At 39.7% G+C, this 107,705-nt stretch overlaps 3 protein-coding genes across 5 annotated transcripts; 2 read left to right on the forward strand and 1 right to left on the reverse strand.

The window, feature by feature from the left end:
* The first annotated feature begins 484 nt into the window (after positions 1-484).
* On the forward strand, positions 485-10,002 carry FAM8A1 (family with sequence similarity 8 member A1). Its single transcript, XM_026511545.4, has 5 exons — positions 485-1,282; positions 2,495-2,615; positions 4,220-4,343; positions 4,858-4,997; positions 6,550-10,002. Exons 1-5 carry the CDS (start codon positions 565-567, stop codon positions 6,692-6,694), a joined length of 1,248 nt encoding a protein of 415 aa, XP_026367330.2. The 5' UTR covers positions 485-564; the 3' UTR covers positions 6,695-10,002.
* Positions 10,003-12,200: 2,198 nt separating this feature from the next.
* On the reverse strand, positions 12,201-86,033 carry NUP153 (nucleoporin 153). 3 transcript variants are annotated; one of them, XM_026511543.4, is made up of 22 exons: positions 85,376-86,033; positions 72,150-72,375; positions 58,331-58,579; positions 58,075-58,214; positions 57,864-57,992; positions 52,661-52,777; positions 52,523-52,567; positions 52,355-52,411; positions 50,276-50,422; positions 46,640-46,692; positions 46,265-46,391; positions 39,019-39,156; positions 38,107-38,205; positions 37,003-37,093; positions 32,191-32,316; positions 29,225-29,842; positions 26,276-26,470; positions 22,359-23,243; positions 19,617-19,967; positions 18,707-18,979; positions 13,916-14,087; positions 12,201-13,587 (listed from the first exon to the last, which is right to left on the reverse strand). In XM_026511543.4, exons 1-22 carry the CDS (start codon positions 85,484-85,486, stop codon positions 13,503-13,505), a joined length of 4,434 nt encoding a protein of 1,477 aa, XP_026367328.1. In that variant the 5' UTR covers positions 85,487-86,033; the 3' UTR covers positions 12,201-13,502. The 3 variants fall into 3 exon arrangements, with proteins under 3 accessions (XP_026367328.1, XP_026367329.1, XP_048081657.1); XM_026511544.4 differs by lacking the exon at positions 85,376-86,033 and adding an exon at positions 84,997-85,329; XM_048225700.2 differs by lacking the exon at positions 85,376-86,033 and adding an exon at positions 84,344-84,897.
* Positions 72,765-73,151, forward strand: LOC123001737 (60S ribosomal protein L31-like). Its single transcript, XM_044388765.1, has one exon. It carries the CDS (start codon positions 72,786-72,788, stop codon positions 73,149-73,151), a length of 366 nt encoding a protein of 121 aa, XP_044244700.1. The 5' UTR covers positions 72,765-72,785.
* Positions 86,034-107,705: the final 21,672 nt, after the last annotated feature.

Genomic DNA, 107,705 nt, shown 5'->3' on the forward strand with positions numbered 1-107,705 from the left:
AGTTTGGTTATTAATTTCTTACCCCCTTAAGGGGATAGGTCTTGTGTCACTCTCTTGCGTATATATGGCCAAGGACTAATTAACTGGAATGAATGCAGGCGAAAATAAACCACAAGCCCTGTGCCTGGAGACCCAAACAGTCGCGGCTCGGTAACAGAAACCTGGGACCCGGGACCTCTCCCGGAAATCCTTCCTCCATCCGCAATTTCTCCCAGGGGATGGTGTGGGGAAGCCACGGGCCTCAGACTTCATTAAGGCCGTGAGAAGCGGCGGGGAAGGGGGCAGCGTGGGCCCAACACACGATAAGCCAGAGACTCCCAGCATCCGAGAACTCGGACGCCGGCCGCCCGCGCCGCAGCACGCAACCCCTTTTCCACGCCCTCCCTCCCCCGCTCCGTCCCGCCCCGCGGCCGGCGACGCCGGGGAGAGGCGGGGTTTCCGCTTCCGGTGGCGGATTGTTGACGCCTGCGGCTGCTGCGGTGGCCACCGGGCCGTTGGGGAGGGGCTAGTGGGGGAGGGAGACGGCGCAGTGACAGGACCGCCGAGGGTGCTGCTGAGGCGACGATGGCAGAGGGGCCGGAGGAAGCCCGAGGCCGCCCTCCTGGGCAGGACGACGGCGGAGGGGACCCCGAGCCCGTCCCTTCCCTGAGAGGCCCTCCTGCCGCTGCCGCCCCACGCCCCCGGGACGGGCCGCAGGCCGAACCCCAGGCCCCGGGCCGGCCCCCAGCCCCGGGCCTCGCGCCCGCCGCGGCCACGGCCGAGGAGTCGGAGCCGCCGCGCGAGCCCGGGAAGCGCGGGCAGGCGGTCCCCGGCTCCAGTGCGGGGCTGCAGGAGCCGGCAGGCCGCGAGGCCCCCGAGGCTGCCGCGCCGCGAGAGAGGCCGGTGCGGCTGAGCGCCCGCGAGTATTCCCGGCAGGTGCACGAGTGGCTGTGGCAGTCCTACTGCGGCTACCTCACCTGGCACAGCGGCCTGGCCGCCTTCCCCGCCTACTGCAGCCCCCAGCCGCCCCCGCCGAGCTACCCGTCGGGCGGGGGTGCCACCGCCCCCCAGGCCGCGGCGCCGCCGCCCCTCCAGCTGGGCTATTACAACCCCTTCTACTTCCTGAGCGCCGCGGCCGCCGGGCCTGACCCTGGAGCGGCTACCGGCGTCACCCCCGCTGCTCCGGTCGCGGGCCTGGGAGCCCGGACTCCGCACGGGCAAGGATCCGTCCGGGCAACCCCAGTGACCAGGGTGGGATCCGGCGCCCCTTCGCGAACCCCGAGCGAGACCGGGCGGCAGGCAGGTGAGAAGGGCCACGGAGGTGAGGTGGGGCGGAGCGAAAGGGTCTTGGGGAGCTCGCGGGCGGGTAGAGCAGACACGCTTTCTACTTCTGTAACCGCTGCTGCTGCTCAGATTGGTATTTCTCTGCGTTCTTCAGCTATCGTTTGCCTAGGCCTTAAATTCCCAAAGTGTGCAGCGAGGCTGTACGCTTTCTTTTTCTTTTAGACCTGGCCCTCCGAACTGATTCCCTTACTCCTGGGACTAGTCGTCTCCGCGTGTAAGGAAATCTTTGCTCATCAGACTGTCCTCTTGATCTCCATGCTGTGGAGAGATCCAGAGCATCATTCTCAGATGGCAAACCCACTTAGACGGCTGGGGGGGGGGGGGGGGCGTGCCGGTAGTGCTGGGAATAACCCAGACGTGGATTTATTGTGTATGATAGGATATATGATGATATATAATAGTATCTATAATATGTCATTGATACGATAATTATACATTACCTATATATTAGGAACAATGAAACCGACGGATATAAAAGGTTTACATGAATGCAGAAGGAGTTATGAACCTTTGGGCCCTATCTGAATGTTCTTTGTATATTGTCTGTTTACTTCTGTATGGTAATTAGAATATTTTGTACTAGTTAAACTTTTTAGTTTATTAGTTGGACTTTTTGTTTACTTTGTTCAGCCACATATGAGACAAGAACTAGTTTTCCTGAATTTGATCCCATTCAGAACTTAAGATGTCAGATTGATAATCATTGGATTTATTACATAGAAAAGCAAGACAAACTAAGTGAAGAGGGGGTAAAATGAGGAACACAGGTATTTACTTTGTGCTAGTAATTGTCTCTACCTAACTTTGGTTTTTACTGAAAAATGTTTAATTTTGTGTCATAGGCTTGTGATTGCCAGGATACGCTTTTGAGTCCCTAGGGAAATGTATTGGGTGCCTTAAATAATTTAATATCTGTGAAATCATTTTTTAAACCATAAGGGGCTGAAAGCAAACTTTAAAGTGTTCAGTAGAGTGGAGTAGTGTTGTGTTTAAATAGCATGTACTATCGATGGAGTCAATACCAGTAATTGTTGCAAGGTTTTAACTTCTCTTTTTATTAGCAAGTTATACCTTGACTTTGTGTTCTCCATTTATTACCTAGCTTGGGTTCCAACGCCTATGGGAAATGAGTAGTTTTCCTAACTTTTTCTTTTTTTTTTTTAATTTACAGGCAGAGAGTATGTTATTCCATCCTTGGCCCACAGATTTATGGCAGAGATGGTGGATTTCTTTATTCTCTTCTTTATAAAAGCAACCATTGTCTTAAGCATTATGCACCTCAGTGGAATAAAGTAAGTTAGCACTATTTGCAGAAAGGTTTTAATGTCTACTGTATAGAGATCTTGTTTTCTGAAGTTCTGTTCCTGCCTGCAAATGACTGTATGGACAGTCAGTGTGCCAGTGTTATGATTTCTCCTATAGGGAGTTCCTATAAGAAGCTTTGTCGTATTTTTTTTCTTGGTTTTAAGAAATAACTACAAAAAAGAGAAAAACAATAAGTTCTGAAAGGTCTGTGGGAATCTCGCCTATCAAAAGAGATAAATGTTTGACTTTTTTTGATTCATCCATTTTATTAGGCTAGGCATTCATTTCCCTCTTACTGTCCTGTTCAGAGTAAAAACAAAAACAAAGAGCTTTGGGTGGGTGAACTGTTGGTAATCAGTTAGACATCATTTCCAAATGGGATTGCTTATTACTATGAGGCAAGTCCCAAGTGAACTGCAAAGTGAGCCATTTACTTGAATAATCCTCCTTTCATATTAATAATTATATAGCAGTTGTCACTTGCTAAGCCCTTTCTATATGCTAAGCACTGAGCTCACTTCATATGGATTCTTTAATCTTACCACCAGTCTGAGATATAGAGGTTAATACCTCCTTTTTATAGATTGAAGTTTGGGTTTGCAAGAGGTTAAGCCCAGAATTTATAATTACAAAGGTAGTAAAGTGTCAGTGTCAAGATACAAACACTGGTGAAATTTCCATTTCACCAGGAACGCAAATGTTCCTGTGATTCCTCCCTGTCTCTCTTTCTCTCCCACCCCCTGCACAGCCAACCGGGTACTAGCTCCTTTCTTTTCAGGCTCCTGAATAGCCTTCAACTCAGACCAGTGCACCTTTTACTGTTTCATCATCACTGCTTCTCCCTAGTCCAGTGATTGTTATCTCTCGTCTGGATCATAGCCAAAGTCTTCTAACTGGTGTCTCAGTCTCCCATCTCCTGTTCTATCTCAATCCAGTCTCTTATGTAAAACCAAAAAAATCATAAATTCTGATTCTGCCCCTTTCCCACCTTTAAACTCTTCACTGATTTCTTACTGCCATCAGGATAAAATCTTGTCTTCATATCATTTAACAGATGCTCTTATTTCTTAATTGCTGTGACCCTCCATACTTAGTATTTGAGCCATTCCATACTGCTTACAGCCTCCATCACAGCCTCATTCCAAGGCTTTCTCTCTTGCCAGTCTCTCCCTCCTGAAACCCCCTTCTTAGTCTGGCTAACTTCTCTTCATCCACCAGATCTCAGCTCAAATGTCATTTCTGGGAAGCTTTCACTCCCTAAATTAAATGTACCTGGTATGCGTTTCCCTGTGGTTCTCTGTCATCACCCTCATCCCACGCTATTATTACTTATTTGTTGTTATGCTTTGTCTAGTAGTTAAGAGTCTCCAGCAGAGATCAGGTTGAATCCCTGGGGCTAGTACAGTGCCTGCTCACAATATTCTTATTTGTTGAACAAGCTAATGAATGTTTTGTGAAACTAAATGGGCGGAAACCTAAAGATTAGTTTAGAATTTCAGTTAATGTTTGTGACTTACATTAATGGAAAAAATATCAATGCAATTGCTCTGGTAACTAATACTTTATAACCCGAAACTATTGTTTTGTGTAGGGATATCTCTAAGTTTGCTATGCATTATATAATAGAAGAAATAGATGAAGATACATCAATGGAAGACTTGCAGAAAATGATGATTGTGGCTCTTATATACAGATTGTTGGTTTGTTTCTATGAGGTAAGCTACTGACTCAGCAAATATTCACATATAACAATCTGATTTTAGATGATCAGCCCAACACAAAAAGTAATGGTAATTTATAATAATTCATGTTTTTCTCAAATGTCTGTTTTTAAATTTTTTCCAAATATTCTTTAACATAGTATTCTTCAAGTTAAGAAATAGAACTTTCTGAGTGGAGGCATTTTACAATTCCTTTGTAACATATTTCAGTCTTGTGGTCCAAAAATATACTTGTAAGTTGGTTGTGGAACTTGGAATGTATTTTTCCGTAGAAACAACTTGCTAAAAGAAAAAAGTGGGTCACAGAGAAGTATCACAACAGATGACTTGTGGTATTCAGGGTCTAAGAGAACTGCAGAGAAGCCTTACGGCATTAATCTCCGAGTATTCTGTGAGATTCTTTCAACTTGAAAATTTTAAAATATGAATAACATGGCAAAAAAACTTACCTTTAAAATTGGTAGAGTTGAGCTAGTACATTAATTTTAAACTCTCCTCCTTTTCTTAGATAATTTGCATTTGGGGAGCAGGTGGAGCGACCCCGGGGAAGTTCCTGCTCGGCCTTCGAGTGGTGACGTGCGACACATCAGTGCTCATTGCTCCAAGTCGGGTTTTAGTGATTCCTTCCTCAAATGTTAGCATTACCACGTAAGTTCTTTTCTTGGCTTAATTTACTGCGTACTTTTGAAAATAATAAATTTTACGTGTAGAATTCAATATTATTCATAAGTTATACCATTTGATATAGTATTTTTAGGATGTTGGTATTTTTTTCTTCATGGCATGTAATAGACTTACCTTTGTTAAGTTTAAAACTGAAGAGTCTGAGTATTTCAATTGTATAATTGTAGACCTCTCTTCAGTATACAGTTTCATGGAATAAAAGTCACGGTGAGAGGGTTTGGGTGGTGGTGCTGTCTGTGTCCGTGCTCTATACCCAGTTCGATTATTCTCTAAATCGGTGGTTATCGGGCCAGTTACTAATCTGCCTTGAGCCTCAAGCTTCCGTTTGGTAATAATACGTGTCGTCATCCCACGCCGAATGGGCTGTGAGAGTTCGGACAGCCACGCATGCACCCAGCTCCGGCTCTTAAACGATCTGCTAGAGCTTGTAATGCTGGTGGGACTCAGGGCTAGCTGTTGGTGTCTGGCTCTGTGGGGAGGTACAAATAGTGATAATGGGAGTTGTAGAGACTTCAGTAGGTGGCAGTCAGTTGAGCAAAACAAGATACTGGCTGGAATTGCTGCCAGAAATGATACAGAGCGGGATTGTATATAAAGAAATATGAGAGATTCTGGAAACCTGGAATTTGCGGATATCCTCAGATTTCCTTACGGTTTTGTAATTATAATCCTGGTTGCTATTTTTAATGAGAGTCAATAATGGCTGTTTATTGAGGACCTCTTCTATAACAGGCCTTGTTTAAAAGAATACTTATTAACTAATAAGATAGGTACCATCGGTACCATTATCGCCTTTTTACAGATTTGGAGCATGAGTGAGTGGTGAAACTGGATCAGAAACCAACTAGTCTGCATTCAGGGCTACGCTCAGGCACAGTGCTTTTTCTAGAGCCCTTCCGTGTACGGAGAGGCAGAAATCTAACACTGGTAGGATAATTTTCCGGTCTGAGCTGTGGTTGGAAGCTTTTTAAAGCTTTCTTTAATCACAGCATCCCACAAAGAAAGAATACACACTAATTTAAACTGTTAGAGCCTCACAGAAAGTAGAAAAGGGGACTGCAGTAAGCATATTAGTGTAGAAGGTACAAAACACACCAGCGACTACACATTTGTACAGTATACTATTTGTACACTTACGTTATACTTATGCTATAGTATACTTACATTTGAAAGTATACTTTACTTACAAAAGGTAAGAAAAAGGAACAGTTATTCTTCTAGCAAAATATCCGAGAAAATACTGTAAACCTTTAGTTCACATTCTAAGAAATACTCATTAGTGCTTTTCATGTGGAAGTTCTGAGGTCTTACTCTTATGTTGATGATGTCTTTAGAGCAAGCCCCGGTAGTTTGATCAGAATATAATGCTACTTGAAAGTAACTCAGATACCGAAGGTAAAAACTTTCAATACTTTGTATGTTTTAAATATATATTTTGAACTTGGTGGTAGGATAGTATTAATCTCTAAGTGGTTGGTATATAATTTATCTGGTATTTTTTGCCTTAATTTTTTAGGTCTACTATACGAGCTTTGATCAAGAATTTTTCTATTGCTTCTTTTTTCCCTGCTTTCATCACACTGCTGTTTTTTCAGCATAATCGAACAGCCTATGACATTGTAGCAGGAACCATTGTGGTAAAGAGAAATGGGGTCAGATGATGCCCCCAAAAGCCCTGAATTCCATACTCTCTGGAATAACGACAAGACTAAATTATGTATCAAGGCCATCAGTGTCCCTGGGTTACACTAATTGATGATTTAGAAATTAAAGCAGTCGCTCCAGTGTGATGCAGGTGACTATTCTGAAAGTATTGATTTTACTTGAATGCCAAAGAACTTTTCCAGAAGAAAAACCTGTTAAATTCAAGTGTTAAAAATTTTTAGATTGAAAAGAAGGAAAGTGGTTTTATAATCAACAACGGACAAGATATACTTTCGTAAGATCTAAGGCTTTAGAATTTGCTGAAAGCATTTTCAGCTGTGAAATCTCCAGATGAAACTTTAAAAATTTTTATTTTGGTTTATCCCAAAATGATGGAAAAAGTCCAGTTGTGTTTTGTAAACACATTAACTCATCTTTTAGTTAACACTTCTTGGGGAAATTGTTTTTGGGGAGAGGGAGTGGGGACACAAATTTGGGAATCCACTTGTCTCCCATGCTAGGAGGAAGTGAGTTAGCTGCAAGAGAAAGGGGCAGACGGGGCAGGCCTAGCAGTTCCCTCACCTGAAGTTTCCAAATCCAGTACTGCAGTGTATCGTGGGAATGATGTCACTTTACAAGTATTGTTACCGTTTGAACATGTATTTGGGGGCAAGTTTTGCATGATGATGAAAAAGTATTAAGTCCTATTGTTATATTATCACTGATCATTTTTAAAGAAAAGGTAAGTTAGCGATTGCTGTTTAACGGGGGGCGGGGGGAGGGACCTAAATTTTCACCGTAAATTTAAGTTGAAATTCATGTGCAAGTGTTTTTAGTGCCCTAAATCAAACTCTATGTGGGGGAAAGGACTTCATTGAATTGTTGCATATTTACTGTAAAACAAGATTCCCAGTATGTGTGCGGCATGAAGACAGTGTCTGGAGTGCACCTTGTTTTTGACCGGGTAGTCACATACTAGCTAGTGTCCTTTTACATTTTATATACGTCCATGACTTTTGAAACATCAGGGGGTTAAACAATCTTAGTATTTCATGATAAAATACTAGTAGCCTGTGAAATATTAGCAGTTTTCCCATTATGAACTGTTCTCTCTAAAACAAGGACAAGTACCATTTCCAGACATTTTTCTAAGTTTTTTAGGCCTGCCAGGGATGATGTTTTGCGGGAATTGTTAAGTAAAATAACACATTATGTATCGCCATTTTAATTTATTCTTCTACTGAAGCACAGCTTAATTTTTGCTTTTGTTCAGTGGCCCAGCTAGCAGCGCTGAGATCTACCTGAAGAGCTTTATTTCTTAGGCAGTTTTTCCCACATTGTTTTCCCCAAAACACTAAACTGTCTTGGACACTTCATAATTAGATTGCTTAAAAGATCAATCTGGACTTGATTTTTGGTCGTAAATAGCAAATGCAAGACATGTCTATTATCACTATCAGTTTTTAAAGTGGGTTTTTCTTTGACTTTAAAACTGAAAATATTCACATTTGATGTCTATAGAAACCTTAACAGTGTCTTTATTAATACCTTTTTATTGTAAAATTTCATAAACCATGTTCTTCAAAATAATTTTATATTAAATCCAACATCACAGAAAGCCTATTAAGTGTGTCACAGTACTCACCAGATCATTCACCTGAAGCCCGGGGAAGATACTCGGCCCTTCACGGTAGACAGACCCATCGGGAAATGTTGCACGAACTTACCACTCAGTGCTGGCACGTGAGCGTCAGTGGACACGCTGTTTTTGCCACCGATGGGGAATTCAAGTTGCCGTGTCCAGCCGCGTAGCTCTGGAGTGTATCTTTAATGTAGAATTTCCTCTCAGATAATTGGAAGGTTCACCATCGAGGCTATTTTTATTTAGATAGCCAAACAAAAGCAAATAAGTAGCCCAGTTTAATTTCTTAAACTCTCAGACATTTGCTGTATGGGAGTTACTCAGAATCGTATCTGTATGTAGGTTCATTTCAATCCATCTTAGGGTCCAAGTTATAGAGCCCTATAAAATAAATAGAAGTATTATTACTACTTTGCCTTTACAACAAAATGCAAGTGTGTTTGTATTTTGAATTCGGCACTTAGGAAAAGAGATTTTGATTCCCAAATCACTGAGGGGAAAATGACAAAACAATGGGGAAGAAGGAAGAGTCATGTTTTTTTCTCTTAGGGTTGTAAGGGGTGGAGCCTCCGTCTTTTCAAGAACACTTTTCTATTTAGTATATTTCATTTATAGAAATGCTGATTTTCTGTGTCAAAGTATAATTTGCATGCTGAAGCTCTAGCCTAAAAAGGCAAAAAGAAAGTTGTTTTCATAGTACAAACATTATTCATCACTTTTACAAGATAAGTAATAAGGAAACAAAAATTAGAAGTCAAGCCGAGTAAGAACACTGTTGCCGTGAATGTACCACAGAACAGGCAGTTAGCGTGGGCATCGAGAAAATCTCAGTACCCAGGACTGCAAGCGGCTGGCTCGAGCGGCCGCTGCACCTGGAGAAAAGCCTGATGTTCTACCGTCCGTGCCGGGCTTAGGGAAGTAGACGGGAGGAAGGCAAGCCTTGATTTTTAGACTAAGCTGTGACTATAAAACTAAAGCCGACACGTTTCTGGATAGTAACCCTTTTACAGTATTGCCCAACGGCTGCTTGTGTCGCACTGGTTCAGAAGTCACTCGTTCCCACCTAAATACTTACCTTCCAGTTTTACCCAGATATTTAGGATTGGAAAAAGATACATTATATTTGAGGGCCCTTTATCTAAATTATAACAGTCTTTAGTGTTTATTGCTTCAAATGACAAATGTTTTAACTCGGCTTTAAAAGGACTTGTTCCCTTAAGTGACTTATGTGGGTGTCTTACTTATGCATCAGTATTTCCAGCTAAAGGAAAGGAGAAAGGAGTTGAAACCACGTGCTACTTGGGAGTGGTGGGCTTTTTCAGAGAGATATGGGGTCCTATAAATATTTTCATTCCACACTTAGCCCTACTAAAACAGGCTATTGTTTCTTTTGGAGAATATGCCCAAATAACAGCAGTATTCCTAAAAATCTGACAAGTACCATTTCAGTTACTTGCCATTCCCTATCCCCTATACCAAAGGCCAAAATCTTGACAGTATGTGCTTGCCTGGGTGAAGTTCCTCATTCCAAACTATGTATGTATATATCCTCGCAGTTCAGTAGGGCTTGACCCACAAACAGTATCTGATGGCCTGCCTATAAATAAAATTCAGCATTCTATTTTTAATAATTTGTATGCCACCAATTTGTATTCTTTGTCTCAATAAATACTTGATCACCAATGCTTTTGTTTTTTGACTGTTAATTTGAAATTTGCTCTAGAATCTCCTGCTTAAGGGAACCCTTGCTTCCAAATACAGTTTTCTAGCCTTCCCTGCCTTGAGGAGAATGGCAGTCAACCAAAGTGCTTTCGGAAATAGAGGTCTACCCCCCCCAAAAAAAAGTCTACCTTTTGGGGTATATTCTTTAAGCAAGTCACTCAGAAGTTACCCGTAGATGACTATGCTTAATGTTAAACTAAGCCTGTCCTTAAAGTGGTTAACCATCCCAACTATTATGCAAGATACTAAGGACCCATGTTACACATGGGAAACCAGAAGTTCAAAGTCTCATAACTGGTAAGTGACTGAGCTGGCAATTTAAACCTAGTTCTGATCTTACAAGCATTTCCTGTTCTAACACATCTAGAGGAGGAGGACAGGATACAAAACAGGTTCCTCAAGAAGAATACAGATAGTAAACTTAAAAGAAGCTAAACAGTGGCCTAGTCTGAGTTCTACAATGTGCCGTTCTGAGCCCAGGCGCAAACTACACGTTTCTTGAACTATGAACTACAGTGGACTTTTAAGGTAAGCTTGTAAGAGTTGCCCCATGGTATTAGTAAATTCAGTTGGCGTGTGTTGCTAGACCCAATACACTCATTTTCTCAATTTTACTAACCTGACATACCAATGTCAGTTTCCATTAAACACACAGGCTAACCTTTATAAAATGTTCATTGAGTTTCAAACTTTAAATTAGGCCCAGGAAACCAATGAAGTCATGGAGAGGAAAAGGACAGCATAGGAAGTAGTAATTCTGTGACCACACTTAGGGTGGTGAGCACTGAGTAATGTACAGAATTGTTGAATCACACTGTACACCTGAAACTATTATAACATGGTAGGTCATCAATACTTGAATAAAGAGACTTCTAAAATTAGGATTTTATTATTTGAAATTAAAGTGTTAAACTAATTTACAGCCTGGTTACAAACTGTTAAAATTAGTCCAGCACTTTAATTTCAAATAATAAAATTCTAATTACATGAACAATTTCAGGAGAGAATTTCTAGCAAGTATTAATAAGCAGCTAGCTTGAGGACATTTTTCAGTTGTCTGTACTTTTTAATACCCAAGTCATAAATTACTCAAAACAGCCTAGCACCTAAAGTGGCATCCTCATGCCTGGGCCTCAGGCATTCAGTCTTACAGCGTGAGAAGTGGGCTTTTTTTCTGTGATACTTCCCCTTCTTCCACAAACTGCCCTCAATTTTCACTTGTATAGGGAATGCATAAGCTAGGCGTGCCCGAGACCGCTATTACAGCCACAGAGAGTGGCTGAGAAGTATGTCTGCGGCCAGAGCCAGTCCGGGAAGGAGATCCCTCTGCCGGGCCCGAGCAGGGAGGGGCAGGGTTGTGCTTGGAGCTGTGCTCATCAGTGTCGCTCATCAATGTCGTCTGGAGCCACCATGCGCAGCCTGGGAATGACAGCAGTGGAGATGGAAAATGCAAGTCCCAAGTCCTGAATACAGCTCTGTAACTACAGCTTTGGTGCCAGATTTCATTTTTAAGCCACCTTAAGTATGATTTTCAGGCACTTGTTTTAAAGAATACTAAATAAATATTTCTAGCACATTTCTTATGAAAATCTTTCCCAGAGTAGAAAGCCTAATATTCCGATTCATGTGGGCCCAGGGAATGGCTAATAATGAAGGAACCTGCCATTTAGTTAGGCATTAACATCTCAGCATCAAAACCAGGTTTCCAGTATTCTTAATCATTTGCCCCCAAACAGGCCTGTGTCAGATGTGTATTATTAATAAAATGAGAATTATAAAACGTGTCTCCCCAAACCACCATCTGATAATGGCCTAAGATGTTTTCAATGCACAAAATATCTGTTCAAAATTGAAACACATAGAAAAGAGCTCATAAACATTTAAAGTTCTGAATTTGGACATCAACCAGAAGTTCAGCAAAATAAAGTCCGCACAAAATAACTGTGTGCTCAAATTAAGTATAAAATTAGCAAATGCTGTCCCAACAGGTCTTTTATGGATCACAGAAGAGATCTAATTAGAAGAAAAAAAAATTGGTAAAATAATCCAAAAGAATCGCATACAAAAGGAACTGCAGGCTGCTTCGGGAATGTGCCTCCGAGACTCCACCAATAAACACTGTCTAGTCGCCTCTCAAGGAAGATACAGATACAAGCAGACACGGTTACGTGTGTTTATTTTCAACTTTTAAAAAGGTATGTCAATTTATACGCAAAGTAGGCGTGATTCCTAGCACCAGACAAAAAGCAGGGTACCTTCTATATGTTTTACGTTCAGACACTTCCCCCTTCACTTAGGAGTTTGTCCAAATCACTTAAATGTATTCTTTGGAATTTCTCTGACCATGGCGAACCTTTACAAAAAAGGTTCCCTTCCATTAACACTGGTACCTTCATTATAAGTTAACACTAGAACAAAAAATATTTCATAATTTTTTATTGATGGCATTTATCCCATGGTTTAACATGTTAATTATACTGTAATAAACATGGCTTTAATATTAAACTTTTCCTTATTATCCAAAGTCACCACAGTCCATTTCAGTAAATATAAAAATATATGCTTAATACTTTGTACAATACTGGTTTTTGGTCCAAACAAAACTGGATCAGAAAAGCCAATAAATTCACTTTAAGAATCCCCAATTTTTTTTTAAAGATTTCCAAATGGATTTAGGCAACTTTGAATAATGGGATTTACATAATAAAATCTGAGACAAGACTAAACAAAGAACAAATTTTCTAACACAAAATTAAAATTTCAAGTTCACAGATTTATGTTATGCCAAAAAAGTACAGAAACAAAATTGTATTTACACAAGTTTCATAATAAAATAATGAAAAAGGCAAGACAGGTGATAGGAGAATGAAAATATAGAAATAGCATATAATTATTAAATGGAGAACGCACTAGACCTAATAAGTCCTTAGCATGGACCATTCTTTAATCAGGCTTCCTCTATCAGAAAATTTTAGTGCACAATACACCCAACTCACTCACTTCACACATACACCAGCACAAACTCAGCATAGAAATCATTCACTTCCACATTCTCTAATCTATACAGAATTCCTCCGATATAATTACAATTTCAACGCGTTCCATAAACGCATTTCAGCGCACAGAGCGGTGCAGACACAGAGGTTCTTCTATACAAAGCCGTCCGCTGAGCGGGCTCTGTCCCTGGGTTCAGCCAGCCTACGCCAAATCAGGGAATAATGTGCTGGATCCTATTTTTGCTGAAGAATCAGTCACCAATCTAGCTATTTTTTTTTTTTCTTTTTTAAAGGGAGTGGGAGAGGTGAGGGCAGGGCTTCTGTAAAGAAAAAGGAGGAAAGTCCCCAACTTAAGGAAGTCCTTGGGCAGATCTGACTTCAGGAACCCCACGCACAGTACGGTCCAGAATGTGAGAAGCAGGGCGCCCGCCGTCGCGCACGTGTGGGGTGTGACGCACCGCACCTTTATTTCCTGCGCCGAACAGCAGTCTTGATCTTGCGACCAGACACTGAAGTTCCAGAAGAGGAGAACATATTTTTCCCGTTTGACCTGTGAAAGATAAAGACTGCATCATGTGACAAGAGGCTCAGGGGCAGTTTCAGAATCATCACCATCCTACACGCGACCAGACCCGAGGCGGAGGCACTCTTGAACACACTTTCCGTCCTCCCGCGCACACACTTGCACACACACTCATGCACACGCACACCTGCGGCGGCACCAGGGCTGCGATCCCGCAGAACTGCCACGCGGTCGGCCGATGCTGGAACACACGCGCGACCTTCCCCGGCTCCACCGCACACCTGGGCGCTCTTACACACTCGGGCACGCGCACACCCCCACCCCGTGCGAGGCTCGTCTCAACAAGCTGCCTTACCCCACTGTAAACGCCGCTGAAGGCTGGTTGAACGGGAAGCCCCCGGAGCCGGAAGGCTGGGCTGAGGCCGCAGGGGTGCTAGGATTCGCACCGAACGTGAACACGCCTGACGGATTGTTGTTCGTGAAGTTGAAATTGGTGGTGCTGCTGCTGCCGAACTGGAAAACTGAACCTGTGACAGAGCAGAACTTCGGTTAAGGTCAAAATGATCGTTTTTCTAGTAATGACTCTGGCCTTTATGTACAAAAACACGGGGAGGATTAAGCTCTCTTACAATCACTTAATATAAAGGAAGTTAAAATGAAGTATTTTCTCCACTGACACACACAACATACTTACAACACCCTTGGACAAGTGACCCAACTTACCCATGACCAAGGAGAAAAGGGTAGAAGAGACTTCTGGTTAAAGATAGTGGAATCAACACACACATTTAGCACTAACTTCTTAAAAAATTATGTTAAAATAATAGTAAAGGGATTTTTACAAAGATGGGGGGAGAGGAGACAACAGCAACAAAATGGAGACGCTGGAGGCTGACTGGAACCAGGTACTAAGCTAGCAGCAGGGAAAGCACAGACGCAGTTCCATTTACACTAAACATACCCAAAGGCTTGGGTGCCAGGGGCCTGTGGAAGGGAGAATGAAGGTGTGACTATAAAAAAAAAAAAAAAAGAAGAAGGATGGGAGAATATCTGTGTAAGAAGCAGGCAGCCAGATCACTCCCTCCCCAATACCAAACAAGATGATAATTCTACTCTACCCCAACAGAACAGAACTTCAGTCTCTGGAGGGGTCCCTGGACACAAAGGCAAGGACATCCTATCAAAACTAGAAGGATTAAAAGTAAGTTGATGTAATGAGTACGGAGAGCTGCAGCCTTCCTCCCAGATTCAGCTCCCAGAGCACGGGCAGTCTGGAGCATGTGATCCCTCCAGGCAGGAGACTGGGAATAACCTCTGGGTAATCGGACTGTCTAGAAGGAAAGACCTACTGACACTAACATCCAGGTCTTCCCACGTAAGCAGGCCCGTCAGATAAACCTACAGTGAGGTTCAAGATCTATGAGCCTGTCGACGCACAAAGAGTTGCCAAGTGGTACTTAGGGGTCCCACACTCATGAAATTATGAGTTGAACAGGAAAAGATATTTGCAAACCATATATCTGATAAAGAGTGGATATCCAAAATATATAAATAACTTCTACAACTTGATAGTCAAAAAAAAAATAATAACCTGATTTAAAAATGGATGAAGGACTTGAACAGACATTCCCCAAAGATGACACAAACAGCCAACAGACACATGAAAAGATGCTCAACATCACTCATCATCAGGGACATGCAAATCAGAACCACAGTGAGGTTCCGCCCACACCTGTTAGAAGGTCTAAAATCAAAAAGACGAGGTGGCAGGTGTTGGCGAGCATGTGACGAAAAGGAACCCTGTTGGTGGGAATGCAAACTGGTGTAACCACTGTGGAGAACAGGATGGAGGTGCCTCAAAAATATTAAAAACAGAAACCACCCTCTGATCCAGCAATCCCATTCTGCGTATTTCTCCAAAAGATTTGAAATCAGGATCTCGAAGAGATATCTGAACTCTCGAGTTCACTGCAGCATTATTTACAACAGCCAAGATGTGGACACGACCTAAATGCCCACTGATGGACGAACAGATGAAATAATGTATATTACACACACTGGAATACTACTCTACCTTTAAAAAAATATGCAAAAACACGAATGAATCTGGGGGACATTGTGCTAAATGCAATAAGCCAGTCACAGAAGGACAAGTACTACATGATTTCTCTTAAATGAGGAATCTACAATAGCCAAACCACAGCAGACAGAGGAGGTGTGAAGTGTAGTTACACAAGATGAGGGAGTGCTAGCAGTCAGCAGCACGACAGCGCACTTGTTAACTTGTAGTTAACGAGACTGTATTATACACTTACAATCTGCTAAAAGGATGGATCTCATGTTAATTATTCTTACTACAATTCAAAAAAACAATTGTGAGTAGATAGCTAAGAAGCACCAGACATTGAGGAAAGTATTTCGTAAGAAACACCAAGACCCAAACAATAATAGAGAAAAGCAATTTGTAGAAAACGGACTGAACAATAGCTTAAAGGGAAAACAAAACAACCCACACCTCACCATTAATATCCTCAAGAGATCAACAGGTAACAATTCTGAAACAAGAACAGAAGGATATGAAAAGGACACATCCACAGAACAAAAAAGAACACTTGAAATTAGCAAAAGTAAAATCTTGACCAAAGGGGAAGTAAAAGATAAATGGAAGAAATCTTCCCAGAAATGGACAGAAAGGACAAAAAGGAAAAAAGAACAGAAGTTAAAGAGAGAGGCACAAAAATCTTCAAAGAAGTTAATTCCAGAAAGTTCCCAAGAATGGTCGTTCACGAAAGGACACACTAAATTCCTCACACTGCCAATGAGTAAGAATGGATCCAGATCAAGGAACACCCTCCTGGTAAGTCAGAACACTGGAGGCAAAAGAAAAGATCCAGTGAGATTCCAGAAAGAAGAAACAGGTCCAAAAGAAAAGATCAAGAGCTCCCTTCAGCAGCACATATATAAAAGAAAGATCAAGAAAGACTTCCAGAGCAACTCTGAGAGAGCCAGAGACTAGAGCATGGAGAAATGCTTTTCAAAAATACGAAAATTATTTCCAATCTAAATCTATATTCAACTGAAATCTTACCAAACACAGGCACAGAATGAAGATAACTTTCAGAAATGTAAGGTCTCAAAATTTTTTTCCCTGAGGACTTAAGAAATCACTGGAAGATCTGCTCCATCAAAACAAAGGAATAAGAAAGAACGAGACACTGACATCATCCAGGAAAGAGAAGCAGCGAAGGGCAATCTCCAAGAGAATGATAAAAAGAGATACCAAGACCACAGTTAAACAGCAGGCCTAGAAAGCCTGGTGGAAGAAACAAGTTAGAAGATTCTGTGAAAAATTTCCTTCAGATCCTAAATAACAGCAGCCAGTGTATTTGAAAATATTGAGAAGCAATCTATATGAATGGGAGAGGAGCTGAAATTATAACTAATGACAAGTACAGAGAAATTATTAACACAGAGAGGGATCATTGGTGTTGGAGAAAACAAAATTCTGTACAGAAAAGAAAAGCACAGGACACCACAGAGCACCTGCGTACTCGAAACACTGAACTAAATAAGCACCCAGCAGCCACTCGCGGGGGAGGACCGGCGGAAACGGTCCTGTGTGGAAGAGAGCTACGCCGCAATTCCACCTGCTGAGAAGAATCAATAAATCCTGATTAAAATGGTTAACATATGTCCCAGCAGAAATTCTCCTACCTGTACTAATTGACAAAGTACTAATATCCAGAATACGTAAAAAAATTCCTGCAAATCAGTAAGCAAAAGTGAAATCACCAAACCAACAAAATGGCCCAAAAAAAATCCTTTCAGAAACAATTCACAGAAAATGAAATCCAGGAGAATGCAAATACGAGAATCCTCACACAATGTAGCAGGATGCGAATGGGCACAATCCGTCAAGACAAGCTTGCATTATTTTCTGAAGTATAAGACACGCACGCACACCTTTTCAGGTGGTACACCCCCTCCCAGGTACACACCCTAGAAGAACCCCCACGTGTGCCCCAAGGCACATATACAAGAATGAGCAGAGGTGCGTCTCCTGATTGGTAAAAATAACTCAAACACATTCCTCAACAGTATACGGACGAAGTGTAGTATGTTCACAAACTGATTTACACTACAGCAGCGAAAACGAACAAACCACATGCGAACACAGCATGGATGAACTTCACAAGGAAGAGTGAAAGACGCAAGAATCAAGAGACTGAATACAGTCAGATTCTATTTATATAGAGTTAAAAAATAAAGCAAAATGGTATTTTGTAGAGATTCACATATCGTCAGTTAACTTTAAATAAAACCCCAGGAAAGGCGTCACCATAAGAGCCAGGACACGTTAGAACAAGGAAAGAGAGGTTTGTGAACAAACAGGGAGACAGGAGGGGCTGCTGGTGGTGGGCGAGCCCAGCATCTGCTTCAACACCACACACACACACACACACACACACACACACACACACGGGAACGTTCGTTTAAATATCCAAGTCAAGTATCATCAAACAAAGTGTCGCGGCGCCTGGGCGGGTCTGTCCCACCAGAGACCTGGAGCCGGGGCAGAGTAACCTCCGGAAGTAAACCCAGTCACAAGGAGGATTAGAAAATGCGGCTGGAACCTAGGCCAGAGTGCTCCAAAATTCAGATGGGGAGAAACGGGACTAACTGATGGCGCAGCTCAATCCAAGAGTGAGTAAAAGCCACCTTCTAACCGCACACTTTCCATGCCTTACAGAGCTGCACCGGATGAAAGTTGGCAATGTTGTTTCTAGGGAAGTCCGAACATACACTTTTCTATGGTGCCAAGTACAAGAGACATTTAAAGAAATAAGACAGGGACTCCTGGGTGGCTCAGTTAAGCATCTGCCTTCGGCTCAGGTCATGATCTCGGGGTCCTGGGCTCGAGCCCCGCATAGGGCTCCCTGCTCAGTGGGGAGCCTGCTTCTCCCTCTCCCTCTGCTGCTCCCCTGGTTGTGCGCGCTCTCTCTCTCTCAAATAAATAAAATATTTCTTTAAAATAACGAAATAAAATACAAAATAAAGAAATAAGACAGAGGCATGGTTTCAAAACTCAGACACCATTCTATTTGAAGACATGCAGACCCTAAGTATAGACACAAGCCGCACTCACCGGAACTAGGAGCTGCTGCAGAGCCGAACGCAGACTGACTGGGCTGCTGTCCAAACACAGGAGGCTGGCTGCTGCTCGACACGGTCCCAAAAGTAGGTGGTGCGGGCTGAGTACCAGCAGAAAACAACGCTGCTGACGAGGACAGAGCTCCAAAGCCTGGGGGATTCGGCTGGCTGGCACCCTGACTCTGTCCAAATGTCGGGGTTTGGTTAACACCAAATGCTGGACTGGCAGAGGGTGCGGAAGGCCCTGTGCCAAATACGAAGGAGGATCCTGGAGGCCCAGAGAAACACGGATGTCACCTAACCGCCACCGTAAGATAACCCTCAAGAAACATTCATAAACCCAGGAGCAAACTCCAAGCTTGCTGAACTAATCTTGCTGAACAAATCCCATCACGACAAGTTCTGAATAATAATTAAGAATACAATTCCCTCCATTATTTAGTGAAACCACACAGAATCCACATCAACAAAACGGTCTATTAGCAAGAGTCCCCACCTTCGCAGCCACATTTTTTCAGGTAGAGGGACCGATCTAAGACGACAAGCGATCTCTCGGCAGATTATCTGACACACAGCAGAGACCAGCTAATGTTGTCATCCCGCATATGCTTTGTCCTGGGGACGCCTGTCTAATGAAATAGGCCCCAGTTTCTGGTTACTTCACAACCGAACATTTCAAAAAGGACACTTGGAAAAACTGAAGATGACACTGAGACTAGAAAAATTCCTCCCAAGAGTTAATTATATTAAAGTGAACACAAAATAGACGTGGTTCCAGGCCGTGAACGGTTACGACAGCCTGGGTGAAGCCGGCCTAGCGGATAACCCGCTCCGCTCACAGCCGAGAGAGGACAGCCCCTCAGCCCATCCGCTGCAGCATGGCCAGTGCTCTCCCGTCACTGTACCTGCAGAGCTGGCCGTGGTCGTGGCTCCAAAGCTGAAAGCGGAAGTCGCGGTGCTGCTGCTGCTGGCTCCCGGCCCAAAGACGAACGGGGTGACAGCCGCGCCCGCACTCGACGTGGTCGCTGGCTTGCTCTCTTGCGAGAACAGCAACGGCTGGGAGGCGCCCGATTCGGTGGAGGTCCCGAAGGCAGAGCTGCTCACAGGGATGGTGGCCTGTCCAAACACAAAGGCGGTCACGGGCGCGCTGGCGGCGGGAGCGGAGCTGCCGAAAACGGCCCCCGCGGCGGCCGGGGCGCTGGCCGTGGGAGCGCTGCTCTTCAGGAAGCTGAACACCGGCTTGGCCGCCGCGGCATCTGCAGACGGGAGGGCGGGACACACACAAGCTGAGAACAGGGCGCCACAGAGCACGGTCTCCTCCCCCGCAGGCCAGCCGTTCCCTACAACCAGCCTCATCAAGGTTCTTGATAGAAATTCACCAAATGGATGCGTTCTATTAAATTCTGATGTAAGCAAATAGGTCCGTCTTTCCTTTTAGGGCTTTTGGACTGCGCCTCAATCCGACAAACTTCCAGCATTCAGATTAGTAAGAATAAAAAATATCCCTCAATCTCCCACGTTGACCTGGAGGCTGTGTCTGCATAACTGTTCAGACAGTGGGGGACAGCCGCACTCTCGATTCTGCAGATGTTAGCAAGACCCTAATTTACCCGACTGCATCCTCCGCTGGCCAGCGCGTCCTTCACGCACTCGTTTATAGTAAATCTCCAAACACGTGTGCATCTGTTCCCTACGGTTGCTGCTCCCGCACTGTTCTTACTGTGGCCTCACAGTGCGGTCTGATTATTAGTACGGCGAACCTGTGTACCCACCCTTCTCTCCAAAATTTCTTGTCCACTTCCCCTTCCAGGTGAATTTTAAAATGAGCTTAGCTTATCACACTCCACAAAAACTCCTCTCAAAACGGAAACGAAGGCTTCCAGCTCTGAGGGTCAGTCACAGGAGAGAAGGTCCGGGACTGGAATACAGTCTACGGTACCGTCCTGGCACCGTGTGGGGACAGAAGGAGCGACCCGGGCCGCACACAGCTGTGCGACTGCTGTGATGCACCCCCGAAACTCCTGTGACGGGTGTGTCAGCCACACAAAAAACTGAGACAACGCTGCAGGCTCTGGGAGGGAGAATGCTCTCACCCAAGAACAGGTATGAAACCGGTCATTTGTCCAGCTACTTACTGCTGATTTAGAGAAAACCACTGGTGTTTATACAGTGAGCCGGAAACCGCCCACCTTCCTGAAGACATCTTTGTTTTTTAAGTGTCCCAATGATGTCTCCGTTCCAATGCTGTCTCTAGACAAGGCTGCTCACAACATGGTACGGGCGTTAGTGTGATTTACAGAAAGTGGAGCACATCGGCTCACTTTCAAGTTGGTTAATGGGAGGTTAAGAGTGTCTGTTTCCACAGAAAAGAGTGTAATGATTACATCTGATTAGACCCAATCTTATTTTTATTCCTTTCCAAATCGTATATAATTTAGTATTTACTTTCTTCTTGGAGGGTGTTTTGAATGTCCCAGACAGACAACGGACCAAAAAACGTCCATTGAATTCCATTCTTTTTTTTTTTTTTTCAGGTTAATTTTTCACTTCGTATTTCCAATGTATTATTCAGAAGTGTTCATGGGTGTTCTGTTTTTTGCCTAAAAACATCTCTATTTTGCCCTTCCGTTTGACCAAATCCGGCTGGATATAAAATTGTAGGATTGAGACCATTTCCACTTCGAGGACACCGCTCTACTGTTTCCAGCACATGATGTTACAAATTCAAAGTCAGATGGCAAACAGTTTTCCTCTCTCCGAAAGCATTCAGGATTTTGGCTTTGGTGTCCTAAAATCTCACTGATCTTTGCCATTGAGTGGGCCACATTTTCATTTTTAAGGCCAGGGTCTTTCTCTGCACGCAGGAAATGTTCTTCTGTCACGCTTTGAGATTTCACCCGTCCTGTTCTCATCTGCTAAGTGCTCCTGCAATGGCACTTCTGAGCCAGCTGGACTCAGTCTCTCTGCATTTCTGCACTGGGCTCTGGGAAATCCCAGTTCACGAATCTATCATCTATGTTTTTTCTGCTGCTCAGCCCACAGAATGATTTTATTTCACCAACCACATTTTTAAGTTTTAAAAATGCTCTTTCATTTTTCCTTCAGGGTATTAGTTGTCATAATCGCCTCTCTGTTTCAGGGACTAATTATATTTGTTCTCTATGCTCCTTAAATGCCTCATGACTGATTAGTTCTATTTGTGAATGAAGGCCTGTACATAAAGACTGAGTTAGAAAGTATTTCACGAGCTTACGAAGGCAGGCCTGTTTTCCTGAATAGTACGCCAACTCCGAATGTAAAAGCTGAAAGAGAAAGGGAGAAGCACGGGCAGATGTGCAACCCTGTGGGCTGGCCATCAGAGCGGCAGTTCCCAAAATCACATCTGTAGATAACTCATCACCTCATGGGCGTTTGGAGCAGTGAAAACTGAAAACTGAAAAACCTATGGTCCCTTTCCAGAGAGTTGTTACTGATCTCTCTCAACTATGTTCAGTGTGAACCATTCCCTGACTTGCTGCATTTGTCCAGAGATCAGAGACGCCTTGAATAAATAAATAAATAAATAAATAAATAAATAAATAAATAAATAAATAAACAAACAACAACAACAACAACAACAACAACAGCAGCAGAAGTTTCCTACTTACCTGCCGTAGTACTGGTTGGAGTTCCAAACGTGAACGTGGCCTTTGTCGGCTGTTCCGCTTCCTTCTCGGCCGGTTTTGCCATACTGAAACTGAAGGTGGACTTCGGAGAACTCTCATCTTTGGTTTGCTCTGAATTTCCAAAGGAAAACACTGATTGACACTTTGGCTCTTCACTGTCAGCTTTCTTCCCAAACACCAGAGAAGTAGAAGTCACCGGCTCCTGCTGCTTCTCTTCTGTCCTTCCCAACACAAACAATGAGGCAGATGGCAGGGGGGCGGGTTCTATCCCGCCAAAAGTGAACCCTCCTTTGGCGGCAGGCATTTCTTCCTTTTTTGCTTCTGTCGTCTTACATGTAAAAGGAGCCACTGAAACACTCTTGGTTTCTACGGCTCCAAAGCTGAAGCTGCTCTTGTTCCCGGAGGTCACTGCGGTGTTAGCAGCAGCTGGCGTGGGGTTGAGGACGCCTGTACCAAAGCTGAAGCCCGCAGATGAAGATTTAGGCAGTTCCTCTTTCTTTTCTGGCTGCCCAAGATTAGACACCCCAAACTGAAATGGAGCTAAGGAAGCTGTATTACTTAAACCCGAAGGAAGTCCAAACTTAAAATCGTTATCATTCTTACTGTCTTTTTTAGCTTCTTCAGGTCTAGACTCAGACGAAACCCCAAATTTAAAATCTCCTATTGGTTTAGGAAACTTAAAGCCTTCACTCATGGAGTTTGGAGACTCAGACTCTGAAGACACTCCTATTTTGAAGCCTCCCTGATCTCCAAACTTAAAATTTCCAGTGCTTGTTAAAGTCTGAGAAGGCCCAGAAGAGGATGATGGGATACCAAATTTGAAGGATGAGGCTGCTGGGTTCGAAGACGAGGAAGATGTGCTAAAGCCTTCAAAATAGAAAAGACACCACACAAAGACACTGAATTAATGTTATCTTCTCAAACAAAATGCACCCCTGAAAAACAAAGAGACGAAGGAATAACTCATGAGGGGCGGTGTCTGGGTGGCTCAGTTGGTTAGGCATCGCCTTCGGCTCAGGGCATGTTCTCAAGAGTTCTGGGATTGAGTCCCGCATCAGGCTCTCTGCTCAGGGGGGAGCCTGCTGCTCCCTCTCCCTCTGCTCCTCCCCCTGCTTGTGCTCTCTCACTCTCTATCAAATAAATAAATAAAATCCTTAAAAAAAAAAAAAAAGGAATAACTCTGGAAAGGCCTACTGTGAAGAGTATTAGCAACGGCAGTGACACGAGGCAGCACCCAATGTTCGCCATGAGAACTCCATCTCATCCTCCCAACTACACTTGACATGCCGTTTCTCGTCTGTGACACTGGCAGAGATCAAACCAACCTGATAAAGCAGTGTTGGTGAGGAGTCTAGAAGTAACGGACACTTTATACATGACAGGTAGACATGTAAATTAGCACACAATTTGTGGAAGGCAACTGTCAGTATTTACTAAAAGTTATAAATGCAGTGTCCTTTGACCCAGCAATTCTACAGCTAAGTCTTTATTTTTTTAATTTTTCTTTAAAGAAAGGCAGACAGCCACCTGCAGCGCCTCATCTGGATGGGTCCCCTACGTTCTCCCACAAACAGCCTTGAGAGCTTATTTGGAGGTTCTAGCCCGGAAGCACAGCTACTACTCCACCCTTGACTGGAGAAGGGTCCTCCTCTATCTGGGAAGGTTGTTCTCTTTGACCAGAGTACACAGCTTTGGGAGGGACATACGTGGAGCTGTGAGGGAGGAAGGGGACACCCGCCTGGCCAGCCAGATCAGGGGAATCCACCCTGGTGATCAATGGGGTGAGAGATGTCGCAGCCAGATCGCCCTCACATCCTAAGTCTTTATTTTAGTTTTTTTCCCTAAGTCTTTATCTTAAAGATAAACTCACAGACATGCAAAATGCCATATGCAACCCCAGGCAGCTGTGAATGAAGAACAGAGATGTGTCCAAGCTAATCCACGGTAAAATCAAGCAGGCAGAAAGGCAGTATGATACACAACACTTCCTAACAAAATAGAGGGAAACAAGAATACAGAGAATAAGAGTATAATTGCATATCATGTGCATAAAGAACTCTGGAAGAGTTCTAAGAAAGACTAACCACAGTTATTACCTTTGCTGGGGGAGGAAGGATGAAAAATGAACCAATGGGGACAAGAAAAAGACTTTTCACTATGAATCCTGTCATAATTAGAGTCTGAAATCTTGTGAATAAACTCGTTATCAATCCAACATTAAAAAAACAACAACTTTAGCATCAAAGAACCAGAAGAACTGCATGAGCAGAAGCAGTACTTAGAAAGACAAACAGTACTATGTTGACAAGATCAAAGTCTTGGTTTCCTAATGCTCTTCCGTGGCTGAGTACACTAGAAAGAACAGGAATCACCGGTGCGCTGCGACACCTACCCGTTGTGTCGCCTACCCCCATACAGAGGCAAATGACAGCCACGCTTTAAAAGCCCTCTTCTCTTCAAATTTCCCCGCTTTAATGATGACCCATTCCTTTCTCTCCCTAAGAAACTTAACTGAAAAACTATCCGAATCTCAGGAGCAAGCTGTATCCCACATGGCCCGTAAATACCTTAAGTGGTACTGGACCGAAAGCTAAGACTGGGGGGCTAAACACGATACCTGTCATCACCTCTGCCTCAAAGGCACAGATGTGAAGGTACGGTGACCACAGCACAACGGGGAGAGAGCACGGGGAGAGGACCACAAGGTGAACAGCTACACAACAACCCCAAGTGCGCCGGAAAGTAGTGATCTTCCCAAACACCCAAATGCAGTGTCTGGGGTTTTATTTATTTGTTTATCTATTTGACACACAGAGAGAGAGAGCACGAGCGAGTGGGGGGGAGGGGAAGAAAGAGAGAGAATCTCATGCAGACTGCACGCTGAGCGTGGGGCCCAACACAGCGCTTGATCTCACAACCCTGAGCGAAGCCAAGAGTCAGCCGCTCAACAGACTGAGCCTCCCAGGCGCCCCCCAAATGCAGTGTTTTTCAATCCAGCTGTGTCCCTTTAGCCATGTAATTCAGTGGGTCGCAACAGCATTTTTCTTCTAAAATGAAAAAGAACGGAAATAGGGTAACTTAAACATACTGGAGAGTGAGTACTGGCTCGTGACACCTCTCACTCACTCACACAGACACATACCCTGTGCGTGCGATGGGTCACCGTGTAAAGTTCACTGATGGGTTTCCAGCCAAAAAAGTCTGAAAGCCACTAGTCCCAGACATGGTTACAAGCTGATAAAGCTTGGCATTCTTTCTTTAAATACCCTCACGGTCTCACCTTTGAGGCCTCCTCCCTTACCGATTAAAATCTTTCTCACCTCTCCATTTCTTCAGATCTAAAATTTCTGCTCTTTCCCAGCTTTAGCGACCTTCTGACTGAACTGCACCTCATATGAAATACCAAGTCAAGTCATAAAGGGCTACGAAGACTTGAAAAATTTGGCCTCTAGCGACAGTTTAGCATAAACTGCTTTTAAAGGTTCTTCCTTTGGATTTACGAAACAAAATTATTAAGAGGGTTCTTTTTCTGGGACATTCTCTGGGAAACCAAAGCCCGCGTCTAGATTACGTACAATAAGAGTCTCAGGGCATAAACTCCCAGTCACATAAGAGTCAGGAAATTCATCTAAATGCCAAAGGTTTGTTAAGAGAAACAAGTATCTGCAACTCTCTCAGACTCCACACAACAACTTTACCAGCTGCAGAAAAAACACCTCACTGCTGATGCGGAAATCACCCATCTTTACATCAACTCAGATGGGAGCTAAAAGTGTCCAGAACGGTATCTCATTTTATATGCATTTTCAATAGAGAATGAACAATTTTAAAACTGAAGCTGTTTGCAAATATTTCACCTTAAAAAGGCAGTACAAGGAGGCGCAGCACCAATGCCTTACCTTTAAACTCAGATTTTGTGCCTGGCTTTGCACTTTCGCACGCCACACATTTGGTAGCATCTGCTTTATTCTGTACCAGGCACACCTCACAGTCCCAGCTGCCCTCGGGTTTCTTGAACTTGTCTAACCCCAGGCAGCTTCCAGAAGACAGAGAGGTGGGGACACTGCTGCTACTTGAAGCAGGTACCGAACTTCCTAAAAAACAGTGAGGAAACACAAATTCTAATTCACATGTCAGTATCTTAAGGCACCACTAAGTCTAAACGTTCAATTAGTATTTCCTATTAAGACAGATAAAGTGCCAGAAATATAAGTTTTACACTGTTAAAAACAGTATAGACATCTCAGATTTCTTTTAATCTTACAAACAAGCAGCTCACACTCACCTTGCCTAGTGATGAGCTCCCTCTTAACCCGAAGTTTGAATAATCATGGTTTAAAAAAAAAAAAAACACATGCTCAGAAGTCAGAGACTAAAAGACTAAAATGTCCTTAAGAATCTTTATCAAATCTCTTCAAACAGCACAGCATTTTAAAGTCTAAGGTATAAACTGTAGGCAATATCCTAACACATCAAATACACAGCCACAGACTACATTCCCTGCAAGGTTTCAAAGCCTAGGTCTCTACCTTTGAAACGATCATTTTTGCACAGACGTTCATGGCGTGGGTTAGAACCTAGCTATTTAACAGACATTTGTTAAGTACCATAATATATACCACGGTTCTAAGGACGTAAAGAGGAATGAAATACTGCTTAACTTCTCAAAGTGCTAACGGTCTAAAAAGGGGCACAGTAGCACCATCATCAAGATGGAAAGTGATAAATGAAAAAAGAAGGAAGAGCTGACGAAGGGGCAGGAGCAGAACGGATTCACAGAGGTGCCATTTCAACGTTCAGGCAGAACTGGCAAGTCTGGGGGGAGCGGAGGGGGCACGGGAAGGATGGCTCCGCAAAGCCATCAAGAAGCAAGTGTGTGACCAGTGGAGCCATTCGTTCCAGCCTCTCCACCTGCTGTCCACCCAGTGTCTGTTCTACTGTTAGGTTCTCCTCCATCTTGCCAAGAAAACCGCTCCCCGAGGTTCCATCTTCAGTCCAGCGTCCTTCTCACAAGTCTCATCACCAACAGAACAGCTTCCTGAGCTGTACCTGCAGCCCGCAGCTCCGTCGTCTCCTTCTCAGCTCTAGTGCCTCAGCTCTGGTGCCCCAGCTGTTCAGCGTGGCTACATGGGTCCTCCTCTCCGTTTCTCCTATAGGTTTCGTTCCCTTTTTCTGAACCGACTACTGCGACCCTATTTCAGGTGGCCCTCAGCTCTTGCTTCAGTAACAGTCTTCTTACTGAGACCTCCACTCTTGTTCCCCGAAGTCCAATCTTCTAAGAAGCAACCAGTGCCACGTAGTTTGGGCTGTCCTCTCTGGTTTCTCCTTTAAAAGATTAACTGTTCCAAAGTTTCATTCCTGCCACTCCCTGAAGTTAACAGAGCTCAGTTTTAGGCCATCATCTCTATTCCCACCAACTCCCTCACTTTACATCACCTCTACTCCCATGCCTTATTTGAAAACTATTGCCTAATGACTACCAAATCGGTATTTCCAGCCCAGAGTGCCCATTAGAGGATACCCAAAGGCCTCGCATAAATATGTCAACTTCCCAGCTTCAAACCCACAGGGCTTCAACTGTACATTATTCTACGTCCTGATTTGACTCCGTTAGTATCCATCGCCATTACCTTTGCCCAGACGTACTACTGATACGACTTCCTCATCTGTCCTCTGGTCTCCCTCCAACTTTCGTTGTCTTCAAATCTACCCTCCAAAAAGCCACCAAGAAAATTGTCAAACATACAAATTGAACTGTGCAACTAACTCCTCTGCTTAAAATGATGGTTCATCATTTACAGGATGAAGTCAGGTTTCTTTAATAAACCTACGAGCTTCCTTTATTTGTGGCTAACAATTTACTTCCTACCTCAGAATTAATTTTGGTTTCTTATATGATCAAAGACTTGTTTTTTCTTTTTTTTTTAAGGGGAGGAGGATGCTAGATGGAAAAAGAAAGTTATTTCAGAATGAAGATTCTAAAATCTTATCCTTGTGGAGATGTCCAGTAAGAATTAGAAATATGGCTCAAGCCTTGTGTTCAGACACAGGGTACAGGCTAACAAATCAAGAACCTTCCGCTGCAGACCTAAAACCTACATGTCCACGAATAATGCAATAAAAATGGAAGTATAATTCCCAGGGTATTCCCGAAAGGTTTTATTTAGTACCCATGTTATCATATATCTATACCAAATAATTCTACAATATTATTACAAGAACAGCAGAGTCATTTCAGTTGCGAATCTCAGTTAACTTTTTCAAATTTGAACAGAGAAAGGCAAAACTCAAACCAATGACTCCATTTTTCCGCCAGGTTAGAATTTTGTCATTAATGACCCCGTAACTTATTATCATTGCGGCATCTCTGGCAGAGAGCGTACAGGGGCAGGCATCGCCATTCATACTCAGCCACAGCCTTTTCAGGAAGCAACCTGTCTACCCCTCACTGAAACCGTCTCTGCAAATGACCACTTGCCATCCTCCCTTGTAAGAGGAAGAGATGAAGTGGTATTTAACAGTTTGGGACAGACTGTCCCTTCTAAGAGCCTTCAGCATCTGTAGTAGTCAGCTTGGAAAATGATCGTGAAGAGCAAGAAGTTTCTGATAAAGATCTGCGTAAAGAAAGAAGTACAAGTATATACTGGGCTGGCTAACGCGCTGCCTCAGGTAACAGGCAGGTCCAGCCCCAGTCAAGTCACTTCACCTCAAGACAGCTTAGAAAAACTAAGATGTACGAGGAAACGCTCATCCTGCCACATTACATTGAGGTGGTTCTTAGCAGACAATAAATTTAAACATCCTACTAAAATAATGAACAAAATTTTCCCAAAGAGCCATACACATACCTGGTTTCTCAGACACACAGGACACACATTTACTGTCTTCTCCATTATTAAAAACACAGCATACGGGACACTCCCAAGATCCCACGGGCCTTTTAAATTGATCTGCAAACCCTAAGGCGGCGGTGGTCACAGTGCAGGTGGCAGAGGAAGCAGCCGTGGTCACAGCACTCTCTGAAGCCGTGGGCAACGTAAGGACTCGCTTAACCCCAGTCCCAGGCTTCGGTGTTTCACAGGCCACGCATTTTATCGCCTCGGGTTTATTCTGCACTAAGCAGGTATCACAATCCCAAGTGCCCACTGCTGGCTTAAATTTGTCTCCGAAACCTGTCCCTGATGCAGGAAGAGTTGATTTGTCACTTTTACTTGGTGTTCCAATTCCAGTTTGTTTAGCAGTCTCTTTTGGCGGCAATTTTGTTGCTTGACAGGCTATGCACTTGCTGTCTGTAATTTTGTTCTGGAGTAGACAAGTATCACACTGCCACGATGGTCCGGCTTTTAAACTTTCACCAAACCCGATGCCACTAGAAGAAAAGCTACTTATTGCTGGTCTTGTATAAACGACTGGGCTTGTGGTAGTAGGCTGAGCAGCAAGAGAATCCGCCTTTGGTGATGTGAAACCTATATTGAGGGAAAGAGGAGAGGGGAGTGTGAGGAGAAAAAAAAGGTAAGGGAAGCTTTCTAATCAGAACATGAACTGAAATGCTATTACTGGGAGAACACATATTTATATACATTTATGCAGTTACTAAAATCCAATGTGGACTACTTAAAAATAGAACTGTTTTTTACCTAAGCAATATTTACTAATCACAAATTAAGTGACACTTTGGTCCTCATTAAAATTCTACAAAAGATGTTTTGTTTATAGTATTATCACCTTCCTCTAAGAATTTCTATTTACTATAATTCAACCAACATCTAATGTGAGGCCTTAATTTGTAGTGTTTACCGACATACACCGTCATCCATGTTTTGCTACACTCCGCCTCATCGCAACACCAATGTACAGTATATTCATAGCCTTCTTCCCTCAACTGTTTTTACTTCCAGGTGTTCCCTTGGCTAATGTCTTCAACATCTATAATCTTTGAATTTTGTCCAGTTATAATCCACTACTGTGGTATCCTCTACTTTCAGTAAAAACCAGCAGAGCCGTGTAGGTATGCATATTGGACAGATGTCCCTCCAAAGTACAGTGGAGTTGTAAGGACTGGTTTTAATTATACTAAGCTCATACAGAACTTTAAAATGGTAATGGCTCAAAGAGAAATAGGATGACAAATTCCAACAGAGATGAACCAAACCATCTGGTAAGGCCTAGAAATACAAAAAGGAAGACCCAGTCTACCCTAGCAGAACCTGAGCTCATGCTACTCAAAGACATGCCCATAGAACATTACCAAACCCTAATTCAAACAAATTGCTTCAAATAGTTCTCCAATATGATCACAGAACCTTCCACATTGTAAGTACATCTTTTCTGTAACCACTAAAGACGTACTTAGACAATCAAGGTATTCACACAGAACCATGGAGTAACAGGAGTTGAAAAAAGTCTTCGTACTACCAAAACTGCTGTTACTGAATTCAATCGATTCACTCCAACTTTATTCATGGGAATGGCCTTCCAATCCTTTACTCTGGACCAATTAACCTTTGTTTGACATATACTAACAAACTCAGTGACCTGTTTTTCCAGCTTTTAAAACACCAAAGGAAAAGAAAATTGGAGGGTGAGAAGATACAGAAGACTGTTATTTAGAGATTTTCTAGTGCTACAATTAATACAACCTCGAACTAGTTTTAGCAAAAAGGCAAAAGCCACATACTTCAGTTACTTCCAGTGGTCTAAAATGTACTGTCTTGTTAATGATTAATTTGTGTCACTAGGTTTGGTGCAATTTTAACAGTAACCATCTTAAGGTGTTATAGAGTTCTTTTCCTTCCGCTTTCTCAGGTTTTCCTAATTTCCCTCAAAAGAACATAGGACTCCTCCAAATTCTTGCTACTTAAAGCAAACTGAAAGGAAGGAGGGCTGGGCATCATGAATGCAGAGTATTACTTATATGAAGATCGACTGTAGGAATGCGATGCCCCTCTACTACTCAGTTACTTCTAGCCCAGGCCCGCTGGAGCTCTGCCCCAACTGTGCCAAATCATCTAAGTTACTGGGACTCCTGGAGACAGTATACTCATCTCTAAAATGAGAAAGCCAGACCAAAGAAACCTAATCCTCCTAAATCTTGTTGTAGAAGCCAACGTTATCTGGAAATTCTTATTCAATTAGACATGAACATGTCTACCTGCTCGATAAATCTAAATTTTCTCTGAGTAACCACATCACCTTATAAACACTTTTACATTCCTACAGCAGGCATCACAATCGGAGCTGTAGCTGTCCTCGGATTTTCAAACTGAAAACTTAAACTCCTATCTGAGGACTTCTAGTCACTGCCTTCAAGTTATTTCTATGAACTCTCAAATCTTGTTTCAAGTGAGCACTGTCCCTTATATATACCTATGTTAGAATCAGCAAATGCTTTCTTTCTTTCTTTGCCCAGAAAGAACTGGGCAATGATCTGAGAACAAGGCAGTTCAACATTTTCACCAGAGAAAGTATGTCCAAGTATATCATCAGATTTACTTTTTTCCCCCCCATATTGGCCTACCTCTTCTAAAAGGCAATTCATTTCCTCCTTCTACACTTCCCTTTTTCTCCCGCTATACTTGCCTCTTAAGAGATTTCATATTAGGACAGTCCTTGAATTCTAAAGAAGGAAGAGTTTCTAAGATATTTACTCCAAAAGAATTACATCTGACTACGTTACTTTCAAATCAATCTCCTATCAAACTAGCCATAATTTTTTAAAAAACGAAAGTATACCAGTATACAGGTGACATAAAAACAGGACCACAAATTCGTAATTAAGATTTTAGAGTATTTTCAAAGGCAGCTATTATCTTACCGGGGCTTTTGAGAACATCTAGGACACTTCCTTCTTTCAGGGTTTTTGCAGGTCTAAAAGGGCCCTCACAATCTTCATCTGGCTTCTTCTTACAGCTTGTACTATTCACTGCAGTGATATCTTGAGCTGAAATTTTTTTAATTATGAAAGATATTATGCCAAGAAAAAGCACTGGATCGAGTTAAATGTATTAAAAAGATCTTTCAACGCCAATTTGGACCAACTTCTAAAATATCATGAAAACGTCACTGTAATTCAAAGATAATGAACAAATTTACTTAAAAGTACAGGGTTGACCATTATAAGACAGTAGAAATACTATGTACTATACACTACACATTTTTCTTCTCCAAAAGGACAAAAAATATAAACTATAATTGTTACCCAGTGAATTAACTGGTAATCAAATCCAATCGAACATTGGAGAGGAGATGGCAACGGGAGCAAGCTCATAAACTGCGTGAAATAGGTTTCTGATTACATAACAATTTACAATACTGATCAAAAAAAACCTTAACAATAAATTCCCAACTGAGCCAGTTATTTCATTTCTAGAAATTCATCCTATGATTGAAAGTATCCTTCAGTTTTCAGGGCACCTGGGCGGCTCAGTTGGTTAAGCATCTGCCTTTGGCCCAGGTCATGATCCTGGGGTCTTGGGATCAAGCCCTGCATCGGGCTCCCTGCTCAGCGAGGAGCCTGCTTCTCCCTCTGCCTCTTCCCTCTGCTCATGCTTGCTCGCTTGCTCTCTCAAATAAATAAATAAAATCTTAAAAAAAAAAAGCAAGCAAGCATCGCTCAGATTTCACACTGGAAAGCTGGGTGACAGGTGCCCACTAAGGGACCAACAACATCAGTCACCGAATGCCGGCAGGGTGCCACGCTGTGCGGACACAAAAATCACCTTAAATGCACACTTACAGGGGAAGACTGTAAAGTCCAGAAGATTCTGAGTGATACATCAAAAGAATAGTGGTGGCTGCTAGTGAGGAGTGACTTTTATTTATTGCTTCTTTTTGTTTCCTAAACTTTCCAAAATAAACATACCCTTATACTTAAAATAAGAAATCTTTATTTTCAGTGATAATGGTTTTGTGGTTCTATTTCTAAGGGAGAAAGTTTTACAGATGAAGTATGTGTGGGATTGTTTCAATACAACCTAATAGGTGTGTTTCTGTGCATGAGAGGGGAAGGAGGGATGAAAAAAAGAGAAACGAGATTGGTCATCAAATGCTAAGCGCTAAAGCTGGGTAAAAGAGTACGTGGGAATTCAGTCTACTACTTCTGAAAATGTTTGAAATTTTCCATAATAAAATATAAATAACCAGGTTTTTCTTAAGTGTTTGCCAATTTAAAAGGAGTGGGTCAAATGGTTTCAAAAAGTCCTACCTACGCCCAGCTCATGTCATAAACAAGAATTAACCCAAAATGGATCAATGATCTAAACGTGAGAACTAAAACCATAAAACTCTTAAAAGAAACCGAGGAGGTATATTTTCATGACCATGGATTTGGAAATGAATTCTTAGATATGACATCAAAAGCATAAGCAAAAAAAAAAAAAAAAAACCTGAACACTACCACATTAAAAACCTTTGTGAATCTAAGGACATTATCAAAAAAGCAAAAAGACAATCTACTGAATGGGAGAAATTATTTGCAAATCATATATCTGATAAGGATCTAGTATCCAGACTATACAAAAATGCTTTTATCTCAGCAACAGAAAGATAAACCAACTTAAAAATGGGCCAAGGACTTGAATAGGCATTTCTCCCAAGAAGATAAAGGACCAAGAAGCACATGAAAATATGCTTGACACCATTAGTCATTAGAGAAATGCAAATCAAAAACCACAATGGTAACATCACTTCATACCCACTAGGATGGCTATAAACAAAAAATGAGAAATAAGCACGGTGAGAATGTGGAGAAATTAGAATCTTCATACACTGCTAGTGGGAGTGTAAAAGGAGTCAGGCTGAGAACAACAGTTTTGTGGTTCCTCAAAAAATTACACATAGAACTACTATTTAGTTCTAGGTATTCATTTCTAGGTATATATCCCAGAGCACTGAAACTAGTATTCAAACAAATACATGTATATGAATATTCATACCAGCACTATGCACAAAGCCAAAAGCTGCAAACAGCCCAAATGTCCGTCAATGGATGAACAGAAAAACTATGGTATATCCATACAACGGAATCTCACTCAGCCATCAAAGGAGTGGAGTACTGGGACACCTAGCTGGCTCACTCAGTAGAGTATAGTGACTCTTAAACTCAAGGTCAAGAGTTGAAGCCCCACGTTGGGCATGGAGCCTCCTTAAAATAAAAAGCAGGGGCGCCTGGGTGGCGCAGTCGTTAAGCGTCTGCCTTCGGCTCAGGGCGTGATCCCGGCGTTCTGGGATCGAGCCCCACATCAGGCTCCTCTGCTAGGAGCCTGCTTCTTCCTCTCCCACGCCCCCTGCTTGTGTTCCCTCTCTCGCTGGCTGTCTCTGTCAAATAAATAAATAAATAAATAAATAAATAAATAAAAGCAAATAAATAAATAGTAAATTTTTAAAAATAAATAAAAAAGAAAAAAAGGGAGTAAAGTACTGATACATACTGTAACATGCATGAACCTTGAAAACAGTAAGTAAAAGAAGCTAGACACAAAAAGTCATACTGTAGGATTCCAGAATAGGTATATGCACAGAAACAAAACACCGACTGGTGGTTGCCAGGACGGGGGGGGGGGGGGGGGGGGTGCGGAAGGACTGTTTAGCAGGTACACGTCTCCTCTGCAGGAGGGGGGATAAAACTGTCTCGGAACTAGACAGACTGCAGTGGCTACACTGCACATGAGAGTACTAAACACCATTGAATTTGTTCCCTTTAAAAGGATTCATTTTGCCTTACAACAATTTCATCTCAGTAACAAAAATATACAAGAAACAAAACACTGTGCCTATCTTATAATAACTGTGTCAAAACAAAACAAAACATACGCAGGCGCCTAGGGGGCTCAGTCAGTTAAGCATCTGCCTTCAGCTCAGGTCATGATCTCAGGGTCCTGGGATCAAGGCTCCCATCAGGCTCCCTGCTCAGTGGGGAACCTGCTTCTCCCTCTCCTCCCTGCTTGTGCTCTCTATCTCTGTCTCTCTCTCTCCCCCTCAAATAAATAAACAAAACCTTAAAAAAAAAAAAAAGGCAAAATAAAACATATGCTTGTAGCACTTCGTCATAGCCTATTCTCCTTTAGAATTGAAACTGACAAGCTTTTAGTAACTTGAGGTAAATTTTAAAGATACCCTGCAGTGTACTCAAGTTGACAGAATAAGAAGATAATGGAAAAAATAGCTCCTGCCACAAAGTAATTAATCATAACTTACACATTTTCCATCAGCTTCTTAATGACAGAAGTCGTGAGGATGATTCTCAAAATTCTATGTATGCCACTCCTTAAAAATGCCTTAAAAATCTGGATAAGTTCCCCAGATGTGATGAAACACAAAAGTTGTTTTAACAAATTAGTGCTCATCCAGTTACCCTTAGTAATGCATTAGTAAAAACTGGGAAGGATTTTCATGCCTTTCCTCATAACCAGGCATGAAAATGGTAATTTGCAGTAGTTTATTCCTCTATGAATTCATAGTAACATTAAAGAAAAAAATCTTGTGGTAAAAAGTACACCTGAAATGTGCTTGTTACTTCTTTCTCTTACACAAGCCTGTTTTAATCAATAAAAAACAGAACTGCAAACATACGAAATTCCTATTTTGTGCCATTCTCATAATCTACACTCTTATCTTTGGGATCAACCATAGCGTTCAGCTTCTATGTCCTAGCTCTTTGGTTTTTGTTGTTGTTTTTTACTCTATCCTTTGAGGGAGGATCTACATTGTTTGTTTGTTTTTAATTCCAAAACTGTGAGATTAAAAAAAAAAAAACTGAGAAAATCAAATAAACACTTCTGGATAGGGCAAAAGAACTGATATCTCAGTCTATAAAACCCCACTCCCACCCACACCCTCCCCCACTTAATGGACACTGCTGTCAATCCATGACACCCAGCTCACCCCATTTAAAATCAGTGTCTTCCTACTACATTCAGATTAAAATCCAATTCTTTAGTGTAACATTCTGGAATTTTTAGAATTTTAAGCTACTTTTTAACTTCATGATAAATTACCTACAGATTTCAAAGAATATCATGCTTTTTTTCTCTAGTTCCTGCACCCTTGCATTTGTTGTTTATCGCTTGGATAAACAAGAGCCCTTGCTCCTGTTCAAAAATTTTTGACCTGAGTAACTTAGCCCAGATGATTCTCCACTTCCTAAACAGCAAACACATGAAAGAAAACCACCACTATCACAACAAAATGCTAGGATTTAATTATCTGATGACTCATTTCCTTTGCTCAATTACACCCATTCCTTGAGTTCAGAAATTATGTATCACTATAGGCAGCAGCCAGCATAACTTCACCTCAATAACAATGTAGACAACCCTTCAACTTATGAGATTTCATTTATATTAAAATGTCACTTTTAATTAAACGAAGACAACGGATCTATGTGCTGCCATGACTATCACTGTCACAATCAAACTGTAACATATCCATTTAGTGAGCTAAGTACTTCTGAGAACAGAGACTAAAAATATTGTCAAGGGTTGCTATTAGCTCCTGTTTGCTTTTTAGAGCTAATTTCCTTCTAATAAAAGCATTTATAAGATTTCCTACAGATTAAAAGAATCTGAAATACTAATCTAATGTAATGCAACTATTTTTATATAAAAACTTGTAAGAAATTTTTACTTACCTGAACTACTACTTGTAATTGGTTCTGAAATACTACTAGAGCCAGAAAGTTCTGCTGTTTTTGCAACAGGCACACTGAATGTAAATCCAATCTGTAAAGAAAAAAACGTATCCTTTAAGAGTCTATTTAAATGAGTATCAAATAGCTTTTTCTTATTCCAAGTCAAAAAAAAAAAAAAAAAAAAACACTGAATTTCATGTATTCCAGGTTTTCGTATTTTACAATCTCTAAAACTGAGATGCTTCTTAGAATGAATGGTATGTTCTATCGAACAGCATTTTACATTTCTTAGGCATTTTTTTTTTCATTCAAAGCACTATATAAAATAATTACTTGCTCCTAAAGCTCATTTCTGGATTTCTAAATACCATTTTCTAATAAATAAAAAGTATGAGACTTTATGGACAATGGACAGGTTTCAGGCATGCAGCAGACAAATTATAAAATTATCTGGAACATCCAGCTGTGACAGAAAACAAGAGCACAGTGAAGAAGAGAAGCAACATGTAAAAACGATGTGCATGCCAAAGATGCATGGGGCAACTTGAACATTAAACTTATTATTCTCCCCAAAATATTTATGAAAAAGAAACAAATATATATTCTGAGGCACAAAAACCCAAAACTTCTCCAGATTAAAGGCAATTCAAGAAACATGTTAACCAAATGCAATGCAATTTAGTTGGTCAGGTCTTGATCTTAATTGGATATAGGTCCAAGAGAAACAAAATTGTTATTAAAGGACAGCCTAGGGGAATGGGGAAATCTGAATATGGCCTATGTTATTATTATATCATGTTAAATTTCATGGATATGATAACATACTGCAGGTATGCAGAGGAATGTCCTTTTCTTAGGGGACATATGGAAAAGCTGTAAGGGTATCAAGAGATTTGTATCTTAACTTTCAAATGGTCATGAGAAAATATATATGCTTATATGTATATATAGGTAGTGGAAAATAAACAGGTGCTCACGCATTCAAGTTTTCTGTACACTGAAATTCTTTTAAGTTGAAAGAAAAACAATGGTACTTCTTACCACCAACGGCATCTTGGTTTTGATAAAAAAATAAATACGAACTATCCCTTGCTAGCTACTTACAGATGATGGAGGTAGTACATCTGCCTCAGTAGATTTTACAATTGGAGATGAAAATCGAAACATGGGGCTGCCAGTGCTGTTCGGAGAGGTCATTTGTACCTGGTTTTCCAAATTATTAAAATACAAAAGCATTTTAGAGAAAGCAACTGATAATAAAATAGACTTAACTTAAGCAAATTAATTATTTCAAAGAAGTCAAACACAATTTCCTTTTAGATTTAAAAATCAATTATTTAACCAATTTAAAAATTGTTAAGGGGTGCCTGGCTGGCTCAGTCAGTAGAGCATGCGTCTCTTGATCTTGAGGTTGTGAGTTCCAGCCCCATGTTGGGCGTAGAGACTACTTAAAAATAAGATCTTTAAAAAATAAAATAAAATAAAATAAAAATAAAAATAAATTGTTAAAATTTCTGAAAAATAAATTAACTGCTATAAAATCTGGCTTCTCCTTGGGAGGGGAGTATACTCTATCTCAGAGGTGAGTATCTGTCTAAAGGAGAAAAATACCATCTACAAGAATATGCTATAAAAACAAACAAACAAAAAAGAATATGTTCAGAAAAAGTAAAAGCCAAGGCGAAAAGCGTAAATCATTTCGGGAGCAGTTAATCCTACCTGAGAAATAAAAATAATAACCCCATTCTTACCCAAAAAAAGCATCGTAATTGGAAACAGTGTTCGGAAACAAGCTTACAATCATCAGTCTCTAAGGCACGGCATCAGAATTAAAGAGCGCTCCATTATAATGTATCCCTTTATAATGGACATTTAAAAAGCAAAACACCGTCTCCATTTTTCTCTTCTTATTCTGAGTTATTAATTTCCATAATGGGAACTTATCATTGCAACAGAATATTAGATTTTTTAAAATAAAGAACAAAAATCACCTCTATTTGTACAATGGTTCTGTACCTTGTTTGTTAATGATTGCGAAGGACTAATGGGTGATGGAGAGGATGTTGTGATCACAGAGGAACTAAAATTGAAGGTAGGTAGTGAAGAACTGGTGATGGGTAGAGAGATTTTCGGCAATACTGGTACTTCCATTTCCTAAAACACAACATGTTTCATAATGAGAGATTACATCTTTCATATCCTTATTCTATCCCTACTTATTTTCAGGAAGAACTGCTACAGCTACAGGCAAACTAAGAATAGGGCAAAGGTAGCACCATACTATGATAACAGTGTGGGCTCCTGAATCAAAAGAATTGAAAAGATCTGAATCCCAGCTGTGCCACAAACACATGGTGGCTTTGTGAACCTAACTGCCCTCAGTACCAATTTCCTGATGGCTGAAAATGAGAAACAAACAAACAAAAAACCAAAAAAAACAAACCATAGATGTAGTATTATTAATAGAACACAAAGTTATATATGGGCTGGGCATATAAAACAAGCACTTAATAAACATCAGTCCTGGTGAGTTTGGTGAAATGCCTTTGTTTTTTTACTCCGATATAGCAAAGACCAGCGCAAGTCTCAAACAACCCAGGTCAAGGGCAAACAAAGAGTTCTGCTTCTGCTTATGGTGGAATAGCTCATTATCTGACCAATGACCTGACTGATAACAATTGTAAACTCCGAACAGAATAGAAAGAAACAACCATCTGAAAACACTGGAGGGCAAGCAGAAGCAAGCAGAAACTGCAGAGATAAAAAAAGCCTGGAAGAAGAGAGGGGCACTGAGTTTCCTGTACTCTGAGAATTGGTGCCACTGCACAGATGAAATTCTGAGAGAAAACAGCAATTCTGTTCATAGAGGAATCACAGGACGGACTAAGTGACCATAGCAGCTAGAAAACGAGGGGAAATGCAGAAATGAGGGGCATATAAATCTGCATGTAAGCTGTCCAAATCTCTAGCAGATGTGTAGGCTGCTTGCGTACAAGGCAGACACCAAGCAGCCAATTTAGACTGCAGAGTTCCAGCTGCCACCCACCACAGGTGGGAGAGAGTGTGGCTTGAGGTGAGCTCCCTGCCGGCTAAAACGGAGTATTTCAAATGGATGTCGTTTATAGTACATCAATCACACCTCTGTAAAGTCAAGCCTTCTCCCCAAAGGAAAAATAAAGATGCTTTCAGATAAAAGAAAACTAAGACAATCTGTTGCCGTAAAACCTGCTCTACAAGTTCTTCAGGGTGAAGAGACCTGATACCAAATGGAACTCAAGTTTCTGGAAGAAATGAACAATATGTGAGCGAACACAAAAAACTTTAATACTCTTTAATTTCTTAAAAATACACACAACTGTATAAAGCGAAAATAATACGCTGTGAGTTTATAGCCTAATTGTAATACAAATGACAAGTATAATCTAAAATACCAAGGAAGAGGGGAGGTGAATCAAACTATAAAGCTGAAGATTCTTAAATTTTATAGGAAGAGGTACAAGATGAACACAAAGTAGAATGTGAAAGTTAAGGACACGTATCATAATCCCAAGAGGAACAGCTAAGTAACATGAAGAGTAAAGAGCAAAGTAATTAAAATGTAATTCTAACAAATAACCAAAAGAAGACAGCTTTCAAAAGGAACAAAAGAAATAAAAAACAAATGGGAAAACGAGAAAAATGGGAGACCTAATCCAAACATATAAATAATTACATTAATTATAAATATTCCAATTAAAAAGCAAAAAATAGATAAAATGCAAGACTCACCCATATATCGTCTATAAGAAACTCATTTAAAAAATACAGGTTAAAAGCGAATGGATGGGAAAGGATACAACCTGCAATTCGTAAGCCTAAGAAGGCATATTCTACTGACAGAGTGGCTGACTACAGTAATACTAGATACAGCAGATTCTCAAGACAAAGAGTATTTCCAAAGATTTTTTTTTTAAAGAACATTTAGTAAACTAAGGAGCCATAATGTGTAAGGCATATCCTTTAATGAGGGCTTCAAAATATGTAAAGCAAAAACTGACGTAAGGGGAAAAGACAAGTTTACAAAATGAAAGTGGACAATTTTAACTCCTATCTCTCAATAATTTAATAGACTAAACAGACACACTCCACACTCTAAAAAAACATTCAGCAAGGACAAAGAAGATCTAAGAAATACTACTGTCATCTGACACCATATATGTAAAAAACACTCTACCCGAAAACCGTAAAATACAGGCTTCAAGATCAGGCAGACCATATGCTGGGCTATAAAACAAGTCTCAATACATTTCAAAACATTAATATCACAACTAAACACAGTTATAAATAATCCACGGATCATATAAGAAATCAAAAAGGAAATCAGAAAGATACATAAAAACACTACTATAAATCTTCTAGAAGAAAACATAGAATTACTTTGCAGCCTGTGGATGGACAAAGGTTTCTTAGGGAAGAAAGAACAGTAAAAATAATTGAAAACAAATGGGGCACCTGGCTGGCTCAGTGGGAAGAGCATGGGACTCTTGATCTCAGGGTTGTGAGTCTGAACCCCACATTGGAGGCAGTGATTACTTAAAAATAAAATCTTTAAAAAATAAAATAATTTTTTAAAAAAGATAAATTCAGACTTCATAAAATTTAGAACATCTGATCAAAAGATACAGTTAAAAATGAATATGCAAGCCAGACTGAGAGAAAATACTTATTAGACCTTTATCTGACAAAGTACTTGGATCCAAAATTTATAAAGAACTCCTACAACTCAGTAAGAAAACCCAATTTTTAAAAGGGCAAAAGACCTGAAGATACCTCAAAAAAGGAGGAAATAAGCACACAGCCCAGAAGCACATAAATAAGAACACAACATTATCGTGTCAGGGAAATGCAAATTAAAATTACAATGAAACAGCACCACAGACAAAGCAGAATGGATAAAATTAAAAAGATGACAACTATTAATAAGGATGAAGAGTGAAAAAAGTGCTCACACACTTGATGAGAGTGTGAAATATTATATTCATTTTGGAAAATAGTTTGGCAGTTTCCTTTAAAGTTAAACACATATGGGGGGGCGCTGGCTGTCTCAGTCAAAAAAGCATGCAACTCCTAATCTTGGGGTTGTGAGTTCGAGCTCCACGATGGGCACAGAGATTAAATAAATAAATAAATAAATAAATAAATAAATAAATAAATAAATCTTTAAAAAAGAAAAAGTTAAACACATATCATACAACCTAGCTCCTCCACTTTTACGCTATTTACCCCAAGAGAAATAAACACATGTCTACAAAGTGCTACAAAAGAATGTTCATAGCAGCTTTATTCATAGTAGCCAGGCACAAAAGAACACAACATACTGGACAACTGGATTGATACAAAGTTCCAGAACAAGCAACAACAATATAGGACAAAAAAAATGAGAATAGTGATTGCCTCTGGAGTAGTAGCTGATGAGTACTGACTGGGAAGGAGCACGAGTCAACTTTCTGGAGCAAGAGAAAAATATCTGACACTTTGAAAAGGGTCTGGGTTACACAGGTGTAACCATTTTTAAAATTCATTAAATGGTACACCTAAGAATTTTACATTTTACTACATGGAAATTTTCACTGAATTAAAAAACAACAAATATTTGACTGTAGTTTGTGCTATGTATGCTGAAGTATTTGGGGGTGAAGTATATTGATGTCTTCAACTTACTTTGAAATGCACCCAAAAGGGAAGGTGTACACTTGATAAAGCAAATATAACAAAGTATTAGAATCTAAGTGCTAGATACATGTGTGTTCACTGCACAATTCTTTCAGTATTTCAATACAGGTTTGAAACTTACCCTAATCAAAACTGGGGGAGGGGAGAGAAAGCAAACAAAGATGCATTTGGCTCTTTCCATAGGGAAGTTTCATTTGATCTCAATCCTTAGTCTCACCTTCTTCCCTTTAGACCCTTACAACACCTCGGCACATCAACTGAATAACCTGTATCTTACTTATGCCAACTCATTAAGCCACAGACTTGGCCATACCGGTTCTTTATATCACTGACCTTGAAGCAATTCTAAATTTGATTCCTATTCACCAAAATTTTGACTTAGTTGATTAGAAGTGGGTCCCAAAAATCTACGAGACAGTTAAAAATTATAAATGGATGCTTCCAGGTACTTCAAGTTGAACACAACAATCACTAAATATGTGACTTACTATATATTACCTTTGTAATAACTTTACATGGGTTACCTCACATGAGGAAGATACTACTGTTACAGGTAAGGAAGCTAAGGCAGGAAGATATATGGTCTAAGATCATACAGCCATTAAATGGCAAACATCCCACAGACACAAGCTCCGTCTATTTATTCTTCTTATCCCCACTTTACAGATAAGCTGATGTACAAGGAATTAATTTGACCAACATCACTCACAGCTAGTAAGTAGCAGGCCTGTACCTGACATGACAATATCAAGCAATTAAATCTCCTCAACTCAGTCGTATTTTATACACACAGACACACAAACACTCATCTGTTCTGGTATCAATAAGCTTTTTCATTATAAACTGGTATCACAGTAGAGGCAAAATGCCAAATGTTTAGTGACTAACACACAATCCTTAAATATTTTGAGATCTAAGAAATGAGAGCTAAACTTTCATAATGCAAAATGGGTTATTTACAATATGAAGTTGTTAACCTGAATGTTTTAAGTGAATCAAAATATACCAATCCCTGCTACATACCAACAGTACCTGAAATTAGCATAATTTGTTTACACTCCAGTAAAAATAAAATTTCTTCCATTTGGCCTATCCCAAAAGTCCATTAAAATACCCACAAAAATGAATATTCCATCCTTTATCAAAAGTTCCTATTAACTATAACTGAATTAAGAACTAGTGGTCTAAACATATTTGTTATGTGAAACAAAAACAGCAATGAATACAAAATAAGTAAGAAAAAGCATCTACCCAAAACCTCTTTTACCTAGATTAAGAAAACACAGGGTAGGCAGAAATTTGGGGCAGCCACCCATTGCTACCTCTTTCCTCAGAAACCTGGAGACTCTTAACTCCAGTGTGGATTAGAACTAGGGACAGGAGTTGGGTGAGGCATCCTGGGATGCAAAATTGGCAGTTGGCAGTTGGCCGGAATGAAGAGGGGGTCCAGAGAAGGGAGGAGGTGATAAAGAGGGTTAGACCTTCATAAAGCTCCTCACAGTATACCAAGTAACAAGAACAAAAGTAAGACAATAAATTTTCACCTCCCTCCCAATGTCTTGATACAGCAAAGTCCCATAAACACGTATCTGTAAGACAGCCAAAACCGAGCTACAGACAGCAAGCTGAACTTCAGCTAAAGAGCTCAGGAATATATTCTTTAAAGTTGAAACTGAAGGGAAATAAGCAAAATTCACAAATCTGTTATCTGGCAAACACCAAAACCAAGATGTTCTCCTCATGCAGGGATAAACTTTAAAAAGCCAGAGACACAAATTTTACTGAGAAATATAACAGCTCATCTAGAGAACAGGCTATATAATGAGCTATATTACTCAGATACTAATTTCCTTATGTATACAAAGACAACCCATTTCTTAAAAGTCATTTAATCAAGTCTACATGAAGAGATTCAATAAAAGAAAATCGGTTTGCTAAGAAAACAAATTTTTTTATCCCGTGTCATTAGTGACATTCAAGACTTGTTCTTTGAAGATAGTAGAATACATGAATACATTCCTTCCCTTCACAACACTCCAGCAGGAGAGCAACACGTAGAACCTCAAGACCAGTCCCGGAGCCGAGACCCCAGCACAATGCCACGTACCACAAGACAGGGGAGGGGACAGAAAGTCCAAGCTGCCAAGCAAGTCACGGTTCTGGTGCCTTCAGAGAGGCACAACTACAAAACTGCTCAACAGGAAAACGGGAGATGAAGGAAATGAAAACGAAAGACTGCCTACTCTAAATAAACCTGGAAAGCGTACCAATAGACAGAAAGGAAGCAATACTAACTCGTACAATAATTTCAACCAAAACATGGCTTTAGAGTCAACAGAAACTTATAGAAGATCTCCTATTTAAAAATCTAAAAATTCCTAAAAAAAACTCACGAGTCAATGAAGAAGTTACAAATGAAATATTAATTAGAAAAAAACAAAAATGAACGCATTATGTATCAGAACTTAAATGACCCAGTTAGGCTGAAATTCACTTGTAAAAAGATTGAAAGAAGGCCTGCATTCAACTCAAAGTAGTTAGAAAATAAATAAAAAGTTAATTTAACCAATCTTCAATTAGTCCTTATCTTATTCAAACTTTCATTTTCAGAATATATACAAAAATCTTTCAAAAAAAAAAATCTTCCCAATGAAAGAAATAATCCAATAAGAAATGGGTAAAGGAAGAGAAACCCCAAATGACCAAGAAATTCACAAGAACAGGGCTCCCTCCCTTGTAAATAGGAAATGCAAAATAAAACTCTAATGGCATAACACTTCACACACATCACCTTGGCAAAAACTTAAAAAAAAAAATCCAAAAAATCAAATACCCATAAGGAAAAAGAAAAAGCACACCCACCAACTGTGACGTGGAAGGAAGTATTTAAACTACCTCAGGAGCAACAGGGCAACATCTAATACGTTTGGAGATGTGTATGATCCCCTAGAACCCAGCAAGGCCATCATCCTAGAGAGAAAGCCTAGAGAACACACTGTCTGTGTGCCGAAGCAGAAGTGCATGAACAGTCACTGCAGCACGTACTAGAAATCAACCCACGTGCACCCTGCAGAACAGGGCGATAAAGTTTCAGACTGGACAAATCTGTAACAGGGAAATTATACAACTTGAATTATCTTTCACAACATTGATAAATTTCACAAATAATAGGACAAAAATGGCAAGTGAAAAGAGCGCAGTGTTAATCCATTTATGAAACAGGCAAAGCCTAATGATACAATAATATTCCAAAGGTCAAATAATTTCAATTTTAATTCTCTTATTTGGAAAAAAAAAAAAGGCTTTTTAGTGGCACCCATGGAATTTAGGGTCCTAGGTTAGGTTTTCTGTGTCATCACAGTGAAGGGGGTATTGAACACACGTACGTGCACGCGCACTCACACTGGGAAGGGACTGCTCTAATGGCAGACTAGTCATTCTTGTGCTGGGTCTCCCCCAAGCCCCACCCCTCGGCCCTCAGGGTCTCCCCTCACCACCACCACACCACAGTTTTCCATGAACTTCAAGAATATAAAGGATAGAACCCTACCTCCTCCTCTGGAGGTTTAGATGCAACAAAGCGCGTTCTCTCTCGTCTCATCTTGCCGCCTCCACTACCTACTCCAGAAGATAAACCATTGGCTGCAGACATACTGAAATTTGGGTAAGAAAAGCCACTAGGCAAAGAAAAAGAAAATTAAAACAAATGATATATTACTCTGGTCCATAACTTGTTAACTAACTGAACACCTAAAAATTAGAACTGCTAACAAGAAAAGAAATATACAGCTGAATGTGATTTTAAAAGCTGACAGATTTGTGTGCATTTTGTTTAACCTTCTTAATCTTCAAAAAAAATACATAAATAAAACACAGACCTTACAAATGAAATATAAAGAAGCTTTAGCTATAAAGACGACATTACCTTTCTCGTTGTTCTCTAGTTTGTCCTGGTGTCACAGGTTTTTCATATCCAGTCTAGAACAAAACGAGCACACCAAATTTACATGCCTGCTTCTTCGTTTTAACTTTCTTAATACCTCCCTTCTGTCCGTCCATTTTAATATTTGAAATCAGGAATTTGATGGGTTTTTAGTTAGTGAATCCTAAAATTTAAGACCCGTACCCTGCTTTCTGAATGGCAACTGAATTACAGCATGATTATACATGTAAAAGATCACTGAGCACACTGCCCGACAAAAAGGTAGTAAGTACACAAATATACTTACAAACCACAAAAATACTTTTACTCATCTCTCATGATGGCCTATTAAATGTGTAAGCAAATTAATAAGGATATTCTCTCTGAAATGATTCTCTGCAATTTAAGTTCCTCCATTAAAAGGATATCATGGCCCTTTGGAGAAATAGCAAAATACAGGACAGGGACGAGAAACTTACAGGATGAGCCTGTATTTTTTTTTTAATATTTTTTATTTGTCTGACAGAGAGAGTAAGAGAGCAGAGGGAGGGGCAGAGGGCAAGAATCTCAAGCAGACTCCCCCTCCCCGATTGCAGAGCCCTACTAACGGCTCACTCCCACGACCCTGAGATCATGACTTGAGCTGAAACCAAGAGTTGGATGCTTAACCAACTGAACCACTCAGACACCTGAGCCTTGATTCTTTTATATCAAAAAGCAACTAAGTGTTCAAACACTGAAGGGAAATACAAAGAGGACACAGGAGCCAGTTCAAAGGCCAAATGGGACAATATGAACATCAAAATAAATAATGCCAATAAAGAATTATAATCTATAGAATATGAGAAATAAAGCTGACTTAAAAAACACAGACATAGGGGCGCCTGGGTGGCACAGCGGTTAAGCATCTGCCTTCGGCTCAAGGCATGATCCCGGCGTTATGGGATCGAGCCCCACATCAGGCTCCTCCGCTAGGAGCCTGCTTCTTCCTCTCCCATTTCCCCTGCTTGTGTTCCCTCTCTCGCTGGCTTTCTCTATCTCTGTCAAATAAATAAATAAAATCTTTAAAAAAAAAAAAAACACAGACATAGATAGGTACATAAATGAGAAGAAAACTCTTCCTCCAGGAGGATGTCAATTAATAAATGTAGAAAGAATGGTGGAGTTAGAAAACCACCTTTTGGTAATCTACAAACAATAGATTTAGGTAAAAATTACAATAATGCTAACAACTAAAAGGATATTTATCCTCTCAAAGTTATCTACCCACAAGATACTTATTAATTACAACAGATAAAAAAAAATTACTAGTAACTTTAAACTGGAGAAATCTTACTAACATCACCTTAATAATCACACTGCTACTAATGAGATGAATTGATAGCATGTGCTTCTCGACATGACAATCTGAGAAGAGCTCAGCATCTATTCTTTGATATTATTACCAAAAGTACGCAAGTTGGGGGCCCCTGGGTAGCCCAGCTGGTTAAGCACCCAACTCTTGATTTCAGCTCAGGTCAGGATCTCAGGGTCATTGAGATCAAGCCCCAGGTCAGACTCTGCACTCAGTGCATTGTCTGCTTAAGATTCTCTCCCTCTCTCCTGCCCCGCCCCCGTGCTTGCACACACTCTAAAATAAAAAATAAAAAAATAAAAAGGATAACTGGAATCTAATTATAAGTAAACATTAGACATTCTCAAATTGCAGGACATTCTACATAGTAACTTGTACTTTAGAAATATCGGTTATGTAATACAAAAACAAACAAAAAACCCTAAGGAACTGTTCTAGATTAAAGGAGATGAATAGATATGAAAACTAAATGCAGGGGTGCCTGGGTGGCTCAGTGGGTTAGGCGTCTGCCTTTGTCTCAGGTCATAATCCCAGAGTCCTGGGATCAAGCCCCATGTCGGGCTCTCTGCTGATCTGGGAGTCTGCTTGTCCCTCTCCCTCTGCCCTGCTTGTGTACTCTCTCTCTCTCTCTCTCTCAGTCTCTCTGTCTCTCAAATAAATAAAATCTTTAAAAAAAAGAAAGGAAGAAAACTAAATGGATACATAATCTTGAATTTTTTTCTTCCAGGACAACTGACAACATCTAAATAAAATTTGTACATTAGATAACAGTATTGTACAATATTAAGTTTCTGGTTTTGATAATTATTCTGCATTTATTACATTAAGGGAATTCCCCATCTGTAAGAAATACACAGTAAAGTTAGTAAACTGTGAAGTCCTATAATTGTTCTTACAAAGTCTTTTAAGTCCAAAATTATATTCAAAATATTTTTTAAATTTTAATAAAGCAAATATGACAGTGTTCATGACTGGTGAATCAAGGAGTAATGGGTAAAGACTGTACTATTCTCTCAACTTTAGTTTGAAATTTTTAAATAACTTAGGTTATGAAGATCAAATGAGATTAAATATAAGTAAAGGCATAAAGAGTAAGATACTATGTAAATACATTAAATACAAAAAATATACTTTAGCTAAATAGCACAAGAAAACAAACAAACCCAAACATGGGACATTTTAAGACAACTGGCCTGGTCTCCCCACAAACCAATTTTTGCCTAGCAATTCCGCTCTTAGGTACAAACCCCAGAAAAATGACAACATATGATGACAAAATACCTGTACACAAACATTCACAGTATTATTAGTTACAGTCAAAATATAAAAATAACCCAAATGTCCCTCAGCTGATGAAAGGATAAAATCTAGTATATCCAAACAATGAAATAATATTCAGCCACATAAAAAGGAATAAAGTTCTGATATATACATGGATGAACCTTGGAAACATTATGCTGAGTGAAATAAGTGAGTCACAAAGGACCACATATTTTAAAACTCCATTTATATGAAATGTCCAGACTAAGCAAATCCAGAGAGACAGATCAGTGGTTGCTTAGGGCTGGAGAGGAAGGAGTGGGGAGTGACTACTAACAGGTATAAGATTTTGGGAGGGTGGGGACAATGGTGAGGACAATGTTCTAAAACTGACTGCGGTGATGACTGAACAACTCTGAATATACTAAAAACCACTGCACCACTGTACTTTTCAAACAGGTGAATGTATCTCAATAAAACAGTTATTTTACAGCAAAAACAATGTATTGAGGGTCAAGGCTTGAGATCTAGAAAGACAAAAAAACCAAAGCAATGCATGAGATCTGCTTGGATTTTGATTCAAAAAAGCAACTATAAACAACACTGGAGTGTGGTCTAGATATTATAGAATATTAAGTAGGAATGAACATTAATCTCTTCAGATGTGATAATAAAGAAGAAAGTACTTAGAAAATGCACCTCAAAGTACTTAGGGATGAACAGATATGTTATGTGACATTTTGTTTTCAAATAGTTCAACAACAATACAAACAAAACAGAGATAAAGCAATACTGGCAAAATTATTTAATCTAAACCATGGTATATACTAATGTTACTAGTAAATACTAATTTAGGATTTGATCAAGGTGCTAGCCATTTGAAAGGCATACCAATTTGTAATCACTAACACAAACTTTATGCATTATCTAGTTGCTAGACTGCAATGGTAGAGTACTTGTATCTTACTTATTCTTACTCATTTTAATCAGTATTCAAAGACGAGTGAAAATAAACACATACTCACACTGTGCTTTTTATCTATTCTTTGATTTGTCTTCCTTAATTCACCAGACGGGGTCAGAGATGGTTTAAAATAAACAGTTCGATTTGCTGCTATGGAAACTGGCTTTGGGGTCATCAGTCTCTGAACAGGGGGATACTGAGAGTCCACCTTATAGGTAATCAGAAATTAAAGACAAACCTTTATTTTCATATATGTATAAGTGACACAATCTAAAAATTATTTGGCAATAGCTAATGTCACCTAGAGACTATGAATACGTCTTAGAGAAACACCCAGAGAATGCAAACAAATACTGAAAGGAAAAACTGATAGTAAGAGAACTAAAGGTATATATATTTACAAACGTATACATAAAATTCCAAATGGTTTCATACTTTTCACATATATGTGCACATGCACAAAACAGAAACTATATTCAAAACTGTTCTACAAATCTAAGCTTTTACAGGTTGAATTTTGAATACAGAAACTAAAACTGATTTTGCCACATTTTCCCCAAATTACTTTTTAGATATCCTTCAACTGGAAATAAGATTATTTTTAAACTAGCTATGAAAATAATTGCCAAAAAAAAAAAAAGAGCAAACCTCTCTCCAAGTTAATTTTCCTCTATTGTTATTTAAAAACTAAAGCAAAAGACTTAACGGAGTAAAACTCTGTTAAGAATTTCAAATCCTGAAATAAACTGGCATTATTATCTAAGCACACAAGTGTCGTGTCAACAGTCTTTTGCAACAAGGAAACACAGTAAAAGTCCTGTTGGTGTAAGATGACTATAAAGCCAAGAACTTCTACTCTGTCCAAAGACTGTAATACTGTGAATACAGTCCTTTCACTCTGCAGCAGCTGTGGACAACATTGGTTTCCAAGGCAAAGCCTCAGTATATTAGCTCTTCCCTAAATCCTCATCACAACTGTGATCTTATAACTCAATGAGAGTCTATTTTGTAGACTGTTCTGATAACATCTGTGAAACATGAACTACAATATTGTATTCTGGCCTTTATATATCCTAGCACCCATTAATAAAATTCTATTGATACTATACTCAACCCTTTAATAAAACTTTAATCAATGAGAACTTGTATTATGGTACAATTTTTTACATTTACTTCTTTCTAAACAATCTGATATAAAACAGGAGTTTGAGAAAAGCAACTAATGCCATAAATTAATCCCATCACAGTGGTTAATAAATGATTCCTTCTTGCCTGATTACAAATATCTAGGTAATTCTAAAAATTGTAAAGCAACACTATCTGCCCCAAACCTCTCAATTTTAGCCTTTTCTGCAGAATTTCAGTGAAAATAATTATAATTTACCAGTATCGCACATACAGTTCCCATAATTAAGTCAGAAAATTAGGATCATTTCAGTCAGTTACTTCTGGGGGGAAACTGGTGTTGCAATGAAGGCTTTCACAAGTAAGGATCTGGGAATGCTTCCCGGAAGGATACTTAACTAGCTACAAGCATAACTAACAAAAAATACCTCTTTAACTCTATCAAGCACTTTATTTTTCCCACAGCAACCTCCAAAGCTAATTTCAGCCAAACAGAACACACTAAGAAGGGTTATCAAGATACTATAATAGTTATATTTTGTATTAGTTCCCATACCTTGGAACAGTATTTTGGCTGACTAATGAAAGATCCAGCAATCTGAAATTCTATTACACACAACAGATTTGACATGTTTGTTAATGAGGAAACTTTACAAAGATAACTATGTTCAGTGCGGGTTTTAGTCACTGAACTTCTATGATTACTAAACACTGCAAGCACTGTTCACTCCTACTTTTATTTATTGGAAGGTAAGAGTTACTCATAGACTACCGAGATGCTGAAGGTAGAAACACCAAATAACCAAAAAATGTTGACTAAGCATTTACTGCACATACTGCACTGTGCTAAGGCAGGCCATCACAAGAAGCTACAATGTCCAAGTCAAACAATCTTATCTTTCAAACATGTTCCCTAATGACTATCAAATTCAATTTGTATATTTTACTAACTTAAAAATAAATATAACAAAACTATTGAAACTTTAAGTAAATAAATGCAAAAAAAAAGTTTTACCCTTTCCCTTTTGGCCTGAAAGTCTGCAGTGGTATCTATTCCACTTCTATCCAGAGGCTGAAAAAGTAAAAATACTATTTAGAATAGACTGGAAATTTTGAAGAATAGGACTTTCATCACCAATATATACAAATATATCTCTAAAAAATGGTTTAAAAGTCAACTTACAGAATTCAGGGGAGAAGAAACAATAGATGGAATTCTTTTTGCATCCTGTTAATATTGAAACAGTAACAAAATTAAGATTTTTCACAAAACTCAAATTTTGCCACACACCTGCATTTAATTGTGATTCGAAAAATTTACCGCTAGAGGGCTTGACATCTTCTCTAAAGACTGCAATATTCGCCGAGCTGTTGAACTCGTCACACCATAGGACTGTGCATTGAGCTGCTTAGCTTTCATCTGTCTTCTGACTGGTGCCTATAAAAAACAAACACTGTATTATTTTTTTGGACCGTGAACTCTAAAGCACATATTTGAGGAAATAAAAATATTTACAAAACAGAATGGATATCCAAAGAGAAATAGGATTAATGTGGTAAGAGCAATTTACTTCTTAATGACTTAATGTCATTAAGCATTAAGTTCAGCTTTTTTTCTTTATACCTTTACTAAAAAGCCAATTACTTTTACAATCAGAAACAAGTAAGACAGCATGCACCTTGCTACAGATCTGCAGCTATGTTAAATGGGAAAAGTGAGATCACTGGTATAAAATTTTAGCATTACCTTGAGCCATTTATCCCTGATATTTAAATCAAAGAACATTTCTTGTTGAATCACTATGCCATCACTATGTTGTATACCTAAAACTAATATAACACTGTGTGTTCAACTGTAATTCAATAAAAAATACATAAATAAATCAAAGAACTAAGTTAACAAGAACTACATTAAAACATTATTCTCGGTATTAGTTAATTAAATTCCAAGATAACTAAATGAGCCTATAGTCTCTATTGTAAAGGAAATTTAAATTTTTACACTAACTCACTTCTCAAATTTTGATATAAGAAAAATTTAAACACTCAGGCTATTTCTTCATGACCTTTAACTTTCTTAAAATTGGCGTTAAGAAAAACCTCTTATAAAGAACAGATAAGTACCCTTTAATATGTAAGCAATGTTTACAAATTCCAATTAAAACACTTTCTTTTCTCAAGAATGCATTACAACAATCCAATAACCAAGTGACTACCACAAAACAATTCAGCAATGCTTGATATAAAGATATTATCACAATCTAAACACAACTCAGTTTCTACAAATAGCTCATAATATCTGAGAAACTGAACCATAATAACTACTTGATAAATAATGTTTCTCTGATACCAAACATTGATGATATTTGCAGAGTAGCTGCAATATTCTCCATTAGTTTTATTAAGAACTTGATGCCCATTAAGGATTGCTGATCAGGGCAGAAAATTCGGCAAACATGAGGCAACATTAAAATCCTCTAGGAAAATATGACAGTCTGTCCTGTCACCGGATTCTACTGGCCACTGGCTGCTCAGGGCCTCGATTCACTAATCAATAAAATGGAACTGAATTAGAGAATCTTTAATATATCTCCCATCTCTAACACTCTAGGAAAGGAGTAATGGATTCATCCCAAATGCCAATGATAAACATTTGGAAGCCTGTGCTGAGAAGGATTTTAAGGGTATGTCACGACTTAGCATTAAAAAGTATAAGATTCAATGTAAGAGGGGCGCCTGGGTGGCACAGCGGTTAAGCGTCTGCCTTTGGCTCAGGGCGTGATCCCGGCGTTACGGGATCGAGCCCCCCATCAGGCTCCTCCGCTATGAGCCTGCTTCTTCCTCTCCCACTCCGCCTGCTTGTGTTTCCTCTCTCACTGGCTGTCTCTATCTCTGTCAAATAAATAAATAAAATCTTTAAAAAAAAAAAGATTCAATGTAAAAAAAAAAAAAGAAGAAATAGCAAGAATATACACTGACTTGGACTATTCTATGACTCATAGGCTTGCATCATCTTACATCCTACTAACACACTTAACTATTATTTTAACTTTTAAAAAAATTTTAAGGGAATAACATGATCCAGTTTAAGCTCTGGAAAAAGCTCCCTGTGTAACTCCAATATCCAGTTAACACTTTCTGAAATAACAAAATATTGCCCTTCATGAACACTTTCAGAAATAAAACTCCTAATTACTGTTGACTATATACATGAAATCATCCTCTAATCAGGAAAGCAAGAAACTAAAGACAAGATAAAATCTTAAAATATACTTGTTTCTATGCCATTGCTATGTTTGTTACGGACTGTCATCTTCACACAGACTCCCCTCACCAAAAGCCTACATACTCTGAATATAATTACTACTCCAACTTTAAAATGTCAAAATCTGTAAAAGTAAGCACAATAATATAAACAAAACAATTTTTATGAGCTTCAAAAAACTCTTAAGGTAAAACACAGAATGGTGGAATTTACCTTGAATTTATTTTTTTAAAAAGTTATCAATTTCCACTTGTTCTTTGCTAATACATATGTAAATACAACTGATTTTCTATATTGACCTTGTATCCTGTGATCATGCTAAACTCACTTGTAAATTCTGATTACTTTTTTTTCCCTTAGGCTTTTCTACGTAGATAAGTACATTGTCCAAGCCTTGCATTTCTTTCTTCTTGCATTGGCTAGGACCTGCAGTACAGCATTAAACAGTAGCAGCGCTAGCAGACATCCTTGTTCTCTTCTGGACCTGAGAAGAGTATTCAGTCTTTCACCATTATTAGTATGATGCCAGCTAAAGATTTTCAATAGATACCATTTATCAGGTTGAGGAGATCCCCATTTATTCCCTGGGCTACAGAAAATTATCATGAATGGACACTGAATTTTGTCAAATGTGTTTTATGCATCTATGGAGATGTTCGTATGGTTTTTATTCTTTAGTTTGTTTACGTGGTAGATCACATTAACTTTCAAATGTTGAGCCAACCTTGCATTCCTGGGATAAACCCTACTTGTTCATTAAATAATATCCTTTTTATATATGGTAGATTCAATTTGCAAACATTTGTAGAGAAGGTTTGGGTCTGTAATTCATTAGAAATACTGGTCTGTGGCTTTTGTATAATGCCTTTGTCTGGTTTCAGTATCAGGGTAATGTTTGCCTCATAAATATGATGGGAAGGTACCTTCCTATTATATGGAGAAGTTTGTGTAGAACTGGTATTCTTTCTTTCTTAAATGTCTAGTAGAATTCACCAAGGAAGTTATCTGAGCCTGAAGTTTTCTTTGCTGGAAGGTATTTTAACTACATATTCAATTTATTGAACAGACTATTTGGGCTACTCTATCTTAACTTAATATCAAATAACATGAAATACTTAGGTATAAATCCAACAAAATATGTGCAAGTTCTGTGTGATGAATACTACAAAACACTGATAAAAGAAATTTCAAAAAAAACAAACAAATGGAAGCCATGCTGTGTTCAATGATTGGGAGATTCAAGTTTATTAAGATGTATATTCTCCCTAAATTCATCTTTAGACTCAATGCCAGGAGATTGTAGAAACTGGTAATGTGATTCTAAAGTTATGAAAAAGTGAAAGATCTAGGAAAGCCAAAATAAGCTTGTAAAAGAACAAAGTTGGAGGACTCACATTAGTGATTTCAAGATTACTGTAAAGCTACAGTAATCAAGAGAGTTTAAAGTTGGCCAGAGGATACAAAGAAAATAACAAAATCAAGAAACAGAGCCACATATATGGTCAAGTGATTTTCAAACAAAGATGCAAAGGCAAAGCAATGTAGAATGTATAACTTTTTCAGCAAATGGCACCGGACTGAAAAATTGGACATCCTTTATGTTAAAAAAAAAAAAAAAGAATCTTGATCTCTACCTCATGACATGACACATACCATAGACAAAAATTAACAAAACAGATCAGAAGCCTAACATTAAAACCTAAAACTATAACGCCTCTAGAAAACACAGAAGAAAATCTGTGATGCTAGCTTAGGCGAACATGTCTTACATACTACACCAAAAGCATGAGCCACATAAGAAAAAAAAAAAATTATATATATATATATATACATATATATATATATATGTATATATATATACTGAATGCCATCAAAAGTAAAAAACTTCTCTTCAAAAGACTTAAGCCAGGGCATGGGAGAAGAGGTTTGCATAACATATATCTAATAAAAGACTTAATTAAGGAATAACATACTCTCAAAACTCATTAATAAGAAAACAACCCTATTAAAATTGGGCAAGGGGAGCCTGGGTAACTCAGCTGGTTGAGGGTCTGACTCTTGATGTTGGCTCAGGGTCATAAGATCGAGCCCCACACTGGGCTCCCGGCTCAGCTGGGAGTCTGCTTGAAAGTCTCTCCCTCTGCCCCTCGCCCCTTTCACGTGCGTGTGCACTCTCTCTAAAGATAAACTAACAAATCTTTAAAACAAAAAATGGGCAAAAGATTTGAACAGATGTTTCACCAAAGATGATACATTTATGGCAAATAAGCACACAAAATGACACTCGGTTTCATACATAAAAACCATAGTAATGTGGAGTTACCACTACATGCCTATCAGAATGGTTAAAATTTAAAAAAAAACAAAAAACAAAGAACTGATGACAAGTGCTGCCCAGAACATTCACTGCTGAGGATGCAAAGTGGTACCAGCCATTCTGGAAAACAGTTTGGCAATTTATTATAAAGTTTAATGTATACTTAACCATTAAGACCCAGCAGCCAACTTCTAGGTATTTACCCAAGAGAAATGAAAATTAACGTTCACACAAAATGTTCACAACCACTTTAATCATAACTGCCCCAAATCAGCAACAACCCAACTGTCCTGTCACTACTGAATGGATAAGTTACACCTCAGCAATAAAAGTAACTACTGACATAGGCAAAAATATATATTAAATCTCAGATACATCATGCCTTATAAGTAGAACGAGCCATATTCAAAAGGCTAGAAACTATTATTGATTAAAATTAAATGATGTTCTGGAAACATCGAAACTACAGGGAAAGAAAACAGATCAGTGGTTGCCCCAGGGTGGAAAGCAGAAAGAGGAGTCAACTACAGAGGGGCATAAGGTAACATTTGGGATGCTGGAAATGTTTATTCAATATTTTGCAGAGTGGGTACACAATTGTATGTATTGTTAAAATTCAATTACTCTAATAAGTTTTACTATACATAATTTACACCTCAATTTTTTTAAAAGGAATATTAACTCCTACATTAATTCCTAAAGCACAGACGCATAAAACACACTCACAAACATAATGAATAAATATTCATTTAGGTCTAAAATAATGTTCAAGTAGTCCCTAAATGAAAAGAATGTTTTAATGCATAGTTCCATCACTTTACCAAAAAATAACCAAACCACAACTCCACTTGAGGTCCATTAGTTCCTTGTCAATTATTATTATTATTATTATTACTACTACTACTACTATAGAAAATTCTCAGTCCTTCTATTCAAACCAACCTGATACGGTGTGTTTCGTAGTTTAGGCTGTCTTACAGCAGCTGCTGCCCCACCATACATTGTTTTTCCAGGATAAAAAGGAGAATCTCCAAGTTGACTTGTTTTAAGGATTGAAGAATTCCCAAGTGACTGCACAGAAACACAACAATAAATTATGACCAATAAACACTCAAAATCGAATGTGATTATATCAAATCCTAGTAGTACTCACAGGGGAAAGTGTTCCAAAGGCAGACAAGTTGAATGCTGGTTTTTTTGAGCTGGTGGCAGTGTGCTGTGAGAGAGAAGGAGTACGTTCAGCCTCTGGGGACCACAGAGGTGGCACTGAAGTGTTCTTTGTAACAGCTATATCTGAAACAAAAGTATGCAATGCATAGTAAGAGCACTAATTACAAGAAAAGGGAAATTACAAGTCAGAAAAAACTCATCCCATGAAATTTAACTTCACTACCAAATGCCAAGAATACCTTTATCAGAAGCTCTTGAAGAAAAACCACTGGTAGTTGAGATGTTATCATCATCATGCTGAGAGGTAGAATCTTTAATTTCCTTTACAAGGGAAAATCCAGAACTGCCAATTGGGAATGCCGAGGATGTAGAGGGCTGACAGTGTAATGCAGGAGATTCCAACATGGAGAAGTTCATATGGCTCCGATGAAGAGAAGGCCTTGTTAATACATCTGGGTAATTTGAAGAAGTACTAGTTGTTGAGGGTTCTTTAAAAAAACAAACAAACATTATGAATATACAGCTTAGAAAAAGCAATATCACAACAAAATGGTGTTTAAAAAACATACTATATAATAAATATAGCTTCGATTCAAGTCACTGAAGCCTCCCACAATAAGCCCAATTTAGTTATTCTTTAGCCAAACAAGGTTTCATCTAACTGCAATGAATTTACTTAACCTAGTATCAAACCATGTTTCAGGGTTCTCATACGACTTCTGAAAGTGCATGGTCCTTTATTTTCCTTGAATTGATATTATAAAACTTGCTCGTAAAAAATAAAATCAAAGCTATATAAGAAAGTCATAAAACAAAAAGGATGTCTGGTTCCTCCAGAAATAACCACTATTAAATTTGTATATCCTCCCAGATATTTTATATGCATACATAAATGTTTTCCGTAATTATATCATCACATCATGCAACCAGGTCTAGGACTGGTTTTTCCATTTACCAATATAATTAATTGTCTCTATATACAAAGCATTCCCTTTAAAGACCACATTGTATTTTATCGTCATTGACTATATTATGTGATTATTTTCCCAATGCTCAAACATGTATGCTCTGATATCTGCATACTTTTCAGAGTATTCTTTTGGATTAATCCATGGTTCTCTAAGAATATAACAGAAACATGAAGAGAAATTATTAAACAAATACTTTTAAGCTACCCACAAGAATATCTGATTCTGTAAGCCTAAGTTGAGCCCCTAAAGCTGCTTAAGTATCCAAGGTATGAGATTCAGTGTGATAAACAATTATATGTGGAACTGCTCTGTCAGACTGGATCAGAGTGTGTGCTCATTTTTGCTTATGAGACATACTGTGATCTTGTCAAGTTATACTCCCACAAACAGCAAATGACAATGTACACGTCCACTATCCTAACACTGGATATTAACCTTTTCTGATTTCTGTCAATCTCCTATGTCAAATGGCATCATTATTTTACTTGCATTTACTTAAATGAGAGGGATACTGAGCATCCTTCCCTATATTCATTGGTCATTTATATTTCTTCTATTAATTGCTTACTGATATAGTCCCTCTTACTATGAAGATCAGTGAAATCTAATTTTTGGTAAGATACTGTGATATGATCTGAAATACTACAACTAATTTTTCACCATTGGTTGAACCTATTCATTTTAATGAGGTCTTTCGTAGCACAGAAAATAACTTGTACCTTGTTTACAAAGACTTCTACCGTTCCAAAACTGTAAGAAATTAAAAATTTTACTCATTTTTTTGGTACTGTACTGTTACTTTTATTTCAATATAATGTTGAATCTTGAGTCCATCTGGAATCAGTTATGATGTAGTAGTGAAAGAATGATTCAGCTTTTGTTTTCCAAATGGTTAGCCTGTTCAAATTCTAAAATAGCCTTCTTAAACAAGCTATCTCTTAATCACTGATTGAGAAACCAGAACTACCACAATACTAAATTCCAAAAGGCTTTTCACTCCTTCGCCCGGTGATATATCTGTACCAGCATGATAATGTTTCACCTACTCTAACTTTAGAACACATTTAGTAACTGTAAAAGTTACTCCAACATACCCCCACATTCCCCTTATTCTTTTTCAGAATCTCTCTATTCATCTTCAGGTATATTTTCAATAACTTTAAAATGATTTATCAAGTTTACAAAAGACTGACAGGCTGGAATAACTGGGCCTCCAGACTAGCCCTTCTATAATGTAAATAATTATTATACTGGACAAAATATGAGACAGCTTTCAGACAATATAAAATAGCACTCAAAAACAGGAAAACTCAAAGTAAATAGAAAACTCAAAAAGTGAGCCCTATCACTATCCTGCTCTCTACCTGGGTACATTTTTGGACCTGGAAGAGAAAACTGGAGGCCAAGCAGAACATGGCAGGCAGAAATCAAATTAAGGGCAGTGGACAGTAGAAAACTGGTTAGGGTGGGGCCTTCAGAAGTCCAAATGGGAGTGTCCAGACTATCCATGCACAGAGTAAGACCATCTAAGGCTTACCAAATACCAGCTGCTATAGAGTTGAGAAAACAGACACAGTACTAGGGGACAAGCAGTGCTAAGGACATAGAAGCTACAGTGTTACCAGAACTTATCCCATGAAAGCACCTCCTTAAATTCATGGCAATCAGCTGAGATGTTGGAAACACTTCCCCATGAAACTAGGGATGATGTCCTAGAACAAGACCTACAGTAGACTCATCCTAAAAAGCCAAAGGGGAAACAGTTTGGAGGCTAAGTTCTACCACGTTAAACACCTTGGACCTTCCACAGATACACATTAACAAAACATAAAACTGAGTTTACAAAGTTCAAAATGATCACTTAATAATCAATACTCACACAATAATCAATACTCCTCAGGGGAAGATAACAGTATCCAGAATCTTTACATATATTATTCAAAATGACAATATTTAGGCAGAAACTATTTGATATATATAAGAAAAATGCCATCAATAGTGGGGGAAAAAGCAGTCAATAGGAACTGGACATAAGATAGCCAATTTAACCTTCACAAAGGCTTTAAAACAAGTATTTTAAGGGCACCTGGGTGGCACAGTCAGCTGAGCACCTGACTCTTAGTTTCAGCTCAGGTTGTGATCTCAGGGTTGTGAGATCCAGCCCCATGTTGGGCTCTGTGCTCAGCAGGGAGTCCGCTTGAAATTCTCTCTCCCTCTCCCTCTGCCCCTCCCACTTGTGCTCTCTAAATAAATAATCTTTAAAAAATAACAATGAGTATTTTAAGTATGTTCAAAGTTCCTAAAAGATTCATTAAAATTATTTGATCTGGATTACACTAAAGTTAAAAGATTTTATTTTTTTTAACTATTTGAGAGAGGAAGGGAGGGAAGGACGGAGAAGGGAAGGGGGAAAAGGGGCAGAGGGAAAAGCAGACTCCCTGCTGAGCAGGGAATCCAATGTGGGGCTCGATCCCAGGATCCTGGGATCATGACCTGAGCTGAAGGCAGACACTTAACCGACTGAGCCACCCAGATGCCCCCAGTTAAAAGATTTTAAAAAGGTAGTACTATCATGCCCAGCATTGTTTTACTACTGACTTTTCCTTTTGTTCAGGTCTCCTTAATGTCCCTCAGCAGAATTTATAAGAATTTCTTCTTCTAGAGTACCATATACTTCTTAAGTTTATTATTATACAGTTTTGTTGTTTGTTATTATAAGTGGGATCCTTTCTTCCTTCATACTTTTTACTGGTTACTGCTTAGGTAAGAGTTATTGGGTATTTTTCCTATTATTAACTTTGTGATTAATTTCTACAATTCTCTTATTCCAACAAGTTTTGCTTTGTTTTTTTAATCAAGTTGCTTAGGTTTCTCTGGGTATTACTGGCAAGCAAGGATCATTTTGCCTCCTTCTTCCCAATACTTACACATATACACACATCCTCTATAGTTACATCTTTAATATCTAGAAATAGTGATGATGGGCTTCCATCTTACATCTGATTTTAACAGGAATGTTTCTTAATGTTTCACCATTACATGTGATTCTGGCCTTTGGATGACAAACATGTTATAGAAGTGGTAGTCTCCAATTTCTAAATGAAATAAAGAAGAATGGGCTTTAAGTTTTAGCAAATGCCTATTAAGTATCTACCAGAAAGAAAAAAATTAAAAGATCTTCTCACCTATAAATATGCTAAATTATATTAGTAATTCCCTCATGATGAATGATTCCTTACTCTTCCCAGTGAGTAAGAAGATTCTACTTCTCGGGCGCCTGGGTGGCTCAGTCGTTAAGCATCTGCCTTCGGCCCAGGGCGTGATCCCAGAGTCCTAGGATCAAGTCCCACATCAGGCTCCTCCGCTGGGAGCCTGCTTCTTCCTCTCCCACTCCCCCTGCTTGTGTTCCCTCTCTCGCTGGCTGGCTGTCTCTGCCTCTGTCAAATAAATAAATAAAATCTTAAAAAAAAAAAAAAAGATTCTACTTTTCTTTAAGGTGCTGCTGGACTGTATCTGCTACTCTGTAATTTTCTTCCCAAAAGTATGTCTTCAAAAATACTTAACAGCATAAGCAATACAAAACAATTCCGTGTTAGTTTCAAAGTACTATTATGCAAAAAATAAGATGCAGATAAAAACACTTAACTAGGACTAGAAGGAAATATCAACTTAATAAAAGCCATATATGAAAACTCATAGCTAACATCAAACCCAGTGGTGAAAGAGATTTTCCTCTAAAATCAGGATCTGCTCTACCCACTTCTATTTAACTCAGTTTAACTCTGTACTGGAAGTTCTAGCCAGAGTAGTAAAGGCAAGCAGAAGAAAGATATCCAAATTAGAAAGGAAGTAGTAAAATATCCCTAATTCACAAAGATATAGATTATACGTAGAAACTTCTAAATATTACACACACATACACACACACACAAACACTGCTGGAATAAACAAATTCAGCAAAGTAGCAGATGTACAAAACCAATACATAAAAATGAGTTGTGTTTCTATACACTAACAATGCACATTCTGAAAAGTAAAATAAGAAAACAATTCCAGGGGTGCCTGGGTGGCTCAGTTGGTTAAGCTTTGCCTTCGGCTGAGGTCATGATCCTGGAGTCCTGGGATCAAGCCCCGCATCAGACTCCCTGATCAGTAAGGAATGTGCGTCTCCCTCTGCCCCTCACCCCACTCTCGGTCTCTCTCGCTCTCTCAAATAAATAAATAAAACATTAAAAAAAAGAAAAGAAAAGAAAAGAAAAGAAAAGAAAAGAAAAGAAAAGAAAACAATTCCATTAACAACAGCATCGGAGAGAATAAAACACTTAAAAATTAACCAAGGGGGGGCGCCTGGGTGGCTCAGTCAGTTAACTGTCTGCCTTCAGCTCAAGTCATGATCCCAGGGTCCTGGGATCGAGCCCCACATTGGGCTCCTTAGTCAGCAGGGAGCCTGCTTCTCCCTCTCCCTCTGCTGCTCCCCCTGCTTGTGCTCTCTAGTTCTGTCAAATAAAGAAAATCTTAAAAAAAGAAATTAACCAGAGGTGAAAGACTTGAACAATGAAAACTATGAAACATTGCTGAAAGAAATTTAAGACATAAATGGAGACATCCACGTTCTTACATCGAAGGAACTAATACTGCTAACATGTCAATACTACCCAAAGCAATCTGCAGATTCAATATAATGCCTTTCAAAAACCCAATGACATTTTTCTCAAAAATGGAAAAATACACCCTAAAATTCTTATGGAACCTTAAGAGACCCTTAAAAGCCAAAATAATCTTGAAAAGGAACAGTAAAGTTGGCAGTCTCACGCACTTTCTGATTTCAAAACTTATCACAAAACAGTAATCAAAATAGTGTGGTACTGGCATATAGACAGACATATAGACCAACAGAACAGAATAGACAGCCCAGAAATAACCCCTTACATATATGGTCAAATGATCTTCCACAAAGGTGCCAAGACTACTCTAATGGAGAAAGGACAGTCTCTTCAACAAATGGTTTTGGGAAAACTAGATAGCCATGCAAAGGAATGGAAATGGACCTTTCTCTTACATCATATACAAAAATTAACTAAAAATGGACTGAAGAACTAAAAGCAAGATCCAGAACTATAAAACTAGAAGAAATCAGAAGGGAAAAGCTTCATGACATTGATCTTGACAATGATTTCCTAGATATAACAGGCAACAAAAGAAAAAGAGATATATGGGACTATATTAAAAATAGTGCACTAGGGGCACCAGAGTGGTTCAGTTGGTTAAGTGTCTGCCTTCGGCTCAGGTCATGATTCCAGTGTCCTGGGATCAACCCCTGCATCAGGCTCTCTGCTCAGCAGGGAGCCTGCTTCTCCCTCTATCTCTGCCTGCGCTCTGCCTACTTGTGCTCTCTGTCAAATGAATAAAATCTTAAAAAAAAAAAACAACTGCACTAAAACACATAATCAACAGAGTAAAAAGGCAACTTACAGAATAGTAGAAGATATCTGCAAATCATACATATGATAAGAGGTTATCCAGAATATATAAGCATGAACTCCTGCAACAACAACAAAAAATCAAATAACCTGATTAAAACTTGGGCAAGAGGGGCGCATGGGTGGCCCAGCTGGTTGGGCATCTGACTCTTGGTTTCGGCTCAGGTCATGATCTCAGGGTCATGAGAGTGAGCCCAGCATCAGGCACTGTGCTGAGTCTGCTTGACATTCTCTCTCCTTTTCCCTTTCCTCCCTCCCTCCCCAAATAAGTAAATAAAATCTTAAAAAAACTTCAAAGAACCTGAACAGATGTTTCTCCAAAGATGATATACAAATGGCCAAGAAGCATAAGAAAAGATGCCCAGCATTACCAATCATCAGAGAAATGCAAATCAAACCACAATGAGATCCACTCACATCCATTAAGACAGCTACTATCAGAAATACAGAAAATAAACGTTGGCAAGAACGCGGAGAAAATAGAACCCTTTTGCACTAGTGGTAGGAAGCGTAAAATGACGCAGCCGCTATGGAAAACAGTAGCGCCGTTCTTCAGAAAAAATTAAAAACATCATTACCATATGACCCAGCAATTCCACTTCTGGGTATATACCTAAAAAACCTAAAAGCGGGGTCTCAAAGAGATTAATACAATCATGTTCTGAACAGTATGATTCACAGTAAAGGCTGAAGCAACCTAAGTATCCACTGACAAATGAATAAATGTGGTATAAACAGAATATTAGTCAGCCTTAAAAAGGAAATATATTCTGATACATGGCATAACGTGGATGAACCTTGAAGACATTAGGATAAGTGAAATAAGCCAGTCAACAAAAGGACAAAAAACTGTAGGATTCTACTCAGATCAGGTACTTAGAGTAGTCAAAGTCACAGAGAGTAGAATGGTGTTTGCCAGGGCCTGGAAGGAAGAGGGAATGAGGAGTTAATATTTAATGGGTACAGAGTTTCAGTTTTACAGGATGAAGAAAGCTGAAGTGGATGGTGGTGATGGTGACACAACAATATGAATGTAGTTAATGCCACTGAACTGTATGTACACTTAAAAATGGCTAAAATGGTAAATATTGTTATATTCTACAATTAACAAATAATTTTTAAAAATAGTAATTATTTTTAAAGTAAGGTGTACCAAGAACAGCCATAAAGAATTTTTTTTTTTTTTTAAAGATTGTATTTATTTATTTGACAGAGAGAGACAGCCAGCGAGAGAGAGACAGCCAGCAAGCAGGGGGAGTGGGAGAGGAAGAAGCAGGCTCACAGTGGAGGAGCCCGATGTGGGGCTCGATCCCATAACGCCGGGATCACGCCCTGAGCCGAAGGCAGACGCTCAACCGCTGTGCCACCCAGGCGCCCCTAAAGAATTCTTTTTTTTTTTTTAAAATCGCTATTCAGGGCACCTTGGTGGCTCAGTTGGTTAAGCAACTGCCTTCAGCTCTGGTTCGAACCCTGCATCAGGCTCCCTGCTCATAGGAGAGCCTGCTTCTCCCTCTCCCTCTCCCTCTGCTGGTTCCCCTGCTTGTGCTCTTTCACACACTCTCTCTCTTTCTCTGTCAAATAAATACATAAAATCTTAAAAAAAAAAAAAACTATTCATGAAAAACCATATTTTAAAAATCTAATAGAACATTTAAATTGTTTTATATGCAGTAATTTTTTTTTTAAGATTTTATGTATTTATTTGACAGAGAGAGAGACAGCCAGAGAGAGAGGAACACAAGCAGGGGGGGGTGGGAGAGGAAGAAGCAGGCTCACAGCGGAGCGGGGAGCCCAATGAGGGGCTCGATCCCAGGACTCTGGGATCATGCCCTGAGCCCAAGGCAGACGCTTAACAACTCAGCCACCCAGGCGCCCCTATATGTAGTAATTTCTTATCAAGCTCACTCAAGTTAAGACAGAGACAGGCCAAAGTTTGAAAATCTACTGGTATTGACAGTTAAACCTATAGGCATTTAAACATTATATTATTTCAATTTTTATGCAGTCAGGACACACATACATAAAGGCTGAAATGTTTCTTAGGTTATTTAGTATTCTAATTTTGTAGTATATTATATCATAAAACTGTTTTTTACTTATTTCATTCTCTCATCCCCACATCAGTCTATCCTACAGGATAAAAGCAAGGGGACAATTTTCTAGCTATTGGCAGACATCTACTAAATCTAGTTTACACAGAAACTATAAAGGAAAAAGGAATTTACTATGACCTACTTCTACTTGAAGGTATGATGCTAACAGCAATGCTACTTTTTAATACTTACAGAGCTTCTTCACCCCCAAAACCAAGCCCAATAAATAACACAGTTTGGGATAATAAGACTAAACAAGGCCAAGTCATCTACAGATGTGTATCAGCCACAAATGCTCAGTTTCTCAGAGTATACCTGGAATCACATGGTATCAATTAGACAAAGCAGTCTACAACTTTCATCTACTGTTGACTAGTGTACTAGATATGCCATTGTGCGATCTTTCAGAGGCCTGAAAGACTGACTCAATGAAACATGTACATTATTTCAGATTCCACTAACCTAGCAAAAGAAATCCAGACACCCAAAGGCTCACCATCATTAAGACAGTCAACACAATGAAGTACACAGGCAGAAAGCTGCAGAGAACAGATTTTCAACAGGCCACAGATCCTGTAACTGCTCTTACTGCCCTGTACTATTTGAAGAATGCACAATACCCTCCAGCTCCAGTTACTATTAATATAAAAGTTACACTGGTAAAATTAATTTTGAGTAAACAACATTCAGGACTGCTTTAAACTTTCAATTATTTTAAGCTTTCAATAATTTGACACCACTTAAGAGCAGAGAGGTCTAAGCTGTTTTTTGAGAATGCACGGTCAAATTTAAATGTAATGTTTCAGAGTCAACAAACAGTTCTTTACCTAGTAAGATCTATATTCATCACACTGGGGGAGTTATCAGTGGTACTTTAAATCACACATTATGTGATTACAACTACTGAATAATGCAATACTGTGAGAAAAGAATTTTCTGGAGCTAACAAAGGACTGGGGCAGGTGGGTGGCTCAGTTGGTTAAGCATCTGCCTTTGGCTCAGGTCATGATCCACAGCCCCTCATCAGGCTCCCTGCTCAGCAGGGGACCTGCTTTTCCCTCTCCCTCTGCCCCTTCCCACCGCTTGTGCTCTCTCTCAAATAAACACATAAAATCTTTAAAAAAAAAAAAAAAAAACATAGGAGCTGGATTCAGATCTAAGATAAGAACGAGGCGGGAAATGCTATCAAGTTCCTGAAATTAGTATCAAGAAGCGCCTCACAATTTGCTTCTACATAATTAGAGGAGTTAGGGTGGGAAAGTAGGTGAGTAAGTGTGGGAACAGAGAAAACATCAGCCATAATACCTTGTCTTTGAAGCCAGGTAATGGGTACATGGGGGTTTCACTGCACTATCCTCCTTACTTGTGCAGTCTGAAATCTTCCATAGTAATTATAGAAGCTAACTCACAAACCTATGTATACTATACATGTAACAGAAAAGCTATCATATAAACTTAGTAACATAATGAATAAAATCCAAGTTAGAACTGACCTTGGCAAACCACTAAATTAATTCCATTATTTTAATGAAAATACAAACACACACAAAAAAGAACTTTATAGATACAGATATAAATAGATAAAGATATAAAATGAGAAACACTCCCTTTATCTCGCACCTGACCTAAATTAATTCTTCAAGTTAGTTAATCCTCAAAAGCATGTTCATTAAGATGGAAACGAGTGTCAGTCACTGTGGATATAGGCTGGGGAATACCGGAAGTCTCTAATGAAAAGAGAAGCCAGGGTCCTCTTCAACGCCCAGGGAAAAAAATGACATGGAGGCAGCACAGACCTACTAGATAAAGCCTCAAGGCGGTTGTTGGTAATGTATTTGAAAGAAATCTGTCCCAAGTATAGATATTAAAACTTCCTAAGTTATTCTAATAAAAAATAAGCAAACATTTAAAGACTAAGCCAAATTGAGTATTACTAAGAAAACTTAGGTAGGCCATTTGTATACACGGAGAATCATTCTTCCAGGCCCATCTCACTCTCACTAGGTTTCACGATAAGCAAATCAGGCAGGAAAAGACGTTACTATGTCCACCAAAATTAACAGGCCATACACCCACATCAATTATTCAGGCAAGACAAGAATTCAACACCTCGTTAGAAAACTTTTATAATTATACATAAGCTAAAACATGTAATGAAATGTATATATATATGCATATATATATACATACACACACACACACACACACAGAAAAAAGAATATGGAGAGATAAACTGGACTTCATCAAAATTAAAAACTTCTGTGCTTCAAAGGACACAATCAAGAGTAAAAAAGACAATCCACAGAAGGGGGAAAATATCTGCAAACCCTACAACGGTAAGGAACTTATATCTAGAATATATAAAGACCTCTTCCAATTCAACAATAGAAAGACAAATAACCCAATTAAAAATGCAAAAAGGAGATGTGAATAGCCATTTCTCCAAAGATATACAAACAACCAATGGGCATATGGTAAGATGCTCACTATTATCAGTCATCATGGAAATGCAAATCAAAACCATAAGATACCACTTCAACCCACTAGAAGAGCTATAATAAAAAAATTAAAGGGATGCCTGGCTGGGTCAGTCAGAGGAACATGCAGCTCTTGGTCTCAGGGTCATGAGTTCAAGCCCCATACTGGCTGCAGAGATTACAAAAAAAAAAAAAAAAACCTTTAAAAAAAACATTTAAAAATGGAAAATAAGTATTGGTGAGGGTGTAAAGAAATTGTAATCTTCATACACCGTGGGTGGAAAGGCAAGATGGTACAGCCACTTTGGAAAACAATTATTCCTCAAAATGTTAAAATTGCCATGTGACCTAGCAATTCTACTCCTAGGTATACACACAAGAAAAAACACAGCCACACAAAACCTTGCACATGAATATTCACGGCGGCAGTATTCATAATGTTCAAGGAGTGGAAAAACTCAAAGCTCCATTAACTAATGAATGGATAAATAAAATGTAGTTTTATCCATACCGTGGAATATTGCCTGGCAATAAAAAGAAATGAAGTTCTGATGCATGCCACGACACAGATGAACCTTGAAAACATTACGCTAAGTGACATAAGGCAGTCACACAGGATCACATATTCTTTGACTCCATTTATATGACATGTCCAGTTGAGGCAAATCCACAGAGAGACAAAGACAAATCAGTGGTTGCCTGGGATGGGGAGTGACTACTGATGGGTCTAGGATTTGGGGGGGTGATAGGGATGATGATGAAAACGTCCTAAAACTGACTGTGGGGATGGTTGAAAAACTCTGTGAATATATTTAAAACCACTAAAGTGAAAACTTTCTCTTTTTAAATTTTGGAGTATAAGTTCTCACACAATATTACATTAGTTTCAGGTGTACAGCATAGTGATGCAAGAAGTTTATACATATGCGATGCTCACAAGTGTAGCTCCCATCTGTCATCGTACAACACTATTACAGTATCATCGACTATAGTCCCTATGCTGTGCCTTCCATCCCCGTGACTTATTTACTCCATAACTAGAAGCCTGTATCTCCCACCCACCTTTACTTATTTGCCCACCTCCTTACCCCCTCCCCTCTGACAACCATCAGTTTGTTTGTTCTCTGTATTTGTAATTCTGATTCTGCTTCCTGTTTGTTCATTTTTTTTTTTAGATTCCACATGACTGAAATCATATGCTTTTGTCTTTCTCATTTCTCTGATTTATTTAGCTTAGCTTAATACCCTCTAGGTCCATCCATGTTGTTGCAAATGACATGATCTCATTTTTTTTTATGGTCAAGTACTATTCCAGTGTGTGTGTGTGTGTGTGTGTGTGTGTGTGTATTCCACATCTTGCTCACCCATTCGTCTATCGATGGACACTGCGATTGCTTCCATATCTTGGCTGTTATAAACAATGCTGTAATAAACATAGCAGTGCATTTATCTTTTTAGATTACTGTTTTCTTTTCCTTTAAATACCAGTAGTGGAATTATTGGATATGGTAATGCTGTTTTTAATTTTCTGAGGAAACTCCACCTCCACAATGTTTTCCACGGTGGCTGTACCAATTTACATTCCCACCAACAGTGTACGAGGGTTCCTTTTTCTCCAAATTCTTGCCAACACATGTTATTCGTCTTTTTTATTTTAGCCATTCTGACAGGTTTAAGGCGATATCTCATAGTGGTTTTGATCTGCATTTCTCTGATGATGAGTGATGTTGAGCATCTTTTCGTATGTCTGTTGGCTATCTTTATGTCTTCTTTGGAAAAATGTCTACCCAGGTCCTATGTCCATTTTTTTTTTTTTTAAAGATTTTATTTATTTATTTGACAGAGATAGAGACAGCTAGCGAGATAGGGAACACAAGCGGGGGGAGTGGGAGAGGAAGAAGCAGGCTCACAGCAGAGGAGCCTGACGTGGGGCTCGACCCCAGAGCACTGGGATCACGCCCTGAGCCGAAGGCAGACGCTTAACCGCTGCGCCACCCAGGCGCCCCCCTATGTCCATTTTTTAACTGGAATGTTTGGAGCTTTTTGGTGTTGAGTTGTAGAAGTTCTTTATATATTTTGGACATTAACCGCTTATTAGATATACCATTTGCAAATATCTTCTCCCATTCAAGTAGGTTACCTTTTAATTTTGTTAATGATTTTACTCGCTGTGCAAAGGCCTTTTATTCTGATGTAGTCCCAACAGTTTATTTTTGCTTTTGTTTCCCCTGCCTTAGGAGACATGCCTAGAAAAATGCTGCTATGGCCAATGTGAGAGAAATCACTGCCTATGCTCTCTTCTAGGATTTTTATGGTTGTATATCTCACATTTAGATCTTTAATCCATTTTGAGTTTATTTTTGTGTATGGTGTTAGAAAGTGGTCCGATTTCATTCTTTTACATTGAACTGTACACTTTAAATGGGTATGTGAAATAGATCTCAAAAAATCTGTAAAAACTATATACAGTGAAATGACAGAGTAATATTTCCAAATATGCTATATTCACGGGTTATACTTAAGCTACTGAATACTTGTAAACCCCATCGAAATGCTCTAGGAGGATCCAAAAAATGCTCAAGCCACTAAACTGCAGGATCACTTAATTCTAAAACTAATGAAATGACAGGAACCAACTGTGGTTATACTACACCTAAATTCTAGTTTTGGGGGAGGCATTATCACAGTTTCATTGTAACAGTTAACACTTACACGGTGCTCCCTTAGTGCCAGGACTATTAGAAGGGCTTCACACCTACTCATCTCAAAACAATTTATGAGGATACTGAGAAGATAAGATGCTCTTGTCCAAAAAGCCACATGACCGCTGATGGTCTTTAAGTTCAAACCCAAGTCTAACCCCAGAGCTTGCATTCTTAGCTGATACATCCTCTCTTACTAAACAAAAAGCTGATAAATAACTCACCCTCCTTCTACATGGTTCACGTACTACCCCATTAGATGTACTGTAACCAGGTAATATAAAGAGATTTATGAAAACCTATCACACATGACAAAATATTCACATTCTCTGTACCTTCTGTATTACTGACTGTTGGCTCAGGAGTGATTCTCCCATCATGAATATTAGAGCTCTCCTCATCGGCATATACCAGATGATCGTCTTCTCTATTTTCTGGCCACTGCGGTACCTCTCTTGTGTCTGTTGAGCAGCTGCATACATCTTCATTCTTGTTGAAGTATCTTTGTAGCCATCCTGGCACAATATTCTTAACAGATTCTGTAACCCTGCTAAGAATGCCCTGTTGGAGGAAGAAATACATAAGGCAGTTTTAGAAATTTATCTTTTCAAATATGTACCTAATTAAAGAAAGCCATATCAAGCAAAACATGACTACTTCCAACAAAGTTTCCTAAAGTTCAGTTATTTGAGTTAATGTTGACATGATGGTATTTTACAAATTCTATAGACATTACGAAATTCCTACTTTTTTTCTTTCTCACATATGCATACATCCATGAGTCAATAACTGCCCTATCTGGCCTTATATTCTAACTCTTAAACAACAGACCATCAAATAAACCAGATTACTTTTTAGATTGAGTAATAAAATAATGCACTAAAATATTATAATCCTAGAGAAAAGGCATCTATTTTGAGTCAAGCATTTTAAAAGAAGTAACACTTCCTTTCCAATCAGGGCCCGGCAGAATGGCTCCTGCAAAGAAGGGTGGCAAGAAGGACCGTTCTGCCATCAACAAGGTAGTGACCAGAGAAAACACTACCCACATTCACAAGCGCGTCAATGGAGTCGGTTTGAGGAAGCGTGCCCCTCAGGCACTCAAAGAGATCCGGAAATTTGCCATAAAGGAGATAGGAACTGCAGATGTGCACATCGACACCAGGCTCAACAAAGCTGTCTGGGCCAAAGGAATAAGGATTGTTCCATACCATATTCATGTGCCGTTGTCCAGAAAATGTAATGAGGATGAAGTTTCACCAAACAAGCTCTATTTGTTGGTTACCTACGTACCTGTTACCACTTTCAAAAATCTAGTTAATGTGGATGAGAACTAATCACTGATTGTCAAATAAAGGTACAAAGCTGCAAAAAAAAAAAGCAACGTAAATGATACCTTCAATGGCTTCCTCAATTATTTTATTGTACATTAAGAAAGAAAAAGAAATTGGACAAATAAAAATGATTTTAAGACATATAACAATTAATCCAACATAATAAGCTCAATAAATAACCTAAGATTTTTTTAATGGGAAAATTTCGTTACATCAAATGTTGTCTGAAGATCTGAGGAATTAATTTTATTACAACTATTAAAGGGGAAAAATGTGGTACAACAACTATCAGTACTGTTAACATTTACTGTAGTTTTGCTATGTGCCAGGCACTGTTCTAAGTACTTTATACATATTAAATTGAATCCTCCCAATAATTTTATGAAGCTGATATTAATAATGTCACTTTACGGATGAAGAGAGACAATGAAGTTTTAAATAACTTGCCTAAGGTACAAACACAACTACTATGGCTTATCTAGGGATAAAGTAAGGGATGGGCTTCGGGACTGGTAGGACCTAGGATAAAGTTTGAGTACATCCCTGAACTTTGATTTACTCTACGTAAAACAACAATAACACCCACTCTGACCTGAGAGAGAATTATAATGAAGATCAAATGAAATAAGGTGAAAGCATTTCACAATTTCCAAAATATAACAGAAACATACTGATAATTAAATTACTGGTAATTTTAATGAGAAAAAAAAAACTAACAAACTGGGGTGAGATAACCAAGTTTTTAGGCAATGATTTCCTTCATAAAGTAGCAGTAGTTGGATTTCAGAGAAAGAATCACAGGAGGGATAAACATGAATTGGCAGGTACAAAAAAACAATAGTTAAAAATCAAGGCAGAATATATAAACCTACTCCAAAAGCTAACCTAAGACAAAAAAGCCTCAAAATATCCTGTCAACAGAAAAGATGGAACACACTTCTGATCCTGGCACTTGAACAGTATTTACTCTACTATTTGAAAGGTGTAGGTAACAACTGGGAAATATGTAATTATTCTTCCCCCTATTCTCCAAACAGAAATTTTGAACCAAACTACAACGATATAAGCTCTCCAGCAACATAGGAAGCCAGCAGCCGTATAAAAAAGACTCCCTACTGAAAAGCACACATTCACTGTTCCCCTTCTCAATGCTAATGTTACACAGTATTAGTTCCTTTGGAAAAAAAGATAATATATGACTACACCCACGATATAGTATTTATAAAAACATACATATGATAATATTTAAGTATTTATTTATTTAAATAAATATTTATTTACCCCCTCCCTATATATTTCAAAAGATTGCAAAGTGCTTACAAAATATAGTATTATTTAAGCAAAACTTGAAAAAGAGACACATACTTGATATGAAGCAGTAAGTTAGCTAAACCATGATAGCAAGAATTTAATGTAAAATAAGGTTTTTTGTGAATTTCTAAGGTGTTAGGCTACTGAAAGCATCAGAGATTCCCTGTGGTCCCTACTCACTTAAGGGTGCAAGTCCCGGGCACCTGGGTGGCTCAGGTCATGATCCCAGGGTCCTGGGATTGAGCCCCATATTGGGGGAGGGGGATTGCTCAGCAGGGAATCTGCTTCTCCCTCTCCCTTTGCCCCCCCCCACTTGTCACTCTCTCTCAAATGAATAAATAATCCTTAGGGACACCTGGGTGGCTCAGTTGGTTAAGCATCTGCCTTTGGCTCAGGTCATGATCCCAGGGTCCTGAGATCAAAACCCTCACTGGGCTTCCTGCTCGGAGGAGAGCCCGCTTCTCCCTCTGCCCCTCCCCGCCCCCGCTTGTGCTTGCGCACGCGCGCGCTCTCTCTCTCTCTCTCTCTCTCGCTCTCTCTCTCTGATAAATAAACCTTAAAAGGGGGGGGGGAGTACAGAACAACTTAAAATTAACACAATACTTTACCAAAGGCCACTTATGGGGCAGCATTAGGTATTGTGCAGAATAATCAGTAAACAAAATTGAACAGTCAAAATGGATAAAATAAAGCTCACTCACTAAAGTTCACGAACTTTGCTTGGATCCTTCTCTTTTCTAAACTAAAATTTAACCAATGTATCTGATCATAGCCCACAGCTGCTCTAGTACAAGAAAAGTACAGTGAGAGAAGAGTTACTGGTAGCACAAGAAAGGGCAGCATGAAGATCCTGACAGTAAAAAGAAACACAGGTGATAAAACTGACCTGGAACCATTATAAAAACCAACATCCCTAACTTCATGATACCTCTGTAGGGTAAATGACCCTAAGGCAACCACAAAAACTAAGCTCAGTGGACTCTCATGTAATGGTTTCCAAAGTGTGGTCCCTTTACTGGTAATGTCAGCAACCCCTCAAGCCCTCTCCCCGCCCTACTAAATTCAGAAAAAGCAGGGCTCACCTGTTTTAACAGACCTTCCCAAGTGATTCCTCTGTATGCTAAAGTTTGAGAATGAACATTCTAGTTAAAGAGATTAGGAAATTAGATGCATTTCAGGAAATTACAATACATTTTAGGGAAAAGGTCCCGCTGTAGGAGAGAAATAAAAATTATGTATACTTAAGTCTTAATAGTTATCTGGAAAACACATACATGTGGAACACTAGTCAGACAGTAATTAAAATATATCGTAAAATACTCTAAAATTAATCAGAAAAACAAATCTTAGAGTGGACTGTGCTGAATATAATTCAGCTTATAGAAACATTTTCCCACTGATCCCCAAACTTTAGCCACGGTTTTTACCTGTACTATTATTAATGGTTTTCTTTCTATCCATTAATTTCTCTCAATAAATTTAGTTCTTCCTAAAAATCACAGATTTGATGCTGTGTTGGTCTTCACTTGCTCTTCCCTCACTCCATCCTTGACGGGTCATCCCACCAAATTGGGTTCTGGTAGGACTGGCCCATAAAATACTAGGAGATACTAGAGATTATGGAGAGGAGGAAAGAGCAGTCATTCTCGTGCTTCCCCTCTGATCAAGGACCCCACCTCTAAAACTACTGCTCCAGCCAGGTGGCCCTTCCTCCACTCCAGCTACACCACTTCTTCTTTATCCTTCCAGTCCTAGGAAGAGTAGCAGCTTCCCACTACTGCTAATTTCTGGGCATCTTGCTATCCAGTATTTACTCCTTTAACCACCAGCATATCTCTATGTAGACTCTTTCTTAAAGATAATTTCAGTTGAGCCATCTGGAGTGAACTGTTTCTTGTAGGGTCCCTAACTGATAAAGCAGTGCTACTTGTTAATTTTTTTTCTCCTAATGAACATGAAAATTAAAGAGTCAGTCCATGTAGCTTTATCAACAAAGGAACACACGTACAACACTTGGGGAAGCATTCATATTACCCAAAAGTTACATCCAATCTTTATCTCTGTAAAATATTTTAGAATCTTGTCTAACTTACAAAGGTAGACACAGACATTGTTTTGTTCATTCAATTCATTCAATCGATACTTACTGATCACACACTACGTGTCAGGCAAGGAACAGTGGGGAGACAGCAGAAACAAGTTCCTGCTCTCTGGGAGCAAACACACCAGTAAATAGAATATGAACACGTAATATGGTGATTCAATGCTATGAACAAAAATAAAGCAGCGGAGCAAAATGGGTATTTTATATAAGCAAAGACCTAGCCATGCAAATTTCTAGTGAACTATTATAGACTGAGGGAACAAAAAGTGTAAAGTCTTAAATATAGGACTGTCCTTGGCACATGCTGTCTAAGGTTCTGGTAACCTTAATAAATACAAAATCTAATAAGCCTTAAATAACTATTTGAATCTTTTACAATTCCTCTTTAATCATATATGTGTGCATGTGTATGTGTGTGAACCTATGTGTGATCCTCTGTTCTGTAGCTTATATACCTATCTAGTCACTATAAAAGGACTAAAACAGGGGATCTCAAATTAAAGTCTTCAAATCAGCAGCACTGGTGTCACCTTTGAGCAAGTGAGAAATGCAAATGTGTTTTAACAAGCTCTTGAGGTGATTGATTCTCGTGCAAATTAAAGTTTGAGAACCAGTGTACTAAAATCATCTAAAATTCAGGGACCTGTTTCCCAATTAAGGCCATGGTAAACATAATTGTCGTACAAGTTTCACTATGATATAAAGTTTTTACCTAAAAGATCACCCTATTTCTATGACTATCTTATTATCGAATATGTCATACCATTATATTAATTTTGTAAATACCTACTTTATAATATCAACTCTGAAAATCAAACCAGCAATAAACATAAAAGCCTATTTTTGAAACTATTTCCAGTGTAAAAGACTTATTTAACACACTTCATTATATTAAATAACCAACTACCAGATTTTAGAATTTTTAAAAACTGTTAGGGAAACTAGAAATCTGATTATGCACAGAACTGGGTAAACTATAAAAAGATAAGGGACTTTGTCTACCAAAGAGACTTGGAGAGGTACTTCCCTGCCTAGCAATTTTTTTTTAAGAGTTTTAAAGTACCAACAGATACTTCAGCCACTAAACGGGAAAATGAGAGTGAAGAAAGTAGAAAAGGGGAAAAGTAGTTTTCTTATGGAAGAAAAAGCTCCTCTGATGGCTATTACTAAAGGTCTACATTTTCTGGAGTTCTTAAGAGAAATGTTTCAGGTCTTTATGGGAATGAGGCAAATCAGCTTCCTACATGGACCTGAAGAAAAACCACTTTATGATATTAAGTGGAAAAAAACCAAACAAACCAACCTTGACAAGGAAAGAGAGGTACACGGAGTAAAGGTCTACTAAGGGTGTGAATATTTAAGTCCTACTTTACCAGATTAACTTCTCTACTTTCAGAGGCTTCAGTGGTAAGCAAAACTGCCACCATTATAACTTGATGTCAGTTTTCCACAGAAAACCTTCTCTGATCCTCCAAGTCTGGGACAGTCACCCCCTTATATGCACCACTAGTGCCCTGTACTCTCTCCACGATGGCCATCTGTCAAGCAGGACAGTAAGTAGTCTGTCCGCTGGCTCCACTGGGGCAGCATCTCTGAGGGCAGGCACGCTCTGTACGGCGCACAGGTGAGCTGATGCACTGTTTTAATCTACTACAACTGCAATAAAAGAAAAAGAACCCTTTCCACAACTGCACTGCTCAACCAATCTCTTATGCCCACATAAGAACATTCTGTGCAAACTGCTACAAACGACTTCAGCAAATCTAGAATTCAAAATTAATACATTTTCTTGGTGTAATAGTTTCACCTTAAGAAAATATAATTTTTGGGGGCGCCTGGGTGGCACAGCGGTTAAGGGTCTGCCTTCGGCTCAGGGCATGATCCCGGTGTTATGGGATCGAGCCCCACATCAGGCTCCTCTGCTATGAGCCTGGTTCTTCCTCTCCCACTCCCCCTGCTTGTGTTCCCTCTCTCGCTGGCTGTCTCTATCTCTGTCGAATAAATAAATAAAATCTTAAAAAAAAAAAAAAAGAAAAGAAAATATAATTTTTGTTCCCATACTAATAGCCCTTCCTCCAAAAAAACAACTTGTGAAAGCTATCCAAGAGTATGGGAAAACTGAACCATTCTCTGGAATGACAAATAACACAAAGCCAACTAAAAGGTAACCAAAGAAAGTAAAATGATGAGCTTAGAAAAATCAACAAAACAAATGGGGCATTAAAATTTTTTAAATACTCCTTATAACCCTAAAGAAAAGTCTACACTAGGTAATCATAAATAATGAACTTAATTTCAAAGATTAAGAGTGAATCTTTAAATGTGGACTGAGTTTTTTCTTTCCAAGAACTAAGGGTTCTTCATTTGGCAAAACATGGCAAAAAAAAAAAAAAATGTCAAAAATACCACTGATATTTACAATAAATAATCTGGGGGCCGGAAGTAAACCCAATTCAACACTAAATACACATGAAGCACATTCGATGTGTAAGACACCGTGACTATATGAGCTTTTCAAATTTCTTTTAACCAGCGTTAAAGGATTAATGAAAGAGGGTGGAGATGGGGCAAGGCTCTTCCACAATCCTAACTCAGAACTTGTTTGTCATGAAAAAGACATTCTTTTCTTGTGTATCTTTTCACCAATTTGTAATCTCAGAATTACCAGAGACATCTTTCCTACATGGCCAACTCCTTACCGTGACTATATAGTCTTTCCTCTCCTTACATAAGGCTCTCTATTCCTATTAGTTTTTAGTTTTCTTGACTTCTGCTCAACTCTCTTTTTCTCCACATTATCCTCCGTTAAACAGTAGTATTCAGACTGTAAAATCTCCTTTCTCAAATAACTTCACTGGATCTCTAACTATAAATATCAAACATAATCTATCCTCAGTTCTTTTTTTTTTAAGATTTTACTTATCTGAGAGAGAGAAAGAGAGCACGCGCATGCACGCGTCTACAGGAACCAGAGAACACAAGCGAGAGAGGGCCAGAGGGATAGGGAGAAGAAGGCTCCCCACTGAGCAGGGAGTCCAATATGGGGCTTGATCCCAGGACCCTGAGATCATGAACTGAACCAAGGCAGATGCTTAACCGACTGAGCCACCAGACACCCCAATTCATCTTCTGTTTTGGTTTCTAACTGCTCTTTTGGCTGCCTTTATTTTGTTGAGACCTGTCACTTCCTTTTCTTCCAGGGTTCTGTGCACACTGTCCTTACCCACTGAACTCCCATGTCACTAGGCTCTCCTTTCCAAACTTTGAAAGTCTTACTTCACAGTTTCCCTAATCAGTTTTCCCCCTTGCTCCCTCCAAGCCCAAATGAGGAAGGGCTAAGAACCCAAGACTTCACATGAGACTTAAAGAATATCTAATGATAAAAACATCTTAAATGCTAAGTAGTAAAAATCTAGATGCCATCATAATCTTTCAGTTATTTCCAGTTTTATAATATATCTATTCTAACATTAATTTTAACAATGCATTTCTATTATAACTTTAACACAGCTATTTCCACGAGCGAAAAAAGTAATGAAGTATTCAAATTCTAACGCAGTTATATTGAATCTGGTTTCAATAATCCGAATTTAACTTCCAAATCTAAGCTACTTTCTGTCGTATTTTACAACCTACAGATAGTCATTCAGCAGCCAAGGTTCTCCTATCCACAGTCCAAATCCTGCTAGCCACTTAAAATCCATACTTTTCATGTCTCTGCTCAACCTCAAGAGATGAAGCCACAAAAAACATGAGCACAAAAATTATGCTGGCTAAAAAAATTCTAAGTTACAATTGGCCACAAATTTCAACCTCCTTCAAAACTCTGCCCTAATGCAGTAAGAGAAACACGACTGGCTTAGTCTCTTATTTTTAGTTATCCATATTATAGAGCTGGTATTAATAGATAATTAAAAGTAATCAAACAAGGACAAGAAAAGGAATCCCTAAATCCTTTCAAACTAGCCATTGAAGACCAAATAAAGCCCAAAGCAGTTTAACCCCCTAAAAGTTACCTACAAGATATTGTCACTTTTCTTAAATAATCTATTTGAAAACTGGATTTAAGAGTTTATTTTTTAAATCACACTATGAAGATCAGCAAAACCAAGCAAACTGAAACATTTATGGACAGGAAAGGCACTCTACCATCCTGTTTCTGACAGTAAACACAGTAAATTGTGTCTTGTGGCAAGACTTTAAATCAGGCTACCTAACACAGAAGAACCTTAAAAATATATTACAACCAGGACAAGTTAAGTAGCTACAAAGAAAACATCTCTAAAAACACGAGTTCATTACATCTTAATAATACTCTGTGCCTAACGAAAATGGTTTTAATTAATGACCTCAGACCAAAGTCTTCATTTTACTTCAAACTAATATACACCGGCCTCATCACGGAACTTTCTGGGATATGGAGACAATCCCTGGGCTCTGTTGTCATTTATTTTATTAGAAACATTGGTACATGAATTGATAAAATACGACATGCAAGGGCCTCTCATCACAAACAAAAAAAACGACTATGCATTAAACAACTTAATACTTGGATTTATTCTCCTCTGTACACTCAATGACTGACATTTCTATGAAGACAATGTGTTCGAAAATAAGTACTTAAGAGGGTAACAGTTTAACGTCTGGCCTCGTCACCGGGTAAACAAGGCCCTAAATCCAATATAGGCCTATAAAAGATTGAACTTGGGTACGTAAAGGGAAAAATCTCTAAGAGGCAGCAAAATTCAGAGACAAACATGTATATCAAAAGGCTGTACTTAGAGCACCTGGGTGGCTCAGTTGGTTAAGCAACTGCCTTCGGCTCAGGTTGTGATCCCAGAGTCCTGGAATCCAGTCCCACATCAAGTCCCATATCGGGCTCCCTCTGCTCTATGGGGAGCCTGCTTCTTGAGCTCTCTGCCTGCCACTCCCCCTGCTTGTGCTCTGTCAAATACATAAAATCTTTAAAAAAACAAACAAAAGGTTGTATTTAATAGCAACAATTTCATATGAGTCCTTATTACACATATGCCAGGTCCTGTTATAAGAGATTTACTTGTCTCATTTAACCCTCACGACAATTTCCATTATACAGACACATAAATTAAGCAGAGAGAATTTAAATAACTTCTTTAAGTCCTGGCAGAACAGAACTCAAACCCAGATGCTCTAATTCCATTATATGTACATTTTTTCCCTACCAGCTATTTCCAATTCTATTTCCACTGATAGTATTTAACATCTAAAATAAAGCAAATAGGGGTGCCTGGGTGGATCAGTCGGCTGAGTACCTGACTCTTGGTTTCGGCTCAGGTCCTGATCTTAGCACCGTGAGATTGAGCCACGAGTAGGCTCCATGAACAGCGCGGAGTCTGCTTGAGATTCTCTCTCCCTCTCCCTCTGCCCCTCCCGCTCGTGCTCACTTGCTCTGTCTCTCTCTAAAGCAAATAAAGATATCAAAGTAAAGGCAAAACTACTTGGTGACTTCTGGAATGACTTAAGTGTTCTATGTCTAAATACCATTCCTTTTCAAAACTGAGAATACTTCTTCCCCATCAGATCCCAAGTGGGACATATTGGGAGAAAGTATCATATAAAAACGACCAAAGGAAAAAAATCCTAAACTACCACATAAACCAGGGTTAGGCAAACCATGATCTGTGGGCCAAATTCAGCCCTCACCTGTTTTTACACATGCCTCAGGCTAAGAAAGATTCTTAAACTTTTAAAGGGTTGTAAAAACAAAACAAAGAACTTGGGGGCAACAAAGCCTAAAATATTTACTATCTGGCCCTTTATAAAAAAAAGTTTGCGGACTCCTGATCTAAGCTACTCAATATAGGGGTTCCCTCCTTTTTCTAAAATAGCTAAATGCAAAAACCAACTTGGTGTAAAACAAACTACATCCAGGCAGATAAAACGAGTGGATACCCTCAGCTCCAAACCAGAAGACAAAAACCTCTTAAACACACCCCCCAAAAAAGGGGGCAAAAATAAGTAATTCCCTCTCACCAGGAGGTGGCAGTAGACTCTTTCCAAGGCAAGGTTTCGGTTTGCCCATGGGCTCAAGTTTTTTGTGGTGGCTATTAAGAAAAGCTTCATAGCCACAGCTGACCTCCTGGGCCTGACAATCTGCACAAGAAGTGGGAAAGGAAGCTGAAGGGGTGGCAAAAACAAAACTAACCACATCATCTTTAGCGAGCTGTTCACTCCCAACTAGAAAAATGATACCATTTCCTAAAGGCATCTGGGCTGAGTTAGAGTAGTACAGAAGGCAAGTGAAAATGATCGACTTACAATATTCGGGGCTGTTCTTCATTTTTGCTTCTACAATTCTCTAAGTTACTACCTTTCAGTTAGTTGAGTAAGACAATGGATTTCTGTCTCCAAACTTCAAACAAGATGGCATTTTAAGGATCAGAAGTTAAAAGGAAAAAATGTAATCTTTAGAGGTACCTCAGCAGAGCTAAACCAGAAGTCAAAACAGGAAATTACAAATCAGTAGAACGCATGCAAAAGTTGCAGGTACTGCATGACTGCACAAGCTAATTGGCCTGACAGGCAATGGCAAACATCCATGAAATAACAGTGCCAGACCTCTCATTCTTATTCCAACCCTCTACTACGCAACCAAAAACTTCATTTTTGCCCAGAAACCCTTAGACACTTAATCAAATAACATTAGTATAAAACATGCCATGTCATGAAGCTCCTTGCTATTCATGATGACTCAGCAGCTGCTGCAAAACACAGAGGTGACAGCATAAGACAGTAGGCAGCAAGCAGGTCGTCTACAAGTCCACAAAAGTTCCAGCAAGGACTACAGACAGTCTTTATTTTAAGATTTTAAAAACTGAACATTTTTTGGTATACTCCTGGATACTTTGGTAGTTTCTGCCAATATTAAGTAACACTGGCAGTGTTGATCAAGAAATCCCAAACATCTTTAATCACAATCCAAAAGCTAAAATGTATTTTCTTCTTCAGTTAAATGGCTAGGACAAGAAGCTAAAAGTATTTTAGATAGGGAGAAATGATAAATTAGCAAACTCTAAAACAAAACTAAACAGCCTAAAATCATATCAGCTCAAAGACAACTTGGATCATAGGTATTATGATGTTAAGGCATCATCTCCCCAAAATTAGATTTCTATGTAAGTACATTTAAAAATAAGCTGTCATTGTAACTTCTGCCACCTGGAATATATTAGCTCCTTTCTAAACTCTGTCTAGACCATCCAATATATGTATTTAAAACATTCCACTTTTTATATAGTAACTTTCTTTTAAGAAGATCTAAGAAAGCACTCAGACATTTATTCTTCAGGAGAAACAGAAAGCATGTGTGTCTAACTTCCATTCTACAAAAGGATTAGGTTAAACGGCCAGGCGTGTGACCTGAATTCTAATCTTAAATTTGCCTGCAAGTACCCCTGGTTCCTCACAAAGAAATCTGAAAAACCAATCACTTTCTGTGTGTATCTGGGGAAAAACTAGTGGGAGGTAAAAGTAATGTCAAAACTTCTAACCATTAGTAGAGAGCTACTTAATACTGTAAATCACCATTTTTACTATTTAAAAAAAAAATCCCCCAAATTTTTACTTTAAAAGTTTCATTTTTTAATGATACAATTTAACACCATCACCAAACATGCTATTCAAAAGCCATCATCATCCAGAATAAAGCAATCTAGGAATTCTACCTTTAACAGGATGCAACAAGTTAACAGATCTTTTTGCTATACTTTTGTTTTTTAACAAGTTTAAGACACACACTTACCTGTACCTTAGTCTCGCTGAGAAGTTTTGTGACTTTTATTAAAATAAATTTTTAACAGTTTCCTATTCAATTCCCATAACAAGTAAGAGTTTTTTAAAAATCGGATTTTCTCAAAATCCAATGTCTCATAGAATAAACTTCTATTCATAATTTCAAACACCCATGAGTGCACAAGGTGGTTAATTATAAGACCACCAACATCCCTGGGTGTCAAAAGTACCTAAACTTCTAGAATACGCCCCGTAATGTTAAAATATTTCGCGCATGAGATCAGAACTGGAGTCCCGGTCAACTGTGCATAACAGCCAATTCTAGCCTCCAAAATAAAATGGTGGGGGGGGAGGACAGAAGAAGGAAGGGAAGAGTCTCGCAGCGCAGAAAAGACGTAAGGGTGGAGAGGGACTTTCAAAATGCCCCAAGGCCTAGGTAACTATAACCCGGTTATGGGGGGGGGAATCTAAGCAGATGCTCTCAGATCGAAGGACACCGGCAAGGGAGACGCGGCATTAAAAGGATGAAACAAAGTTATTCCACTTTCTGTGTAACAGCGCCCCATCCCCACCCCCGGGTGCCTCGGAAGCAGACTGCCTGGGACAGCCCCCTCCCCACACAAACTGAAACGCGGGAGACTAGAAAACAGCAAGCGTACGAACCTCCAGCCACATCTCCTCCTTTCTCCTTCGAGAGGACGTGAGTAATACCCTCAAACCCCCCAGTCCCCGCCAAAAACGAAAGAAATGCGCGCATCGGAGGCCTAGAACTTCCGTTCCCGCCCTACGCCTGTCTGGGGAAGCCCCTGACCCAGAAGGAATGGGGGGAGGCGGCCCGAACCACACGTGTGTGCCGCAAAGATGGGCCTATCTCAGCCCACTTCCCGTCGCCACCCCAGCGGCCTGAGATCCCGCCGCCTAGCTCGGGCCTTTCCTCAGGCCCTACCGTCCGCTCCACGTGGAGCGCCAGGGCCCCTCACCGCCTCTTCCCTCCCGCCGAGTTACCGACCCGCTGAGACACCACCGCGTCGGGGTCCCGTACCTGGTGCTGTTGTCGCCCCTGCTGGTAAGGCTTAATTGGCCCCTGGTGGCAACGCCGCGTCCGGATCTTGCCGCCACCGCCCCCTCCTATTCCTCCGGCTCCCGAGGCCATGGCGGGGCCTCCGCTGCTTCCCGCTTCGAGGCGGGTAAGGGGGCGGGAGAGGCAGAGGTGGCGGCCTTAGAGCCCCCCCCGCCCGGCCCCAGCCCAAAAGTCCGCCTTCGCTGCCCACACACTGGAGCACAGGCACACCAGGAGCCGCGAGGTTTCGAGCAGGAGTGGAGAGAAAATGCGCGCTGGCAGCAGGGAAGGCGGTGGCGGCGACAGAGGCCGAGGAGCTGGCTCCGGTCCGGCAGCCTCCCGCGGACCCCCGCCTCTGTGTATGTCACGGTCTCTATGGAGATCCCCCGCAGAGGACAGAGCGAGCCGCTCCAGGCGCTACTTAGGCCTAACTCGACCGCCGGCTGATGGGGATTCTTCCGTCGCCCTAGCCGTAGCTGCCGCAGTTGAAGCCGCCGGCGCCGCCCGCCTACCCCTCCCCTCTGCGCACAGCGCCCGCCCCGCCGTCGTCGTCGTCCCTGCAGTCGCCGCCGCTATTGCGCCTATTGCCGCTGCTAAGGCCGCCGCCGCGGTCGCGAGCCAGAACGCCGTCACTCGTCAGCGCCCGACGCGCTTGCATCATCACACTGCGACCAAGTGATAGGCCAAGAGGAAGGGAGGGCCGGTCGAACCCGCGCTCTCGGCCGCGTGGCACGCTGGGAAGAGTAGTTCAGCGGAAGAACGCGAGTTCTCGGAAAGCAGGACGCGGAAGGAGATCCGCGGAGCCGCGCAGAGGCACAAAGCCGAGAGCTCCGTTCTTTTTACTGCACTTAGCTGTAAACTTAGACTTTGAAAGAGGCGTTCAACGTAAAAACAATAACCTCCTTTCACTCTACTTCACCATCGATTGGTAAAGCGGGCGGGTAGTAAAATCAAAAACAGGAGCTAATACCGAATAATTTTTTTAAATGATTGAAAAACAAAGTCCGAGACTTCACAGGCTGAAGCAGACTTAGAAAATGTATATAGTTTCATTAATGTCCATTAACATATAAGGGCTTTGCTATCAAACACGAAGGCTGGAATTCTGGTTCCACCACTCTGTAGCTTGACCTTGGACAAGTTAAAACTTCTTCCTCTCTAAAATGGGAACCTTAAAATCCACGGTATAGAGCTGTTGTGATCATTTCTGTAGAGTACTTAGTACCTGTCCTGGCATACAAGAAATACAATGGTTACAATTATTACCCACGCGGTAAGCTTACATTAGAGGAAAGTGGTAGGTTACCAGTAATAAAAGTATACATATATTTGCTCCGAATAGAAAGCATTATATTTAGGAAAGATCAAAGACTGAACCCACAAAGAATAAAGATTGTAGTAATTGACCGTTAGAAAGGGCTTGGTGGTCACATGGTCCAGACCTTCCATTCAACCAACAGGACAGGAGTTGAGAGAATGAAGGTGGCACCTTCAAGCCAGGCAAAGCCACGACTATAACCCAATTTTTCTTTAAGAGTAGAAACAAGTACCCAAATGAGTAGGGGGGGAAATCAACTAAAAAACACAAAGAACCCACATAGATTTAGTGTTCCATTTGAGAAAATTGATTTTAAAGCTTAATAACAGCTTTGGACTCAGACTTAACTTCAAATCTATCACTTACTAGCTGTGTAGCCTTGGGAAAGTTACTGGTCCTCTTTCTAAGCTTCAGTTTCCTCATCTGCAAATAGAATGAATATTTACCTCAACAGCGTGGTGGTTCTGATGAAAGCATTAATGTATGTATAGCTCATAATAATTGCTTAGAGAGAAAGCATGTAATATCCAGCTATCAGATACAAATTAACACTAAGATGTTCATACCATCTCCACCACCAAACTGTGCAATTCAAATCACTCTATAAATCATGTAAGTCAAATTGTGAAACCAAACTCACAGTACCTTGGATTTTGTATACCTTTCAGCACCTAAAGAAACATGCTGTATCATGCATAGGTTTATAGAGCTAATGGCTTTCAGTGGTACTTCTGACAATAATCACCAATACTGTAAAAAGTTGTCAAATATGACAGGCAAAATTAATCTACTTCCTCTTCTGCTTCCTGGTCCTCCTACCTCTGTGCCCCCCCCCTCCACCAGTAACTCCCTACTAGACCCCTCAGGTATACATACTCTTTCCCCTGAAGCACCTCATCCTTTTTAAATACAATTGTTTCTCTTTCACAGTTCTTAGCTGGGTGATTGACGAGCAGAGCAAAGTAGTTCCTAATAAGCTAACAATTGGGGAAGATCTGTACCTGAATCTTTCATTGGGCTGCATACAGACAAGATGGAACTGTAGCCTTATCTCATTTTTCCTCTTCACCCTACCAGACTCAGAATTTCCAGCACAGGAGAGTGACCTGGCTGGGACTCAAAAGTCACCCCTTTCTTGGTGGTTTGTTATTTGATGTGTGTGTGGGACAGCCTGCATATCCAAGCTTTGATAGGGACCCATGAAAGAGCCGTGCCAAAATAAGACGAAACTCCAGAATAGAAAATTGGTAGGAATTGGGGCGCCTGGGTGGCTCATTCGGTTAAGCGTCTGCATTTAGCTCAGGTCATGATCCCAGGGTCCTGGGATCAAGCCCCACATCAGGCTCCCTGGCCAGCGGGGAGTCTGCTTCTCTTTCTGCCCCTCTCTCATGCTCTCGCGCTCTCTCTTTCTCTCTCTCAAATGAAATAAATAAAATCTTTATTTAAAAAAAGAAAATTGGTAGAATTGAGGATGTATGGAAAAATCCACATCCCCCTTTAGCCTTGATCTCAATTATTTATCCCATTTTACAGTTATTTCTTTGAAGTAAAACAGTATTTGAGGGAAGAATAATACATTATTCCCACTTTCATGTTACTGAGTTATTTGAAATGTTACCAGGCTTAACAGCAGAGAAAAAATAGAAGGCAAGAAGAAATTCACATTCAAAACTTCCTACAGCCTAATTTTACCCTGAAATAGTATCAGCCTCACTGTGGGATGAAGTAACTTCTTGTGCATAGTTTGGGATTCAAAAATAACATTGTTTCTATGCTGAAATTCAGTTTGGAGTTACAAATCACCAAACCTAGAGTTCCTCATACATTTTTGGTACAGGACTCATTCTTCAGTTAGGAATTACTAGTAATACAATGGATTTTAATAAAGTTACTCTGATTATAAAATTTAAAGAATCTGCCTGCATTTAAATATACAAACCAATATTTCTCTAACAGATACTATATATAAATTGGAAAAAAGTATCAAATGACATGGAATAGTAATAGAGATTCTTGAAATCATTCCAGCCATATTAGGAATTAACAGGTTCTTGAGGAAGGGAATAATTATTATTTAGTACTTATAATTAGTCAATTCCAATAGATGATGAATTTAATCCCTAAAAGAACAATAAGATTCTGTAGTTCACAGAATTGGATGATAACACTTATAAATTCTGTGTTATGAACTAGCTATCTTTTTAATGCATTCTTTTCCTTATTACTAATTTCTATTCCCAACAATCTTTAGACCTTTACAAAATTGCAGTGGCTCTGAGAAGTGATCTTAAGTTTTGGGTTGTTTCACTGAGTGTATTTTAATAGAAACTCATTTCTCCCCTACTAGGTTTTAAACTCCATGAAGACAAGGATTTTTTTTTTCCTCACTTCCATAACCTGAACACACAGTGTTGACACATAGCAGTCACTTTGCATGTACTACAGCTAATCTCTACCGATGTTGACTATTTCTGTTTTATTGGAATAAATAATACAGATGAATACAGCTTAACTGCTTTATATAATCTTTCTGAGCTTGCACATACTCATTTTCTATACTGCATAACAAATTATTTCTCAAATTCATTTATTTATTCAATGATAAAGCATTCAAGAGTGTCATGAACAAATCCCTATGATAATGTTATAGAGAGATTTTCGTGTAATCCTAACAATCCTTAGAGGAACTATTATCATTTTACAAATAAAGAAACTGGGCATTGAGGGGATAAAAAATATTTTTAAAAATTATTTTTTAAATAATGTCAGAGTCCATATTCGAATGATTTCTCCTTCTCCTAACTCCAAAGCCCATGCTCTTGCCCTCACTCTGTCATTTTTTAGCCAGTTTAGAAACCTGTCTACCACTTAAAACATTTTTCTTTGAAAAGATGATTTTCCACTTTAATGGAGAACACCATACCTTAGAAAACCCCCTCTCTCTCTCTGATGGCCTCTACACTGACTAAAATGTTTACTCGTTCTGTCTTACTGCATAGTGAGAATGGACATTTGCCAACTTTATGGTACGATAGCACTGGAAAGACCAGACTCAAATATCTGGCTTAGGATCACGTGGGAATGCAAGGACCTTCATCGTGGCATGGGGACATGAGGATATGCAGTAGGATGGGAGTGAAGAGTATATCAGCTGGGCCATTTGGGTGGAAGGGATATCGTACATCAGCCTTCCAAATTCAGAGAGAAGCCACATTAGCAAGATCAACAGAACTCAAAGAATATCATAAAAACAAAAGAATACCATGAAGGATAAGGAGAAAAACTACCAGCTGTTAGTTCAGACCAAGTGGCAGAACCTCACGCAAAACACAGGAATTCCTTCCCAATAACCAAGTTTTCAACAGAGATTATCCCAACTTCACTTTTCTGAAACCTGGACTCAGTTTTTTCAGCCAGAATGCTTGGTTATATTGGGAGAGATCTCAATTTATGAAAAGCCTGTTACTACTAGGGCCCCTGCCCCACCCCCCAAAAAACTTCTTTATCTTCCCCCCATACAATATGGTAACTGTCTGCCAATTATGAAAGAGCACATAGAGAGGCTGCTGACGCTGCTCTAAGAGATAAGAAATATCCACTTATTTCAAATGAAATACAATTTAGTCTAAGCCCAATCTGGATTGAAAAACAGCCTTTATATATTCTTCAAAAGTTAGTCAATTCTGGCCAAGGGAGTATTTAGAGATGACAATTATAAGAAGTTAGAAAATTATGTGTTTATTTTATCTTAACATAAAATGAATTATCCGTTGTGATGTCTATTGAAGCAATTTTTTTTTAGAGTAGTTTTGGATAGATCTCTATGATCTTCTACACACATTTTCACGTGCTAATTATTACCAAGAATTTCATTATATAGAAGAATAAGGTGAAATTCGTTTCTTTTTTTTAATTCATCACACACTTCAGTCTCAGCTGGAGAAAATCCAAAGTGGAGCTGAGATTCTTGAAAGTTACTGGGTTTTTGACTGTTTGTATTTTAAGGAAGAAGGGCCGTAACATTGGGAAGATATGTAAAGACGCACCTCACTGTGCTCTCATTAGCTTACTGTGTTCTCTGTCTTTGGGGAATAAAGTAATACTTAAGACTAAATGAACTAATATCAAATTTTTATTAACTACATATACCACTTAATTCTAACATGTCATGTAAGATTTTTCCTCTTCCTACTTACGTTGATGTATACTAGCCTTTGGCATATATGTGCTTACATATATTGTGTCATAGTTTAAGGCATATTTTAAAATTCTCAATTCTAAATAGAAATTCAGTTCTATTGGATGCAATTATAACCAAATCTGAGAAGACCAGTTCCATCCTAACAAGACAGTTAATGAATCAACTAGGATTAAACATTTTTGTCTAATATTCAAATATAAACTAGTGTAAGTATAAACAATTGAGACCAAGGCTAAAGGAAGATGTGGATAGTTAGAAACTATTTATAAACATAATCTAAATATTAAAAAACATTTATTGAGCGCCTACTATATGGTGGTATATGTCAGTGTACCAAACAGTAAAACAATCTCTGTTCACATGGTCTTTACACTTCACCATTTTCCTGAGTTCTCTTGAAGTTTACTGCATTATGGTCTATTAACCACTAGAACTTGACACTAATAACTCACCTCCAAAATTCTACGTTCTAAATTCTAAACACATGCTACTAAATTCCTTCTATAAAACAAATCTACTGGTTTAGTTTCATTTTTTAAAATATAATTAACCAGTTACATTAAAAAAAACTGAACTCCGCATTAAGGTTGCCAGCTATGTACAACTATAATGTTTGCAAAACTCAATTGGCTTGCACTACACTTTTTCATTTTTCATTTTTTTAAAGCATTTGTAGAGAATGCTTGAATTTTTGAGTCATTATGACATTTCTTTTCAAGAACATTCTGTGAATTAACATGCTAACAACCCTAATGTACACATCGTCTCACCACCACCACAAGAAAGGCACAAACTACCCGGTTGAAATGTGTCTTTTGGCCCCTTGCTACTCATGGACTACCAGCACCAGTCCCCAGGAGCTTGTAAATGGTCTCTGCCCATCCCAGGCCTACTCAATCAGAATCTGCATTTTAACAAGATATCCAGGTGACTCATATGCACATGACATTTGAGAATTAACCATGCCACCGGAATTTATAAAGCACACCTGACACATTAAGGGCCTGAAACTAAACATTAGTTATGAAATATACTTTTGCATAGATATTTTTTTTTTAAGATTTTATTTATTTATTCGACAGAGATAGAGACAGCCAGCGAGAGAGGGAACACAAGCAGGGGGAGTGGGAGAGGAAGAAGCAGGCTCCTAGCAGAAGAGCCTGATGTGGGGCTCGATCCCAGAACGCCGGGATCACGCCCTGAGCCGAAGGCAGACGCTTAACCGCTGTGCCACCCAGGCGCCCCTTGCATAGATATTTAAAGAACATTTTGCTAATTCCCAAATATCCTTTTTTGTACAAGTTTTCTTTTTAGAGTTGACTCGTGAGAAACAAAAGACATGGATGTAGAATAAACCATCTCATAATCCAAGAAGCTAGGAGCCGAGAACAGAAATATCAGACTACTTCCTTAGAATGGCTAGGACTTTCCTCTTTCCAAGCACTCACAAAATCACTGTTAAGGTAGAAAGGCTAGCAGGAACAAACTCTAAGAGCAAATATTCACACTACTGGGTTGGCGTCCAATATCTAAAATGCAAGCCAAGAAGCCAGGCAACTTGGAGTAAAATGTATAGATTTCACCGTTCCTAAACTGTAACAGAAGTAACCACTTTCAACTTGACGACTCACAAAAACAATTAAGTAGATTGATCTCTTAATAGCTTGATCTCTTATATAAGTGCTATGAAGTCAATACAATATTCAGATGCAGCATTTTCTCCAAAAAATTACTTCTGGGGAAAAAAATTAATAATAATGGATCCTTCAGTCTAAAGATTTTCTGCAGCTGGTCATCAAAGTATTCTTCCCACACACACCTAGAGTTATTTCCTCCTATAATAAGGAAGGCATAAAATATGAAATACAAGAAATAAATCATTTTTAAAAGACTCACATACACCTTCCCTCCTGGAAGCCAAACATAAATACATTTGCTCATTTCAACACCTGTCGATCAAAGCATCAAGGTAATGAGTTATCCAAAGATTCTATAAAGAGCAGGCTTAGGAATTCCCCTTCCTCATTAATCTACAACAACCAACAATTTAAGAGTTGATGAACCAGCGGCTTATAGAGCATGTAGACCTCTGCTCCTCTTATTTAACATTTGGTACGTTTCACCTTACTCCAAAGCAAGCAGAAACAAAATTAAACATTTTTTTCTTTTTATTTTCATCGGCTTCTTTTTCCAAAGGAAACTAGATACTAGCTTCTGAAATGAAGTTCTGGATTTAATACATCCTTATTCTCCATTATCATAGGTAGTAGAGTTGATTTAACAGACATAATGGTTAGGTAACAAGATGATTTTTAAGCCAATATATATATATAACCCGTGGCCTATGTCCTCAACATATCTCACCTTGTTTGGGTCCATTATATAGACAATAGACTATCGTGGGCTACCAAAAATGTGGTTCTTCAAATTCAAAAGCCAAAAAGAACTTTTCAAATATTCTCCAAAGCAAATGCGAGTGAAGTTATACTATTCTACATTCAGTATTAAGTAGGCAGTATTGCCAAACAAACAAAAGCTACTCCACAGACATTGAGCCAAGTCTATGTAGACACGCCACCCCCAGTGAGGGAAAACCACTTCTCACGTGAAGGTTTAAGTTCAGCACGTATACCATGCATTGAATTAAAACATCAAAGCAGACCATTGGTCTCCGCAGAGGCCCGAACCAAGCAACAAACAGCTTCCGTCAGCCACAATTAAATCGAAGCCATAACTTAGATGCTTTAAATTAGTAACAGTTACACCAGCTCTTTTTCACTTGCTTGCTCATAAAATCTTGCCCCCGCTGTGAATCAGCAGTGACTCATAAGCACTTCCTACAAGAAGCACCTGTTTTTAGGCCCATCCCTTGCAACCGAAGTGCTGAGATCAGTGATCTTAGCTTAATGCTTGCTAACATGGGAGTAGAATCCCTCGTCCCTCTGCTACTAGACAGTGCCGTGCACAGCTCCAGTAACTGCAAGCAGGTAACGGTCTGCAGCTGGCTGGTAAGGAGACAAATCTAAAAGGGCACTCAGAGTTGACAAGATGGGGAAGGAAAAGCCATTTTTCTGTTTTCACTGTTGGCCATTGTGAATATGCCTCTCCCTTAACTCCTCATCCTATGGGCTGGCCCTCTTGCAGCTAGGCTTCCTCGGGTACCAGCATCTTCCTTCTCTTAAGGTCTGGCTTGGGTTTACAAAGAAAAGGGAGCGGACTTTCCCCCTTCATTTGTTCCATCACTAACTTTAGAACTGGATCCTTTGAAAAGTATTAAAAACTGAGATGGAAAAAAGAAATGCAATAGTTCTTAGAAGCTATCTGCCCACATTTCAAGCTAAGGAAAAGAAAAGTCCAGTGGCCGTTTCCATGTTGCCCAAACAAGACAGATCAGATCGTTTGTTTAGATTTTTCAGCAACTTTCACTGAACACTTCCTATCCACGTGAGCAATATAGAAAAAGGGGGGATGTTTAAGGGAGCGCTATAAGAGAGAAGAGGGGGCGCTGAGAGGAGGAAGGGGAGAGCAAGTGTTAAATTCTGACAAAGAGGCCCAACTGGCCATTTCTGAAAACTCGGTCGAAACTTCTGCCAGGTTCACAGTTGACCTGAACTCACCTTTGGTGTGTTCACTCTCCATAGGTCAGTCTTCTGAGTCCAGATTGGCTCCTTGTTGACCCAACTTCAAAAGCTATAAAAATAAACGAAGGAAAGATGACGGACACTTCCGCAGGAATCGGGCTGCAGAAGGGCAGAGTATCACTTACTAACGCCCTAAATAATGAAGGGCTAATGAATAATACATTCCAAGAAAAGACCCTCCTTACGGCCACTTCATGGTTTCCTAACGTTTCATGTCCGGAGTACTGGGCACAAATTGGAGACGTGTTTATTGGTTGGATGAATGCATATTCATAGGTTTTGCGACTTGTTATTCCCCTCAACAGCTTTTATGTTATGGAATTTTTTTTTCTGTGTGTTTCAAAAACACTTTAAAATGAAATTTATTAAAATAATCTTTTATTGCTAAACCACCTTTAATCTCCCTCCTTTCCTTTTATTTATTTTTTTAAAGATTTTTATTTATTTATTTGACAGAGAGAGAGACAGCCAGCGAGAGAGGGAACACAAGCAGGGGGAGTGGGAGAGGAAGAAGCAGGCTCATAGCGGAGGAGCCTGATGTGGGGCTCGATCCCATAACGCTGGGATCACGCCCTGAGCCGAAGCCAGATGCTTAATGACTGAGCCACCCAGGCGCCCCTCCCTCTTTTCCTTTTAAATACAATTTACCGCAGACCACGTACTAATTGCAGTGTCAAACAGAAAAAAATCACTTTTCCACAATCAGATGCAAATCGTGCTTCCTCTGAGGGGTTAAAACAAAATAGGAAGTGTGAACCAAAGGGACAAAGATATATACTTTAAACTTTGGAATACTATTCAACAAATATTTATTTTATCCCGGGCCATATGTTCTACAAGTAGGAACATGATGATGATTTATGTCCTGCTGTTTAGGGACAGGTACAAATGGTTATACTGTTACTTTATTTTTAAGCATTTTGAATATACACTTACGTGGATAAATTTCCTTTGGGAAATGTATATTACATAAATCGTTTTAAGTTTATGTTCTCCATTTTAAACACCTTGTCGGGCAGATAAAAGCTTCACATTGACCAGCATTGTCCCCACAAACCTTGCTCAGTGGGATTGTGATCAGGACATTCAACCAGGGGACCTGAGTACAATTTGAGGGTGCCATTGCTTTCTTTAGATGTAAATAAATTCTAAAAAGGTTAAAAGAAGGTACTGTAGGGGCACCTGGCTGGCTCAGTTGGTGGAGCATGTGACTCTTGATCTTAAGGGTGTGAGTTCAAGCCCCACATTGGGTGCAGAGATTACTTAAAAATAAAATCTTAAAATAAAAAAAAAAAGTATACTATAGGGATGCCTGGGTGGCTCAGTTGGTTAAGCTTCTGCCTTCAGCTCAAGTCATGATCCCAGGGTCTTGGGATCTAGTCCCACATCGGGCTCCTTGCTCACCAGGGAGCCTGACTCTCCCTCTCCCTCTGACCCTCCCCCTGCTTGAGCACTCAAATAAAAAATTAAAAATGTATAGTCTAGACAGAGATACATAGGCTGAAGTTTGCCACAGGACCAACAGTGTCCCCAAATAACTGAAATATCCAAGTAGGGTCTTTTGGAAGCAAGGAAGAGAGCGAGGAATAGGATTGAAAGTCTCCTACACCCATATTTAGTAACTAAGTGCATGAAATGATAGCACTCTCGAATACCCACTGTATGCACACACCTCGCCGGGTGCTTTCTGTACGTTATCATTCGTCCTTACAAGTCTTAAAGGGAGTAGTCTAAAAGAGAAGGGTTATGCAGTTCAAAGTCATACATGCACCAGGAATGAGCTCTGAACACAGGTCTAACTGATTTCCAAATCTGTACCTTTTTCATTAAACCAGGAAGCATTCTAGAACTTCCGACAGGCAGGGCGGACGGAAGGAGTGAAGACTGGGATGTTTGGGAAAGCTGCTGAGCCCACTGACATCCTGCCTCTTCTCACAGAGGTATGTCCAGCTGCTTCTCAGCAAGGCCTTGGCAGGATCTCTGTCGTAGATTGGGACTCTTCTAACCCGATCAGGGTACTTTGGCAGATGTCTTAGTGGGCCCCACACTCCTGTAGGTGAGTTCCCTTCTTTGCAGGGTTGCCAGAGAACATACAATTTGAATTTCAGGTAAACAATGAATAATTTTTTAATATAAGTATGTCCCCAATACTGCAAATATTGTATGGGACAACTTATTAGCTAAATCTGGCCACCCTATTTCTTTGTCCTATTTCGAGATGTCTTAAATTAGAATTAGACATAGTGAATGTATGCTGGAGTGACTTACCCCACTATACATGATCTTCAGCTTGGAATGAAGATATCCTGGTTATGGACTGGATCTCAGAAACTCAACTGTGAGCACATCACACCCTCCCCCTCCAGCACACACACCTACTCCAAGCTGTTACATGGTTTATCACGGGATGCCACCATAATTCACTTGATTAGTAACATCGAGTGCAGCCGACTTGAATCTCGTGTCCACAACTCGGGGATATAAGATATGTAAATTTATACTTAATTCAACAGAATTTGTTTCAACCCCCCTCCCCCAAAAAAACCCCAGTTCAGTCAGGTTTTACCACGCCCCCCCTCTTTTCCCAGAACTGTTTCTAGGGCTCACGGAGTGCTATGGGGGGGGGGGGGGCGGGCAACTATTTCTTGGTGTTGTCTCTCCATGCAAATTCTGGCCCCTTTGATTCACATCTTTTTCTTCCCAGTTCTCCTCAGGTGCAGGCATCATCCTACAGCGTCTGTACCATCCTAAGGCTCCAAACACTTCCTGAAGTGCTTGAAGGCCCCGCCTGCCTCAGTGCCCAGTGCAGCCTTTCCTCTCTGGGTCCTCACCGCACCCCTGGACTTCCTTTTTTTTTTTTTTTTTTTTTTTTTTTTTATTTTTTTTTTTTTTCATTAATAATGATTTTTTATTATATTATGTTAGTCACCATACAGTACATCCCCGGTTTTCGATGTAAGGCTCGATGATTCATTAGTTGTGTATAACACCCAGTGCACCATGCAATATGTGCCCTCCTTACTACCCATCACCGGTCTATCCCATTCCCCCACCCCCCTCCCCTCTGTAGCCCTCAGTTTGTTTCTCATAGTCCATAGTCTCTCATGTTTCATTCCCCCTTCTGATTACCCCCCCTTTCTTTATCCCTTTCTTCCCCTACTGATCATTCTAGTTCTTATGTTCCATAGATGAGAGAAATCATATGATAGTTGTCTTTCTCTGCTTGACTTATTTCACTAAGCATTATCTCCTCCAGTGCCGTCCATGTTGTAGCAAATGTTGAGAACTCATTCTTTCTGATTGCTGAGTAATATTCCATTGTATATATGGACCACAACTTCTTAATCCAGTCATCTGTTGAAGGGCATCTCGGCTCCTTCCACGATTTAGCTATTGTGGACATTGCTGCTATGAACATTGGGGTGCATATGGCCCTTCTCTTCACTACGTCTGTATCTTTGGGGTAAACACCCAGTAGTGCAATGGCTGGATCATAGGGTAGCTCAATTTTTAACTTTTTAAGGGACCTCCACACGGTTTTCCAGAGTGGCTGTACCAACTTGCATTCCCACCAACAATGTAGGAGGGATCCCCTTTCTCCACATCCTCTCCAACAATTGTTGTTTCTTGCCTTGTCTATTTTTGCCATTCTAACTGGCGTAAGGTGGTATCTCAGTGTGGTTTTGATTTGAATTTCCTTGATGGCTAATGATTTTGAACATTTTTTCATGTGTCTGTTAGCCATTTGTATGTCTTCATTGGAAAAGTGTCTGTTCATATCTTCTGCCCATTTTTTGATTTGTTTATTTGTTTCTCGTGTATTGAGTTTGAGAAGTTCTTTGTAGATCTTGGATACCAGTCCTTTATCTGTAGTGTCATTTGCAAATATATTCTCCCATTCCGTGGGCTGCCTCTTAGTTTTTCTGACTGTTTCCTTGGATCGCACCCCTGGACTTCTGCCTTTGGGGAGTGAAGCATGATGCGCTTTGCCGTTGAATCTTATGGACTAGCCCCAGCTTTGCTGTCTCCCCAGGGCCCTTCTCCCCTAGAGGATGCAAAGGCTCCTCAGTCCTGCTGTCTCTGCGCCTCCCCCTCCCCCACCCCATATCCTCTCTGCCTAGACAATCTTTCTCAATCTTTTTCTAGGGATGGCTCCATCTTCCTCAACACCCCCACCCTCCAGCTTTCCAACCATTCTCCCGTGCATCTAATCCCCTTAAGGATTTTAGGTTTTTGGAATATCCTGGAAGGTTGCTTCGTTTTCACCTTGCTTATTCTTCCCCCAAGGCAATGAATAGAAGCGATTGGGTGCTGGAAGAGGAGAGAGGGTAAGGAGAACGTAGAGGAAATTAACCAATTAATTTCAAACATCCCCGGGCCTTTTTTTTTTTTTTTTTTTCAAAGCCAGGCTAACAGATTAGATCCTGGTTTGTTCAGGAGTAAGCTTTGCCTTTCCACAGTAGTCTACAAATTCTGGCATCAGCATCAGATGAGAAACATTTAAAACATGGATTGTCAGGCCCCACCCCAGACCTACAGAATGTCTGGGGTGGAACTAGGAACATGTATTTGAACAAACACTTATCATTTTTCTTACGTACTCAGTGGCGCTGGTCCTCCGACCTCTTCTTTCCTACACTTTCTGCCTTCTTTCCCTTTCGTCCTTACCCCTAGAATGGTGGTAGCTGGTTAAAGATTCCTTGCACGGAACCAAAATCTAGTGCGGAATTCTGTATCCATCTTTCAAAGGGGAGGTCACCTGGGGGCCAAGGGAAGCCTCATGTGTCCTGTCTTCTCTCTCTTTTATCCCACTTGTCTCAGACGTTGGTGTCCTGTCAAGGTTCCAAGAAAATCTGAGTCTAACCCACCAAATGGGACCACACCAAAAGTGTATCTGCATCCTGTGTCAAGTGCAAAACTGTTTCCCAGAGACCTAAATGCCGCTTGTTTCTTATAAAGAGTCATCAGTACATCTAAGCAGTCCGGTTTTTCATGGCTTCGGGATACTTCCAGAAGAATGACCTAAGTGATTAAGATAATCGTCCCAAAGTAGATAAATTACAAAGTAAGATTTTTTTTTTTTTATTAAGTAATCTCTATGCCCAATGTGGAGCTCAAACTCACAACCCCGCGATCAAGAGTCACATGCTCTACCGACTGAGCCAGCCAGAGGCCCATGAAGTCGGATTTTTAAAATTGCTTGCATTGATTTGTTTAAACACCTTCGTAACTCATTTGGCGAGAACAGTTCACCTTTTTTTTTTTTTTTCAGTGAATATGGCCAGGTAGGTAGGAGACATTAGGCTGGCAATACATCGGCCTATTTTACTCCAAAATGAGGTTAGGAGTGCTGAGCTAAATCAGAGCTCTTAAAGATTATGTCCTAGGGAGTGATAAGAGACACACCAGCAGAAAATCACTCACAAGTAATGGTAGGAAGGGCTCACCCCCTGGGATGGTTGTTGATACTTATAAAAGTCAGCTAGGTTTATTGACTTGTCTCAACAAAAGTGATGTGTGTTATTATGACATCAGAATACTCCTCCACAACAGATAACAGAGCAAGGACCTGAAGAATGAGGGACGGGGGCAGGCTGGACAGGAGGCAGAGAAGGAAGTGTAGCGTAAGCAACTCCCGATAATTTTTTTTTGGGCGGGGGGTCAGAAAAGTAAATTTACACTTAATATCTCACTCCAGATTTCCATTATTGAGAAATACATTTTTCTCTTTAACGACGGTTAAGCAGAAGTATCTCTTCTAAGTTGATCGATCAGGAAGTATTAGAACAGATGTCAACCGTCCAACAGAGCACTCGGCCAGATACTGTAAATAAGGGGAACCAGGGGCTCTTGATCTCGGGGTCATGAGTTTGAGCCCCACATTGGGTGTGGAGATTCCTTAAAAATAAAATCTTTTAAAAAATGAATTAATTAGTGAAGGAAACTCGTTTTCCTCCACACGATGTCCTTTTTCCCTGAAAGGCTGACACAGAGATGGAGTTAGGGACCAAAGAAATCAGACTCCCCAGGCTGAAAGGAATGACAGAGTTCTGCCAGACCAGTCCCACAACAAAGGGATGATGTTGTTTCTTCAACTCCTGCAAGCACCCAGGCTGTTTGGGCTTTCTCCTTTCCGGAAATGGAGGCTGTGCTTCCCGAGGGGTGAAGAGTAGTCCTGCTGGCAACAGCTGTTCTCTCTGAGTGGGAGTTGGGCTGCTGGACTCTCCTCGGTGAGCTCCAGGGCCTGGACGGACCTGATCCTGAGGGAAACTTCTCACAAGACCTGCCTACCGTGCTCTCTTGCCTGAAGAGGTGATCTTCCCACAACATGCGTGTTTTATGTGTTTTTAAACAAAGACTTTGTTCTTTGAAGTGGCTTGTACAGTGGCAAGTCGTTTTTTCCATTGTTATTAATTCACTCATCTAGGACATTTTCTCGAGGTGCTATTGTGTTTCATTACAGGAAACTGAGGCCTAGAGAGCATAGGCTGTATACTCAGCTTTGTGACTTAGTGATAGAATAGGTATTTCCTGACTTCTAGTCTAGTGAGTTTCGCACTACTCTGGGTGTGTTTTTATTTTGTCTGCATTGAATGATTTTTTAAAAAGATTTTATTTATTCATTTGGGGGGGGAGAGAGAGAGAGAGTGCCTGTGCATGAGAGAGCAGGGGGGGCAGAGCGGGAGGAAGAGGGAGCAAGAATCAGAAGCAGACGGTGCCCTGAGCCCAACGCCAGGCTCCATCCCACAACCGCAAGACCATGACCTGAGCCGAAACCAAGAGTCAGATGCCCAACTGACTGAGCCACCCAGGCGGTCCCATTGAATGATTTTGAAAAATCTTATCATTCTTTCTTAATATTCATCTCTCATTTCTCTCTCATGAGTGGCAACAAAGGATTGGCAGCACCAGGATGACGGAGGTGTGGAGAGGACAGAAGAGAACCAACATGTACTGAAATTTTACAATGTACCAGGCTCACGGGGCTCACTGGTGGCATCACATTACTTCCCACATCCATCCTGTGAAGTATGTGGCATTGCTTCCATTTTGCAGATAAGGAAATTGAAGCTTAGAGAGGTTGGGTAAGTTCACCAATGAGCTTTCAAATATTCAAGACTGTTTTGAATCCAGTTCTTTCTGACTCCAAAACCATTAAATTATATTGCCTTCCATGCCTCAAGCAGAACAAATTTGATGTCTAAATGGCTGCTTAACTCCAATTAGCTCTGCTCAGACTTTTCACATACTTTAAGGAAGAACCTTTATATTGGCCCTTGATCCTAAGTTTAATTGACCAGAAGACACTAATGTTCCCATGTAAAAAGTTACTCATTCAACTGACCCAGAATATCCACATGCATTACTACCTAGCTCCAAAAATAACTGAAGGCAATCACTTGAACAAAGGTGTTATTGTGTTTCCAGAACAAGTGACAAGGAGGAGATGACTAGAGTTCCTATGGTCTCTGACCTCCTGGGACAGCTCTGATTGTTTCAAAATTTATGTTGTGAAAGTTAAGTTTTTTTCCCTGAACGCTTTCATTCATTGGTCTCTACACTGAGAGTTGTGTACAATTCAAATTCCTTTTTTTTTTTAAAGATTTTATTTATTTATTCGACAGAGACAGAGACAGCCAGTGAGAGAGGGAACACAAGCAGGGGGAGTGGGAGAGGAAGAAGCAGGCTCATAGCGGAGGAGCCTGATGTGGGGCTCGATCCCATAACGCCGGGATCACGCCCTGAGCTGAAGGCAGACTCTTAACCGCTGCGCCACCCAGGCGCCCCCAAATTCCTTTTCTATGACAATGCTTCAAATTATTAGCAGTGGCTTTCAAGTTTTCCTAGGGGTTTACATTGGAAGGGTGGTATAGAGAGAGCTGAGTCAAGGACTTCCGGTTAGACAAGGCAGATGAATCATACTCTTCTGTGTCCTCTTCCACCCCAAACCCAACACACGTGACAGCAAGAACTAATAATGAACTAATAAAGGTATTAAACCACTAGGAAGAAGAAAGGAAAAGAAGACAACGTGGACAAAAGATTTTATCACAGTTTTGGGAGTAGGCAAGGAAATAGGAAAGTGATAACTCACTTAGCAAGTCAGAGAAAACTATAACCCAAGGACCTGGAGAGAGAATTTCTGACAAGATGTGAAGAGTACTTTCTGGCGGCTCCCAGCCATGTGCAAAGTGGGAGAGAGGCCCATGGCTGAGAATGAGATTGGTTCAGAATCCAGGAACACACACACTGATCCCCAGGTCTTCAATCCCACCTGGGGCAACCAGGGGATGCTCTTGCCTCCCACCTCCACAGGAGTCCAGAGGCTTATTGTCTATACAAATTGAACCAGAAGGCATCAACTTTGTGCAGTGAACAAATGTGCAGGCGCAAACATCTTTTTTTTGAATGTATCATTTGTTGATTTAACCCCTTAGATTTGAAAGTAATCATTTAACCAGATTTTTAAAAAAGATTTTATTTATTTGAGAGAGAGTGCAGACAAGCAGGGGGAGTGACACAGGGAGAGGGAGAAGCAGACTCCCTGCTGAGCAGGGAGCCCCACTCAGGGCTTTGATCCCAGGACAACCTGAGCCAAAGGCCGATGCTTAACCGACTGAGCCATCCAGGCGTCCCTAAGTGAACATCTTCTAATTGAACATGGGATAGGAACCAGGCCCTTCCCTGCTTTATGCCTAAAACACCGCAACTTCCTACCCTAGCCTGCTTATGTGCTACTGGGAGAGCTCTTTGGAAAAAAAATTCTTCATGGAAAAAATATGGTGAGTTTAGACGATTTGCATGTATTGTGATTATGGATTTATTTACATTTGTTTTTATCTTATTTCATTCATTCCATTTACCCTGCTTTTTCTATGCTGCTTTTCCCCTTCATTCTTGCCTTCTAATGGATCAATAATTTTGTTTTTCTTGACTTTCCCCCCTTCTATTGGTTTGTCAGCTGCAACATTCTCTGTCTTTACTATTCCTTCCTTCTTTCCTGCCTCCCTCCCTCTCTTCATTCCTTCTGTGGTTCAACTTTAACATGAATTCTCTGAATTGATCAGTATCTCTAACCTCCTCCAAAACCATGCAAGTGCTATGGAATGTTTTCTTGCTGATGACTTCCCTCTCTGCTGACCACATTCGAGTTGCACTTCATTTTCATACTCCCACACAAGTTGCATTCTGTTGATGCTTGTCTAGATTTAACCATATATGGACCAATTTCTTCCCTCACCACTCTTTCTTGGCTCTTATCTCTTCCTTCTGAGTTTAATTCCCTTCTTCTTGAAGTACTTCCTTTAATAGTCTTTTTAAAAAATTTGTTTTGAGAGAGAGAGCATGTGCAAGAGCAGCGGGGAGGGGCAGAGGGGAAGAATCTCAAGCAGACTCCTCACTGGGTGGTGAGTCTATTGCAGGGCTTGATCTCATGACCCTGAGATCCTGACCTGAGCCGAAATCAAGTTGGATGCTTAATCAACTGAGCCACCCAGGTGTCCCTCCTTTAATAGTCTTTTAAGTGGGATCGTCTGTAACTGATAAATTCTTTGTCTTTTCCTAAAATGTTATTATTTGCCCTCATTCTTATCAACTAAGTGGAAACTGTAGTATAAGTTCTCTTGTCTCAGAATTTTGGAGCTATTCCACTGTTCTCTGACTTCTGTTGGTGTGTTTAAGAAGTCTGCTGTAGATCTAATTGTCACGAATTTGTAGTTAATATCTGTTCTCTCTGAATGCTGTTAAGTTCTTTTTTAGATCTCTGGTGTTCTGTGATTTCATAGAATATTCTAATTGTTGATTTATTCATTCCTTCCTTCCTTTTTTTTCTTTTTCTTTTTTGTCTTCTTTTTCTTTCCAGTTCTCTGTGTAGGGACTTGTACTTCCTGAATCTGAAGATTCATGTCATTCATCAGTCGTCAGTTCTGGAAAAAATTCATCAATTATATCTTTTCTCTTTGCCTCTTCCTTACCTTTGTGTGCTTCTTTCCTTTGGGACTCATATTAGATGGACATCTGACTTTCTCTTTTTATCTTTTATCTGTCTTCACCTCTATTCCACATTTTCCTTTTCTTTATCCCCCTGCAATGTTTTTAGTAATTTCATTCAATCTCTTCCGTATTTATCTTTCTTTCTTCTGCAGTATCTATCTTGCTGTGAAAACACCCATTCATTTTTAAATTTAAGTTAATTTTCATTTCTTCAAGTTCTTGGTTCTTTCTGTCTGTTCTTTTTTGTATTATTTTATATTTCAAGTTTTCTTTAATTTCTTTTAATTAAGACATAGTTATTTGATAGTTCAAGAACTCTATATCCCCATAAGAGACTCTTAACTGTAGAGAACAAAACTGAGGGTTGCTAGAGGGGAGGTGGGCAGGGGGATGGGCTAAATGGGTGATGGGGACTAAGGAGGTTACTTGTTGCGAAGAGCACTGGGTGTTATATGTAAGTGATGAATCACTAAATTCTACTCGTGAAATTAATATTATGCTATATGTTAACTAGAATTGAAATAAAAACTTGAAACATAAAAAAAAAGAATACTATATCTTTAATTCTTGAGAATTCAATCCTGCTGCTCTTGAATCAGCTAGGTTTCTATCCTGCTGCTTACTTTGGTGGTTTGTAGGTTTTTATTGTGAGCTCATCTTTATCAAGGCTTTATATGTGAAGGTCCATACGGCCTGGGTTGAGGGCTTGTCGCACTAAAGAGATTTTAGATTTGTTATATCTAGGTGTTCCAGGGGTTCACCACTCTAGGACCACTATTTCTTTTAAAGATTGTATTTATTTTAGAGAGAGCAAGCACATGTGCTTGGGCAGGGGGAAGGGCAGAGGGGGAGAGAATCTCAAGCAGCCTCTGTGCTGAGCACAGAGCCTGACCCAGAGCTTGATCTCACCACCCTGAGATCATGACCTGAGCCAAAATCAAGAGTCAGATGCTTGGGGCACCTGGGTGGCTCAGTCGTTGAGCATCTGCCTTCGGCTCAGGGCGTGATCCTGGAATCCTGGGATAGAGCCCCGTATTGGGCTCCTCCGTTGGGAGCCTGCTTCTTCTCCCACTCCCCCTGCTTGTGTTCCCTCTCTTGCTGGCTGTCTCTCTGTCACATAAATAAATAAAATCTTAAAAAAAAAAAAAGAGTCAGATGCTTAACCAACTGAACCACACAGGTGCCCCTCCAGGACCATTATTTATGTTAATTTCTTAACATTTGAATTCTCAGTGCATGATGGAAGTAAAAGTTCAAACCCTGGCAGGTACGGGGTTAAAAATTCTTAAGGGAAAATCCTTTGTCCCCTGCATCCACACTTGCCAACACACACACATATGAAGAGTTTCACAACACTTCATGCCAGTACATGGATTTTTTCTTTTAGTTTATCCTTTTTTTTTTTTTGGACAATGTAGCCTTTGAAACATCCCCCCTTTATTCAGGGATCTCAGTTCCAATTATTTACCTCAAATGGGCCGATGCCTTTTCTCATGGGCATTAAAACTCAAATTTTTAGGTCTTGAGGTAAGAATGGATTTTCTCTGTCCCTGTTAACCCACTTGTTTTTTGTTTCCAGTTCCTACTTGTTTTTCTTCTATCTCGGGCTTTCCCTTACTGTTCTGGAACTCAGATATTCATTTCAAAGGATGTTTTTAATCCAAATGTCTGCATTTTCTGGGAGTTTTAATATTATGTTGTTTACCAATAGCAAAAACTGATAATTCTCTTCATTTCTTATGCACAGCCATTTAGTCACCTTCTAATGTCTAAAAACTGGCTCACTGCAGCCAAGCCTACTGAGCCTCATCTTTCTATCTCAACTAGCTCATTAAAACATCTTCTAAACAACAAAATACTCCTCTTCACTACCCACTACATCAGATAAAGGATTCTAAATTTAAAAACATAATCATATGAAAATTACCAAGACACTTAAAAAAAAAGGAAAGAACTTACCTAACCAATTTAAAACATGCTACAGATCTACTGTAATTACACACTATAGTAGGAGTAGAAAATATAAATAAATCATTGAGGCAAAACACACAGTCAGAAGTCTTTTCTTTCCAAATCTCAGTGAATGGTCTCATGTACCCTTTGGCAACCTCCCCTGAAACTACTGATTTATACCACAAGGAGAAAAAGTTGCCTCAGTTCCTATTAGCTGATATATAACTGTTCTGGCCCAATGATTGATTTCCTTACTCATTTTTATCCTGATTCTTTCATGGATTGGCTGAATGGAAATGCATTCTGTTGTTGCATTTTTAGGACCCTTTCCTCCAATGAACCTTGATTAAAGAGCAAATCAGTAGCATAAATATAAAACCTACACCAGCTATTTTCTTCAAATTAAAAATGTCAAAATTTGACATACATCTAACATCTTCACAAAACTCTGTGCTAAATGTGGGGCAAAGGAAGGGTAGTGGTGTGTAAAAATGGAAAAGGAACTGAAAGTCTAATTGGCGAGCTAAGCATGGAAACACAATTGTGATGCAAAATACACTAAAAACTTTTGAGAGTAAATCTTAATACTAAAAAAAGCACAGAGAGAAAGGCGAAGGGGATCAGGGAGAGCTTTTCTGAATAGATTTTGAACCAGTCCTTGAAAAATGAGCACAATCTTGCTGTAAGAGGGTGAGCATTTAAACTGATGAAAGAACATGAGCCTTGGAGCTATAAACAAGCCTAGTTTGAACAGATCGTAAAGATAGAGCAGTGAGCCTGGAGCAGGGGCACGATTGTAAGAAGCAGACCCAAAAAGGTGGTCTGAAGTCAGATCCAGCAGGATTCGCATGGTTCAACAGGGGGAGCTGAGCTGGGGGGGGTCAGACTTCAGACTGGGGCTGCCATTCACACTTGCTCTGACCTTGAGACATTTTCCCAAATCTCTTCTTCCATTTCTTCATCTGTAAAATGGACATGACAATGTTTATCATACAGATTGTTCCAAGGATTTAAATGGGACAATGCATATAAAAGACATGCCATGGAGCGGGCATTTAATATTCTTTGAGCAGAAGTGCTAACTCTGCTGTCTATATGATGAATGGGAGAAGTACAAGGTTAGAAGTAGGGAGATCAGTGTTTTAAAATTTTTTATTTTCTTTTCTCCTGCCTCATTAAAATATAATTTACATATAACAGTGTATA

The sequence above is a fragment of the Ursus arctos genome, unplaced genomic scaffold, assembly GCF_023065955.2.
Source record: "Ursus arctos isolate Adak ecotype North America unplaced genomic scaffold, UrsArc2.0 scaffold_31, whole genome shotgun sequence".
In the NCBI taxonomy this organism is placed as follows: domain Eukaryota; kingdom Metazoa; phylum Chordata; class Mammalia; order Carnivora; family Ursidae; genus Ursus; species Ursus arctos.

Excerpts from the sequence above, each read along its gene's own strand:
- FAM8A1 (XM_026511545.4), top strand. The coding sequence starts at position 565 with ATGGCAGAGGGGCCGGAGGAAGCCCGAGGCCGCCCTCCTGGGCAGGAC. Across the intron at positions 2,616-4,219 it reads ATGCACCTCAGTGGAATAAA|GGATATCTCTAAGTTTGCTA; the intron begins GTAAGTTAGCAC and ends TGTTTTGTGTAG. Across the intron at positions 4,344-4,857 it reads TGTTGGTTTGTTTCTATGAG|ATAATTTGCATTTGGGGAGC; the intron begins GTAAGCTACTGA and ends TCCTTTTCTTAG.
- LOC123001737 (XM_044388765.1), top strand. The coding sequence starts at position 72,786 with ATGGCTCCTGCAAAGAAGGGTGGCAAGAAGGACCGTTCTGCCATCAAC.
- NUP153 (XM_026511543.4), bottom strand. The coding sequence starts at position 85,486 with ATGGCCTCGGGAGCCGGAGGAATAGGAGGGGGCGGTGGCGGCAAGATC. Across the intron at positions 72,376-85,375 it reads AGGGGCGACAACAGCACCAG|GGCATTCTTAGCAGGGTTAC; the intron begins GTACGGGACCCC and ends TTCCTCCAACAG. Across the intron at positions 58,215-58,330 it reads TTCAAGAGCTTCTGATAAAG|ATATAGCTGTTACAAAGAAC; the intron begins GTATTCTTGGCA and ends CTTTTGTTTCAG.